The following is a 115,444-nucleotide window of genomic DNA, read 5'->3' on the forward strand; positions in this document are numbered from 1 at the left end:
TTCCTTGCAGACTCCACAGTCCTCTGCAAACCCACACCAATAGCTCAGGCGTCTGTCTTGGGGTACAAAACTGGAGGCTGCCGGCCATCCACTGAATTCTGTGGATTAGTTTGGGCTCTACCTTACAAGCACGTATTGACGTACCTTTAAAGACTGAATTATTTAGCAGTTGAGCTGTAAGTGTGGATTTTTGAATAATGCTAAGTGATTTTAAGGAGGGAGTTGCTAATGGCATGCAGATACTCAGCTAATTTACTTAAACTGTTAGCATGCAGAACACTGAACTGAGCATCTTTATAGATTCTGCACACCTGCTGCTGCTTTTAATGTTATATCACTAAAAAAAAAAAAAATGTATCAGAAAAATCTTCTTTTGCAGCTTCAGGGGGACCGTATGTGAGAAAGAGAGGTGTAACAGAAAATTGTGCCTTTCTGAAGTCCTGGAAAATGGATCAGGCTCCTTGGTTTCAAATGTTAGGTTGGCATCTGAGCCCCAGCCCTCGGTTCTGGTTACAGTGGCCTAAGCTGCAGCATCAAAAGTGCTCGCACGGCTCTGAGGTGCCCACATTCTGTGGAGATGTCTGCCTTGGGTATATCTGCTTGATCTTGGTGATCACGTTTCCCCTTCCCTCTCAGGAATACAATTAAGGAAATATTCTAGTAGCTTACTTTTAATTTCCATTTTTTTTTAGAATCTTTACAACGTAACTTCTCTGATAACTAAATTTACGCTTTTAAGACTAATTTAGATAGCAGTCCCTGGAACAGCAGTTCTTAATAATGTATGTGAAGCCCGGATCTTGAATCTCAAGCTTTTGCTCTGCTGCTCCGACGGTGCAGCTCCCCTGCTGCTACCTCCGCAGCTGCGTAGCTGGAAAATGCCCCTCACCAGCAGGAAAGCTGACATCCTTCCTCCAGAATAAGCTGCAGGTTCAAAGATGCTTGGATAGCTTCACTGCACTCCTCTTATTCGTGTATGATTCTTATCAAAGAAGCATTTTGGGGAAGAGAAAATAGAGATGAGGGTGCCACGGCCTGACCCCACGCTGGAACTGGTACGTCTGAGTCACTTTGCCACACGCACACAATTGTTTTGCTTGTTTCACCCTCTGCATTTCTTCTGGTGACAGTTTGTGTAGCAAATCTACAACAAAGCGGTACTAAACATTGTTAAAAACACTGCCAAAAACCGAGGAGAGGGCAGACGTACGCTCTGAATTCATGCAGATCTAGTGAATCAGAGCCTTTATTCTCCTCAACCCGAGCTACTTAGAGTCTGGTGGCTCCTCTGCAAACTGGAAAAACAAACACAAGGCTGGTGTCAATCCTTTGGTTGTTATGGGGATGTCGAGGGATAACGTGTGTTTATCAGGTGTTAGTTTTTAGACAGTTGACTGTGTGTTTTTAAGACATCTTTACAAGTCACTCCCTGAGAAAGGAGGCTGCGTGAAAGGCTCCTGGGACGGCTGCAGCTGCCTTTAACTGTGTCTATGGAGCAGTTTTGTGCCTCGTCCTCTGTGTTTGGGCACTGCTGCAGCTTCCAGGCCCCTTCCAGGCCACTTTTGTGCATTCCTGGCTTTTTCAGCCCGGAGGACGAAGCTCGGCTGTTGTGGCTGCCCTGGCAGCACGGAGGGAACGTGCTGGAGTCTGCAGAGCTCTGGCGCAGGCTGTTCTGTGTCCTGTACATGGGAAGCGCTTGCATCATGCGGCGTTCCTGGGAGTACCGAAGGATGAGGCTCAGTCCTTTAATACTCATTTAGCGAGGATTAAAGAGAAACAGCATCACAGCATGGCTGAGGATGGAAGGGACCTCCTGAGATCAGCTGCTCCAGCCCCCTGCTCAAGCAGGGTCACCCAGAGCACGTCACACAGGACAGCACCCAGGCGGGTTTGGAATATCTCCAGAGAAAGAGACCCCACAGCTCCTCTCAGGGCAACCTTCCCCAGCGCTGTCACCATAATTGTAACAAACTCCCTCAGATGCCGACGAAACCTCCTGAGGTTTGCTTTATGCCCGTTACCCCTTGCCCACCACTAGGAACCTCTCCAAAAACGTTAAAATTATTGGCCCCATGGTCTGTGCACGGCCCCCACAGGTACATATGAGCTGTGGGGGACCGAGGTTTGTAGGATGGGGGTTTGTAGGATGAGGGTTTGTGGGATGGAGGTTTGTAGGACCTAGGTTTGTAGGGTGGGGGCTGGTGGCACCTCCCTCCCTGTCCCCTCCATGCCCAAAGGAACCGTGGCTGCACCCCCTGAGGCACTGGAGCCCCTCGAGCGGCTGCTGGGGGGCTCGCAGGGAGCAGAAGGGACAACGAGGGGACAAACGGAGCCGCCTGAGGGGACAACGAGCGGGGCCCGATCCACCTCAGGGCCCTCTCAGGGCCCTCCCGCCGTTGCCTAGCAACCGCCCCCTCCTCCCCCACCACTTCCGCGTTCCCCCCCCCCCCTGCTCCCCGCGCCAGGAAGGAGCCGAGCGCTGGGGGCGGGACTTCCGGCGGCGGGGGCCGAGCGGAGCCGAACGGAGCCGAACGGCGGCAGCGCTAGGCGCGAGCCCGGGGGGCTGCGGGGGCGGCCACGCAACTTCCGGCGGGGCGGGGCCGGGGCCGGGCCGGGAGGGGCGGGCGGGGGGGGGGCCGGGCCGCGGCCTGCGGCCTCCGCCGAGCGGGTGGGCCTCGGCCGGGAGGGGACGGCACGGGACGGGAGGCCGGGCCTCCACCGCCGCCGCCGGGTCACCGCTGTTACCGCTGTTACCGTCACCGTCGCCGCCGCCGCCCAGCATCGCCCCGGGGCCTCCCGAGCCCGCAGCCCCCAGCGGCTGCGCCCAGCTCCATGCATGGAAATCGGCAGCGCAGGTGAGGGGCACCGGGCCCTGAGGGGGGGGTACCGGGCTCGGTGTGGGGGGAAGTAGGGACCCTCTCCGTAGCCCTCTGGTGGTTTCGGGGTAGCCGGGGGGGCCCTGAGGGGGGTACCGGGCCCCGTGGGGGGGAGCTGGGCCCGGTGGAGGGCAACTGGGCCCGGTGGGGGGGATACCGGGCCCGGTGTGGGGGGCATTGGGGACCCCCTCCCGGTGTCCCCCCGGTGTTTTTGGGGCGTTTCGTAACGGGCCGGCCCCGCGGCAGTGCGGCCGCCTTGCATAACGCCGTGCTGTGCCGGGAGCTGGGCTTCGGGTGGCACCGGGGAATGGGGGAGGATGGGGGGGTCACCGGGCACACCGAGCTGAGGCCGTTCCCGGTGGTTTTACCCCAAAATCCCGAGGGTCCCCGCACCGGGAGGCTCCCTGCACGGAGCCGTGGCGCTTTGGGACGTGAGGGTGGATCCTGGAGCTCTCCCTCAGCCACGGGGCCTTCTGCCACGGAAAGCCCCCACGGAGCATCCCCAAAATGCTTGAAGCACCCCCAAAATGCTTTAAACACACCCAAAACACCTGCTGCCAGCGCCTCAACCGGCTCCAAAACGTGCTCGGAGATCCGCCAGGAGGATTTCTGCCTCGCCTTACCGGCAGCCTCCGGCTCCCCGAGCCCGGGGCTGGGCTGGCAAAGGGCACGGCAGCAGCCGCGTGGGGCTGAAGGTGCCTGAGCAGGACCCTTGTGTTCATCCCTTCGGCGTAGGGAGCTTTGGCGTTTAGGCAGAGGTTGAGATTAAGGATGGATTTGGCCCCAAAAAAGCTTAAAATCTAAACTGCGTCCTCGCTTAACGAGCTTGCCTGAATGGATTGGAGCTGCTTGAGGAAGGAGCGGGGTGTTGGCAGGATTCAGGTGCTGTGCTGACAATCTGTGTGCGTTAAGCAAGCTTTCATGATAACCGGGTATCATTCGACTCATCTCAAGATAGGGATTTGCCAGAGGTACAGCGCAGGTGTCTCAGATTCTTATTTCCTGTGAGTTTCCCTGCTGGAAGGCTGCAACGTGCTGGCTTTTAGCACGGTGCTACAGCCGTGAGGCAGCTCTCCTGGTGAGCCTGGTCTGCTGGGCGTTGTGCTCAGCACAAGGGACGTTTCTCTCCGTGTCCTCTCCATAATGAGGGAAAGGTTTTGTGCTTCGTTAAGGTCTGAGGGGAACCTCCTGGCCGCCAGACCCCGGAGGACACAAACCGTGCGTGGCTGAGCACAGAAGGGTTAAAGTTCCCTCTCCTAGGAGAGGAGGGCACTGAGATGTTGTGTCCTTCTCCGTGTGTGGAGGGGAAATAAGACACAAAGGGGGAAAACACAGGGCTGTGAGTATTCCGGGAGTAAAGGTGGAAGCCGGTGTGGCGTAAGATAAGCGGGGCTGTGGGCAGCTTCCTGTGTGTGTGATGAGCGTAGCCTCGGAAATCTGGAAAGTGTCGCCTCTTCCAGACTAAATAATGCTTAAAAGTGGCTTACAGCAGGGGCAGGCTGCGGCTGCAGCTGCTCGGGGTGCAGTTTGTGGTGAAATCAAGTAAACGGTGGAGTAGCAGCAATAAACTTGGCTGCAGAGAGGTGAAGGGAAGTGAAAAGGGCTCTGAGAGAGCTGGATTCGGTGTCGGGCGTCGCGCTTCCAGCAGAGGAGCGTTGTGAACCTCCCCAAGGCAGCTGCGTGCATTGCACCCCTGCTGCCATGGCATCGCCAGCACCCTGTGGCATAACGAGCCCGAGGACTCGAGCCCTGCCTCCCTCCCTGCTCACACTTCGTTACTCCTTCCTCCAAAGTTCAGAGCTTTTGTGTTAAATCTGCCGTTTTTTTGACTCCGCTCCGTTTCCAGTGAAGCCCTGCGGACATCTCCCATCGCCTGGTGGCTTTCCTCTCCCAACTTTGGGCAGTCCCAGCTCTGAGAACTGGGTGTTTTCTCGCTGCGTGAAGCCTGGCGACTTGGGAGGACCGTGAAAAGCTGCATGCTTGTGGGTGGAGTAGAGGAGAGCAGGGGAATGAATCATAAGTGCCTTGCAAAGTTACTCTTCCTCGGAGCAGGAGCGCGTGCGATGGGAGTTACAGAGGAGCCTCGCCTCTGAGGAATTGCAGGGGAAGCTGTTGGAATCAGAGCATGAGCTCCACAAATCTCTTTTTCCTCGGTGGTTTAAGTGTCGGGGCACTTCTTGAGCTCATTTCCCAGATAAATTAAAAAACCAACAGGACTTTAAGGCTTGGGAGCTTCTCAACACCTCCGGCGCGCGTTGAAGCAAGGCGCTGCGAGGCAGCGGGGTGGCTTGCCAGGTGATCAGAGATCTCGATAACTTTTTCTTTCCTTTTCCTTTTACGTTAGAATGGGTTGTATAACCCAACTGTCACGGGAAGCATTCACCTCTTAATTAAAGGGTTATTCCTGGAGACAAACTGGCTCGGTTCTTAGTGTTCTTCAGGCACAGCTTCTCCTTCCTTTGTACCGTTTTTCTGCAGACGGTGAGGTTAGTCAGTCATTTATTGCTTTTCATTCTGCTCGCATGCGAAACTTCGAAGGGATGTTGAGTAATTTTAGCCTTACGTTTCAAGGAGTTTTGCTCGGGGACTGTAAAAATGTATTTTTATTTTCTGGTAGCGCGGTTCGAAATCCGGCGCTGTCCCGCGTGCCTCAGCTCTGCTGCGCTGCTCTCCGGTATTCTTCGGGCAGAAAAATGGAGAAAGGGAACTGCGGGCGGCTCAAACCTGAGCCTGAGGTGGCAGGCAGGTGGGCAGCGTGTTTCTCCCGCTCAGTAATAGCAATTTGAAGTTAGGGACTGTAATAATCAAACCAATAAATAGGAAAATGGGAAGACAAAACCCCAGCGCCTTCGGGACGCGGTGGCACCGCGCTGGTGGGGTCCTGGCGCTCTCCCTCCTCCTCCAGCCCGTGGCTGTGAACACGCAGCACAGATGAGCAGCTTCTTGGAGCTAGACGCTCTCTGCCCTTCGATTTATTTTTTTTAGCAGGAGTTTCTAAGCGTTTGTTATCTCGTAAATGCTTCCAGGACGCTTCGCTGTGCCTCCTGTACCCGTGCTGTGGTGGAACAGGTCGGCGTGCGCGGCTATCACTGCGAGTGGCATCAAAACGTTGGCTTTTGATGGGTTTTAACACGCCTCATTATCTGAGGCTGGTAAAAGGAAAAAGAGGAGCCTAAATTGCGAGCAGGAATGCTTAGAAAACGCGGATTGCATTACTCATAAATAATGGAATGCCACCCAGAGAGGTTGCTGCTGCAGAAATACGGCAATTCAGGATTTCTGGCGTAAGGAAGGAGCCCGGTTATTGCAACCAACATCTCAATGTAATCTTCCCTATCTACTTTTTTAATTTAGAATTAACTCGTTCCTCGCTGGTGCTCCATAGCTTGGGCCTCTGAGGCCATGCAGAAGCTGGGGGCCCTCCGAAAGGGAACCTTTTTTTTTTTTTTTTTTTTTTTTATTCCCCTCTCTTTAGAGAGCTTTCTGCAGGCTCCAGCCAGGGGATGAGGTCTGTGAGACAAGTCTGCCTCGTGTTCCTGAGCTGGAGTTTCAATCCTCTGCTCCCTGTTAAATCCCCTGTCGTGGTTTGTAAGACCAGGTACTCACCCATTCAATGAGAGATTTAGAACTGGCTTATACCCAAATAAACCTATTCAGTGCTCATCTGTTCATAGTTTTTAATTTCCTAATGCTGAAGCCCACAGTAGGAGAAGAGATAGTTCCTTGCTGGAAGCTTGGTGCTGATTTTTGTTCCTCACAGAGAAGATCACGTCGGGAGATCTGCATTTTCTGCTAGCATCCTGCTGGAAATCGAGGGTGCTTCCTGCCCTAACACCACCTCGCGTTCCAAAAGCTTTGGTTTTCCCCAAAACGATTTTATTGAAAGAGTTTGGAGGTTTCAGTGCCTGCGCTTTCAGTTCAGGTGTTATTGTGCCTGGGTCCCTGTCTGGTTGCCGGATTCAGACTGTGTTTTGGGTGCGAGCCAGACAGGATCTGAGCTGTGCAAGCGCCGTCGGGTTTGGGTCTTTGTAGTAAATCTGTATTTCTACAGAAGAGACTGTCGTGATTCAGATCCTGCCCGAGCCATTGGGGTACTTCCACGTTGGTCTGGCACGTGGTCTGATCTCAGAGGGAGTTTCCAAGCTCTGGATCTGAATCCCAACAGCCACAAACTTCAGAGGTTTCAGCTGGAGTCAACGCTTCCGAGGTGCCAGCACCTCCACTTGGACCCAGTTTGTGTCCAAGCCAGAAACCTTGGTCTTAATGTTACTGCAGGCTTCAGCTCTTGGAGCAATACTATTGGTGTGAGTTCTTTTCCTTGGTGTTTCATGAATAATACTTGCTCCGTTTTAGCCATTTTTTGCTTTTTGATGAATTAATATTGGTAGGGGATGGATCCCGGCAGGCTCTTCCAGTGTTGAGGATGCTCATGAATAATGCGTCCAACAAATGCCACGAGTATTTGTCTGGAGCAGCAAAACCTCTGCCCTCATCCTCTGCCGTGCCACAGCACTGTCCTAGGGGTTTCTCATCACTTCGGATGCGGGGTGTTTCTGAGGGGGTCCCAGCACATTTGGGCAGCGTTCACAGAGCAGAATTACATCTTCCTCCTGTTTCTAGCAGGCTTTCCCAAGGGAGCCCTCGCACTGCCCAGAATTGACAGCAAAATCAACCGAATGCCTCAAAACGATTCACGAATGGCACAGAGACCCACGCCATTTATTTATCACCCCCTTGATTCGATTCCTCTGGGCCACAACCATTCCTCTGGGCACCCTTTTTAACCTTATCTACATTTCAGCAGTTGTCCTCGCGTTTCCTATGGTTATAAACCATGGCGTGTGTGATCTCGTAGTAATAAAACTAGAGATGGAGACACTCAGATGTCTCGTAGTAACTCTTCACATATGCTCGTATCCCAAAAACATTCCGGGAGTAGATTGTGGTGCTGCCTCTACTCATGTCCTCGTACCAAAACGAAGGAAAAGTTTAAGAGAACAGATGCCTGGAACAAGTTTGGCATAATCATAGAGTGTGAGGGTGTTTTAAGCGATGCCTCTTGGTTTGTGTTTTTGTTTCAGCTTAGGGCTCGACGCCAACCCCCCCAGAATTTTTGGGTAGGTTTCTGGGTAGAGCCAGGCAAATGTTACGGGGGAACTCGGCTTTGATGCTCACCTCTTCTCGGTACGCAGCCTCAAGATAGCGCAGCTTTTTCCAGGAATGGGGGGAGATTAATCAAAAGACAAATAAGATGTTTTTACCAGCGCTTGACATTTCAACTCTTCTATGAAAACGAGTGGGCAGGAATTGCTGCCTGCGTCACTGAGTGGGAGTGGAGGGGAGAACTTTTGACTGATTTGGTCGAATGCTCAGTAAATCATGACATTTGTGTGATGAGTAATTTGAAAACTCGAAGCTACTTGGACTACGAAGCGTGTTGTTTTTGTTGTTTCCTGAATGGAAAGAGGTATTTTGAAGGGGCGATACCGGCAGAGATTGCTGAATGCAGACCGTGTTTACTACTGCTCTGGGTTGTGTAAGCTGTGAGTAACCGGGCTCTGGAGCTGAGGATTCCTGTCGAAATAGCACAAAATAAATGGAATGGGTAACGGGTGAGATGTAACACTTTACCAGCTAGAAGCCTTTAGATAACTCTTGAAATGCACCTCTCTTAATCCGGATTTTGATGGTTTCTCTGAGCAGCCGGGGGTGTTCGTTTCTGAAGTCTAATTGAGGAAGGCTTTTACGGTTCTAGCGTCTTAATCAGAGTCTTTCCCCTTCTGGCTGACCAAATTTATCAGTGGGGTTGTACAGGAGGTATTGGTTTTGTTTTTCGTCTGTTTTCAGCCAGCACAGTCCAAGAATAACATCTCCTCAAGCTGTGCTCACAATGAAAGTAAAAGTTTGTCACAAGCAGCACAGGTCCAGAGCTGCAGCTTTGCCATTTCTCAGGTGTTCAGAAAAGGCACCTGAAAACTGGTGGTTTAATGCCAGGCTGGCTTTCCCCAATAATAGTGTTAGGAGGAAAAGCACACGTTTTTGTCGGTTTAGGACGTTTCCTGATCTTACTCATGCTAATCACATCAGCTAAAACTGATCAGTAAGAAAGCAATCCAGTGGTGAGTGGAGGGGATGGAGGGAAACAGGGCACGCGTTAGCTTGGAACTTGGTGTTCGTGTGCTGCCTGATAAAGCTCATCTGCCCTTCTTCAAATGTGCCAGCCCTGATGCCTGCCTGGCCTTGCGTGAGTTGGTTCAGGGAATTAAAACTGAAAAAGAAAGTTTGTTAGTAAGTCTCGATGGGAGACCAGTACCTGCAAATGCAGGGAGCCTTCTGTGTCTTTAAACCACTAAAATGTGAGCAGGTGGTACCTCTGCAACACAGCTTTTTCTCGTGCCTGTCTCCTCATCTGTCGTTTTTCTCTTTTGCAGGACCCGTCGGGGCACAGCCCCTGCTCATGGTGCCCAGACGTCCTGGCTATGGCACCATGGGCAAACCCATTAAACTGCTGGCCAACTGCTTCCAAGTTGAAATCCCAAAGATTGATGTCTACCTCTATGAGGTGGACATCAAACCAGATAAGTGTCCTCGGAGGGTGAACAGGTAAGAAGGTGAAAATTGTCTGCTAAAGTATTCTTGTGCTGACGTTTTTAAGCAGAGGGACCTACTGGAGTAAATGCTTAGACTTTTTAAACGACACAGACTGCATCCATAGAGCAGCTGAGAGTTGTGTTCTGCTAGGCTACGTGCAAGTTCCCACAGCTCTCTGTGAGGTGGGTGCAGAACCCACTCCAAGTTCTTCCAGTTGGGCTGTGTGCTATAAAGTGGGCCTGCAGGTAGTGGTCATGGTACTTTGTGACTGGTTTGATGGCAACCTCTATTCCTCAGGGCATCAGAAATACGGTGTAACTATAGGCTGTGACTCTTTTTAGTAAAAATACTGGCTCCTAAATCATTTCCAGTAGCAGGTATCTGTTCCTGTGGGTGTTTTTGTCCTCAGTTGATACAGAGATGCACTGCAGCATTGGCTAATTCCCAAACGTAATTTGTATGGGATAGGAAGCCAGTGTCTGAAAGCCACCTCTGTAGGTGTGGGAGGAGGCAGGAAAGCTTCTGTTAGGAGCAGTGGTATGAAAGTGCTGCAAACAAACTAGTTTTGCCCTTGTCATAGATATTTCATGGAACCAGCATTTTGTTTTTTGAAATGATCAGGCTTGGTTTGAGCTCCATGTGTGTCCTCTCTGTTAGAGCATTTTGTCTAGGTCATTTTACCTCATCTTGTTTTCACGGCCTGCTGAGTCTTAGGTCGATTAAGTCCCTCCCTACTCTCTGTATTCCTAAATTGCTGGTTAGATGGGAGAACATTTCCATGCTCTGATCCCCACTCATTTGGTCATTTGGTGATCCAACAAATTGCCCATTTTAGATTCTTGATTCTTCAGCGTTACCAGATTGCTTGTATAGCTTTTTATATGTGGTCTTGGTATATTTTGTCCTAAACTTTATAGACTTTGATAGCCAAAGAAGCCCCTTTGGAAAGTGCTTTAAATTGAAAGTCTGATATTGTAGCTAGATTTTTTTTTTTAAAGATCACTACCCTTTGTATCTCCTGTTTTTCTCCTCTACATTGAATAACGTTTTAGGAGGAGTTACTTCTTAGTCTCTTGTGAAATCCATTTCATCAGTTAGAAAGTTTAGCACAGCTGAAAAGCAATCTTTTCCTCTTTCATCTGTGAAACCCTGGATTTTGCCTTTTAACAACAATCTGTTGCTAGTGCCTGATTCTGGCTAGTGATTTTTCCCCCTGCTAGTTGAAAACTGCAGCTATGAAGTCTATATAAATGCCTACATCAAATAAGAATTAAAAGAAAACTAATAAATTGCTAAAATTGGGGTATAATAGCCCTGTGTGAATTAATATTCAATATAATCTCACTGTTATGAAAACTTAATTTACTGTATTGTTGAATGAAGGATGCTTGTGAAACCATGGGCATAGGAATACAAAGAGAATATAAACTGCTCTAAACCGACTTACTGGTTTGCATGACTTTCAGATAAATGCCATTTCATTTAAATCTATTGACTAAAAAGTCTTTTTTTGCATGGAAATGTGGGATTAAAATAGACTAAAGGAAGCTTTAAATCAAAGCTATCGGAACTCTGATCACTCATGCAGTTGAGGTCTCTGATTCTCTGTGTAGTAAGTTTTTTTTTTTTTCATTAAAAGCGGGAAAACTAACTACTGATGTTTGAAAAGAGTGAATTTGAAAGAAGTTGTTTTAAGATAGCAACTGGGCTTGATTTTTTATTTAAAAAAAAATAAATATTTCCCTTTCATGGTCCTGCTTGGAGGGTAATTTCAAGCTTGCCTCCAGAATTAAATCTGTTTATCAAAGCTTGTTGTAGTTGGTTATGCTTTAGATAAATGCTGTGCCTTCTGAAATTTTCAGCTTTTGTGGAGAGAGGCAAAAGTATTTATTTTGTAAAGTAGTTCAGTGTGAAATTGTAGATATTTTTGCATACTAACAATGATTTCCTGAAGGCTGTTTATAGCTGATACACCTTTGCATGCACTTGGTCTCAGATTATCTGTATACATTGCTTCTGACTTTTGTAGGCTAGCGAGTGTTTGTTGTTTCTCAGAAGTGCTGTTTACAGGTTGGAAATGATTCTCAGTGCCTTTTGGATGAGGTTTCTCATTCATAAATGTAATTTGTTGAAGTATAGGTGTAGCTCAGATGCACGTGTGACTTTGTCCCATCAACTTTTTATTCTATTTCTTTCTATTTCTAATCTGCGTTGCTGTTCCTTATTCCTGTTACCAACAGGTAAAGCAGTTTTCTGGCTTTTGTCAAGGTTAGCTAAGAAGGCCAACTGAACACAGGCAACTTAAGAAACTGATTTAATAGTCACGTTTACAAATGACAGACTCAATTTGTCTTAATGTGATAGCAAACTGACTCCTAATATAATCTGCAGTTTAAAGTCTGAAAGCTGAGGGTAAGTTTTCCGTGCATATTGTTTTATTTTTTCCCCAAACTAGGGAACCATAAAATGGCTTAGTTAAAACTATTCCTACTTCACCAACTTTAATGCAAGTAACAATGTAGGAGATGTTAGTTAAGAGCTGCAAGAGCTTGGATAAATGAGCCCAGTAAAAGAACATGGTATGTGCAGAGTAAGTGCCTGTGAGAGAGCTGTGGGTTATGCAGAGAAGAATGGCTTTTGTTAGTCTAAATTGAAATCAGCGTGCTGGACTATACATCCTTTGAAGAAATTTCTTAGAAATACATTTTTCCCTTTCTCTCCATGCTGTGACAATTACTGCTGAGAAGTCAGTGGGTTTCCATAGGCTCAGCTCCTGAAATAATTTCTGACTGATGTCTTGGCTGCTTGGATTGGGAATAAATAAGGTTTTTAAGTCTAATTGTTGAAGGTTTTGCTGAACGGCTGCTGCTTTTAAAAGTCACCTGCATCTTTGCTAGCTTTAACTTGTGTGGAGGCTTTAAAAACTCGAGCTTCTCTCGTTTCCTTTTCCCTTTCCTTGGCAGTGATGTTCTTCGCCACTGTTTCCGCTGTGTCGTAAAGTGGAAAGCGGAAGGCAGCAACGCCTTGCCTTGAAGCTGTCAGTCTGTGTGAGAGGAGGAGATGGCTCTGGCATGAGTTTTGGTTCCCAGAGCCTCTTCCCTGTCCGTTCTGCTCCGTTCCTGGTCCCTAATGTGCATCCATCTGCATTTATCGTGGGTCGTGCGATGGAGCTGGTGCTTACACAGAGCTGCTGATGCACACATAGTGCTGGGCATAAGGGAGTGGGGTGCCAGAGCATTTGGGGATTTGGGGGCACAAGGACGTGTGTCAGAGCATAACCGAGTACTAAGCAGACACGTTAAAGCAGCTTTAATACGCTCTGCTTTTTGCCAGTGGAAGGATTTGGATGTTGAGACTTGAGTAAGTTTCTCTTTGCCCTCTCCAAGTCCCAGCTGAGAGGTGAAAGTGCTGCTCGCACCCTGCTCGAAGAGGAAGCTGGTGTTTGTTGTCTGAGTGCTTTAGGCTAATGTTGCCGGGTCAGGAAATTGTATGACTAAGATTCTGCATTACAAACATGCTAGTTATGTGCATGCTTAAGAAGGAAAGTGTTTAACTTCTGTGGAATAAGGGAATTATGACGCATCAAGACAGTTTGCAGTGCCACTGAAACAAAGAATCCCCAAAGAGCTCAAAACGTGAAGGCAAGGTTCAGTCAGAGGTATTGCGAAAGCCTCTTTGCACCTGATGTATCTACTGCTTGTGTGTAGGAGACTTCTTTAACATGAGATGGAGATTTGGTGTTTTTTCAAGTGTAATTTCAGTGTTTGTGTCTCTTTACAATGGGTTCCTATTTTCTTATTGCCATCAACTCACAGTAAAGTTAGGAGAATCTAACTATGCAAAGTTGATCTTTACTTGATTTTATTGTAAAATCTTAGATTGTTGATGACAAAGGTAAGACTTTCATTAGGCCACCTCATCTTTATATAAAACGTAGGCAGAATTCAAAACTTATCGGTTGAGGAGCAGATGTGTGTTACTGGGCACAGGGTGCGATGTATTTGTATGGCTTCCATGGGCTGGCATTGCTCTGCGCTGGGTTTTTATAATAGCTTGTGGGTTTCTTCCGAGGGAATTGCATCCTTGCTTTGTATATAAAGGCTATGGAAAGGCCTCAGCCATTTCTGGTACTTTCTGCAGTGATTTTAGCAAAATTACTTGCTGGTACTTGAGCATTTGCACTGATTGCGATTTTATTTTGTAGCATTTTTCTGTTACCGTAGCTGCAGCGTGCGAAGTGCTTTGGGGGAATATCGGTGGGTGTTGTATAATCGACTCGAGCGGTGTGTTTATTGAAACTGCCTCAGCAAAACACAGCGTGTGTGGGAGCCAGTTCCAGCATGAAACTTCTCTGGAAACATTTTCAATGTAAATATCAACTTTTCTAGGGAGGTGGTGGACTCAATGGTGCAGCATTTTAAAGTGACAATATTTGGGGACCGTAGACCAGTTTATGATGGGAAAAGAAGCCTTTATACAGCCAATCCGCTTCCTGTGGCCACTACTGGGGTAAGACAACTGGAAAAAAACAATGGTACTTTAACAGCTGCTTAGAAAAGCAAAAGAAACAAGCCCAGCTTCTAATATTACTGTATTCAGAAAGTATCATGAGGTATCTGTGTTGAAATAGTCCTTTTAATGTATTTTCTGTAAATCCTAATATATGTAAACGCATTACATACATATTACATAAATATATTACATATATAGCATGTTGTAGTTGCATTCAGAACCTCCCCTAGAATTTAGTCATCTCTCTCTACAGCGTAATCTATTAGAGTTTTACAGACTGTAATGAAGCTTACAATGAAGTACTATTAATAAATTAAACTGCAGTTTCTTAGGAATGAAGAGTTTTCTAATTCAAGATGACAGTTCCACGAACCACGTCTACAGTTCCCTTTATGTTGTGCATTGAATTATGTACTTCATCAAATGTGCTATGTCCTAATTATCTCAGTTTTTGAGTCTCTGGCCTATTTATGGGAAGGAGTGAGAATACCTGTCCATCAATCAAAACAAATGGAGTCTTGGTGTGTGTTGTTAAAAGCAGATCCTGAGATCTGTCCTTTTGCAGGGACAGCAAATAATGAAGTATTTAGTTTCAGTCAAGACTTCTACATCCAAAATATATTGTGTCTTAAGGATGTTTGGTGCATATGTAGTGTTAGTAACTGCATTTAAGCTGTCAGACATAACTTCTGGATAAATCTTGCAGTCCAGCTCTTATCTAGGTGTATTTTACTATAGGTATCTAACAGATTAATAGGGAGCTTTGAGGCACTGATACTTGTGAAGTAGATCCTCCTTTCCCAGCTTTCCAGTTCAATAAATACAAAGTAGATGTTCCTGTTCCAATACTGCCTCTGATTTCAGGTGTTAGAGGTGACAAACGCATCCTAGCAAACTCAAGAATTAAACTACTTTCTTTTTTCCCCTCAACCACCCAGGTGGATTTGGATGTGACATTACCGGGAGAAGGTGGAAAAGATCGTCCCTTCAAAGTGTCAATAAAGTTTGTTTCTCGGGTGAGCTGGCACTTGCTGCATGAAGTTTTGACAGGAAGAACCTTGCCTGAGCCTCTGGAACTAGACAAACCTATCAGCACTAACCCTGTTCATGCTGTCGATGTGGTGCTACGACACCTACCCTCCATGAAGTAGGTTCACTGTCTTCCTGCAGTCTGTCTTTACCTGAAGTATCCCCCTTGGGAGACCTTCATCCCTGTTTTTTCACAGGTGAAAAGAAAAAAATGATCATTCCCTCATGCAGCACACCTGATTAGTAGAAGCATGTATTTTTGTAGACGTTTAAACTCCAGAGCAGGTGATGTGTTTGTTTGGAAAGCTCAAGAAACAGGAGATGCTTATATTAGGTCTTAATTGAAAGACGGAGAGTTTGCAGTATGCTAGAGCACTGCTTTCACATTTTCTGTTCAAAATGAGCCAAATGTTTTGTACCTGGTGACTATCTAAAAGCATGAGTCTCTAGTTCACTGATATACCCATCAATGGTGCATGGTTCTCATGATTTAAGTACATCGTTGAGACTAGATCCTGGCTTAACCATGGCTGTTGTTAATATCTCAGAACCCTGAAATATTAGAGAAGGTCCTATCAATTTTTGCCTTACTTGGGCCTTGGAATTTCCTTTTTGATTGCTGGCTCTACCTTTCACTGGTGTTTTTCGTTGGGTGTCACTGACTCTTAGAAATGATCTGTGGTTTTGTGGAAGCCAGTCTGCTTCAGCTACCCAGATCCTAAGGAAATGTGAAAGACTTGTGTCTGTACTAATGCCTGTACCTTTAAAATATAAGGAAGCATGGAGGTTTGTGAACTTTTCTGGTCAAAAAGCATTAGTTTCTCTAGTTCTTTGTTACCACTGCAGTTTTAATGCAATGAACACAGAGATGTAATAAAACATTCACTAATAAAACATGCAAAATGATGTTTGAAGGTCAGTCCAGTATATACAGTGCTATTGTACAGAATCTGTGCTGTGATGGAAGTTATGCTTAATAAAGTGGAAGATCAGAAAGGAGAAATTGTTTGCAAAAACTAGTAGACATTTTGTCTAAATTTACAAACACTGCAATGGAAACACCAGCATTCAGTGTATTATTTAAACTTGACACTGATCCCAGTGCACAAAATGCCAAAAAAAAGGATAATGCCGTGTGTTACGATCTCTTAAGACAGAGCTTTTTATCTTATATTGGGAAAGTGATAGCATAAATGTGTGGTCATCTTTTTTGGCTAGGTATACCCCTGTGGGCCGCTCCTTTTTCTCAGCTCCGGAAGGCTACGATCACCCCTTGGGTGGCGGCAGGGAGGTCTGGTTTGGATTCCATCAGTCTGTTCGGCCTGCCATGTGGAAGATGATGCTCAATATTGATGGTGAGTTGGGCTTCGGAGTGGAGAATAAAGATCATAATTCTTGCCTCTAAGAACACAAATAACCTTGAAGTTCAGTCTGTCTACTGTCACGTGCTTGTGTTTATGATACCTAAAACTTAGGTAGTAGATTAACTTCTGCTGCCTTCTGTACAGAAGGATATAGTAACCGGGAGCAATCTGCACTAATTTCTTGCCTTTTTTGTAAAGAAGAGTTAAAATAGGTTGGGGTATTTTGCTAGAACTTGTACCAGAATAAGCAAACTTCCAAACTTTAATCTCTTTGTGTGCAAGGGATTTTCATCTGAAAAATACATGAGTCTTGTGGCTAGGTTTAAAGATTTAGTGTTTGTAATATCCTTATAAAATGGAACGTAAACTGGAAAGGCAATCTGTTGCAGAAGTTGTAATGACAACAGTCCAGTGAGATTGTAATAATAAAGTGTATGCATGCATACTTTGGCTTGAAAGGCCTAGCATAGCTTGTTTTCATATTCCTGTGTTGGTGCATCCACAGTTAGACAGACAAATTGCGTAAGAGTCTGTGTGGCTGTCCACAGTAGGTGGTGTTCAGTGCTTACAAGGAAACTGTAAAGTGTATCACAAATACCTATGTAAATGGGGCTAATTAAGGTAGGCTTTCTTATGCTAAATCAGGTCTGCTTTGCAACACTTTATTGAATGTACTTGAGATCGGCTGGTGCATGTGCCAGACTCCTTGTGCCTGTAGGCACTCCGAGGCTGCCTGGTAGCTAAAACCCCTATTGCAAAATGTCAGGGTTTGAGATGCAGGTGCTGCCGAAAAGTTTCAGTACAGTAATACATGTTCTGTTCTCACTGCCTGTTTGAAATGCTTCCTAAAACCAATGTAAATAGCCTGACTTCTTGAACTTTGTTAAACACTCCAAGTCAGTTTGCGTGTAGTGTCTGTCTTAAAGTGTAATGAAAATGTCACGTATTACTGAGCTTTCAGAACAAAAATGTGCATGTCCACTGCTGTGCTTTGCCTGAACTGTGGATGATACTCATTTGACTTCAGATGGGTTTGCTCTTTTTAAAATTACCATTCAAAGAGCAACTATGACTTAGTTATTCTTTGAAAAAGGAATGTAAAAATATTTCCAGTTTGAGAAATCTCCAATCCTAGCATGTGTGCTAGGTACTGAGATAACTACAGGTCAAGGAGAGCAAGAGTATTAATTTGTACCAATTTATGATGCACTGCGCCATTACCTTCTGTGAAGGGAGTTTTTCCTGTCAATGTTAAATAGCATAGTAGTTATTCCTGCAGTAAAACTTTTTCAATCCCTTCTGGGAGTGAGGCACTCAATAACTTTGTCTTTAAGCCACAGTTTATAGGCCGATCACCTTACATTGTGGTTTAGGCTGGAAGGATTACCTTCAAATCCCATTGTATGTTTTTTTTTTTCTGTTGTTTAACTTCATGCAAGGTTCGTTGCAAAATCCGTTCCTCTCTCTCTGCATCGTTTTTGCTGCTATGGGAGACGAACGGCGCGCTGCCAGCCGCTGGGGGTGTAAGCTATTTGTGTTCATTCAGTAGTCGGCATCCGGAGGTGGTGGCCGGCGTGCGTCATGCGAAGCTGGCAGCCTGCTGCAGTGACACACGTCTGGAGAATGTTTGGTTGTATCAGCACGGAGATGTGGCGGTTTGGGTACATGACATTGGGGAAACTGAAAGTGCTTGTCTACTACTTAACTTCTCTTGTTGCTATTTAAAGTTTGAAACTTATGGATTATCTTATATTAGAGCCACAGCCTGGTGCTACCTCGCGTTTCTTGCTAAAAGGTGGTGTTTCGGTTGCTTATAACTTTGCTAGGCACATTTTTTGTGGTCTTCCTTCTGTGGAATGAGTCAGCTGTCCTGCTTAAATACAGGATGTTGTCGCTTAGTGTGACTGGGGTGTTAGTATGCAGGGAGGGTGGGAGATACTGGGAGATCAAGGGTTTCACTAAGCACTACACTAACATAATTCATGTACTTAAAATCATGCTTGTGTAGCTAGCAAATACTCAAGTAATTGAGCAGATCTCATATTGACAAAATCATTTCGCATGTTGCTTGTAGCTCGATACAGAGTTGACCAAGAGTGTTTCTTTGGGACATTACAGCTCTCTAGAAATAAATGTTACCTGGGGAAGTACCCTTCCAAAACCCAGAAATGCAAAGTAGTAGTAGGATGACGATGCTGGTGACTGACGTGTCACTGTGGGTTTTGTTTGTGTGTTTAGTGCAAACCTTGCTAATCTGTTTTGAAAGTAAGTGCTGCCCAACATCTTGTTGGGGATTAGTTGGAATCTTTAAAAGCATTCATTTATCTACTGCTTGACAGCATTCTGACTTGCCTTTTTTACACGTGATATTCTGTTCCTTTTAGTTTCTGCCACTGCCTTCTACAAAGCACAACCTGTAATTCAGTTTATGTGTGAAGTTCTTGACATTCATAATATTGATGAACAACCAAGACCTCTGACTGATTCTCATCGGGTAAAATTCACCAAAGAGATAAAGGGTGAGTAGAAATGTAACTGTCCTGTCCCAGGTAACTCAAGCTAATTCCAAGAATTTGCTATAACTGGAAACCTTCTAGTTAGCATTCATCAGAAGGGCCCTGGGACTGCTAGGAGAATTGCAGTACGTGTTTGTAGTTCTAGTCCTGAATGAGACAATGTGGCTCTGCAGAAATGAAAAATGAGAGATGTTCCCAGTGGCTTAAAGAGGGAAAGGGCAAGCGTGTTGTTTATTGCCTGGTTAGAGGTAAGTGGCTGTTGCCTGCTGGCTGGCTAACCTTTTAGAGGCAGGGGTCATCGAGGCCGTAGTGGTATTGTGCTGTAGGTCTCCCGCTGTTTAAATGCTGAGGTAAAATGAACATTGATTTCAAAGCTAACATCATTGATTCTTGGAGAGTATGCCATTGCGGTGACTACTTCTTCTAATAACTGATTGCCTTATGGAAAAATAAGTACCACTTGATAACTTGCAGCTGAAGGCCAAATTCCATTCCAGAGAATTGCATAAGCCACTGGTTAGAGCAGTTGCACTCCATACATGCTACTTTGCTTTGTGTTTTCCCATATCCTTTCATTCCAGCGTAATTTGCAGAGAAGCTTTGAAAGAGTTCAGCTCTTCAAAGCTCTGCTCTGAAATGCTTGTTTTACCTGATGCAAGACTAGACTCTATTGAAATACTGGCCAGCAAATAATAAATCTGAACTACAGTCACAAACTGATGCGCTCGTGGAATAGTCATTAGCTGGGAAAAACAAAAAAGCCACCCTTAGGGAAATATTTCTAGTAGTCCTAATGTGCTTCCTTTTTACATTTGTCTGTCTTCATTCTGGAAGGCCAATAACTGGAGAATGAGAAGCTGCCTCTTCTCATGCCTCAGACACTCTGTCACCATAGTCAGAAAATATTAAAAGGTTACCTTTGCTGTCAATATTTATTTTCTTATTGCTGCAATATCAGGAAACTCTAGCCAAGATGTGATTATGTATAGTGAAACAAACCCTGCTTTAAAGAATTTGCAGTCTCTGTGAGCAGCTCTGAGGGAGGGTAGTGTCTTCTTTGGTGTCACAGCAGATTAATGACAAAGCACTGAATGGGTTCCAGATATTGGTGTATTCAAAGTGCTTCATGGCTCATCTTTTGTATATTCTTTTCATGCTATATCGGGTCAATGGTAGCTTATTTTTTTTGATGATGCCATCCTCTAAGTAATACTGATGTTAATGTTGCAATTAGTGCTGTCAGGAATCAGTGAAGCACAGTGAAAGCTTCTCTGGGATGTCTGTGTACCAAGTAAAGTGGTCGTGGTATCTCCTCTCTGGGACTAAGGGATATGATTTGATCTGGGGTATTCAGTCTGGTCCACAATCCACGTGAGCCTTAACAAGACGAATCATCCTGCTTTCTCTAAAGCTTCTGTTAGTGGATGGTAGTGGAATAATTTGGGTAGCAATGCTGTTTCCAACTGCCTTGTCTTCTGTGGGGCTAGGGAAAAGCATAACAATGTGGCCATGCTATGCAGCACCTGCGTGATAAGCTCAATACTTCAGCAGATGTTGAGTCTGCTCTGTGTATGCTACAGGCAGTCAGTGCTTGCAGTTTATAGAAATAACTGCTGAAAATCTGATGAGGCTGCTCTTGTTGCCGTCAGTATTTACTGTGGTTAGACAGTAATGTCTGGTGAGCCTGTGGCATATAGGGTGGGTGCTTCTAGACTAGATCTTCAGCTGCTCAAAAGCTAAAGAAACTTGGTGAAAAGTGAAGAAAATTATAGGCTGGCTGTGGTTGCAAGGCTAGGAAAAGTGAACATAAAAGGGCAAAGGCAGATTTCTCCCTTAATTTTATTGTAACTGCTGGTTTTAAAGGGAAATACAGCACTGAGAATGAGAACAAAAGGATACAGTAAAAACAGCACTCTCTATCTGAGGTTAGTCATATGTCTGCTAAACGAAACTGCAGTGAGAAATTCAGATGACATTAAATGTTAAATACTTTACATTGATATGTTTTTGAGGAAAATACCTGATTAGTCAGAAATCCACTTAAAATGAAAGCAAGATGTTTAGAGCATAATAATTTTTTGTACTATGCTGCTTGAGCTCTGACCATGACAGCTGCTAGATTCGAACATACTCATAAGAAAACTTGTGTCTCCTGTGAAAACTTTTGTATAGCTATGACTTTTTTTGTATTTCTGTGCAGGTCTAAAGGTAGAAGTGACTCATTGTGGAACGATGAGGCGGAAATACCGTGTTTGCAATGTAACAAGAAGGCCTGCAAGTCATCAAACGTAAGATGCTTTTTGTCAGAGCATAAAATGTGTAATAGCTTGGCACTGAATATGTAATGGGATTTAATATTCATTTGGGGAGTGTTGATACTTGCCAACTAAGCTCTTGATAAGTTTGATTAAAACATATATTTCTTCAGCTTTCCTTTACAGTTAGAAAATGGACAGACTGTGGAGAGAACAGTAGCACAGTATTTCAGAGAGAAATACAACCTTCAGCTGAAATATCCTCATCTTCCCTGCCTACAAGTGGGACAGGAACAGAAACACACCTACCTGCCTTTAGAAGTAATGAATTTATTCTGATAAATTGCTCGTTATTGGTAGGAGATATCTTTTTGCAGGATGTTAAGAAGTAGTGCACTTTGCAGTACAAGCATGTTTGCATATTTACATATTATTAATTTGTTTTTTGTTTTATTTTACCATTGACTACATTTTTAAGATGCTTTAAAGGTTAAACACCTGCACGTTTTCGCTTGGTTCTAAACTTTGGGGGTGTGTTTTATAATGGTAGTATAGTATTATACATGTATGGTGTGTTGGAATCCGTTTCTAAATGTGGATTTTTCTTCAAGGTATGTAATATCGTGGCTGGCCAGCGGTGTATCAAGAAGCTAACAGACAATCAGACATCGACTATGATAAAGGCCACAGCAAGATCTGCTCCAGATAGGCAAGAGGAAATAAGCAGATTGGTTAGTTCTTAAATTTCAGTTTGGTGTGACCCTACTCAGTAAATGACACTGGACTAAACCACACTAATGCCTTGACCACAGCCTGACAATTCTTTTACTGGATCACGGCCTACTGTTTATTTGCAAAAAATACCTTAGGTTGTGTTCTTCAAGCCACCTGTAAGTTTCCTGAGTGAGTAACTGAATGTTTGACTGCTTTCCTCAGTACAGACTAAATATTTTCATCAGAGAACTCCAACGTATATCTTTATCTTTTTATATATCTGCTGCTGAATTCAGTCACTCTAAACAGTAGTGTTTTAGCTGCCTGGGAATATAAAGCTTGAATATTTTTAGTTGAATATTCTTATAAACAGTTCTGAAATGGTCTGCTTTTGAGCTGACGTGTAATGTAAAAAAAACCTCTTCTAGGTGAGAAGTGCAAATTACGATGCAGATCCATTTGTCCAAGAGTTCCAGTTCAAAGTCCGGGATGAGATGGCCCATGTGACAGGGCGTGTGCTCCCAGCTCCAATGCTGCAGTATGGAGGACGGGTGAGGATTTTGTGGTTTTAATTTTGGGTCTGTTACGGTTTTCAAAGAGTGATTTCCCATGCACATCGATGATTTTAACCAGTTCAGTTGCCTTGTGCGGTACAGGGATCAGAGTTTAAATGGCCAGCTTTGTTTTTTCTTATCCTAAAACTGTAAATAGTATAGGTTTTCCCATTTTCATTCACTTGCATGTCAGTGTGTTTTTCCTGTTTCCACAGAATCGAACAGTGGCAACCCCAAGCCATGGAGTATGGGACATGCGAGGGAAGCAGTTCCACACTGGTGTTGAGATCAAAATGTGGGCTATAGCTTGTTTTGCAACGCAGAGACAGTGCAGAGAAGAAATACTGAAGTAAGGCATGTCATAGTTCAGGCTTTGGACAGTTCTCTTAATGAAACCATTTAGTGAAAGCAAGAACACAGTAAATCTGATAAGCATTTTACCTGGCTTTACACTTCTAAGATGTTAGGAAGAGAATTCAAGCCGCTTCTTTGCTGGAAGCTACACTGTTTCAGTCCTGTGACATTGCTGCTTTAGATTTTAGCATCTTGAATGGAACATGAGAGGCCTCTAAATGTTTTTTTCCAGTTCTGTTTTGGTATTTGAAAGCTGTATGGCCACCACATAATGTGTTTTAAAAATGCTGCTTTAAAAGTTAGGTGGAGTCCTTCTCTTCGAATACCACAGTTCTTCTGCCCCATTATGCTTTGGTTGACATGTGTTCTTGCTGGTGCAACAATCCAGTAAACTTCTCATCTTTAGGGGTTTTACAGATCAGCTGCGCAAGATCTCCAAGGATGCCGGGATGCCGATCCAAGGCCAGCCCTGTTTCTGTAAATACGCCCAGGGTGCAGACAGCGTGGAGCCCATGTTTCGACACCTCAAGAACACCTATTCAGGGCTTCAGCTCATCATTGTCATCCTACCAGGGAAAACACCAGTATATGGTAAGAGAATACTTCTGTATATACCTGTTTCGTCAAGTATCATTCTTACAGATGCCCAGCATGCATTAGAAAATTCTTCTGGCCTCTTATGTCTGAAGAATGGTCCTGTGCTTTGTCTGAAGTTAAAATATATTGGAAGCAATTCTGAGCACGCAGCTAAATTTGAAGTTATTTTGTAGATTATCTACATTGCAATTATTGTGACGTAATCTAAGATGAAAACATACCGGTAGTTTCAAATGGACTCAATTTGCATCCTAATATTTGCTTCACAGCGGAGGTGAAGCGTGTGGGAGATACACTACTGGGAATGGCCACACAGTGTGTTCAAGTCAAAAATGTGATTAAAACATCTCCGCAGACCCTTTCAAACCTGTGCCTGAAGATTAATGTTAAATTAGGAGGAATCAACAACATCCTTGTACCTCATCAACGGTAAGAATTGTTGTGAAAACTCTTCTGGGTTTTATTTTAACAAATGTGGTTAAGCTTGATATTTAGCACCCAAAATTTAGCTTGAAGTATCCTTCTGGTAGTATGTGAGAATCAGACAGAATTAAACTTTTTCTAGCATGGGCCCTGAATAGTTGTTGGCCTGTGAGCTGTTTTAAGTGTTTTTCCAAATGTTTGATCAATATCAAAACTGTGAAGAGCAGCTGCAGTTCTAGAGATGAAATATTACTGCAATTAGAAGTTTTCTGCAGGTTTAGGAGTATGCAACACATCACAGAGAAACGTACCTCTTGGTTAGTATACCAATGTGCTGCTAGTAAGGGTAGAAGTATACTGAAGGCGTCCTGCTTCTCCCACTTTATTAGGCTAAGTAATTCTTCTCACACTTGTTTTTTGCATGGGTGATCTGTGCTCTTTGTGCTTATATTCCATTTGCTTTGAAGCCTTCAGTAGGGTTGGGTAAGTCCAAGCCATGTGTCCTCCCATCCTTCTCCTATGCTTCATTCTGAAGAAGCACAGGTCTGTCAGCCTTGAAAACAAGGAATTCTGATGGTTTCTAACCTTTACTAGAGCATATCTATTCTTCAAGAGTGGAAATGTGCATAATGCAAGCCAGAAAAACTTACCGGGTGCAAGTTTTAGGAATTTTCCTGAGACTTTCTTAAACCTTGGAATCAGTCTAAACATGAAGCAATGGTGCATGGAGCATATTTTGAAGGCGCTGGGAGATGATCCTGCTGCCTTATATCCTGTAAGCCAGAATAATGTGTGTGCTGCTGCACCTGGCCATCTGTTGCATGGCTGATACAGCACAGAAGCAGTGCTTAGCTGGCCTCACAGCACTAGTGTAATCAACTGGTAGAATAATAATTTCTGTAAGATACTGTCTGTAAAGGTGTAGCTCTTTGGCTTTTCTCCACTGGAATCATGCTGCAGTTACAGGCAGTGTGACTTGGAATGACCGTTACAGCATTGTAGAAGTTTACATCTCGTGCACAAAGATTTCATTGTTAGGTCTGGACAGAGTACCTGATAAGAAAGTCTCTCTGTGCAGCTTAGCTGAAACAGAAACAAAGCCCCATATTGAGCAATAACCTTGCACCAACTGTTCATCTGCAAGTGTGACTTAGCACTTTTTTTTTTTCTTTTGAAGACCTTCTGTGTTCCAGCAGCCAGTGATCTTTCTGGGAGCCGATGTCACTCACCCTCCTGCTGGAGATGGAAAGAAGCCTTCCATAGCTGCTGTAAGTTTTATTAAATCAGCATTGTTATTTCATCTTGGGTAAATGTTAGAACAGTAAAGGCATCTATGACTGTCAAATATCTTTCAGGACTTATTCCAGTTCTTTGGTACACATTTCCAATATTATTAGAAATCATTTATTTAAAAGGAAAACACTGCTTGATACTTTTTATTAGCATTTTATTTTTAAATCAAAGTAAAATGGCAGTCATATTAAACAGAATATTCTTGCAGAAATATTGTAAAGGAAATAATGCAGCTTTGAGATGTTTGTTAATAACATCATATTTCTGAAAGAGGAAGGCTTAATTAAGGCCTCGTTTGGCATGATTATTCTTGATGTGTTTTAACTTTCGTGTTGGTATGGTCCAGGAGACCACCAGAGAGGTGGTTGGATGCTTGTTATGTGGTCAGTCCATTGCTAATTTGTCCCCTTGGTATTTTACCTGTCATTGTTTGCAGTTAGGGAATCTGCCTCTTTCCCTTCAGTAACTAAGGCAAACTGGAATGTTTCTCCATGTAAAAGGTGAGAAAACAACAAAAGAAAAAGGCAGTTTCTTGATTATAAGAATATGCATTAGTGTACTGTCAATAGAGGGGAAGACTCTAGGCAGATAACTTCTGCAGATCTGTTTCAGGGTGCCTGGAGGGCAAGTTACATACCTCTTGTCAAAAGGTATTAAACCTGTACCTACCACAAGTTCCAGTTAAAATGTTACTGTAGTTATTTTAAGCAAGCATCTTTTACTTGAAAATTGCTCTTTTTTTTTTTTGCCATTTAATTTTTTTATAGATTTGATCTTGTAGCTTTTAGTCATGTAATGTTCCCCTGAAGGTTGTAGGTAGTATGGATGCTCATCCAAGCCGGTACTGTGCCACAGTGCGTGTTCAGCGACCCCGGCAGGAAATCATCCAAGACCTGGCCTCCATGGTTAGAGAGCTTCTCATCCAGTTCTACAAGTCAACACGGTTCAAGCCCACACGTATCATCTTCTACAGAGATGGGGTCTCCGAAGGACAGTTTCGACAGGTTGGTTCATCTGTTGGGTTTTTTAAACACTTTATATAATTAATTCCTGTCCTCCTGTTTGAATGAGCTGTACTGCTTATATTTGTACTGAGATATCACAAAATAATTGAGCCTTTTTAGGAGAGATTTTCTTAAGTATGTTGGGTAAGAAAAGTTGCAACTTCTTTCCTGTCTGGGAAGACAAACTCTTGGATCTTGGGAAAAAAGATATTTCTTATTACTCCCTAAGATTAATAATTGTGTGGCAAAGTTGAACCTAGTGTTAACTACAAACTATTTATTAAGCATTTTGTGTAGAATACAATGTGACAAAAAACTAAACTGTTCTGTTCATGTGCTTGTAGGTTTTGTATTATGAACTGCTAGCCATTAGGGAAGCCTGCATCAGTTTGGAGAAGGATTACCAGCCTGGAATAACCTATATTGTGGTGCAGAAACGACATCACACACGATTGTTCTGTGCGGACAGAACAGAAAGGGTAATCATTGTCCTATCTCAGTACAAGCTTGATGTCAAGCACGTATACTGCTATAGAAAATAACGGCATGGGCTTCTCTGTCAGACTGCTCGTGTTTGCATCCAGGGAAGATGTTGAATTGATGGGTACAAAATGTGACACCAAATTGGAAAATCATTGACTTTTTTTAAAAAAAAAAAAAAAAAAAGGCTTTGTCACAGTACACATTGGTACTAATTTTTAACAGTGAATTGTAACTACCTACAGCCAAGTCTACAGCAGTCTTTAATTGAAGAAAATGCAAAATGATGGAATCCTTAACACTTCTGTTCTGAATGAGTCAATCCTAACTTAAGCTCACAATTCAAAATGTAAATGTACACACAGCTCTTTCTGGGTTTCTGGCATTGAAGGTTCTGAAGTTTTGGATGCAATAATCTGTGTTGAGATGATAAAGAGCAAATACAGTATCCATGTCACACATTCTAGGTTACTGTATTGACACATTCCAGACAGTGCTGAGGCAGTTCTTTCTCTGAAATGCTGCATGTTTTAAATGCAAACCTGTATTTTTAATTAGAGTTGAGGTGTATAAACAGTTGTTAGCTACACTGTTTTTAACAAACCTTTTATTTAGGTTGGACGAAGTGGCAATATTCCAGCTGGAACAACTGTAGATACAGACATTACACATCCATATGAGTTTGATTTTTACCTCTGCAGCCACGCTGGAATACAGGTACGATTGTCTTGTAAGGGTGAATTCAGAACGCTCTCATTTTCTCCCTTTTGTGAAAAATGTACTTACAAACAGTTCCTTAGTAGGGAAAAGCCATTTAGCACTGTTCTGAGACATTGCATTATTGTTGGACTAATAGTATTAATTATTTGTTTTAAGAGATGGTCTCTGCTACGTTCAAAACTTACACTTTGTGTAGTGTAAGGCAATGTTTGTTTGCTGACTAAATGCAGACTAGTGAGTTGCAGACTAGAAATGAAATCTACCAATGGGGTGATATCGGTTAAAAATAGAAAAAGTTCACTCTTTTTATCATTCTTCACTTTATCATGTGATTCTGTGGCCGTGTTGTTGTAAGCTCTGTTTAGGCTAAGTAGGTATGTTTTCTTTTCCTGTTTTGAATCACTGCAGTGTTTTTATTCAGAGGTCAAAACATCTACTGCTTTTCTCCTTACATACCTTTATGCTAGGTCTGGCCAAGCTAGTTTTAGTCCCCTTTGGAAGGGGAAAAAAAAACAGTATCAATATAAGTTGCAGCAGAAGTGTCAGCTGTAGGTGCAGCTCGTTGTTATAGCAAGCCACAAGTCAGTCTGTACTAAACTGAGATTTTATCTATCCTTAGGGGAAAAAAGGATTTCTAGACTGGCTAAAATACAGCTATTGACATAACCTGGTTACATTGTAAGATTTAGCTGTAGTGCATCACATCCTTTAAGGGAGAAGCAGGAGGGAAGAGGAGTGTTCATTTATTCCAGAGCAATGTCCTTTCAAAGTAATTGCATGTCAGTCATTTAATGGAGAATTTCCAAGAGCTCCTAAGAACTCTGCACAGCATTCAGTGCTTGTTATGGTCTGGAAGAAATTGTTAAGGTAGTAAAGGTGAAAGTCAGCCTGCATCTGGTTGATGTACAAGTATCTGTTTCAGCATAATGCCAAAGAGCAATTGTGACTCTTAAACCTGTAGGCACGATGACATTGTGTAAAGCAAGGAAGTGCACATTTTATACAGAACTCCCTAGGTAACTTCTGAAATACTGGAACCGTTTCTAGTCTTCGTACTAGAAGTTAGGGGTACTAAGGAACTGGAAAGAGTTAAATGCAACAGTTATTTCTGTAAAATGTCTCGGTGAAAAACAGTTTTAATTGAGGGTAGTTAAGAGGTGGTGTAATCAGTTTAGTCATGTTGGAAGCAGGCTTCAATTGTTAAGGGTTACCTAAAAGGTATGTGGGCTTTTTTTACACAGGCAATGGTAATTGAAGTAACATAATACGAACAGTAGACATTTATTAATCTCTACATACATTTAGGGCTGACATAAGCCTGAAATTTCCTTGGCTGCTGTTACCAAGGAATTCAGACCAGACAGTCTGGCCCTTTCTGAGCTTAAAAAACTGACTTGATTGCATGGAAAGAAAAACAGCTAAGTGAACTGATGTTCCCTTCTTCTTAGGGTACCAGCCGTCCCTCACACTATCATGTTTTGTGGGATGATAACTGTTTTACTGCAGATGAACTTCAGCTGCTGACTTACCAGCTCTGCCACACGTATGTGCGCTGTACACGATCAGTTTCTATACCTGCACCAGCGTATTATGCTCACCTGGTAGCATTCAGAGCACGATACCATCTTGTGGACAAAGAACATGACAGGTAAAGAAAAATACACGTGCTTTAAGATCTTGTCCGTTTTGGTCTCTGCTCCGTTGTCAGGCATAAGGCTATCTGACCGTAGGTAATTACCTCTCATTTTGCAGTTAATTTGTGTTAACTCTGTGACTAGACTTAAGTTACTCATTCCTGACAGCTAGTGCTCAGTATCAGATGAGTGGGTTGGTGGATTCTACTGAGTAACACTAAGATTAAAAGAATTAAGTATAGTGTCATAAAGCAGTTTTTACTTCGATGTGGTCTGAAGGAGTCAAGCCACACATCTAGTTTTTTTGCTTTAGAATTAGAGTATTCATGAATGAAGCAAATGTTAAGTTTCTTGCAAATAACTGTGCTTTGTATGTCACAAGTATATCGACAATATTAAGTTGATGAAATATTTTCAATGAGGTATTTTTAGATGAAGAAATTAAACAAGGTAAAAGGATTTGTCTGTTTGCTCAGCAACCTTGAGGCTTTTGACAAGTTGTTTTTTTTCTATTTGTTTCTATTAATATTGCCATGTTACCCTCCAGAATGCTGAAGAGATACAAAGGCAGCTTTTAATTGGAATTAATATGATTTATAGCCCTGCTTGTCTTCATTTGTCTCCATTCTCTTGCAGTGCTGAAGGAAGCCATGTTTCAGGACAAAGCAATGGCAGAGATCCGCAGGCCCTCGCGAAGGCTGTACAAATTCACCAAGACACCTTACGCACGATGTACTTCGCTTAAGTCAATAAAATGGGAGCATACTCACTGAGAAGGAAGAACTGAAAAATTAAGCCACATACAATGTATGTTTCCAGTGGGGTTGGTTTATGGGGTGTGCCTCCGATCATGCTGAAGTTGACACTGTGCAGGGGCGAGAGGCTAACCCTTAAATTGACATAAGGAAGATTGTTTACTTCATCGAGGAACACAGCACTATTATGCAATATGAAACCAGCCAACTGCTTTCTTGGCGCGGTCTCCTGTAGGAAGCACCGCCATCATTTTTTTTTTATTTCTCGTAGTTTAACCCTCTTATGCCTTTACCTCAAGTTGCTCGGCAGCACAACTATCTTTGCAAAAAAAAAAAAAAAAAAAAAAAGGATGGTGTAATTTAAAAAAAAAAATAGCAAACAACCTTTACAAGAACAATCACAATGATTGTTTGGGAGAGGAAAGTGTGCAAAAAAAAATTTATTTTTTTTACCCCACTGCATTGAGGAATCTTTCTCTCAATATTGCCATCAGCGTTCGAATGTGAACATATCTGAATACATTTGAATGTACAGCACTAACTAGAAAAAAATTGAAGGGAGGGAAGATGTTTTGCACACTAATCCAATAATTTGAACATAGTTTAGCCAACTGCTGCCTTTGTCTTTCTTCACAGCTTTGGAGTCCTCAGCTCCAATAGTTCCCTTCTAAAAAGCAAACAAAGCTAGTGGTATTATGTGCAGGCAGTAGTGAACCAAACTCTTCTTGCTCCCTGGTGAATTTACTAAAGCTGCTGTTTTACCTAGTCCAAAAGTTTCAATTATTTTCTATCTGGCAAGTCAAATATCTTGAAGCTTCATGTGAGATCAGATGTCCCAAGTTTTATGGGATTACATATAGTAAACACCAGAACTGAAACTTTAGAGCTAAGGTCTTTTTGGAAAAAGAAAAATGCTAGTTTACTTGCTGCCTCTCACACCTTAATGTGATTTCATATGTATGTTTTTGAAGTTTAGCTTCCTTTTGTTTCTTTTATATTTATTAGAGTAATAATAATGCTTTAATTTAATTATTACAGAACATATGGTCAACATCAACTTTTATTTTTTAGAAATGTAACCATGTTTATTTTTAAAAAAAACTGACAACTTGTTTTTGCTATCTTTTAGTGCAATAAGCGTTCTAAAGGAAATCTGTGTCCATTGAGCTGTACTAAAGCAGTGTTTGTACCACTAACTGTGGGATAATGGACACCTCCATGATTTTAAAAGGACAAAGTAAAAGCCTTAATTTTGAAAGGAAAGTTTTATAGTCAGAAGGAATCTTGCATTTTCCTTTTTTAAATCAAAAAAAAAAAAAGCAAAAATGCTTCTAGAACTCTGCAAGCTTTACTTGTCACTGCAGTATTTTGATTTAACAAAGGAATTGGCCGTATTTTTGGCTTCGAAATGTGGAGGATATTTGAAGTAAATGAAAAGGGTTTTTTATTAAGATCTAAGTTTTTACATGCTTAATTAAATCTATTTGACATCAATAAAATGTCTGGAATTATTAAAAGTTTTTAGGCTTTTTTCCTCTTTGATAATGACTTTCCTTTTAAAATTAAGTTATTGGTAACTTCATTTCACTTTGCAAATAAAGTAAGAGGGCTGGGATAGTTCTAACTTCAAATCACTGAAATGTGAAACAAACTAATGGGACTCTTTCATTCCACTTTAAAGGTAAAACAATATTTAAGATGTCAGAGATGAGCATTTATTCAGTGAGGGGACTGGGGAGTTTTGCACTTTGTAAACTCGTGAACTGCATTTTTGACTGTTTTTATTTGCACTGGTTCATAGTATATATATTCTGCAGATCGTTTATATGGGCATTGCTGTTATCCCAGCCCTTCTGAACTCCACCTGCTCTCCACATGAAAACCAGTGGGTTGGTATAAGTAGCTTATCTCCTGTCATTTATCTCCTGAAATCCGTTGTTTGCCAATATACTGTATTTTGAGCCTAAAATCTGAGCCCGTTTTGCTTCAACAGGCATGAATCTCCCCCACCTTTTCTGCCAGAAAACAAAGTACTGTATTTTGTGCATCTGTATATTGTATGGAAATGTACGTAGTGCTGTTCACAACACTGTCTCAAAGAGCTTTACTAAACAGTGTATATACGTATTTTATCTCCCAGTATCCAGGAAGATAACGTTTTCAGCCTAACTTTGCAGTTACAATTGCACTGGAAATAGTCACGCCGGTGGGCAGTTCGATGGTGGCTTTTGGAGCTCCTCAGAACAGGTTTGGGGTGAGCAGGGGAGATTTGGCAGATCCCGAGTCTCCTGGGGGGCTGCACGCCTTAGCTGGATCTGCAGGTCCAGGGTTGTCCCAGCCGTGCTCCTTGGCTTCCTAATGCACTTACTTTCAGCGCCTTCAAGTAAAACTGCTGCAGGGAGGTTGGTGTGACTGAATAATCTGAGCAAGGTGGTTCCCGAAGAGATCTCTGAAATGCTTTTCGTAGTCAGTAACCCGACGGTTTTCTCTCAGAAGCACTCTAGCTAGTAGTTCTGTTTATAAAAGGTTCAGGTTAGGGTTTTTACAGAAAATCAACGTTTTAAAAACAGGATTTTTTTAAAGAAGCTATTTTACAAAGATTTCTTGTGGATTTCTGGCGTTTAGATGAAAATTCCTTTTTAATCAGCCTTTTAATGCTCCTTTCAGAGACACTGTACACTTCTCATCCTGCCCACACTCAGTGACTATGATCTGAGAAGCTTTTTTTTTGCTTTCTACTTTCACCAAAAAGAAAATAAGTTAAAGCAACTTCATTGGGAAAGTGACTTAAACGCTAGCTCGACAAGCAATTTTACCTGGTTTTCATGTGAAGAGTATTTGGAAGTTTTAATCTCTATTCTTGGTTTTGCAAATATCTACGTAAAGTGCCGATACTTATTTGTATTATGATATCAACTTACTGGCGTTGTGAGGGCCACACATTTATGATGCTGTAGCTGCTATATTTATTTAAATGGAGATGGACAATTACTGCACTAAGGAATGAGGAGAATAAGCAAGGAATCAAGGTTAGATAGATATCTTGTTTTTGTTTTCAAAAGAGAATTAATGGTGTGAAATATCAAGTGTAACAAAGGGTGCTGTCATTTTAACTGAGATTAAATAGCCAGATATTCTTCCTTTGTTTAAAAACATATATATTTTGATGTTTGCAGTTTGGGGGTGGGGGGTTGGGATAAATGGTACCTCATCTGTGGTGGCAGTTTCCGGTATATTTTCAGAGTATATGGATTTCTTTTATTTTTGTACCTGCTCTCCTTTTAAAAAAAAAAAAGAAAAAAAAAATCTCAAATTTTATGTGCTGTTTGGGGACACCTCGAGTGGCGTACCAGATCCCCCCTCTCTCTTTCTGGGAGCTGTCCGTGTACAGCCCCAGGAGGGACGCGGGCAAAGGCTGACAGTTCTACTTTGCAGACGTGCTGGCCTCGTTCATATGCCTATCTAGAAAAAAATAAATAAAAATAAATACACAGGTTCCTATCTCCTAAGACACCGTACCAGTTTACCAGACCGAGACCTCGCTTGTACTTACAAGTGCCACTCGTTGCTTCCGTGGCTGGTAGGGCATCGGCCACGCAGAGCGGGAGCTGCAGCGCTGGTACCGTGCCAAAACGGGACCCACTCCCCCGGGACGGAGCCTTGCTGAACCCTGTGATCTCTAGAGACTAGTAGATCCAAAGTTGGAAGGGAGTAGAGCGTTGTGTAGTCGAGGCGTTAAAACTTGCAACATCTGCTAACAGAATGACTGACTCCACTGTAAGTAGCTTTTTTTTTGGTTTGTTTTTCTGTAGGGCACTTCAGCTGTGGCCATTCTACTCAGGATCGCTGTTAAATGTCTCATTGGGTTGAACGCGTTCAAAAGTTGTTTCTGCAGAGCTCATTCTGGCATCCTTTTTGGAAGTTTGGCCGTAGAAGTGTTTTTTCAGGAGTAAAGTGGGTTTCTGAAAGCTGTCAGTCAAATTAGTTCAAGATGCGATTGGTCCTAAGCTTGATTCGCTTCGTTTACAAATTTCTGTCCTATAAAGTGGTTAACACAAGATACCGGATACTCATCTTCTGTACCAATTCCAGCTCTGAATACTGGTTTTCTACTAGTCCTGAAGTTCACTCTGGTGAAATTCCAAGCTCTGACTACAGTTCAAAAAGCTTGAGGCCTTTTTTTTTTTTTTTTTTTTTTACACTTCCTTCATATCTTGTCCTCTTTTGATATTTTCTCAGTTTTGTGAACTGAGGGTTTAGAACTTTACTCAAAGCACTTTTGTAACCAAGGAATCAAAAGCTCAGATTGTGTACCTTGAAACTATCAATTTGGTTTTTGGAGATCATTATTTCTAAACGGCCGTCTTGGTCTCTGCTCGCGCCAGGCAGATCCTCTGTCCCTTCCAGTGCTCTGGAGTTCTTTGGCTGCTACTGGCAGATTGATTGGATCCAGTGAAAAAATCCGTAGGGATGTCAAAGGGAAAGACCCCCTGTCTTTCTTTTCTACCCAAAGATGGTACTTTAGGTCAGTGTTGGGTATTAGGATAACGTTTTTGTTTCGGCACACGTTGAAATAAAACTCCCCTTAGCCAATTCGCTCATTTTTTTGTAAGCCTGAAAAAAAATAGTGGTTAGAGCTTGAGCTAATTGATGCTTTCTGCTAGTAGATGATTTTGTATTTTGTTGGTAGTTGAGTTATGAGAGAGATGCGTGTAGGATCCTGAACTTTACCTCCCTAGCAGAATCTCAAGAATCCCAATCTCTTTAACACTAAAACAAAAATGTTTGTCCCTGGGTAGGCGAAGGTGCATATGGAAGGGAAGGAATTGCAGGAGGGAGGCTTGCAAGGGAGAAATGTTGAAGCATCACTTAGAGAGGAACGAGGGTGTTGGTGGAGAGACTCCATCCGCTTTGCATCCCATGTGCCCTGGCCTTTTCAAATTTTGGCTGAGGAGCCCCTCAGCTAACACGGGTAGTTAACAAAGGGTCCTTTTAAAAACAAAGTGGTTCCACTGTTTAAAACTTGGAGTGATTTTTATTTTTTTTAAGCAAGACAGTCCTCAGAAAGTGCCTTTTTAGAAGATGGTGCTGTAGATTTTTATTTTCCAGTTGTACGTGGCTGAAAATTTACGATAAATAATTGAAAATGCCAAGTGTTTGACGGTATCTTTCAGGTACTCTCAAGCATCAGTTTCTCTGAGTCAGGACCAAGAATAACCTGGAAGGTGTTTTCATGTGGAGGGAAAGGCATTGAGGAGCGATCACCAAATTCAGCTGGTAGGCTAGAATCAGTTTTGATACTTAGTCAATGCAATTTGCCCCTTCACATTGAGGGGGCACGTGGCTGGGGGGAGGCTGTAGGAGGAGCAGCAGCACGGGGACGCTCCGGGCGTGAAATAGCATCCCTAACTTGTGAAGGACGTTGTCTCCTAGATGTAGCAAGCACCCAAAGATGAAGCAGGCAAGCTGAAAGCTCTCTGAAGACTTAACGAGACGGTCAGTCCTACTGTGAGCAGACGTCACACGGCTTGTATTTTAAAGGAGTGATTTGCATATATTATTGGGATTTATTCCTAACTGTGAGTTCTGGTGTAACAGCCTGGTGGGGTGGGTGATGCTGCCCTGGTCAGACGGTTGAAGATGCTGTGGGTCCATAGTGAGTTTGGTGAGCATTCCTCCAGTCAGGAAAAGCTGTAGACTAGACTATTAAACACTGCACCTCAGTAACCTTGTAATGCTGCATAAAGTAATAATAATAGCAAAGTTCTGCTTTGATTACACTGTAATGTGCTTGCACATGCCTGCAAAAAAAATACACACAACTTTCATTTTTGTAATGGTCTTAGTAGCAGTTTTCAGACTTTTTCTTTTATGATGAACCTTGTCCTTTATTGTGGTGTTTCTGTATATTTATTGGTAATCTGTGTGCAGCTCGTAGGTCTGTATGTCTGGTCTGTATGTTGCCTTTAACACTTATTTTTAGGTGGGAGAAGTTTCTGAATGTTTTTTTTTTTTCTTCTCTGAAGTCAGCTTAACTCTTAAGTCATGTTTGAGAAGATACTGAATAAAACAACTTGATAGACAGCCTAATTTAATTGGTAACTTGTTTTTTAAGTTGAAAGCTAAAATGAGTTTGTGTTCATTTTTATTACTGTTCATACACTATTGGGCATTTAAGATGTAGAATAATTTGATGTCAGGATATTTCTGAGTATCAGGAGCTTAAGCATAAAACTTCCACTTCAATTGCAAGTGGTATCGTTGCAGGAGTATGTTTTGTGTCCAGGCTTTTCCTAGGAACAAGCAGAGCTTTTTAACACCTATTAACTAGGACACAATCAATGAAACAGTTTGGGTGTACAATTCAAGAGTGGGGACAGTGACCCTTGTCTGGGGTTGCTGACACCCCTGCGTCTGAAGGGACTCTGTCAGATTAGCTGGCAAAATAACGCTGCTGCTTGTGCTACCCACAGAGGCCACGAAACAAATACCTAACTTTTAGCTGTGTACATTTCTTCTGATTGAAGTTAAAGGAACTGATGTTTCTCGTAGCTGAACAACTTTCTTGTTTTAGTACAGTGCCCAATGCGACTTTCTTGGTATTTAAGCTTGCAATGATTTTGAATTTTATGTTCCCAATTTCTTAATGTTGTTAGGCTAGGATTTAGAAAGCTTTTTTAGTCTAAATTCTGAGCCAAAATTGTCTTCTATCCTTTTTAGTAGTAGCTGTTTTTATCTTTTAGACTAAAAAGGGCCAAAAATCTTGTACCATCAGCTTGTTTGCAGCAATACTCTCCATCTCTTCCCTTGTCTATGAACCAGTTTCTTTTCTATCTGTATTCAGATTTACTGAAGCTGTTGAGATTTGTAAATTCCTGCCTTCTCTTTCTATACATTGCAAATGTGATCAAAAGAAATGAAATGGATAGGCTTGCATCTGACGATGCTGGTTTCTGTCAGGCACGGATCTCTTCCGAGAAGTCTTGCCTTGCTGATGAACTGTAGCACATATGGGTTTAATTACAATAGAAATGGTCTGTGTATTTCTTCTGCATTCATTGGAGGGTGCATGATGCTTTAACGTATCCAATTTAAATACAAGCTAATAAATTGCTGAAGATGTAGACACGTGAGTATAATATTTCAAGTGAAGAAAGAAAAATCCTCATTTTTTCCCGGCAAAGTTTGAGATTTTCTGTAATTGATACTGCTCATAGTAAATTGTGCTGTGCTGGGATTAATCCTAAAATTGAACTGACTCAGCTGTATGTTTTATGAAAAGGAGAAGAAATGGTAGTGGTGACTATGCTATCAAACCAATAGCTGAAAGCTCTGGAAATGCAAGGAGGAAACTTGGCTTCCTCCCCCACGAGCTGAATATACTGAAAAAATCTTATGCTGCTAGAGCCTTGTGAACCTGTACCTTTGTATCCGCAGTTTACTCGAGTCCCCACAAGTGACTACTTCAAAAAAACTCATCCAAGAGGAGGGAGGGAAGCTTTTTTCCTGCATTTTTTAAGCAAGAGTGCCTGTTCACCTCCATAATAAAGGAACACGCTGAGAAGCCGGTGGCAGTGCCTGGAACAGCTGTGCAGTTAAATCAGCTTATGTGTGCTCTGGATCGAAATCTTGAAGCTACCTTACTTGGTTCGAAACATATAAAAGTCCAGTAGGTTGGTGCTATTTGAAACAACAGAGCCAAGGGGTTTTGCGAGCAATATCTAACCCCTCTGTTAAACGCAGATGCTCTGATAGATTTCTGGTTATTATCTGCTGATGTGTGCCTGGCTACCGAGAAAAGCAGCAGGCAGTCGTGGAGTGAATGTTGCTGTAGCACTGCAGTCGCTCTGCTCTTCCTCAGCTCTTAACCTACCTCCCCGCTTCCCTCGTGCAGGATCGCTGCTGTCTGTGTGGAATTAGCGATGTTGAGGACGTTGGAGCTGCGTGCGAGGCATCAGCTCTGCCTGGAGGAGAAGCGTGGTGGTGATGAAAGCAGCTGCCTGTAGGGATAAAGGCTTCGGTAGAGGTTGGCTGGGTGTTAAGTGAGCTACGGTCAGCCCGAGCCCTTCAGGGAAGCTGATGGGAGCCTGAAATGGTAAATTCAGTGTCCCGGACTGTTTGTGTCAGACTTGAACTCATTGAGAGCAAGCATGTGCCTTTTTCTGATCAAGGACAGAAGCTGGAAAAACTTGCATTCGCATTGATAATGTGGTTAATATTTTTCTTGAACCGGTCTTAAACGTGAAGTCCTTGGTCAGAATGGAGTTTGTTTTGGGTTGAATTAATCAAAATGAGCCCTGAATTTAGAACTACCCAGACAGGAGGAGCTTTTAAAAGAAGTGGTTTCTGGAGAGCAATGTCATCGAATAAACGTACTTCCTGGTAGACTTGCAATTTTTTAAATAAACTTTAACTTTGATATGTTTCTCTGTTGAGAATCATTAATTCTGCCTTTGTTTGAATGTTGCCTGTCCTGTAACGTCTTCACTCTTCGCTGTGCTCCCGCAGCTTTCTGTACACTCCTTTGCTCCTTTTCCCTGCCCCATCTGGTGACTGTAAGGACCTGAGGAATGTTGTCTGGTGAATGTAGGGGAGCAGTGCAGAAGTCTGGTGGAGTGGGAACGCGGTGGCGAGGATTAAACATCACGGATGGTAATTCTTTTAGAGCCATCTTGCCAGCAGCTGAGGGTAGTGATGTCTGTGCACAGAGCTGTGTGGTGTCGGGTACGGAAAGGTTTAGCAAAGTGGTGTGAGAGGGAGAAAAGAGCCTCTCCTGTTACATCAAGGTAGCGAAGGCAAGGCTCTTGTATGCTGGGTGCTGCACAAAAGAAGGCACCTTGTGACCTTAGGGACTGGTTCAGGCTTAAAGCTGCTGTGAAAGTGGAGTTTGAGAGAAAAATGGAGGAGCTTTTTAGATGGCTTATATTTCATGCAGCTTTAAGGTGCTGGTGGGTTATCCAGCCAGGAACTCAGCAATTGATGCTGGCTCTGAAACGGGTTCCCTCTCAGACTTCGGGTAAGTGGTTTTGTCTCTGGTTTTTGCCCTACCTAAGAAATGGATGAGCTGACTCACATCGCCTTACGAGAGCTAATATAAGTGTTCTGAGGATGAATCATGCTGTGGAAGTGCTAAATCCTTGATACACACCTGTGCACCTTCTTACAAGTTTGCTTCTTCACTTAATACAGTTCTGTTTGAAGTCTGCCCGTCTCTGACATGAGCCTGTGCTCTTTGCTTATATCTCATCGCAGCAATGCCCAAGGAAGGCATTTGGGATTGGTCTCATAATGTTTACTTGCTGCTTTCTTTTCAGATGATCTTCTGTTTCCATTTGTTGCAAAATAGATGGCAAGTTTATTTAAATGAAAGGTTTATTTTCCATTGCTGAGGATCATATAGGTCTTTCATACACATTTGGTAGTTGAAAAATAACTACTGCAATACTATCTAGCAACACAGAAAAATATGATTATGTTGAATTTAGGGCTATGCTAGCCCATAAATCATAGGTCCACAACCAATTTAAATACAGATGTGCACAAATTAGATATTAAGATACTTATTAATAATCTTTCATAATGCTTACACTTGCAAATCTCTTAAATACGTTCAGAACCAATTGCTTTGATATAAAATTGATGTTTTGCAGGTTAATGCTTGCCCAGACGTACGAGTGAAGTAATATCCACTGGGGCAGTGCTAAATTTAAACTTTTGAAGTTTTTGAACCCGATGGTGTGCAAGCAAAGTAGAAACTTGAGTAGTGCTCCTTAAGTGGAGAGGAGAATTGAGTGCTGGAAAAATCTCAGTGTGAGGAAGACTGCTAGAGATGAAGTTTGTCTTCTGGCCTCTGGCAGCTCTGCAGTCATGAATGGCTTCTGTAGGGTAATCGGTTTTGTACATCACTTTCCTCCTGTGGCTATAGTTCTCAGTTTTCTTTGGACTTGATTTCTATTCTTCAGCAAAATGTTCTCATTCTGCAGTTTTCAGTGTTGAATCTAGCCTTGAGAAAACTTAATGGTGTTTTTCTGTAGATAAACCTGCTTCTAGAAAGTTGCGTTTTCTGTCTGTTTTGCAGACAACTGTGAAAAGCCAGCCTCAGCACAGCAATAGAGTTGACAGAACAAGTTCTTAGTCTGAGATGATTTTACAGGCTTGTTGCCCAGCCTCTGCTGCCACGATCAGTGACACCAGTATACAGACCCTGTGTTCTGCAGGTCAGACAACGAACTTTGGGCTCACACAGGGTATAGATCTCCTCCTGGCGCTTGTATTCTTGTCTCTTCCCGTGGTGTAAGCAGTTAAGCTTGCCCCCAGGTAGCCTGTTGGTGGATAAATGGTATTGTTGGGGAGCGGGGGGAGCTAGGCTGTTCGAATGGCCTAAAGGCGTTTTGATCATAGATAAGAACATTGTCTATCAAGAGGTATTACTATCAAGCTTTCACTGTAATTGGTAGCATTCAGTTATGAGCCAGTATGGGTATTAAAATATCTTCAGGAGATGCTGGCTCAGGTGGCATAGTGTGTGCCATAAACATTGCTAGTGATCAATCTGTATTTGTGTAGGAGACTTCTGGAAGCAATGTTGTGCATATAAATTTTGCGTATTTAATAACATGTTTAAATGAAAAAAAATAAAATAAAATTGTGCTGTTTGGGATTCCTTTTCAGAATAAAATTCTAATAAAGCAGTCCGGTGGATTGAGATTCCCTTCTATGTGTATGTCTTGCTCTTTCTCCTATGCTGGTAACTGCTCCCCTCTCGTGACGGTGTCACATTGCTGAAGCAGGAAGCCGAATGTGTTCCCACCATGAAGGTACCGGGGCTTGTCAAAGCAAAAGGGAATCGTTTCAAGAGTAAAGTAGAGCTGTGACTTGAGACGTTGCACAAATCGATTGTAGACGGATAGCAAACAAACTGGTAAAAGCCTTTATTTTTACTTAACCATCTTGACCATGTGTGCCTATTTGTATTGCGGATGTGGGCTGCAGCCATGCGGGGTGGGAGGGAAACCATGCGTCGGTGTGTTCTGAGGTGTGCGCGCGAAGCAGAAGGGGTGTCCTCTGCCCGTTCTCCCTTTCCAGAGAAATTGTTCTTGCCAAAATTTTCTACCTGTTGCAAGAGTTGCTTTCTTTTCAGCACAGTAAAATGTCAACTTTCACTGTCCCTCCCCTCTGGTAGGCATCTGTAACCTCTGTACGACTGTGTATAGTACACACAACAGTCATCAGATCTCTGCTGGCTTTAGATACCATCAAGTTGGGTGTATTGTAAAACCAACCGTATTCATTTGAAAAAAAAAATAAATTTTTTTTGAAATGCGGATGTGATACTTTATTTTATTACGCTTGCATCGTTTGAGTTGCTTCCCGAAGCATGGATGGAGATGGAGGTGGTGGAGCGAGTTGGGTCAGAGCTGGGCGGGGGGGAGCACAGGGCATGACCCCAAACCTTTGTCAGAAAGTGACTTTACTTTCAGCCTTGGGTTTGGTTTGACTGCATGCCACTGATTTTCTTAAAAACTAAGAGAGCCTTGAAGTGCTCAGAGGGGTGGTTTAAATCTCACTGTTGCCCACAAAAGTGGGAGCGTGGGGGGATATGATGGTGGTGGGTGCCTGGTGCTGGGCACAGGCAGATAAAATCCTTTGTAAATCCAGGTTCTGAGCTTCTGTCCCTGTCCCTTGGGTTTCACTGTGAAAAAATAAGAATAAATTATTAAATTCCTGCTTTTGCTTCTCCACACTGCCACGCCTGTCCCTTGGGCTTCCCCTTTAACAAATATCAATAATAATAAATTCCTGCTTTTTGCTTTTTATCGCCTTGGAGCGTTAACTCCCGCAGTAACCAACACGAAGATGGAAGCTTCGCCCCGGTAACGGCCCCAGGGGTGGCGGCGCCTCATAGCAACGGGGCCGCACGCGGGCCAGGAACAGGAACGGGGAGCGGCGGCGGTGGCGGTGAGGGGGTGAAGGAGGGCCCTGGGCCCTGAGGGGAGCGGGGCCAGGCCCTGAGGCTGCCTTGAGGCTGGGCAGCACTGCTCTGGGTGTCCTCTGAGGGCTGTGGGGACTCTGCCCCGGTGCCTTCCCCTCAGCCACAAGGTCTCGGAGGGTCTCTGAGCCCTGTGCCCCTGGGGGTCTTGTGGGGTTGGGGAGCTTCAGTGCTGCCTCAAGGGGCTGGGGGTAGGTGTGTATTGCACTGGGGTGGTCGCGTGCCCCCAGAGATCTGGTGGATGGCGGGGTTTGAGGAGGGTTTGAGGAGCTGCGGTCTCCTCAGGAGCTGTGGTGGAGCTGCAGTCTCTCCTGGAGCTGCTCCAAGCCCCCTCAGTAATCCCCAGATCATGAAGACGGCAGCGAGCCGTACAGCTCCTGCAAAGCCTCCGAGTCCCCTGAGAGCGCTGCCAGGGCAGAGCCTAGGCAACAGCGACAGAAGCAGAGCTGCTGATGGAAGCGGCTGCGCTGTCCCAGCCCCGTAAATGAGAGGTGGTGCCGGGAGCAGCTCCTTGGCTCTGCCAGCAGCGCCGCTCCCCGGGGAGCCACAGGTTGGAGGGGCTTTCCTCCTGGCCCAGGAGGGCAGCTCCGTTTGCCCTTCCCCAGAGGCAAATTTTGCTTCCATGTGTCTCCATTTACTGTGTTTCTGTGAGTAAATGTTAATTTTCTGCTCCCTTGCAGTCGCCTGTTCCGGCGAGATGGCCACGCTGAGCGTGAAGCCGGGGCAGAGGTTCACTGTGCCGGACTGGCACACCAACGCCGAACTCATCTCAGCCGATGCCGAAAGCCAGCGTTCTGCTTCCCACCGAGTCCGGCAGGAAACCCGAGCTCTCCGCAACGAAACCAACAACCAGGTGGGCCTTCAGCAGCTCAGCCACTCCTGGGTCTGTCAGAACAGCAGGCTGAGGAGTGTAGGAGGGTGTCTAGATCCCATTGTATAAACTAGGGGAGAGTAGAGGGGTTTACCTCCTGGAAACCTCCTAAATACATTCACGGGAAGTAAATAAATGTATGTGTGCAGTGATGTGTGTGCTGTCATGAGCTCCCAGGGTGTGATTCTCACAGCCGTTGCAAGTTGTGTTGTTTGCTGTGCTCCCTACTTGTGTAGGTGGCTGTTTGACCAAATGACAATGCTACACCTCTGTGAGAGGTCTGTCAATTCTGAATCCAGGAAAAGGCTTCGGCAAGTTTCACAATTTCAGTTTAAAAAAATAAACAAAAGAAACCAACTCATGGCATTTCTACTCTAATTCCAGGCGAAATGGGATGAACATGACAACCGAACCCGCCTGACTGAACGTATCAGCAGTGTGAACAGATGGAAAGAGACCCTGGACAAATGCCTTGCAGACATAGATGAGGAAATCGATGCCTTAGCCAAAGTATGTTGGGAAGACAGATGGCTGGAAATCAACCTACGCTTTTAACATGGGATGTTAAATAATTGATTTGTGTCTTCTGCAGTGGGCAAGCCCATATGGTGTCCAAGGTGGGGGCTTATCACAGGTACACTGGGATCGATACCTGATGAAATGACTTCCTGGAAAGCGAGCCAGTGTGTTCTTGGCTGAGCTAAGCCATTTTATGGAGCTGTGCATTGCATGCACATGTGTTCTTTTTTTTTTTTTTTTTTTTTTTTTTTTTTTTTAGAGCTCTAAAGCGTAGTGAGCAGTATGTTAAGACCTTAGTTTGAAAATGTTTGATTTTAAATAGAGAGTAGCAGTGGGATGCGTCTCTGATTCTTTTAGTTCTAAACCCACGGGCTGTTCCTTTTGGAGCCCTTAGCCCCCAGCAAGGTGTGACTCCTGATGTGAAGAGCAGGCATAGAGGACTGGTGTGTTCAGCTCTCACAGTTTTCATCCCGGATTTGCTAAGAGGTTTCAGAACTGCAGATACAAGCAGTGGAAATGCCCTCCTACCAAGGGCATTGGTGGGTTTCCCTTCCTTTCTTCCTCTTCCATCCCTGAAGGGGACTCCCTCACACAGCTAGCTTCTCCCTCCAGGTGAAGGAAGCAGCAGAACGTGCCCTCCAGGCAAAGAACTTGTCTTTGGACGTTGCCATTGAGTGCCTGACGCTCCGTGAGAGCCGCCGTGCCATCGACGTGGTGAGGGACCCTGTGGAGGACGAGCTGCACAAGGAGGTGAAGGTGATAGACAAGGCCAAGAGAGAACTGCAGCAGAGGGTGAATGAAGCCTTCGAGCAGCTCTGGTGAGTCAAATAAAACATCGCTCATTTTAAAAAGATGACAGGGGTTGTGATTTTGAAGTGGGGAGCTGCCTCCCTCGTCCGCATGCTCCCCACTGACTCCAGCCTTGCTTCCTGCAGCCACCTCCAGGAAGCTCGCCAGCAGCTGAGCTTTGACCACTGGGGCAAGATGGAAGCGTTGGAAATAGATCGCGTGTGCTTATCCCTCAGCGTGAACTCTCCCAATATCTCCTTCAAGGTCAACCCAACGCGTGTCCCAAACGGGTAAGTAAAGAGCTTGCCCTTGGGGGCCAAATCCATGCTGGTGCTTGAAAGAGTCTTGAGTTACCGAGAGAGCTCAGAACAGGAGTTGGCTGCTGGGGGTTGCTGTGGCTCTTGGAATGTGAAGCCACAGCCTTTTGGGAGACGAGACCTGAATCCATGACTGTAGTGGGCTGATTGCTAGTGACATGTACTGGTGCTATCAGATTTTTCAGGATGTCAGAGCATACCTAGCCCATAACACCATCGGTGTCAAATATCTTGGTAAAGGGGAAAATGGGAGCACAGTGAACGTGTTGTCTAAATCGTCACTGCAAAACCAGGGAAGCTTGCTGCCCTGCCTCCCTGCTACTTGGCTACAGATGACAGTGAGTAGTATGGTATCAGCCTTTGGCACAGCTTATGGGGGAGCTGTTGCACATTTTTCTCTTGCTTGGCATTTCATAGCATGCTTTGGATGTGTCCCCAGTTTGAGCAGATGTTGGGCTTGGTGCAGGAGCCGTGGGGTAGCAAGCTCCAGCTGGTGCACTGAGGGGATCGGACAGGATGTGACCTCCAGAATTCCTGAATCGTTTTGCACTGCGGAAAGCCGCCTTGGCCTGCAGCAGGTGGTTCCTTTTGAACTGTCTTGCAAACACACAACTTATTTTCATAACTGATTTGTTCACAGATCAACTGCAGTTGATGAGTGGGAACAGAATAGCCAATACAACAAGGATCACGCTGAGGCAGAAATGAAAGCCTCGACTAAGCTCCGAGAAGTGATCATGCTTGCCATTGCCCAGGTAAATGAGTCCCTTGGTTGGGAATCAGTGGTGCCAAAGTTCTGTGGGATCCAGCGTGGGAGAATGGGTTTGTGTGCTGTGACCAGGGAAAGGGAGTCCTGGAAAAGAGAGCATCAGCCCACACACCCTGCTGAGAGCAGTTGCCCTCCTGCTTTAAAAGGGGGGTTTGATTGTGCTGTGGAGGTTGCAACAAACTCAGCAACCTGGAAGACTTGTACCAGTCCATCGTTCCCGTGCCTTTTGGCTACAGGGGGCTGCATGACCTGCATGTGCATGTCAGGGGACCCTTCCAGCTGCCAGAACCCCGATGGTTTTGTTTATAGGCTTGTCCCAACCTCACACGTCTCATGTGATGGCCACATTGTCAGCTGCTGGGAGGGAGAGCCATTCGGGATGTGTGTGACTGCAGACTGTTCTCTCTTCAGACCAACAACGAGCTGGAGGCTCAGCGTGTAGCTACAGAGTTTGCCTTGCGCAAGAGGATTAGAGACATGGAGAGAGCCTACGATGAGCTGAAATGGCAGGAGCGAAATGTAAATGGCACTTGTTTGGTCATCAACCACAACTTTGGGTGGGAATTGAATCCGAAGGCTGTTTGTTACCTGGAATGCTACTCGGTCTGAGCGCTTCCTTGCTGTGCTCACGTGTCCTGGTCTGACAAGCTGGGGGCAGAGATGGGTAGGGGTTTCCCTGCTACAAGAAAGGCTGTTAAACCATGGCGCACACTTCCATTCCTTGGATTTTTATCTATCCCATTAATCTGTGATGGCAAAAGTCTGCGTTTCCATACTGATCCTGCACTTGCAGGGGAACACAACTGTGAGAGAGAGGCTGCCTATAAATCTGTCTCAGTTTTGTTTTAAATATAAAGGTCGTTCCCCACAAAAGCTGTGAAGTGGCACATGTGTGATCTCTGCAACACCCAAACTTCCTCTGCGATCGCAGTTACTGCTCTGGCATTTCCCAGCAGTGCTGCCACGTTTTGGCCTTTTTATTTCACGCCTGGTCTCAACCACCATGGCCACAAAGCACCGCAGCACCATGCCTGGTCTGTGTGAGAAGCCTGGTGTATGAGCAGAGGGGTTCAACACTCAAAAGCCCTTGTTTTAAAATCCATTCCCAGCACAGTAAAAGCCCAGGTTGTGTGGGGGCTGTTTTCCAGCCTATACCCTAAGGGAAGGGAACTGTGGCTGATCATCATCACCCTCACGGTGCACATCTTTATCCTTAGACCTTGGAGGAAATCGCTGAGATGGAAGAGGACATCCGACGGCTGGAGGAAGATCTCCGAAGGAAAATGCAGGATCTGAAAGTAGCCCACACCCGCCTGGAGACCCGCACGTATCGGCCCAACGTGGAGCTCTGTCGGGATCAGGTACCAGCCTCACCTGGCACGCATCCTGCCAGTAGGGACTGGGGAGCTGAACTGGGGTGCTTGCGTGAGTCTGAGAAGCGTGGCTGTGCTTTGGAGAAAACTACAGAGGGACTGAGCAACAGTTCCTACAGGCACACAGCAAAGCGAGCAAATAAATGTCCCAGCTGGGCTAGCAGGGGAACGAGAGAACTGTGGCCTTTCTAAAACAGCACATTGGTCCCGTTAACTGCCACGACTGACTCCCTCCCCACCTTGCAGGTCCAGTATGGGCTAACAGATGAGGTCCACCAGCTGGAGGGAATCATCCGCGCGCTCAAGCTCAAGCTGGCAGAGGCACAGTAAGTCCTCTGCTCCCTGCAGCGATGGTGGCCCAGCATTGCTGATGTGAGGGACATGGCTATGTGCAGTGCTGGGCCTGGCATGCCTGCAGGAGTTGCATTTTGGAGCTTGTGTCTGTTTAGAGCAAGAGTGGAAATGGTTTTTGGGCTTGGAGGGATGCTTCACTGGGCAGCGGGGGAGCAGGCAAGGCCTGGAGGTCTGCATGGTGGGAGGCTGGATGGGGTTCCCACGGCCCTTGCCTGCACTCAGACTGCAACCAGGCTTAATCAGCAGTTCTAAAAGGGAAAAAAAAGTGGGTGAAAAGTGAAGGAGGAAATAGAAGTGCTGTTCTGGGCTGGCTCAGGGCTCCCAGGGTGCACATCTCTGTGCTGCAATCTAGGAGCAGCGTGTGGGCTTGCTATTCACAGACCCAAACAATGCTACTGCTATGCACCGAGAAGTATCTGGTGCATTAGCTCTTTATGCAAGGCAAATGCTACACAGCTATTTCTGCTGCCAGAAAGTGGGAAGTTGTGTGTTTCCTGTCCAACTTGAGATGTGAATACGGTGTCTGAACCCAAATCCTCTCACTTGTGCTTGTTCTCAGGGATGCCTTGGACGCTCTATACAGACAGCTTTACCGCATCCAGACAGATATGAGCTACAAAGCCAATTCCCTGGTGCTGGACAACAAGTGCATGGATAGCCGGCGAAAACTCGTGGTTCCTGCCGAGAAATTTGTGCCAGAGGTCGACACTTTCAACTGGACCACAAACCGTGCACCCTCCCCGCTGAAGAACGGGCAGCTGGAGTTGGCTTAGCGTGCTGGGGAGTGTTGTGCAATGAGCCACGCCGAAGAGAGAGCTACCAGTGACTCAGTTCCGTAGTAGGGAAAGCGGACATCTGTGTCATGTTAGGATAATGTAATTCTCCTCCCTCTCTCTCTCCTTAGTTTGTTATATAACTGTCTGTCCCCTTGCATGATGTTTATAGCCTCTTGCACTCCAAGGAGCATTATAAACAATAAAGAGTCTGTCCCCAAGAGCAGTTGTCATCTGACAGTGTTGGAAGCTATTTCGTGATGATTGAATCCATCTGGGCTCTTTAGTGTTTTAAGTCCTTCAAAGTGCGAGGCTGGGCTCTGAAAAGGGACTGTGTAATGGTGGCAGCGCGCCACATCTGCTCTCTGGGTGCACTGACTCGAATCTGCTCCCTTTAATGATTAAAGTTTGGCTTGGGATTTCCCCAGCAGAGTTAACACAGAGTTAGCCCTGCAGAGTTAACACAAGCTACACGAACAAGAGACAGAGTCTGTCCTGCCTTGTGTGCCAGCAGCCTTGTTTTAACCCAACACAGGGCGAGGTGCAGGTCCCGCTCCTGGTGTGCTGCGAGGCGCTGAGCACCACGCTCCCCCTGGGCACTGCTCCTAGGGGGAAGGAGCCCCGTGTCCTTCATGAGGGGATGGAGGAAAAATTAGCACAGGGAGATAAAGTGGCCATCTGGGAATAACATCCTCCAGCCTGCTGCTGCTGGTGGAGAGGAGGAACAGGGGAGAGCTCATTGCTCTCTGCACCTGCCTGGAAGGAAGGGGTGGGGAGCTGGGGTCGGCCTCTGCTCACAGGGAACTGTGCCAGGAGCAGAGGGAACGGCCTCGAGTTGTGCCAGGGGAGGTTCAGGCTGGAAATGAGGAGACATTTCTCCTCAGCAAGAGCGCTCAGGCGTTGGGACGGGTTGCCCAGGGAAGTGGTGGAGTCCCCGTCCCTGGGGGTGTTCAGGGAGAGGTTGGACGTGGTGCTGGGGGACACGGTCAGTGGGTAGTGGCTGGAACGGGTGATCTTGGAGGCTTTTTTCAACCCTAATGATTCTGTGATCCCATGGGCAGCCCCCAGGGGCCCTGTGAAGCCCCCAAGCGCAGCCCCCTGTTCTCAGCGCTCTCCCCTCCGGGCCGCCAGGGGCCGCTGGTGCCGGCGGCGGGGCGCTGCGGGACAAAATGGCGGCGGCGGCGGGCTCCGGGTCTGGCCCGGGCTCGGGCTCGGGCTCGGGTCGGTCTCCGGTGGCAGCGGCTGCGGCTCGTCCTCGGCCCGGTCCCGCCCGGTTCCGGGGCTGCTTGGCCGGGGCGCTGCTGGGCGATTGCCTCGGTGCTGTCTTCGAGGGCAGGAGCGTGGTGAAGCTGCCCGACTTGCTGCGTTTCCTCCGCGGCTTGGAACCGGCGCCCGGGCCGGCCGGTGAGGGAGAACCGCCCGGCAGCGCCCGCAGAGGTGGGCGGAACGGCGGGAGGGGGACCGGGACCGGCCCCGGGAGGGAGCCCCCCGAGATCCCCTCACACCGGGCAGACCCCAACCGTGGGGAGCTTGGGGTACCTCAGCCCTGCCTGGGTGCAGGACCCCGGTGCTGTGGGGCTGGGGTCCCTCTTTTTGGGGCTCGGGTCCTCCCTTTAGTGCTCGGGTCCCCGTTTTTGGGGCTCGGGTCCTCCCTTTTGGGGCTGGTTTTGCTGAAGCTGTGCCCAGCTCCCCGTGGCCGTGTCCTGGTCCCCGTGCACATGTTGGGCATGGAGGTGAAGCTGAGGGCCCTCAGATGTTTTTTGAGTGAAACTGGGGTGCAGGAGCATCGCTGCACCTTGGTGGCACAATTTTATTGCCGTATAACTTAAATGCAGCAGTGCTTTATCTTCTCTGCTTGTCAGTGCATGCTGTATACTCCCCAAGAAAGAGACATCTCTGACTTGTCCATCTGTGCCTATGAAACGCCAAACATTTTGTCTTGGATCTTATTTGCTTCAAAATGCTTTTTGTCTTGTTCTTGCTGTGATCGCATCCCTCATGCTCTGTGCCTTGCTGCTCTGATGGCTGTGGGCAGTGAGCTTGAGTTGCTGTCGGTCTTCTGGTAGCTTTTTAACTCCAACTATGCGGATAGGGGGTCCTTGGAGAGTAGGGAAGAGCTGGGAGCTGAGAAGGACAGGAGCTTGCCCTTGGACGCTCATGTTATGTTTTGACCTTCTATTTTAGAAACGCTTTCGTACACAGACGACACGGCCATGAGCAGGTCTGTGGTGCAGTCTCTGCTGGCCAAGAGGGAGTTTGACGAAGTTGACATGGCCAAGAGGTAAGGACTGCAGCCAGCTTCTGAGGCCAGGGTGTTGATATTCACTAGCAATGGCAAGACTTTCTTAAAGTGAAGCAATCACTGTAATTTTCTGCAAAAGGGGACGGGGGCTAAGGCAAAGTCATTGTTAATTTGTAGAGAAAATAAGAGTGATTGCTAATCCTGTAATTTATTATGTGCTTAGCGCTGTCCTGGAACATACAGCATCATTAGCTTTGAAATTAAGCAGTATGGGACGTGCTGTTTTACCATTCTGTATTGCAGCCGTGTGCATTTACCCACCTTTGTGAAAGATAACGCTCAGACATTTCAGAAGCATTTCCTTTCATGTTAATTTGTTGCTATTTATGTTTGTACTTCCCTTAATTTAGTTAGTGAATATTAGTGAGGTCAGCTTCAGCTTGTTTATGATCCATTTCCCTTTTGGATCCACAGCCCTGGCAGCATTTGGTTCCACTTAGGGGAGAGCATTTATTTGTTTAGAAAACACTTCCATTGAACTTGAACAAAAGACTTTCTTTGTGGTTGTGACCCAGGGAAATGTTTCCAGTTTGCTTCTATTTCAAAGCAAAGTTGAGAGGGAAACAAGTGGGTTGTGAAAGATGATGTTTATACACCCTTTCCTCCTTTCACACCAATTTTTGGGAGTGAGATTCTTTGCATGCAGAAGTGAATCAGTTGAACCGTGACTGTCACTGGATTGTCCATGTGCTATTAATTCACCCTATGAAGTGCCTTTTACAACCCTTTGCAACTTCAGTAACAGACCAAGTATCCCTTGTATTCTTTCTCACCTGTGTAACTGATGCTTTCTTGATTGTGGCAGGTTTGCTGAGGAATACAAGAAGGAACCCAACAGGGGCTACGGGATGGCAGTTGTCAACGTCTTCAAGAAGCTCCTGAGCCCCAAGTGCAACGATGTGTTTGAACCTGCAAGAGCCCAGTTTAATGGGAAAGGCTCCTATGGAAACGGCGGTGCCATGAGGGTGGCAGGCATTTCGCTTGCCTATTCTGATGTTCAGGATGTAAAGAAGGTATGATTCTTGGCCCTTTTGGGCACCCTGGCCCTACGACTCCCTGCTGTCAGGCGAGTCCCACTGTGGTCTCTCAGTTTTGCTAATGATGTGTTTTCTTTTGCAGTTTGCAAAGCTCAGTGCTGAATTAACCCATGCCAACTCCCTGGGTTACAACGGGGCCATCCTGCAGGCCCTGGCAGTGCATCTCGCCCTGCAGGGAGAGCTCAGCAAGGAAACCTTCCTTGAGCAGCTCATTAGCCACATGGAAGACATAGAAGCAGATGATAAATCTCTTACTGATGCCCGAGCGTAAGTAGCTGTGTACACTGCTGTGTACAGTTTGTTCTGGCTTTTCAGTCTCTCTTCCTCATTGTGCTTTTGTTTCCAGGCTGGGATTTGAGGACTTACCATTTTCAAGGCGCTTGAAGAAAATAAAAGAATTTTTGGAGCTCAGCAGTGTTCCCAAAGATGATGTATTGTTTGAATTAGGTAAATACCTTTCTTACTACTAGTGTTAGGAAAGAGCTGGAAGCAGGACCGACTCAGTAAGCCAGGGTCATTTGTCCTCCCCCAGGCTACCACTTTGGCCCCTGCTGCCTGCCAGGCACTGCGTGTGCTGGAAAGGCTGCGTGTGCTCTCCAGGCAGTAATTCTCTGAGTCCTGATCCTGTGACTCCCTCCCTGAATTGCTGGGAAAAAAAATCTGACTAAGAAAAACAATCTTGAGTAAAGTTTCTTAATATTCTAAGACCTCGTCTTAATGGCTGTAAGATCTTCGTGTTGGATGAGTACTGCCAGCCCGTGCTGGTGTGGCTGTGATTTGGTCTCCGGGGTGGCAGTGGTAGTGGTGAACACGGGGAGTGTTCTGCAAACTTAGTTTCGCTCTTTGGCGTGATAAAATCAGCAATACTAAAACAGAAAGTAACTGGCAATGGGGTGTTAGGATGTTGCAATGAAAAGGGAACAGGTACTTGTGTGGGAAAAAAGACCAGAGTGTTCTGCAGCACTAAAGGTCATTGTGCTTGTTGTTTGTTTTGTGTTTTTTTTTTTAACAGGCAATGGCATCGCAGCTTTGCGGTCTGTCCCTACTGCAATTTACTCCTTCTTGCGCTGTATGGAAGCTGACCCAGATATTCCTGAACACTACAGCAACCTGCAGAGGACCATCATCTACTGTATCTCTCTGGGTGGAGACACAGACACCATTGCCACCATGGCAGGAGCCATTGCAGGGGCTTATTATGGTGAGGAACAGATACCCCCAAGCTGGGAGCAGAGCTGTGAAGCTTTTCAAGAGACGCAGAAGCTGGCAAATAGCTTGTATGAACTGTACTGCCAGCGGCTCTGAGCCCCGAGGGGAGCTTGTGTGCAGAAGGCAAAGCAGGTGGAATCCTCTGCTGTTCTGGTCAGAAAGTTCGGGGGGGATCCCTGCCATTTGCAGACACCAGCGAGCCTCCATCGGAGAGACATCTGCTGTGAGCCGAGGGGTTTGAAGAGACGGGATGTGCCCTTCACTTCCAGTTCAGCTGGGAAATGGCTGCATGCAGCGCCTTGGACAGTGGCGTGCCTCTCCTCTGAAGTACAGGAGCGTCTAGTTTTCATAAGATTTCTGCTTCTTGCTTTGTCCCACCCTCCTGCCACTATGTCACTTTGTCACTGCTGGGTGGGTGTCTGACCCCGCTGACTCTTTTGCTGTTTTGCTCTGTACGCCGTGGCCTTCACTTCAGTTGTTAGCTCTGTCAAGCAGTGGCTCTCACAGGCTGCTCACCCCTCTTGAAACACTGATTTGTTCTCTACTGACCAGCTAAAGGCTGTGGGTGGGAGTCATCAGAGCAGCATGAGAGGGGAGAGCCTGGCAGGATGCTTCCCACCTGTACTGTGCAGTGAGGATGCAGGAGAACAGAAAGGGATGTTCGCTACAGTAAAAGCAAAATGAAAAGTGCCAGAGATTGGAGAAGGGATTTCTCTGCATAGCTCGTGGCATTTTAAGAACTGCCCCATCCCTGGAGGCATTGAAGGCCAGGCTGGATGCAGCTCTGGGCAGCGTGCTCCAGTGGTTGGCAACCCCCTGAGCAGGGAGGTTGAAACTAGATGATCTTTAAGGTCCTTTTCAACCCAGGCCATTCTGTGATTCCATGAACTGCCTTTGGTGCATGCAGACAGAATCCCAGTAGGCTCATTGTTACCGCTGGAAGAAGGCATAACTAATTATTGTCCCTTTGGTGTCCTGTGCTCTGCAATCTGCCCGATGCTGTCCTGATTTATTACATTTTGTGTTCCCTTATATCACTGACTTTCACATTTCTGCAGCCATTTCCTTAGTTCCTAATCCTTTCACCCTGCATTTTTAATCCTGTCCTACCTATGTCCAGAGCACCAAGAGATTGCTATCTAAATCTGGGGGTGGAGGTACATCATGAAACCCAGTGTCACACAAGGATTGAATTCTTGCTCCTGCTGCAGTCAGCGACAAAAAATGACTTCAGCAGGGAGCAGGAGCTAATTCTCATAGCTTTAAAACTCTACTTTGTAAGAATCATCTGAAAATAAAGGGGAAAGAAGGTTAATTGGGAGAGAACTTAGCAGAGTTTAAAAGAATTTCAGGGTTTGAGGCTGGTATTGGGGGGGGCAAGAATATTCTAGCAAAGCTGTGTTGTTCCAGGGTTTCAAGTTTAAAACCTTTGCCAAATGGAGCTGGTCAGAAAGGGAATAATAACAGCTTGTGTACGGCACGTCTGAAAAGGTTTTTCCAATAATTAAAAACAAAAGAGGCAAGCAGTCATCATATGGAAATGTTTGTAAATTTGAATGTGGCAGTGTAATTCTGTGTTCTCTCTCTAGTATTTCTTGTAACACCAGGAAGTGAATGTTGTACACGAATGGAGTTCACTCCCTTCTGATAGCAGCACATGGCTGTTGTGTGTGTCAGACCGCATGCACGTGTGGAAAATCTGCTCGTGATAGTCATTCCAGGCTTTCCTGTACTCCGCTTCCTTCAAGTGCCAGTCTTCTGTGTGATGCTTTAATGGGTTTTCCTTGTATAAATGAATATCTTGTTCTGAGAACATGTGGAATTTTGGTCTTTTGTATATTGTGCTGCAGATCTGAGGTGTAAAATGTCAGGTTTTTCACGTTTTTCTGCCAGAGATGTCGACGTATTCACAGAGTTATTTAAAACAAGGTATTTTCCCTTTAAAGGAGCTTTATAATTTTAAATGTGTGGAATTCATGAAGAACAGAAGTTTCCTGTTTAAAAAATACAGCTCATTTTAGGCCAGAATTTAAATGCATACCAAAACACTCAGCTCTGACTTTCTTGGAAAGAAATAAAATCATGCAGCTATCTTTGTTATTTAGCCACTGCTCCTGTCTTTTCGTTAAAGTCACAAAGTTGTTTCTGGGCTTCAGGCATGACATTGCCCTGGGGAACATCTGACCTCAGCCTCCTGAGCTGGAGAACAGAGCTGGTCAGGCTTCTGGGCAATTAGATGGTTTTATTTATGTTTCTGCCAGGGTTTTGTAGCTGTTTTAAAGAATCCTCATCATTTAGCTGAAGCTGGACTTGGGGAAACGTACACAGAAAGCGTGTGTGTGAAACGTGATTTGCCTGGAGGCCGTGCTGCTGCGTTCCTGTTTCCTCTGCTAGGAGAGGACATAATCCTCATCACCCCTGTGAACGGATTTTGTGGGTGTCAGGGGTGCCAGGGACAGGACCAGGTGAGGCTGTGCTCATCAGGAGTCGGTGGCAAGTGTGTGGGGAGTGTAAGGAAGCTGTCGGCTCGTGCCCTTCTAATAAGGGTCTGCCCTGTAGGTGTTTTTATATCCTGCACGTGCTGCTTTTGGGGGGCCTGTCCAAAGGAGTGAAGGGTAAGGTAAGTAGGACAAAGGCACAGCTGAGCCTACCTTTTATACAATAAGTTTTATTGATGGTTTGTCAATACAATCAAGTACTGTAGTTTTAGTTCTGAAGACAAGGCCAGTTTCTGATCACAAAAAGAGTGCATTTTAAACCAACTTTTACTATGACAGACAGTGCATGTAATAAGTATTTACAAAACTAAAAACCTCTATATACTAGGTTAGAAATGAAGATACTAGAGGCAAATTTAAAAAAAATAGTAAGAATTTGTATATAAAAATGCATGTTGTAATGCAGTTTCCATAATTAACAATAGACATACTTCATCCAACCCAACCTTTTTTTTTTTATTACTGCGATTGAAACCAAAATCCCATGCGCTCACACACACGACAGAAAATAATTCCTTCTGCTGGCGAATATCATGTACTCAGTACTCCAGAAAAAAAAATCTTCCTGACGATATCTGGTTTAGTGAACAGCCTCCCTCGTCCCGTGCATCGTTTTTTTCTAGCCTATGTGCATGTAATCTCTCTGCCTTTCAATTACTGTGTAAATGTAACAGGTTATACAGCTGCAAAAGGTTGATTATGGTTTATGCTCTGCACGTGAAGGGAAAGTGGAAATGCAAAACAATATCTACAGCACTGAACGAGTTACTGACTCGGTTTGGTTACAGCGAGTATTTTTGTCGCCGCTTTTTTTTTTTTGCCAGCTAGAACGAGAAGATCGGAATAAAACAACACAGAACAAAACGAGATCGAACGTAGGTTAGAGCACAGTATAAATAAATGGTGTTGTCGAAGAAGAGGACTACGCTTCCACCCCGGAGAGCACCTGGGAGCACGTGGAAGCTGCGGACCCTACTGCAGGTAGTGTGCATGTCGCCGCCCCGCCGCCGCAGAGCTGCCTGGCAGAGGGAGCGAGACCCCAGCGGGTGTCCCGTGCTGCCAGCTCCAGTCTGTTGCTGTTCTCCACAGGACAGAAAAGTCGATAAAGGAGACGCAGGCTTCGTCCCAGAGCCCTCCTCCCAAGGCTGGGCTCGAAGAAAGCGAGCTTCCACTTTTAATTTTAGGGTTGCTTGTCTGTATGGCTCCTGCTCCAGCTGGGATCGGGACCCAAGTGGCCGTGGCACCTCGCTGCTCTCAGGAATTAAAAACGTCCAGTGGGATCAGAAGCGCCCAGGCTGCGTTTCAACTTGAGAAAACTTCCTCACATCACAACTTGCAGCTTTCCGTGGAGTCAAATCATCCTGGCGGAGGGATGCCAGCCCCAGAAGGGCAGGAGCTCAAGTGCTGGCCTTTCAATTTTAGGCTTTTGTGTTTCTTGATTTCAGGGATAGGGGTGTTTTTAAATGGAAGCCCTGGATGGCAAGAGACAGAAAGACGGGACAGGCTTACAGAAAAACAAAACAAAAAACAACCAAAGGAAAAAAAAAATAATAGAAAAAGTTGTTTAAATATCTTGTACAGTCAATCTGGAGAACAATCCCAAGTCCCATTCTTGCTACATCTCTTCTCTTTGGCCATGGAGTAGGCTTTAGGAAAATGTGAGGGTAAGAGTTGCTCAGCTGGTGACCAAATCGTTGCCATTTTCTCAGGGATGTGCCCTGGTAGGGGGACACGCAGTATAACTTGTGGGGTAACTTCAGCAGCGTGCTACTTGCCTGGGATGAGAAGAATTGCTTCACTCTAAGTGCGGCTGGCAATCACTATTCTACCATGAGAAAATCCGCGAAGCAGCAGAGCTCAATCACTCCCTTTAGCAAAGGACAGAGCAGCCAAGTGGTCAGAATCCGCGCGTTCCTTCCCCAAATCCTTGTAGCTCATATTTAGGTCGATGATGTTTCAAGCATTGGAGAGACAAAAAGTGGTAACAACAGACAAATGTGATTTTTTTTAACCTGTCATAGATTGGCACTCGGAACGGCGCGCTTTTACAGACACATATTGCACTAGACTTGTAAATAACATCGTTAAGTAGGTAATAGCACCGTTGTAAAACGACTGAATGGGAAGTTAAAGAATTATCACTGGTTCTTAATAAAAAGGTCCTCGGAGAAGGGGGGAAAATACCAATGTGAAAGCTTACACATCCTGGAGTAGTGAGGCAGTGAAAGCAGGTTGTCCGTAAGAGGCACTTGGAAGAAAGCAGAACTAAACCTTCCGTCACACCAGGCCAGCAGCACTGTAAGCCAGGCTTTTTGTGCCATCCCCGCGTCATCAGAGAATGACACACTCGTGAGGTCAAGTCTTTGGACTGCAAAGAAATGTACGGGACAGGACGAGCCCTCGGGCTTGCCAGGAGATGAATTAACACAAGAGGGAGGATCGTTGTTCATCCATCACAGGGGTCCCAGCTTCCCTGATCAGCTCTGGACCAGGCTGGCTGTCGTCCTCCCAAAAAGCAGTGCCTGGATGGTTTTATTCCTAAAGATGATTGGGGGTGGGGTGGGGGAGAAGGCTAAAAAATAATATTTACTTACTATAAGAAGGTGCTTATGCAAAGTGTTCCACTTTCTCTGTTTATAAATCCAACCACACTGAATCTGGAGTAAGACGGGCCCCCTCAAAGCACAGTCTAAACAAATAGGCATCAGGGAGCCCGAAACGTGGGCATTTGATGGGTTGGGAAGGAAATTTCTCAATCCATCAAGGATCTCTGGTGCTGTATGCATTTGTCTTAAGTGCCTAGGACCTCTGTGTTGACTAGCAAATACACCATCCATTACAACAGCTGTATTTATTTGACTAGTGCTCTGAATGGGAAGCGAGGGCACTTGATTATAGGCCAGGAGGGTCTGGTCTTCCAGACTCCCCTCCCTGGGTCGCAGAGCGATGTTCTGCACAGCCAGATCCTTGCCATCCCAAGCGAGTTCCTGTGTTTGATGTGCAGTCACTAGGGTAAAATCTATTCCAAATACACTTTACTGAGGAAGTTGCTCCCTCCCTCCCTTCTCTATCCCCCTAAAAAAGAAAGAAAGAAAGAAAAGTCGTCTCCTTTCTGATTACCCTCTTGACTCATGGATCAAACAGCGTGAAGCAAGGTCCCGCGACAACGGCTTGCGCGTTCTTCCCAGTGATTTTTCTTTTTTGTATTAATTTTAATTCATTTTTTTATCAAAAAAAAAAAAAAAAGACAGTTTATGGCTAAAGTGGGTGAAAAGGAAACGCGCCCTACAGCCGTTATGTGGGGCAAAGCAGGAACCCGGAGAAGGAGGAGTGGATGTATTCTGTGGAGTACAACCCGTTGGCCTGGTCTGAGGGCATTTGTACCCAGACTTGGTCGTTCTCCTTGAGTTCAAGCACGGCACTGCCTGAGGCTTGGTCCAGGTAGCCTTTTTTGTACTCGTCGTAGGTGTAGGTGGCGGGCACGTTGTTCTTATAAAGCGCCACCCAAACGTTAGTCCCTTTGACATGCACGTGGTAGGCAAAGTAATAAATGCCGGATACGGGGCAGGTGAATATCCCGGTGACCGGGTTGTAGCCGTTGTGCCCGTTGTACAAAGTCCGGTCGAATTTGACCGGCATGCCGGACGCTGGGAAGGGAGAGGTGAGGATGGCGGTGAAGGCAGGCGCGATGCGGGCGGAGAGCTCTCCTCGGCCGTACTGCGGCTTCCCCGGCTTGCCGTTCCCCAGCACGGCGCCCTCCACGCCTCCGTCGGGCAGGTGCAGCCCCGCGATGCCGGTCTCGTCAAACACCCCCGGTGCTCCCGGTGGCCCGGGTGGCCCCGGTGGGCCCGGTGGCCCGTTCAGCCCCGGTGTTCCTGGCATTCCTGGAGGGCCGATGGGGCCGGCCATGCCGGGTTCGCCCGTTTTCCCCTCACCGGGAGCCCCAGGGAGCCCGGGCTCCCCTTTGAGCCCTGGCAACCCTTGTGGCCCCATGGGACCCGCAGGTCCCTGCAAGCCTGGGATGCCGGAGGGGCCCCGCAGCCCCGGCTGCCCAGGGATCCCACCATCCCCTTTTGGCCCAGGGCCGCCTGTTAATCCCGGCACCCCTGGGAGACCAATGAACCCCGGTTCCCCTTTCGGGCCCGTTGGGCCGGGGGGACCCTGTGAGCCGGGCAGACCCCTTTCTCCCGGCACTCCCGGCTTCCCTGCGAAGCCATTCGGGCCCTGGTCACCGCGCATCCCCGGCATTCCCGGGGGCCCGCTGGGCCCCACATCGCCCTTGGAGCCGGGCAGCCCGTGCTTGCCTGGCAGGCCCATGGACCCCGGTGGCCCCGGTGGCCCGATGACACCCGCAGGGCCTGGCTCGCCCGGCTCGCCATCGACACCAGGTTCCCCCTTATCACCGATGGCTCCCGGCACCCCGGGCTGGCCGCGATCTCCCTTGAGGCCGGGCAAGCCTGGCTTCCCGTAGCCCGTGGGGCCTGGCAAACCGGGGAGGCCGCGGATGCCCGGTTCTCCCTTCGGTCCCATAGGGCCCTGTATGCCGGGCACCCCTGCTGCCCCCGGGATGCCGATCCCATCGATGCCAGGAGGCCCCCGCGGCCCCACGGGGCCGGGCTCCCCGCTGACCCCCGGCCCACCCGGGGGCCCCATGTCGCCCTTCTCCCCTGGTGCACCCGGCAGGCCATCGAGGCCGGGTTTTCCAACGCCAACAGGCCCTGGGGGCCCTGCGGGGCCAGGAGGGCCCCCGTTCCCCCGTGGTCCCGGTAGCCCTGGCTTCCCCACTCCGTTTTCACCCTTCATCCCTCGCTCTCCGCGGGGACCAGGCTCCCCTTTTGGGCCAGGCTCGCCCCGAAACCCTGGCAGCCCCGGGCCGCCCTGGGGGCCTGGTTTCCCATTGACCGAGATGCCGGCTGGCCCCGGTAGCCCTGGGGGGCCGGGCAGTCCTCTGGGTCCTTGCTCTCCTCGTATGCCGGGTTCACCCTTGGCTCCAGGCATCCCCTTCATCCCTGCCTTTCCAGGCAGTCCTGGGATGCCGGGTTTCCCAATGCCTGAGAAGCCGGGGGGGCCAGCAGGTCCGGGCTGGCCATGCATGCCCGGCTTCCCCGTGCCTGGCTTTCCTGGGTAGCCAGGGGGGCCGGGGGGGCCACGGGGTCCGGGCTTCCCTGGAGGTCCTGGCTCCCCTTTGAGGTCCATCGGCAGCAGCGGCGGCATGTCTGTGGAGAGAGGAGACCGCAGAGCTTTACTGGGGGCAGCAGTGGGCTGAGGACATGTGAAGCCATGAGGTTCAGGTGCCTGCAGCCAGCAGCACCTTCATTTTGCAGTGACACCCCCACCCAAGCAGCGTGTGGTGCCAAAGGCAGCCACTGTCAGTGCTGGGGCTGGAAAAAAACTCAGCAGGTCAGCAGCTAACATTTATTTTGCAGCGAGCACATGGCTGCGCAGAGCGGGAGCCTTCCCCTCAACCGGGTCCTTGCAAGCCTGCCCTCCTCCAGAAATGGTTTTATTTAAACGTGGTCACGGTGGCTTCCTGGGCCACCACATCAGCAGACTTGAGGCCAGACCTTGGCCAGAGTCCAAGGCACTAATTGAAGCCTTGCTCCATCTGTCCCTCCGCAGAGGGTGTCAACAAGACCGGCAATTACTGTCAGCTCTGGCAGCGCTGTTTTGTGATGACCTGCTGTGGGTTTTTTTTTTAGGAGCTGGATTCAAACCTCCCGCTGCCTCACTTCCCAGCAGCCTCGAAAGCAGCGTGGGACTCGGCCGCTGCTGCCTGGGCTCAGCTGGCAACGGAGGATGCCAGGACTGGAGATAATCCCTCTACCCCATCCCGTGAGGCCAGGGCCCCGGAGACCTACGCTTGATTGTCTCCTTTGGGATTCAAAAGAAACCTCTTGCGTGTACTCGAGAGACCAGGGAGGCGATTCGTGTAGCCGTTAAGACATGCCAGCGGCGTTCTCTGGCTCAGCTCCCGTGTCCAGCGAGGTAGAGAAAAACTTACAAAGAAAAAAGCGCTGAGGAGGGAGGAAAAGCCAATAGCTGCGAGGGAAACGCAACCTCGGTTGCATCCAAGTGAGTCAGCCCAGCTGGGAACAGGCCGTAACCACTTGACATTTAAAGAATTTATAGAGGTCTTTTGCAAACGGATATAAGAAAGAAACTAATGGGCTGAGAGACTACAAAGCCGAGGCGAGCCAGATTACATGCCCACCGCAGCTCAGCGCGAAAAGCGCAGACGTGAGCATAAATCACGCTTTGAGGCTAGCCCAGGCAGGGTGTCGCTTCCCACGTGAGGCAGGGAATGGGTGAGAAACACCAAATGCCATGAGCTCTCGTTTGGGAAGCTCGAAACGAAGGAAAGGCTTGGCAGCCGTATGTACATGGGGCTACGGTGAGAAAGGTGAAGGGCACAGAAAAGGGCCTCGACGCCTCAGGCAAAATTTAACCAAACCCAAGGAAGAACAGAGCTGAACTGGTCGCTGCGTGCCCCAGCCTGGTGCTGCTGGAGGAGGCAGAGGGGCTCCCAAAGCACCCGTAGCACCATCACCTGCCCACCTTTGGTGTCTTTAATCAACAGGAGGAGGTTAGGGGAGGTTTGGGACACGTGTAAAGCACAACAGCAGCAGCAGCAGGCACGGCTCCCAGCGCGCCCGCAGCAGCTTCACCTTTCCCAGCTCAGCAATTAGCTCTGGCCATCTCCAGGCCTGGTGCTTGTTTTTCTTTCGGTAATGGAAACATTTTCACAGCTTATCTACATATCAAAGCCTGGCCCACTCCTCCTCAGCTATAACAGAGGTCACTTGGCAGCCTGGATTAAGGAAATACTTGTCTGTCATGACACTGCCACTGGATTTCTGCGAGCCTCCTGCTCCTCACCCCAGAAAACGGTGTGGGAAAGAAGGCAAGGGAGACGTGAAGCATTGCACCGAAGCAGATTTCTGGGGTTTGAATTCTGGAAAAATTTTTCTCCGGAAAATTATTTCAATGTGTTTTCTCCTCCTCCACTTCCCCCCCCCCACCTCTTTTTTTTTTTTTTTTCTTTTCTTGCAATGGTTTGAAAAGAATTAGTTTTCTAGGTCATTTTGCATGGAATCAGAACAAGGCTCCGCAGCTGAGCCCACGAAGGAAGGGAAAAGTGTGCGCACACACTCACACAAGGCAGCGCAAGAACCACGCCAGGCGCGAGCTGCCAACTTGCAGGCGGCCAAAAAAGCAGACGGGAAAACCAAACCGGGGACGTTAGCAGGGAGAAACTGGGCCACTGCAGCCCCGGCGGTATCCTATTTCAAAAGACCATGTCTTACCACAGACGCATGTCTCCGAGCTCTGCGTTTCACGGCAGCAGCATGGGGTTGTGTGTTCCCCTCGAAGCATGAACAAAGCTGCCCCGAATGCTAATGCAAAGAGCCAGCTGGGGTAGCAGGGAGGGGACAGGGCAGGCACGGCCTCCGCCAGCCCTCGCCTTGGCACCAGGGAGCTTCTTGAGGAGCGTGGGGATCGCCCGGTGGGTCCTGCATCCCCTGGTGCTGCCTTCATCCCGGGAGGAGGAACCCGGCCATCAGAGGAATAATCCAGCACCCTACCAGTGCCCCGAGCCGAGGTGCTGCAGGCCTGGTTGCCCCAGCTGCTCCTGCTGTGCCTGTCTGCTGGCAGTCCAGGCCTATTTCCCTCATAAAACCATGTTTTTCCTTTAAAACTGTGCCCCTTGCAGGGGGAGCCTCGGGCGCCTCACTGAGCACGGCCCACACGTGGCAACGAGCTGGGGGCTGCTGGGGCAGGGCCTTTGGGACAGCCATCATGCACAGAAGAGCCATGAACGTCCTTCTGAACCAAAACAAAATAAACTCAACCATGCAAATGTCTGCTTAAATGATGTTAGCATCCCTGCTCTGCGGGGATGAACGGGCAAAGAGGCCTCATGCTCTCTGTGGGGCTGGGGGCAGGAGGGTGGATGGGGCTGTCCATGGGGCTACGACTTCGCAATGGCCTTAAAACAGCTCATATCAATGTGTTTGGGAAGATGGGATGTGTTTGGGCAGGAGGGATGTGTTTGGGAAGATGGGATGTTTGGAAAGGAGAGATGAAGCCCAGGCACAGGGTGAGCACCCAGCCCTGCTGTCAGCCATCCAGAGCTGCCTCCTTGCAGCCAGGAGCCCAGTTTGGGTGCAGAAAAATCAATCCAGCACCCCAAGGAAAGCAGCTCTGTCCTCACTAGATGGCACCAGCAGGCCAGGCAGTGCCTGCAGCCCTGGGGCTGGCTCTAGCCCCCCAGGCGGGGGTCCCAGCCCCCCTGGGGCCAGCCTGGGGCAGCAGCAGGGGGCCGCAGGGGTCCCGGCAGCTCGGGGGGCAGCGGGGGCCCGGCACGGCCCTGCGCCGTCGCGGCGAGTCAGCTGAGAGCCCCGAGCAGGGCAGGGGGCCAGCAGGGATTTGCTTTGCCAAGGGGAGGTTAAGCAGAGCTGGGAGCTGCATGGGATGCGGGAGGCACCGGCATCCCCGGATGGCTTCGTGTGGCCCCCTGCCCATTTTTCCCCATGGGGTTTTTGGAGGGTGAGGGCCACTAGGGTCCCGTTCCTCCATCCTACAGCGGGGCCGCCAGCCTCAGCGGGAGCTCCCCGGGTGCTCTCTGCGCTTTTTCACCCCGTGAGGCTGCTGTGCCCTGCATCAGCCCAGCCTGCATCAGTGCTCGCTGCTCCACCACGGCCAGCAGGCTCGGAGGCAGCACGAGCCGCTCAGACGCATAGGAAGAAAGAGGAAAAAAAAAAAGGAAAAGCAGCAGGGAGAAGATATTTGAATCCCGGCCCATCAGCAGCTGAAACGCTGCTCTTTGGTGAGGCTGCGCTGGAAGGTTTTGTCTCTGGCTGGGATTCAGGGAGCAGCTTTACAACAGCTGGGAAGGGGGCAGGGAGCGGAGGGGGGGCTCCGAGCGCGCCTCGGCTCCAGGTTTTGCTGTGTGTTTTCTGACATATGTGCTGAGCTGAACTCCTGATAAGCCATTCAGCCCGGCAGTAAATCAGCCACCGGCAGCCAAACCTTCTCCGGTTTCTCCTCCCAGAGCCAAGACTTCAGCTCCCAGGAGGGTCTGGGTCTCGGAGAGCCTTTGGGGGGGGTCCCCCTGATGCTTGCACCCCCCGCAGCAGAGCCACCGGGCACCCTAGGGACCTGCCCCATCCCGTGGCGATGCCCATCCCGTGGTGCTGGCTGTAGGAGAGCAGCAGGAGCACCGTGTGGGTACCAGGGAGAGGGCTCGGTGCCCCCCATCTGCCCCCCTCTCGAAGTGCTGATATCACCCGGCGTGTGACGACAGCCACGGGCACCTCATGGAGGTGCTGGGGGCTCCCTTGGCAGACGAGCCAAGAAGTTTCGGAGATATGTGGCCACACTCAACACCTTTAATTTTACAGAGGGGGTGTGTAATTAGCACAAGCTAATAACCCCCAGCTTTGGGGATCTGATGGTGACGCTTCTGAGCTTCGGCACCAGGGCACAAAGGAAGCCCCAGGCGGGCACTGGGGCGCTGCAGGGCGGGCAGGGTGTGCAAGGAGGGCGTGCAAGGAGGGTGTGAGTGCAGGCTGGGCGTGCAAGCAGGCAAGGCGTGCAGACAGGGCACGGAGGCAGGGTGTGAAGGCAAGGCGTGCAGACAGGGCGTGCGAGCAGGGCGTGCAGGCAGGATGTTCCAGCAGGGCGTGCAGGCAGGGTGGCTCGGGGCCGGCGGTTCTGAAAGGCTGCAGCTCGGCTGGAAGCGCAGCAGAGGGGCTGGCGGCTCCGAGCAATGACCTCAGCGCCTCTGCCCCTCCGAGCGGCACATGTTGCCTGGTGGGGATTGATTTAACACGTGTGGAGGAGGAAATCACTCTCTCTCACCCTCGTCGTGCTGGGCTGGGTCTCCCAGCTTGGGCCTTGGCCCTCTTTCCTTTCCCAGCTGGTGCAAAACGCAGGCAGGGAAAACGGAATAGGTGGAGGAGTGGAAAAAAAAAAGCCTTGTGGGGATGGCTTGGGTTTAACAGCAATGAGAGGGACACAGCGAGTGTCAGGGCTCCCGTGCCTGGGCACGAGCCCCAAAGCCACTGGAAAATGTGCAGAAAAGGAGGAAAAGGAGAGCAAAGGGCTGTGGGGCTGCTTTGTGCATGAGCACCCAGACTGAGCACCCCAAGGGATGCAAGCAGGGCAAAAACTGGGAAACTCCCCCAGCCCCAGCAAGGGCTTTGCTCAGCCTCTCCATGCTGTCATCCCCTGGTCTTATTTCATTTTTGGGGGAGAAAGAGAGCAATCTGCAGGGCAGCACCCGCTGGGAGGGGGCTGCCCCTGGGGCTTGGGGTTGATGGGGAAGCGCTTGGTGGCTGCGGGATGCTGTGGGATGCTGCGGGATGCTATGGGATGCTATGGGATGCTATGGGATGCTGTGGGATGTTATGGGATGCTGTAGGATGCTGTAGGATGCTGTGGGATGCTGCAGTCCCCCAGTCTCACAGCAGCCTCATCCCCCCCATCCTCCCAACCCTGTGCCGAGCGCGTCCCTTACCGAGGTACTGCCCTTTGCCTTCCCGAAAGGGGGGTCCCAGGGGCCCCTTCACCATGGGCTGCATGTACTTCACTTGCGCGTAGCCCGCCGCTCCTCCTCCTGCCACCGAGCGAAGGCCGACCACCAGCAGCAGCAGCAGCAGCACCGCGGCGTCCGGCAGCATCCTGGCCCGCGCCGCTCCTGCGGACGAAATGGCAGTGAGGGGGGGACCCGAGCCCGATTTCCACCCCTCACCCCACAAGGATCAGCGGGGAGCGTGCGCCCAAGGCCCTAGGAAGGGTCCTGGGGGAGCGGGGACACCCGAAATTCCCTTTCTGTGCGCCCCTGGAAGCGTTCCCCTTCCCGACATGCAGCAGTTGGGGGATGCAGGATAAACGCACGGATCCTGTGCCATAAGCAGAGCCCTGCCTGCCCAGGCAGCTTCCAGCAGCCCCAAACTGCAAGGTCAGAGCCCAAACCTCACCACGCTCAGGGTTGGCTGTGGTGCTTCGTGCACAGCACCAGGAGCTCGCTCGGAGAGCAAAGGCTGGGTCCGTCCCTTGGCTGGGAAAGCCCCGGGGAGGGCTGCAGCGTTTGGGAGCAGCAGCCTCAGCCTTAAGAGCCTGTTTATTTAAAATAAACACCCTCTGTAAATACACCTTTCCTCTAGCAGCATGTTCTGTGCCAGCCCCATGTGTGGAGCTGCGAACGGATTGATCTGCGGAGAAGGTTTATTTTCAGAAGCTTAAACAACACGTGATGCCAAAGAGCTTGGCTGTTGTATTTTTTTCTTCTCCTCCTCCTCGCAATAATTGACCCGTGGTGGTAATTAATGAGAATTAAGCCCTTCGCCTCTCCCCGACGGGGAGGCAGGGACAGGGCTGCAGCGCGCCGGGATTTGGTCGGAATTTCTTGGATCGCTTTTGCTGAAACAGCAGCGAAAAAAAAAAAAAAAGCTGCAGCACGGAGGGGAAAAATAAATAAATAAGCTGAAATCTAATTAAACCAAATTAAGTAAAGGGAGCCCTGGCGTGGGATTGCTCCCCGTGCTGCAAGCGCTTGGCAGGTTGGTGGAAGCCTCGTGTGCTGCCGGGGCTGGGGGCACGAGCAGGACCCTGCTGAGCGAGCACCTTGTTGGCCTTATTGTTTGTGGGGTTTAGAAGAGGAACGCTTATTTTTATGAAGCATTATTTTACAGGGGTCTGTTTAAGGGGGGAAAAAAATCCCGTTTTTAAGGGACTGCAGCTGTAAAAATATGGTTTCTGCTAAATAAAAGAGGAGAACAAAATCCTGAATCAGCTATTTATTTGTTTTCCTTACCTGGAATGACCCCCGTGCCTCTGGCTCTGACTCCATCCCTTCCCCTCATTTCCTATCTCTCTTTTCTGCCACTTGGGCTTTGCTCAGGCTTGTTCCTCCCCTCGGTTCGGGAGCTTTCATGGGATGCTCCCTGTTGCTCTGAGCAGCCCACACCGCGGGAGCAGCGCCTCGGCACAGCTCAGCCCGAGTGCCACCAAGTGCCACCAGGGCTGTGGCAATGGGGACAATCCCCAACTGGGTGATTGGGGCAGGAGGAGCTGCGGGTGTTGGGACACCTCATAACCATCAGCAGCACCTGGAGCCAAAGAGAGAAGGGGGATGGGGATGGTGGTCACGGCGATCTGTCTGCTTGGCTCCAGCTGCGGTCTCACCGGGTACCGGGTGCTAAATCGAGGCAGCCAGCTCTGTGGCCGAGATAAGTGGCCATGAAGCACCTCCGGATGGGGTTTAGCTCGCCCATGATCTCCATTAATCCGGCCAGGTGGCTTCACCTGTCCTCCCGAGGGGGCTGCGGGGCTGCAGACCTGGCCTGGGACCCCGCAGGTGGCTTAAGGCAGGCACCGGCCGCTGGAGTCCCTGCGATAGGCGGTGCCCCCGGGCAGTGACTTAATAAACTGGCAACGTCTGGAGTTTGGTCTGATGGATCGAGTGTGCACAGCATGGCTAAGAAGAGGCTCTTTCATGCCTGAGATCTCCGGCGTTAAGTAATTAATCACTCTTAGCAGCCCTGCGATGTGTCCATCCTTGAAGGCACCGCCACGAGCTGGCTGGCTCGCCGGGGGGCCAAAAATCCCACAGGGCCAGTGGTTGGGGACCAAACCATCTGCAGCTGGCAGGGACAGCACGGGGGGCTTGTTTGTCCCACCTGGAGAAGGGGAGATGTGCTGGGGGCTCCGCGGGTCCGTGGCACAGCCCCTCCTGCCCCCAAGCACCACAGGATGGGGACAGCCCAGCAGCCACCATCCCCTGCCTGTCCCCGCGCCGTACAGTAGTTGGAGCACAACCTCCCCGGCCAGGAAAAACAAGCCCAGCAGGAGCAGATGGGGCCGGAGAGTTTATAAAGGGGGTGCGTTCAGGGGGCTCAGCCAAGCCGTGCTGTCGTCCCCCCCCCCACCAAGGGGCTGGCGGTGGGGAGCGGGCTCCGGAGCAGCGGGTGCGCGGCCAGCCCGGCGCGGAGACCCCTGGCACGGCTTCAGAGCGCGCCGCCGCCGCGCTAGCTGTGCAAGTGTCTGCTCCCCTGGCACCGTGCGAGCAGACGTGTTAAAAACCCCTGGCACGCAATGAAAGCACCGGAGGGGGAAAAAAAAAAAAATATCGAAAAAAAAAAAAAAAAAAAAGTCTCACACTTAGAGCACGAGAAACGAGACAAGAAATGTCACCTTGTTCTCACAGCAGCGCCAGGGCTGGGGGAGCGCAGCCCCCGCCGCGCCAGGAACAGGCTGAGCCTTGTGCTGGCCAAGCAGAGGGCAGGGGCGAGCGGCACGGGGGCCGGATCCGGCAGCGGCGGTGCAATCCCGGCACCTTCTCTGCTTTCATTTCCCGGCCCCGTGTCCGAGCCCCCGGCACGGCCCCGCTCGCAGAGAGCTGCAGCCGTGCGCTCCCCTGCGCGCACAGCCCCGGGCTTGTTCGCGCGGCCGCAGCTGATTTACGGCCCCTGCTCTTTCGATGTTAAGGCTGGGGCTGGCAGGCGGGCGCAGCACCCGCTCGCTTCGACACTAATTATTTTTTAAGTCAATATATGTGATCCACAGGGGATCTGTGACTGCGGTTGAAGGTCAGTAAAGCGGAGAACTTGTTTAAACCCAGCAGTAAAAACGCCATCAACGCTGTCCCCAGTCCAAACCTCTGGCCATGCCAGCCCCGGCCGCGTTCCCAAGCCCCTTGCAGCTTTGTCACCACCCTGTCCCCGTCACCATCCCCGTGCCACGCACTGGGAGCACCTGGGGCACGGCACGGGCACCCCGCTGCGAAATGCACGAAGAGAAAGCACCGAGAGAGCAGCCGGCGCGCGTGGGTGGGCTGGAGGCGGCGCGGGCTTGGACGCCGCCGTGTCCCATCGAGCCGCTCCATCCTCCGGTCATTTACAATAAAAAAGAAAGCAGGGAGGTTTTCCAAGCTCAACACGGGGCTGGACCGACTCCAGCGGGAGGTAGGTGATTTGGTTTGCGCTACACATGCTTTAAAAATAATAATAAAACGAGTCGAAAACGAAAAGTGAGCTATTGAGAGGGGGAGCGAGCACGTTATTTCCGCAGGCCGGGCTGCGAAAGCCAAAGGCATCGCACAGCGGCTCGGCCGCGCAGCGCAGGAGCGCGCGGGGAGAGTCTTGGCACGGGCGAGTCCTTAAATGCATGACACCTGATCCGATCCAAAAGCTGCTGTACGCGCCGCACGGATCCAGAGCCTCGCCCGCCCTTCATCAGAGGGAACAAGAAAACATTTTCCTTGTCGAGAAGAAAAAAAAAAAACACCCCACCCCATCTGCACGCAGCTTCCTGACACCCTGGGAGTGCTGCGCCTGGCCCCAACAGCTGGCACAGCATGGCGTGGCACGGCTTGGCACGGCACATTATGGCACGGCACGACATGGCATGGCTTGGCACAGGATGGCACAGCACGGCACGGCATGGCACGGCACGGTGCATCGCCCAGTGGGCAGCAACTATGTCCATCTGTAGCACTCAGATCCTTGCAGGAGCTGCAGCCAAATTAACCCCCGAGCTTGGGGCTCTGCGCTAATTAACCCCCGCTGTGTTAATAACAACCTCAGGGGCACTCGGGCGGCTGGCACCCGTGGAGCTCGGGACACCCGCGGCCGAGCTGGGGAGCAGGAGGGGAGCGGGGCTGGCGCTGGCACGGCTGCGACGGGAGGAGTTTGAGGGCTGTAGGAACACAACACGAGGCTGTAGGAAGCCAGACTCCGCTCGCTGCGCCGGCCATAAAACAGCTGGTTTGCACACAGCTGCTAAAAAGCTTTCTGCAAACCCCGAGCTGGGTACTTCTTGTCTTGACTCGCCTCCCGACACGCCTGAGCCATGTGCGGCGTGCGGAGAGCGCAGAGTGTGCGGGGAGCACACCCTGCCCCGGCGGCGATGTCCCGGGGGTGCCAGGCTGATTTTTGGGACACAGCGGGGATGCACGTGGTGCACGCTGCTCCAGCACACGCTGCTCGCTGCGCACGCCGCCCGGTGCCCGTGGTTCATCCTGCCTGGAGCCGGGGTGCTGCCGATGGGGTCGTTGCCGCCGCTTGATCCCGCAGCCACCGGGTCAGGGATCAGCTAAGGCGGATTAATGCCCCTCGGCGTGTGCGTGCCGCGGCACAGCGAGGCGTGAGCCCGCCGCAGGTCACAGCTCAGGGCTTAATCCCTCACCTCCAGCTGTCAAAACTCCTCTGCTGAGCGCGGCGGAGCCCCGGGCTGATCGCTGCTGACGCGCAGGACGAAGCCATCCCCGGGGAACGGCTCCTCGCACCCCCTGCCTCAGCAGCACCACAGCGCTTGGAGACCTGGGCAGAGAGCCCCGCATCTGCTCAGGCGTGGACGTGGTCAGCACGGAAAAGCAGGGCCCCAACCTGAAGAAATTTGGTGTTTCTGCTCTCACAAGGCTCTTCACAAACGGCCTTTGTGCGATCGCTGCACGCAGCGGTGGCTGATGTTTCCTGGCCAGCCCAGCCTGGAAGCAGCACCCGCAGCCCCAGGATGGATCCGGGCAGCACACTCGGGGTGTTTGTCAGTGCTGCAGCCCTTCCCCAGGTCTCACCGCACCAGGAGCCCGCTTTTGGGGGCACCAGGAGCTCGCCCAGAGGTGCTCAGCCAACCCCAGCGCCCTGACCTGCTGTAATTAAGCAGTAATTAACAGCAGCGTGCTCGGGCTGCTCTGCAGCCGGGCATGGAGCCGCACGCTCTGCTGGAGGCTCAGCCTGGCACAACGCACCCCTGGGTGCTGCAGACGGGGTCTCAGCCCTCACGGGGCTGCTCCAGCCCCTGTGGGACCCGACGGGCACGTTCCCCTGCACCCAGCCCCTCGGAGGGCTCCTGCTTCCCGAGCTTCCCGCTCCCGTCCTCCCCCTCCGAGCTGCAGCCCCACCGAAATACCAGACTGCGCAGCATTAATAGCAGGGTTGCCTGCCAGGTGCATAGTTTGACCAGTCGGATCGCACATGCCAAACCACAGGTATTTTATGAGACGTTTCCTGTTATGAAGACATTTTTGTGGGGATTCTTTTTTTTCCTTCCCCTCTTCTTCCCCTCTCCTCCTCCTCCTCCTTCTCCCGGGGGGATGGTGCCCTTCCCAAAAAAATGAAAGGACGGTGCGGGGTGAGCCAAGCACCGGGGCACGCGGTGAGGTCGGTGATGCCAGCGCATGGTGTCCCTGCCTCGTGCCATGCAGCACCTGCACGGACAGCGTGGGGTGGTGGCAGCTGCAGCACCCAGCCCTCTGCAAGGCACTGCAGGGACTGCGCAGGGTCCATGGGGACCAGCACGGCCGTGTCCTCGCGGGTCCCTCACAGAAGCAGGGTTTCAAACCTTTTGGGTTTGGGAATTGCCAAGCCCAGTGATTCCCATGGCAGGGAATTTGCAGGCAAGAGGCCACGAGCCACAGACGTTGAAAATGGCCTCGTGTTGGGGTCACCGGCTTGGTAATGAGCTGTGGACCCGACTGGAGCCTTTGGGTGCGCAGCCTGCGCTGCCCCATCCCACACGGGGACACCACAAAGGGATCTGCAAAGGCTGGGGAGCCCAGCCCCACCGAGCAGCGTGGGGTCTTCAGGGGCATTTCATTATTTCATTATTTACCCCTCGTGAGTGCGCTGAGGGAGTTAGGGCAGCACCACACCGAAGGCGCACACAGCCCCGTGCAGGATCAGCCCCGTGCCTCTCCAAATCCCCTACACCTGCTGCATCCCGCTGCACCTGCCCGCGCATCCCCGGGGGAGATTTCTGTGCTGTATCCTGATGTGCCAAGGTCTCCAACATTGCCCAGGGTGGGAACTCAAAGCTGCCGGGCTTTTTGGGGCCAGTGGCTGGTGGGAAGAGCCGCGGCCGCTCAGCCGGGCCCTGGCCAAAGCCGCAGCCCAGCCGTGGTGGCTGAGTGCTGGTTGGAGAGAGTGCACCGCGGGGCAAGGCGGCTTGGAGCTCTGCCCTCCTCCTCCAGAGGGCTTTATTCCTCTGTGTGTTTTATAAATCAAAGCAAGCACATTCAGTCTCAGCAGGATGAGCTGTGTCGGTTTCTGGAGTATCCCAGGGGTGGCACCGAGGCTGCACGTGAGGGTTTGATGCCCGGGGCACAGGAGCAGGGTGCTCAGGGCAGCCCCGCGATGGGGGATGATGGAGAATTATCAGCGTGGCCACAGCTGGGCATCTCCTCCCGTCCTTCCGAGCTGCACCCACGGCAAGCAAAGTGTTGTCCTCAGCACCCCACAACCCATCACCGGGGCGAAATTTGGGGCTGGGGGTGGAGGAGACCAGGGCTGCCCAGCTGCTGCCAAGAGCCAGGGACATCGGGGCTGCTCCAGGGACAGCGGCTGGGGGCAGAGGTGGGGGAGAAGGCGGGCAGGGCGCACAGCCCCTCGTTCCTCGCCGCGTTAGGATCTAAGCAGCAAGCGGCTGCTCCGCAGGACGATCCTTGGGAGCGAGTCTGGGAGCTTCTCCTTGTCTGGATCCAAGCACTGTTGGGACAACAACATCCCTTCATCACCCCCGAGCTCACAAAAACCTCCTTGGTGGCTCTGGTTTGTGGCACAGAGCCATCAGCCACAGCACAGGATGGATGCGCACTGCCTGTGCCATGGCAGGGATGGAGCTGGGGGCACCGAGAGCCCAGGCTGCTCCTCCTCGTGCCCCGTGGCTCTGGTGGCACTGGTGGGCTCCTCATGGTCCTGGCACGGTCCTGGCATCCCCACTTGGTTATTTTTCCAGGCTCAGCACCACCGCGCTCCTCGTCCGTGTTCTGGTGCTCTCCTGGCCGCCCAGATACGACAGCAAATTTGTGAGCTGCCGTGAAAACCGATTCTCGGGTGTGAAATGCCAAAGTACATAATCCTCCCAGCTCTCTGACAGCGAGGCTGGCTGCCTGGGATGGGAAACTGCGTTTCAGTGTTGATCCTAACAGTCCTTTTATTTTAATGTCACGGGTCTGAAATCCCGGCTCCCTGCTTTTGCTGGGCCCTTTGATCCCCGTTTCCTCTCGTGCCGTGCTGCTACAGGTGCTGGGGACCCGATGGCACCCAAAAAACCTGGGGCAGTGCCACCAGTGTCGGGGCCACCGACCCCACCTGGGGTTTGGGGGTGCAGCGGGGTCACCCCGTGCCCGGGGAGCTGCGGTGCCACCCATGGGGTGTCCCTTGGGGACTGAGTCCCCGGTGCCACTGCTGCTGTGCTGCTTCTGGGGTGAGCACGGGGAAAATCTTGTTTGTGCTCCTCTAATATCTGCCTTCTGTTTTGCATTTGCCGTTTCTTCAAAGATACGGTGCGGCCTCTGCCAAGATTCCTGAGGAGATATCCTCAGCAATGCAGACCACGCTCCCCACCAAATTCAAAGAAAACAAATGTCAGGCCAAGGATTGATATGAAATAGTTTAAAAATGAGAAAAAGCTGCCTCAGAGCTAGGTTTACATTAAAATAAATTTCAGGACTGGGAGCCTCGGCGGCGTTTGCTGCTCAGCAGCGGGGCGGAGGGCGGGGGGCGGCGGGGAGGGATTGGGTTACCTGCCAGGGAGGTGCCGCGGCCCTGCCCGGCCCCACCAGCAGCCACCGTCCCCAGGGTCCCCATCCCACAGCCCCACAGCCCCATTTCACCTCTGGGGGCACCGCACCCACCCTTTTCCCCCTGCACCCATCCTCTCCCCGCACGCAGCACCCAGCAAATCCCCCTGGTGGGGTGCTCGGGAGCCCCATTTGCCATCGCCCACCCTGTGCCCGGGGTCTCAGGTGTGGTGGCAGCGGGGTTGGGGACATGGTGTGGGCTGTGGGGATGGTGCTGGGGGGGACGGGAGGTTCTGGGGGGGGACAGGAGGTGCTGGGGGGGACGGGAGGAGCGGAGGCTGCGCCCCTCCACACCACGGGGCCCCTCGCCTGGTCCTGCCCTGGCTTTGCCCTACAAGAATGACTGACAAGCCCAGCCTTGGCTCGGGGATTTCACGGGTTTAAAGCATGTGACTTTTCCGCGTTCTGTCAATTAACTCATTAAAAATTAAAAAAAAATATCCAGCTCCCTCCGGCCGGACCCAAACACCCTCCTCTTCCCCTGCCGCCCCAGCTCGAGCCCTTGGCACCCCGCGCCCCCAGCACCCTGGGGCACCCCCTGCCCACCGTCCCCATCCCCTGCTGCACTCGGGTGCTCGAAGCCCCTCTGCTGAGCCCCGTGCCTTGCTCCGTGCCCCTACACGGGGCTCAGCACCAAAATGCCCGCCCCGGTTTCCCCTCTTGCCCCCTTCCAGTCTGCGCCGGCCGCACTTCAAACGCGCTCACGCCCCGGCGAGGGGATCGGGTGCGCGGCGCTCAGACATTAGCTTAGTTTATGTTCTTTAATTTAATTTAATTTATGTCAGCCGATGTGAGATCCCAGAAAGCCCGAGGTGTTCAGTGGAAACTCTGACAAGCCGCTACCAGAAACCACGCTCCCGCCGCCCGGCCAGCGTTGGCTGCGGCGCTCCCGGCTTGTATTTCAGATTTTCCCCGTAATGACCATTTCGGCGGGGGGTGGAGGCGATCTGGATCCTTTACCCAGCTCAGGACCTCTGAATGGAGCTGGATGCAGCACCCCACGAGCCTGCAGCACCGGAGGAAGCAGCCCCCGGGGGTCCCCAGGGGCTCAGCTCCGTGCCCGGGGGGGATGCGGCCCCGCAGCACGTGCACAGGGACGGAAGCGGGCTGTGCTAAAACCAGGCCGATCCTTCCCAGAACCCCGTTTTGGAAAAAATTCCTCCGGCTCTGTCACAAGATGTTTCAACACCACTGAATCAGCTGTTTTGATTTTTCGATTTGAAATTTTTTTTCCCTTTTTTTTTTTTTTTTTTATAAGTAGTTCCCACATTTCTTTTGTCTCCGAGCTGAAAGCCTCGCAGGGAATTCCAACCCCTCCGCTCCTCTGGAGATGGCTCCAAACCTCCCGGCCCCCCTCTGAACCCCCTGGCAGAGGCGGCCGAGCCCCGTGCCCGCTGTCCTCACCCTGCTCCCGGGGTGTGCGGAGGGGGATGAGGGACCCCAGGGGTCACCCAGGACCCCGAGGTGCAGGGGAGATCTCGACGCCCCCAGCCCCGACCCGTGGCAGCCTTGCAGCTCCACCGCTGCGACAGGGCTTGTCTGTCTGTCTGTCTGCCTGCCTGCCTGCCCCATCTCTATTTGTTATAAACAAAGAGCTTCAAACCCCGAGTAACGCTAATCTGCAGCTAGCCGAAGCCACAATCTCATTACCGGGCTCCTAATTTCCAGTGCAATCCAATATCTGGTCTAATCTGCTTTAAAGGCTTCCAGACCCCGAAGCCTCCCTCTGCCCGCGCCTGGCTGGACCGGAGGGGGGAGCAGAGCCCACCCCGGCCCTTCCCCTGGTATTTCTCCTTCTCCTAGGCTTTGCCACCAGCTGAGCTGTCCCAAATACATGGCAGGTCCCAAATACATTGGGGTGGCCGCACTGATGATGATGGGAACAACCACCCCGGGGGGGAAAAAAAACTCTTCTGGACCCCATTGGGGAAGGCGGCCCGTAGGAGCAGTGGATGCAGCATCAGAACTGCTGCAAAGCTGGAGACCTGGGTGATTTTAAAGGTTTGGTAGCATCAGAGCCAGCCCCGTGTCCCGGCAAGGTGAGGGGTTCTTGACTCGGGCAGGCTTTATTACCGCTGACCCCTTGCCAAGCCAAATGACGGACCCGGAGCTCAAGCACCAGCAGCGAAGAAGACGCTGAATGTTTGCGTGGTGGGACTTGTTTATTTCTGTAAGCGCCGCCAGCCCTCAGAGAGACAAAAAAAACAGGTCTGGCTCCGTTTCCCAGTGCCCTTTTGCTCCCCGGCTCCTCCCGACCCGCAGCGACCCCACTGCGAGCCCCCCTTGTGCCCCCAACAGGAGGAGAAGCCAAAACCCGCCGGGCATCGCGGCCCCCACAGGCACCCAAATCCTCACCTCTTTCCCACGTGTCCGCGTCCCGCTTTTGACCACAGCCAACAAAACCCCGCCGGAGCGATCTTTTTAAGGGCAGATTTTGCATGAAAAAGCAAAAAGGCTCGCGGCGGCGCTGGGCCCTGCCCCGTGGCACGAGGGCCTGGGACTGCTCTGCCCCTTGGCCCCCATCCTGGCAGCGCCACGGGGAGGAATCGGGGGGCGCCGCGGCGGGTGCGGAGCCGGGGCCGAGGGACGCGTTTATTACAAAACCTTTTGTTTGGGCTTCAAGCTGGAAAAACATTCGGCTCCTATTTTCCATGCACGGCTCCCCTCCGGGCTGCGGCATGCGGGAGCCTCCCTCTGCCCACGCTCAGCACCCGCTTCCCAAGCCCCGCGGCGGCTCCGAGCCAGCACCGGTGCCCGGGCAGCATCCAGCCTCCGCACTGGGGCGGCCGTTTGTTCCCATTACAAACCAGTTTGGCAGCAAGATGGGACCGCACTGCAGGGTTTGAGGCCGGGGGCTCCAGCCTCGCTGTCCCCACGCTCCCGCCCTGCACAAGGAGAGAGCTGAGGCCATGCGAGGATGCTCGGCGTTGGCACGGCGCACCGGGACTCTCCATTCACGCCGTCCCCACGGGTCCAGGGATGCCGAATGGGCTGCGGAGGCGGCCGGGCACCGTGCCTGCCCGGGGGCTGACCTTGGACCAGGAGCTTTGCAAGGCTCGGAAATCACACGGGAGCCCGGAGCGGGGCACAGCCGTCACCAGACGCTCTGTCCCGAGGGCGGGCAGCGCATGAATCCCAGTCTCTGTTGCTCAATTGTGCCGTGCAAAAGCCCAGGCACGCAGGGGTTCCCGCAAGCTCCCAGGAAAACCACCATGCACGGATTCCGAGCACTGCCAGGAATCCCAAAATGACCCTGAAATGCAGAAAAAATGCCCAGGTGCCGGGCAGGACCGGCATGCACATGGCTCATCCCCATGCACGGGGCGCAAATGGCAAAAAATCACCCCTCAGGAGAAGCCCCGGGCATTTTCCTCTTTCTGCCTTCGAGGAAAAGGGAAATGTTTGAGCCCCAGGCTCGAGCGTGCCGCGCTCTGGAGAGCTCCGGGTTTCTGCTGTGGCTGCTGCGCTGCTGTGCTTCGCCCAGGATTTATGGGCATGTGGCAACGAGACATGGGGAAAAAATTAAATCAACCTATTCATCCTATTTTTCTAGAGGACAATTATAAAAAAAAAAAATAAAAAGGAAGGAAAAAAAAAAAAAAAAAAGAAGAGAAACCCTTCGATTTTTAACCCAAAAGCTGTTGTGCAGGGAGCAGCACGGGGAAAGGCTCCTGCTGCACCGGGGGCTGGGTGATGCCCACAGCTTCCTGAGCTCAGCACCATCGTGCCCCAAATCTCTGCACCCAGAGGCTGGCAGGACCACAATGGGGTCGGGCAGCTCCAGCTTTGCTGCTGATAGAGAAATAACTGGAATTAGCACGGCTTGCCTGAAATGGCAGGGGAGTCTGGAGGGGGTGTGGGGCTGCCACGGTGCTGAACGGGCTCGGCTGTGCCTTGGCACCCTGCAAACCTCCTGGTTTCCCAAAGGGAGCAACCCGCAGCACAAGGCCAGCCCCCCGTGCCCTCAAATGATCCCTTCCAGGCCAGAGCTTTGGGGAAAATCCAAGGCACGGGACGTTCCTGCAGGTGGAGAGCCCCTGGGTAGCCCCCGGTGCCCGCTCCCGGAGCATCGTCCTGGCTGGGGACGGGGACAGCCAGCCCCAGAGCCAGCTGGGGACATCCCAGTGGCAGGCTGGTGATGCAGGGGATGCCTCCAAGCCGACCGAGGCAGCTTTTCCCAGTGCTTCCCAGCATCACGGAGGGAAGCACGGAGCTGGTGCGGGTGCGGGAGGGACGGAGGCAGCAGCCGGGGCCAGCCCCTGCCTCCACACCCAGACCCGGGGCTGCTGCTGCTGCGAACAGCCCGGCCACGCGAGCCTTGGCGGGGCTGCGAGGCTATTTCGGGAACTTTCAGCACCACCCAGAGAGGTGTCCGATGCTTTTATTTATAAACCCGCTGGCTCCTGCCCAGCTACAAGCAGCTCTCATGCAGGAAAAAGCCCGGCGGAGCCAAGACAAACAGAGCCAGCAGCATCCCTGCGCGGCAGGAGGCGATGCCGGCCGGGCCAAGGATGCTCCAGCCCAAACACCCGGCCCTGGGGGCCACGAGAAATCAGCTCGGAGGTGCCCGTGCCCAGCTCGGGGTGCTGCAGGACCAGTCCCCACCCACACCCCAAACAGCGGTGCCGTGGCTCCAGCGCTCCCCACGCACGTCACCGATGGAGAGGCGCGCGGTCAAGACGCAAACCCTGCGGGTCCTGCCGAGATCCCGAACTCAGGGGGGTGGAGGTGAGGGCCCAGCCTTATCCAGGAGGGGCAAAGGGGCTGCCTGGGCACCCCAGCACCAGCTCGGACCCCTGGCAGCACGGCCACAATCGGGTTATTGTCAGCGTGCCGCCCGGGACACGAGTGTGCCGGGGAATTAAGCAAACCCCGCATTTTCCGCTTGCTGCTCTGGCTTTCCCAACCCCGGCTAATCCCCCAAGCTGCCCCGTCAGCACGGCCCCGTTCGCAAGACGGGGATGCTGGCTGCTGCCTTCTCCCCCTGGTGTAGTAGCAGAGGTGCTCGGGGGCACCGGTGCCTGCGGCGGGGCCCCAGGTGGGCGCAGCGAGCGAAGGCACCGGCGGGGACTCGGCTCACCGGGTCCTTTTGCCGGGTGGTTCTTGGAATAACAAAGTGCATCATCCAAAATAGCGAAACCACAAAAGGGGATCGGCTTGCAGCCCGGCACACAAAAGCCCCTTCCTTGTCTGGAGGCCCCCCCAGTCTCCTGGAGAAAACTCGGTTTAAGCAGCAAAGCGGCACAGCCCCGTGCGCTGATGCTGACCCAGCAAAGAGGGGAGCGAGCAGGGCTCAGCACCCTCCTCGGGCTGGCAAAACCCACGGCCCACTTTGGCAAGTGCCAACGCATCCACAGGCAGCTGGGGGGGACGATGGAGTGGCTGGGGGGGACACGAGGCTGTCCTGATGTGGCCCTGCGGGAAGGGAAGGGAAGGGAAGGGAAGGGAAGGGAAGGGAAGGGAAGGGAAGGGAAGGGAAGGGAAGGGAAGGGAAGGGAAGGGAAGGGAAGGGAAGGGAAGGGAAGGGAAGGGAAGGGAAGGGAAGGGAAGGGAAGGGAAGGGAAGGGAAGGGAAGGGAAGGGAAGGGAAGGGAAGGGAAGGGAAGGGAAGGGGTGTGGATGGGATGGAGCCTGTTGGGCTCAGAGGGATGCAGCTGTCCCGGCAGCAGGATGCGGGCATGCAGCCACCCGGCTGGGCCAGCTTGCCCTGCTGTATTGCAGCCCCCCCAAATTTCAAATTTATCCCACATTAGCAGCAAATATTTAGAAGGAAAGGGCAGCCCCAGCTCCGGCAGGGCTCAGGCAGGAGCAGGGAAGAGCCAGCCGCGTACGCCCCTCCATCACGGTGAAATACGAGGCTTGACACCTGCTAAACCCTCTAATCCTCCTCTTATCCACCACAATCAGCTCTTTAAGGCAGGCCTGGCGCACGTCAGCCAGGTGAGAGGGGAAGATGTGCGAGCCAGAGCTCCCAGCGCGGCTCCGGGCTCCTGCCGGGGATGCTGGTGGAGCGGGGCAGCAGCCAGGGTAACGGGGTTTGGGGTCTGCTTCCCACCAGGATCCGACCCCAGGGAGCAAAACCCCGGCAGTGCTGAGCCCGGGGGGGGCTCACAAGATCTGAGCTGCATCCAGCGACGAGACGGGTGCGGATTTATTTCTCCCGCGGCGCTTCCCTTGCCGCTGGCTCTCCAGCGCCGAGAGCCCCTCGTTTCACTACTCCAGCCCCAAAACCCACTTGAATGCTTTACAAGCTGCCACCTGAGCAAATCCACTTCATTTTCACCCCAGGATCAGTGCCCAGCAGCCAGGGCACTCAGCGGACCGTTTACCAGGACCTTTCCCAGCCCAGCAGCAAGCCGGCAGCCGCTGCCCTCGCGCCTGGCACTCACCCATGGGGCGGCCTCGCTGGCATTTCCCTGACCTTTGGGGACAAGCAGCCCGCTCCTCCCACGGCCCTGCAAATGCCAGACAGGAGGAGACGGCCGCCAGCTTCCCCCCAGACCCCGGGAAAGGACGGTCACAGAGGGCAAAGCCGCCCCCGCCGAGGGGATGCGACCGCCGGGCAAAATGACAAAATCTGGATGTGTCAGGGGGGAAAAAATGAAAAAAATCTGTGGTTTCGAGAGCTGGCAGCTGTGCCCTTTTCCTGCTCAGCGCCACCCGCTTGCGTGGGCACGGCTGGCTGCGAGATGGTCCCAGCATCACCCCTGCTCCCCGGGGGATGCTCGGGCACGGGGGGGGCCGGGGGCTCGCACCCGGGGAAGCCCCCGCCCCGTCCGTGCACCGTGGGGAATTCGTGTCTGCCCGGCAGCACTCGGTGCATTCCTGCCGTAAGCACCGCGGATTTGCTGTGCTTTATGAAAAACGAGAAGAATGTTTCGAATGAAATTAATTCTGAGGAGCCCAACATTTCATAAAAGCGCTGCCTGGGCACGGTTTGGCACGGGCCCGCGCTTATACGCTGCACTGGCCTTCCCCCGGGGGGAGGAAAATACCCAGCTAAAATAAAATAATTACAAACCCATTGCAGAGCTCCGCTTCTAAGTGCTTGGAGGGGCTCTGGGGTCTCATCCGAGCTCATAGCTTGCATTCAGCACTAACATCACACATGGTCTTGGAGAAACAACGATGAGGAGGCTTAATGGCAACAGGCACGGGGGGATGCATTGAGCAGCGCTGAGCGCACCCGGCCAGAGCAGTGGAGCTGGCTGGCACGGCGTTTGGCACGGCCAGGGGCTTGGTTGTGGTGCAGAGGTTTCTGCGAAGGCTTCAGGAAGGAAGGAGCAGGGTGCGGGACCCCGGCGAGGTGCTCCCGGTGCTCAGCACAGCCCCGCCTTGGCGGGGGAAACGGTCATGAAAAAAGCAAAAAAGCCTCCCCCCAGCTTCCTTTGGATGCAGACAGGGGATGTGATGCAAAGACGCCTGCTTCTCCCTTTCATCTTTACTTTACCACATAAATAATCAAAACCATGAAGTCCCCAAATCACTCTGCACCACCTCTGCCAGGGGATGCTCGGCGCGGCACGGCCCCTGCACGTTGCCACCCCGACCCTGCCACTTGGGTGATGCAAAGCCCTATTCCTCTCCGTCCACAAAGCCAAAACTCCCCCAGCATGCTGCCCAGAGCTCTGTGGGCCCGGGGCCATCGTGGGGTCCCAGGACCCCGGTGCCCTCCCTGCCCCCGAGGTGCCCGTGCCCGCTCCGAGCAGCGCCGTGGTCGGCTCCTGCGCCCGGGCTGGCGCACAGGGCGGTGAGGTTTCGGGGTGAGGTTATCAGTGAGACCCCGCTGGGGCCCAAAGGGTCTGGAATTAACGGCAAAGGGAAGACAAAGCTATCGCTGCTGTAATCCTAACCCAAATCTGCGGGGATCTGACCCGTGGCTTTCGAGTGCCAGACTGGCACTATCAGGAAATACGAAGAAACAGCAATAAAAGTAGGCTTGTTTCCCTACGCCGGCTGGCTGGCTTACAGAGCACTGCAACAGCTGAATAATACCTTTCTGAAGTCATTGACAATGCATGTTTGAGGCTGAAAATATGCTTATCTGGCAAAAGCCCACATACTTAACCTCGGTGGGTACCGGCGGCTCAGCCTGTGGCTGTGGGAGCAGGGCACGGAGGAACCCAGCGGCTCTTGCACGGCACAAAAAGGGGACGGGAGAGCTCGCTGGGAGCTGCTGACACCGAGCCACTTAAACGTTAGCAGGATGCAAGGGTGATAAGTGGCCGATGTTGAAATTAAAGCTAGGAGGAATGCAGAGGAAGCCCTGCAGCTCCCCGCCGTGCCAAACCTCCCCTCGCCTTATCGGCGCTCCCCTAAAACGGTGGCTGTGTGGTCCTGACACAAAATCTGCTCCCCGTGGCGAGGTGCAGCTCCCCCACGACACCCGAATGCTCCCACCCTGGGGCTCCCCCTGCACCCGTGCTCTCACCCCGAGGAGCCGAGCCTGGAGCAGAGCCAACGTCTCGAAAGCAAAGAACAACAAAAATAAATAAATAAATAAAAAAAACGCAGCCGGGGCTTCCAAGCGCCGTGGTGAAACCACACGATTTTGATGGGAAGCCATAAATCAGTCCCAGGCTCTCTCAGCCTCCGGTAACTTCTTAAAACAAACCTGGGCTGAATTGTAGGACTTGTAAGGAAATGGGGCAGCAGGTGAAGCGGCCGCAGGCGTCAGGCACCGCAGCAAGCCTCGTGCGCAGAGCTGCCCCCGCTGCCCTTACAGACAGGGCAGCCTCCACCTCCTGCAGCTCGTGCCCCCTTGCCCAGCAGCACCCCGAGCGGCACGGAGACCCGTGGGTGCACAAAGAATGCAGGCAGAAACATCGTTTTTCCTTCCAGAAAAGAAATTCCCCCCCGCCCTAAACCCAAAGAGGCAGGCACCTGCCCTGCCCGCGGTTTGGGCACGGGGACGTGGCAGAGAAAGGGCTGAATTCCCCCACGGCTGCGGAGAGCCGGGCGCTGCGAGCACAAGGTGGTCTGGCTGCAGGGGCTTAGGTTTCAGAGCAAAACAAAGAGGAGGCTCTGATTTGGCTAATGTGCCCCAGAAGAAAGGCTGTATCCTTGTTTGCTCCCACTGCTGCATTGTCTGCGGATAAAGATGGGGACAGATCTCGTCTCGATACCAGCAGTATCATCTCATTCATCTGGACGGGGCTCTTTACAAGACCCCTTCTTTACAATTTAGATCCCTGGGAACTTGGAAGGCAGCAGTGAAACAAAACCCTCTGCAAGAACAATAACGAGGCTCTCAGCAATGGCCAGGGAGATCGGCATGGGAGGAACAGAGAGCGGCGAGATCCCAGCGACCGGGGCTTTCTGTGCTCCTCGGGCTTGGAGACGCTTTGCAGAACTCTGCCGGTTTTGGGGGGGATCCCCGGGGCCACATCCTGCCCGGGGAAGGTTTGCTGGGGGCTGAGAGTGCTGAACCTCGATGCTAAAGACTCGGGTCTTTGGTGTGAAATATCCAAGCTGGGAAAAACCCGGCCTCCGCCTCTCACTGCCCGCACAGAGCCGCAGGTGGACGTGGAGAGGATTTTCCTCCTCCCCAGTCATTTCTTGCCAAGCCCTGTCCTGGACAGAGGCGCCCCAGAGAGTCTGTAAGGACAAACATCTCCAGATGGGACAGAGGGACAGGCTCAGCCCCAGGGAAGGGAGACGAGAGCTGCTGCAGGGCAGCCGGGGATCTTAGCTGCGGCTCCTGCCTGCGATCCGCAGCTCTGCCGCCTGAACTCGGATGACACCGGGGCCACAGGAGGCCAGAGCTGCTCTGCAGATGGGTTGAGGGTACAGGAGAGAACCCCACGCAGCTGCTTTTGGGCTCCTTTTTTTCCCCTCGTCCCTCTTCTAACAACCCCCGGCTCCTGCCTGCGGCGCTCGGGAGCAGGTCCCCGGGGGGGGAGCAGGATCTGGCCATGGGGGGGTGCTGGGTGTGGGTCTGGAGGGATCGTGGAGGGTTTGGGGCAGGAGGTGGGCACGGTGAAGGGTCAGGATCCTGCAGCATCTCCTGAGGAGCCGCAGGATGCACACAGGGACTGGGGCTGTGCAGCACAGCATCCCCGTGGCCACCCGAGCTGGCCTCTGCTGCCTGCAGCGGCCCCGAGCAGGCGTTTGGGTGCTGCACTGAAACCTGGCTGGGCGAAAAGGCCCCCCCTTGGCCGTGGGGTTTCATCTCACCGCTTTGTAGGCGATGCTCGGGGTCGCACAGAGACCAGGCAGCACCGGGAAGGAGGCCAGGCACACCGGGATGGGACTCGGGAGCGACTCCGGTGACGAGGGGAAAAGGGAAAGCGGCTCCTGGTGTCCGGCAGCCCCCAAGCTGTCCCGTGGGGCCAGTGGCACTGGGCTGAGCCCAGCAGGAGGGAGGAGAGATGGAGGCATGGGGTGATGGCCCTGGCACCGCCCGCAGCCCCAGGGAGCTCCAGTCCCACAGGATTTCTGCAGGATGTGGCCAAGGGGCTGCCAGCAGCACCCAGCCCTCTCCCCAAAACACCCAGGGGAGAGAAACCACAGAATGGCAGGGAGCCCTCGGGTGCGAGTCAGTGCCCCCTGAATTAATTGGCCTCTGTAATTAGCTGGTGAGTGAGCACACAGGGCACCGGGCAGGCTGCGGGGAGCCCCAGGGTCTGCACCTCTCCAAAGGGAAGAGCTCGGGGGGAGCACCTGGGGGGAACCGAGTGAAATTTGGCGTCTCTTCGTCCCTCCCCCTGCCGAGCTCCTCGGTTTTGTTGTCACAGACGTTTTCTTTAGCGCAAGGCAATGGAAACTCTGCCGCTTCCCGAGCTGCGGACAAGTTGAAATATGAGAGAATGACAGAGGGGGTGTGTGAGAAAGGGGAAGGGAAGGGCCCTGCACGCCCCTTCCACCGGGGTTAATGCGTTTCGCAGGTGGCCTTGCCCCAACGTGCTGTCACTGCCACGCTGCCCCCCCTGCACGGCTCGCGGGGAGCCCGGCTGCAGCACGGGCACCAGGGGGGTGTGGGGACCCAGCCGAGGTGGTTTTTATCACCCCAAGATCCCACGAGGAGTCGGAGCATTAAAAGCAGGCGTCGTTATCTCACCCCTCGCAGGAATCTCTGCGCCCCCCGCGAGCAGCCGAGCGCGCGGATGCACCACGCGGCGCCCGCGTCCCGTGATGGATCAGCTCTGAAAACAACACCCTGCTAATCTTCCTCCCCGGCAGCCATAAAACTGTCTTCCCGGTTCCTTCGGGGAGGATTTACAGCAGCTTGAAGCAGCCCAGAAGCGCTGCGTGGAGCGGCTGCTGGAGGCAACAGCACCCCGCGGGCACCGGCCCCGCACCTGGGGCGCATCCTGGCAGCGGGGCCGTGCCCGAGGGGCTTTTTCCCCGATTTCCTCCCAAACCGACGCTCCCCAGCATGGACTTGGCAGCTCCTCTGGAGCATGCCAACACCCCCAGGGACACGCCTGACCCCAAGACACTTTCGCCATCGGTACCAGCCCAGCTGCACCCCCCCCAAAGGGCCCAGGAGGGGAAGGGATTTCTCAACGCCGAGCCGAGCACAGCGGGTGCGGAGCAGCCCCGGGGCGGGCAGCATGCTCACGCCAGGCTGCTGAATTGTTGCTGCGGCTCCTGCGAGGCAGGGGGGGCTCACCCTTTGCTGGCCAACGCTGGGCTCATGCCCCACAGAAGCACCCGCTGCCTTGCAGCAGCTGGACCCCCGTGGGGCTGGGGGGCTGTGTGCGCGCCCCCTGGCACAGCCCCACAGCCCCCCAGGTGTTGAGACACTTACAGCACCGGGACGTCGGGGCGAGACGGCCGCTGTAGTGCTCCCCCCACCCCGGTATCCAAATGGGAAACCAAAAACCCGACACAACGCGAGCCGTGCTGAGCCCCTGCCAAGAGCCCCGGACAGAAATATCCTTGATTTCACCAAGGTGTGAATAACTTTTGACACTTCTAGGGCTTATTGCCGTAAAAATCCCCCGGCAGTCCCCATTCACACCCCGCGCGACGGCGTTTCGTATGAATGGAACATCTGAATCAGGGCGAGGGGTTTAAACGCTTCCCCGTACAAAGCCAAGCTGCCTCCCCTGCCTCCGCCGCCGCAGCCGGGCTCTGCGCAGCCTGAAACAAAGGGCATGGCAGGAAACGAGCACAAGGCTGGGTCACCAAACTGCTGCTCGGCGGTGGCATCCCACGGGGATCCTTCCAGCAGGACAGAGCTGGGCGCCTCCGAGCACCTCTTGCACTCCTAACCCCGCGCCCTGGCTCCGGCGCCGCGCGCTTCCCAAGCTCCTGACAGCTTGGGTTCAGAGCTCGGGGTGCCCTTCAAGCCACAGCTCAGCACCCCGGCACGCAGGCTGGAACGAGCTGAGGAAGAAAACTTCTTGCTTTTCATTCCTCTGCCCCGGCGTGTTAGGAAATCCACGCCCTGCTGTGCGGCAGCCCCGCGCGGCCGAGCTCTGGTGAGGCTGCGGGGTGCGGGCAGGCGGGCAGGCTGCCCGCTGGAAACGGGGCGATCCTTCCCGTAAGGATCTCTCTCGGGTTTTTTGGAGCACTTTTGTTTTCGCTGCTTCTCTTGCCCCCAGGCGAGAGGGCGAGGAGGAAAAATGTAATTCGAAGCCCGGCCGCAGCCTGGCTGGGTTTCTAGCTGCGCGATTTCCCCTGGCATCGCCGCCTTCGCTCCGTGCGCACGTCGGCTCCCCCAGCCCCGGCGGCACACGGGAGCTGAGCGGGGGCCAGCGGGGGTCTCACGGGGGCTTGTGTCCCCCCCCAGTAATATTCAGCCCCTCCGAGGGATGGGGCAGAGGCAGAAAACCACAGGGAGCCTCAGGGGTGGGGTGCTGCCCGGCACTGGGGGGGCCCGCAGCCCCCACCCCGCTGCCAGGTCCCTGTCCTAAATTCGCAGGATCCGGCCCCCGAAAGGAGCAGCTTTGTTTCCCAGTGTCCCTCGCAGACAGATCAAAACTGCATTTTTACAGAAGCAATAAAAATCCCAGGAATTCACCGGCCTTATGATTTATTAAACATGTTCCTTATAGCAAAGCTGCCCGTAGATGAGAAAATAGCTCCAGCGGGTTATTGCCTCGCCTGGGGCTAACGCACGGGGGGGACCTGCCGTGCCTCACGGGGACTGCTCGGTAGGATCGGGAGCCAATTAACAGCAAGGCTCTTAAAAAAAGGGAAAAAAATCAAATAAAATAAGCACCTTGTGCTTGCCAAGGTGTTTGGGATCGAGCCACCGTGACCGGTGCTGCCGGGAGCCCTTGGGTGCTGGGGTCTGTAGGGGATGGGCACCCATGGGGCAAGGGCATCGCGCCACTGAGGTGCTGGTGGTGGCAACCCCAAAGGTTTCGGCACTTGCCCCCGAACACTTTTGATCCCAGCAGGGTGTTTCGCAGCAATGGGATGAGAAAGTCCGAAAGTTGGGGCCAGGTATTGGCGGGGTCCGCTTGGGTCCCCCCACAACCGATGGCACGCGGCGGGTCCTCGGGGCGCAGGAGGCAGGCGAATAAAGTGGGTCAGGGGGAAAGAAGGGATGACAAAAGGGAAAAATAAAGAACCAACAGCATGCAGGCTAGGAGAGGACCGCGAGGAAGATCCGGCCAGGGAAAAGCCGTCGCATTTATAGGGTCCGGTGACGGGGTCCCCCCCGCGCCCCCAGCCCCATTTCCCCGCAGCCAGGTGAGCGGGGCGGGCTGGGGGGGCGCAGCGCGCCCTTACCTTGGCCGGGGCGCTCCCGAGGCTCGCAGCGGGGGCTGGAGGAGCAGCCGAACCGAGCCGAGCCGAGCCGCGCTGCCTGCCCCGGGCGGGACGGGGCCGGGACGGGGCCGGGACGGGGCCGGGGCCGCTCTGGCGGCGGGCGCGGGGCGGCGCGGGGGGCGCGGAGCGGGGCGGAGCGGGGACTGCGGGACCGAGGGAGGGGGCGAGGGGGCGGCTCGCAGCCGGCTGGGCCGGGCTGGGTTGGCTGCGGAGACTTTTCCTTCCCTCTTTAAAAAAAAAAAATAATCATTTTTTTTCCTTTTTTTTCCTTTTTTTTTTTTTCTTTTTATTTTTCTTTTTTTCCTTTTTCTTTTTTTTTCTTTTTTTTTTCTTTTCTTTTCTTTTCTTTTCTTTTCTTTTCTTTTCTTTTCTTTTCTTTTCTTTTCTTTTCTTTTCTTTTCTTTTCTTTTCTTTTCTTTTCTTTTCTTTTCTTTTCTTTTCTTCCTTTTTTTTTTTCTTTTCTTTTTTTCCTTTTTCTATTTTTATTCTTAATTCCAGCCCAGGATTCTCCCTCCCTTCCCCAACCACCTACAGCGACTACGTGCAAAATAACTAAATGCAGCCCCCCCCCCCCCCCCCTCCCAGCCAGCCCCCTGCACCACTTGGCTCCCTGATGCTCCACCGGCACCACTCGCACCCCAAACCCTCTCTGGGTGCTGTGCCCTGGGGATGCTGGTGCTGGAAATACCGACCCTGGTGGTGGAAAATGAGCCCCCTCCATCCTCAGACCCCCCAGCACCAGGCTGGGTGCTGCCTGCCTCCAAGGCTGCCCGGGGATGTTGGGGCTGAATCCTTTTCCCCTCCTTGGCCCGTCTTGCAGCCAGGAACTGGAGCAGCCCCCACGTTGCCCCAGAACAACCTTTTGCAGGCACGGGGCCAGCGTGAGCTGGAAGCATTTTCCTTCCTTTACTAAGGTGCAAGGACATCAGGGACATCACCACCCCAAAAATCCTGCAACAGGCAGCTGTGCGCTGCTGCCCCTTGGCTCAGCACCTTTCTGAATCGTGTACCCATACAACGGGGAGCCCCGTTCCCACCTCCTGCCCTGCCCAGCCACCACGTGCTGCCCCTTCCCGAGCCAGCAGTGTCACAGTGTCCCTGGCACAGGCCACCACCGCAGCTGCTGGGGACCGGGAACCCTCCCGTGTCCTGCCCATGGGGTGCAGACCCCGGGGGCGCAGGCCCCCGGTGTGCCCGAGGAGGCAGATTAGGGTCGCCCAGGCAACGGGCATGGAGAAAACCCGTCTGGATCGGGGCGCACAAGGGTGTTTGTTTTCCGTATTAAGCGCCTGAGCCAGGGGGAGCATCAGACAGCTAATCCCCCCTCAATGCCTTCCCCCGGATCGCGGCCGCCGCGGGACCAGACCCTGCTCCCAGGAATGCTGATGTGCTCTGGCCTGGATGGGGCTGGGTGGGCGCAGGGGTGCTGGGCTGCCCGGGGGTGCTGGAGAGGTGCTGGGCTTTGGGTGAGACGCAGCTGGTGCCGCACAGCACGGCCCCGGTGGGGCAGAGCAGGAGGGATCGACCACAGCTGTGATTATCCCAATTTAGGGGGTTGTAGGATGAGGATGAGGATGAGGAGGGCAGAAGCTGCCCTTGCCACAGCCCCTGCTGCTGTGTTGCCTCCCTGCGAGCTGTGCCAGGCTCGGGGTGAGCTCAGGGTGATGGGAACAGAGCTGGGAACCCCTCTGTGCCCCGAGCAGGCTCTGCCCCACCTCAGGTCCCATCCCCAGGGCACAGCGAGCAGCTCGGGGGCTGCCCCTGGCCATGGCTGAGCCCTCACCTGCTGCTCGGGGCCGTGGCCCCAATGGGGTGGCTACCAGGAGCCACCCTGCTGGCCCTGGGCTGCCTCATCCCAGCACCGTGGTTCACCTCGTGCGTGTCTGCCCCTGCCCCGTGCTGCCTCCATCCCATCCCCACTGCAGACCCCGAGGAAGAGCCCGGAGAGGCCTCCACCGGCCTGGTGGCTCTCGGAGAAACGGACCGGCCTTGTTTAACCGGAGCTCTCACTGGCGAAGCATTTCCTCTCCAAACAGACTCATTAGCAGCACAGACATTCCTCTGTCCCGCAGAGCGAACCATCGGCCGCGGCCCCGCTTGGTGCCTGCCTCTCCCGCCTGTCATCGCCCCCGCGCTCGCTCCCCCTGTGCCCCCTCGTCTGCCCCTTCGCTGGGCTGCAGCCTGGTGCCGAGTGCTGTGCTGCCCTGAGCCTGCTGTCCTGTGCCATCCTGCCCTGTGCCATCCTGCCCTGTGCCATCCTGACCATACCATCCTGCCCGTGCCATCCTGTAAGTGTCACCCTGTAAGTGTCATCCTGCCCATGCCATCCTGCCCGTGCTGCCCTGCTCCATCTGGCCATGCACCACCTCCTTCCCTCTACCCATCATCACCAGAGCACCAGGGACACTCGCTCCTTGCTCAGCAGCGTCCCCAGGGTGCCATCCCCAAGGGCGCACATGGGGCACCGGGGACGAGCGTGGCCACTGCAGCCCCAGGACGTGGCCCAGCCCCAGGACGGGGCTCCCATGGGGCTCCCACGGCTCAGTCCTGGTTGCAGCAGCACGGAGCTGGGCACGGCCACGCTGAGCAGCTGCCGACAGCGCTGCTCCCCGGTGGGAGAAGGAAACCAGGCTTAGCGCGGGATTTAGCAGCTCTTCTGTCCTTGACCTTTGGCAGCTCAGCGCCCGCCAACGTGCCAGGGCTCTGCGGTGGCCCCGGCCTCCCAGGAGGGTGAAAAGCTCCGTGCTGAGGACCTGCTCCTGGCTCTCCAAGCCAGCGAGGGCTCTGGCACAGCGGCAGCACCCAGATTTGGGTGCCCGGCACCCTGCTGCACCCAGGGGATGTCTCACGGGGCACTGGGGTTTGCTGCCCCAGCACAGGCATGTCCCAGCCGTTCCTGCTGCTCCGCACAGAAAGAGCGAGAGAGCAGGGGGAGAAATAATTCAATCTAGGGCTGAAAAAAAAAAAAAAAAGCCTTAACTTAATTTCGGTGGGTCACGGGCATAACCAAATCAGCCCTGCGCGTCGGAATATCGTTTCCATGTTTCCACAAGCTGGGTAATTGTGCTCTGAAAACAAGCCCTTCGCTGCCTGACAGGAAAAGCTGCAGCGCGTGCGGGAGGGGGCCACGTGCCTTGGTGGGGCAGCAGGGGGCCAGGAGCGCTCCTGCCAGCCCCAAATCCTCGGTCATGCCGGTCACTGCTCCGAAATGTCCCCATGGCAGGTGACACCGAGCCCTGGGGGTGTCACACACTTTGGGTTGCTTGGGTTGGGCTGTGATGGGGACACGGGGACCCCGCGGCATCGTGCAGGTGATGCTGCCACAGGGGGCCACGCAGGCTGACCCCGCAGCATCGTGCCCCCCGCTGCCCCTTGCCCCCGGTGTGAGGAGCAGGGTGTGAGGTCCCGGAGGGTCCCGGAGGGTCCCGGAGGGTCCCGGAACAGGTGGGAGCAGCCCCGGGTGGGAGCAGGCGAGGGGAGCGAGCTCGGTGCCGGCCCGGCGCAGGGCGAGCCACGGCTCCGTGTGGAGCGTGGTGCCAGATCCCAGCCTTCGGGAACATTCAGTGATGGATTAAATGCAATCTGACTACCACTGTGGGAGGTTGGAGAGAATTACTTCATACAAATGCACTTCGGAAAGTATTTAGAGTCAAATTTTCAAAAGCCCCTGAACGATTTAAGAGCCAAAATCCCATTTTCCAAAGTCACTGAAACGAGCGAGGGAAGATCAGCAGAGCAAAACACGGCTGCCAGCCGGGCAGGGGCAGGCGCTCAGCACGGGCACAGCACCCGGGAGCAGAGGGGGGGCTCGGGGAAACTTCTACAAGCAGCAAACCACAGCCCCGGGAGGAGGCTGGGGCTGCGTGCCCCGGGCTGGGCACGAGGATGCTTGGGATGCTTCGTCCTCCAGGAGCATCCCCGGTGCCTCTGCCCCCGGAAGGTTCAGCCCCGGGGCTGTAAGGGGAGAAGGCAGGGAACCGCACGGCTCCTTCCCTTACCCCACAAGCTCTGCAGCTCTCCTCAAAGCATCTACAGTTCCCCGCTCAGCATCCTAATGAACCGCAAGGGCAGCTGGGACCCTCGGAGGCAGCGACCACGGAGACTCAACCCCCCCCCCCCAAAAAAAAAAAAAAAAGAGTAAATCCCAAAGCAATTAGCCTTGCAAGCTTCGGCCGGGCTGGTGGAGGTTCCACATTCCTCAGTGGCTATAAAGCTCTTTACTGGGATTGTTTTTCTGCGTAAGCCCTGCCCGGGGTACACATGGCCGTGGCTCCGGCTCCCAGCGCCTTTGGTGCATGTCATAAAAAAAACACTCTCAGCACGTTGACTTTGCTAGAGCTAAAAAGAAGCTGGTTTATATGCTTCCCCCGATAGAAAGTGTAAAGGATCTGAGACGGAATTCTTGCTCCAGGATCCTTTACAATTCCTGGAGGACATTTTTGGAAAGGGAAGGGTTGTATTTACTTTGGCAGCCGCCTCCCCTCCTATATACATATGCATGGAAAAACTGCACTCACCTAACGTTTCCAAGGCTCCCTTTTCTGCAGAGGGCCAGCCCAGGTGGGAGCTGGCGGCCCCGGGACCCCTGTTTGTAAATGGGGCTTTGGATGGAAAGCCACAGGGGAGCTAAGGTGAAAGCTCTCCCCGGAGCAGCCCCGAGGGGTGATGCTGTGGGATGTGGGACCTGCCCGGGGTGTAGGGGGCCCTGGGGGCTGCTGGTGCCCACCCGTCCTTCTGCATCCAGGGGGATGTCAGAGGAAAATCCTGCTTGATGCTGAGCATCCCTGCCTGGGCACGGAGCCCTGAGCAGAGCAGCTTTGGAAATGCAGCTGGGGTTTAGGGGGACGATGATGAAAAAGGTGGCTGGGGACTGCTCACGGTGCAGGAGCAGGAGCAAGAGGTGACTCCATCCCCAGGCTGCTGCGGGGGTCACAGGGGCAGCAGACACAACCCCAGAGCCGGCTGCGGTGTCCCCGAGGGCAGGGCTGCGTCCCCTCCTGCACAGGCATCCTGCTGCGGGATGGGAGCACGGGCTGCAGTGACCCACAGCGCTGTTAAACACAGCAAATTCAAAACAGGCACGTGCAAATCCTGCCGCAGGATATTGCTCGAAATAGCTCAGCGCGGTTCCAGGGATGAGACGCTCACGTGAGCACCGGCGGCGTCTGCTCCTGCGCTCCCAAGGGGCTGGGCTCGGGGAGCTCTCAGCCAGGGCGATGGGAGCTGCTGGTGGCAGGGATCCTGCCCGTGGTGCTGGGATGGGATCTGGGGACCAAACCCTGCAGGATGTCTTTTTCCTGAGCACTTTTTCCCAGCTCATTTTGGGGGAGGTGTTGGAGAACTCCTGGAGCACTCCCGTGGCCGCTGCACCCATGGGGCTCGGTGGGCAGGTGGGGATGAGGCGAGACCCGGCTGCCCGGGGAGAGGGAATGGGAGAATGGGAGAGCAGCTGGGAAGCACGCTCCTCTCCTGGCTTCCCGAGCTGCACCTAATTCAAACCAGCTCCTCGAGGCAGCAGCTCTGCACCCCTGCTCTGCACCACGGAGCTGGCACAGCCGGAGCCGGGCACCGTCCCTGTGCCCCCCGGTGTCCCCAGTGCCACCTCTCCCCGCCCCGTGCCTCCGAAGGTCTCCTTGGCTGCTGTGATTAATTCACTGACAGTGGGCTCGAAATAAATCCACTCGTTGGCACGTTGTAAATTCATCACGTGCTCGGAGCACACATTCCAGCCCGCCATAAACACCCCTGGCTCCTCGCTAGTAAATCTGCCGCCGGGGCCGGCCGCCGCGCTGAGACCCCGCATCCCAGGGGGGCTGCTCCTTCCCAGATGGGGGGGATCCACAGCACCCACGGTCCCCAGAGGGGGCTCTCACCCTCCCCGTGCTCATCCCTGCTCCTCGCTGCAGGCGTGGGCTGGATCCGTGCCCCCAGGTGCTGTCGCCCCCATGGGTGCTGGGGACGCGTCCCATGGGAAGAGGGCAGTGTCCCGAGACCGAGCATCAGTGCGAGAGGAGGTTTGCTGCTCCCTTTGTGCTGCTAAAACCTCTGTGCAGTAAAAGAGGGGGAGAAAAAAAAAATAATGTTTTATTATCCTCTGAGCAGCTGCTGCTTCGTTTTACGGGGGTCACGCTCCGAGGAGGTCTGGCCGGAGGAGCAGAGGCGCAAAGCACAGCACCGAGCTGCTCCGCTCCTGCTCCCCGGCCCCTTTTGCCCCACAACACCAGCACCCAAAGGTGCTTTTGGGGTGCTTTTGGGGTGCTGGTACCCGCCGAGGTCTGGCAGAGCAGAGCTGTGCTCCCGGCCCCGTTGGCTCCATCGGGTCCCACCGCACGGGAGCAGGGAGGGGGCTGCGGGGGCCGGCGCTGCCCAGGGAAGCGCACTTGTTGCTTTATGATTTTTATCCGCCACCCCATTGTTGGGGCTGTCAGCGGGTCGCCTCCGGGAGGTGGAGCAGGGCCCGTTTCAATGGGTGCCGGTGTGGGGCCGCATCCTGCGGCACCCAGCGCGCCAGCGTTGGAGCCAGACAGTGCGTGAGCAGGGCCGGGCGCTGGAGCGGGGGCCCCCAGGCTCTGTCCCATTGAATTCCCTGGGAAGGGAAGCCCGGGGCCCTACACAACCTCCCTTTCCCAGAGGAAGCCACGTGCTGGGACCAGGGCATCGCCTGTGCCCAGCTGGGGCAGGGCTGTGGGATGCAGGCACCAAGCCCAGGGGGGGCCAGGGGCTGCTGCAGCCCCCCAGCACCACGTGGAGCCTCTCCCACCTTGGAGACATGGTGCAAGGCTGGGGGGACCGGGCACCACCATGGATAGGGGGCCAAGAAAAAAGGGGACACGACGTCTCCACGATGGGGACAAGTGCTTTGGGGACACGTTGGCTCCCAGTGTTGGTGCCCCCCTCCCTGCCTCTCCATCCCCCGAGCCCCCCGTGCCGGTGGGAGCGCTGCGCGTCTCCCCGCGGCCAGCCCGGGCACGCTCTCGGCAGCTCCGTCCCGCTATGAAATAATTTGTTATTTTAGTTGTAAACCAGCCGGTGGCCCCTTTCCAGACGGCGCGAGGGAGAAGCCAAGCCAGCCCTGGTGCCGTTAATGACTGCGCCATTCAGGCGGCCCTGGCAGGGCTGGCAGCGCCTGCCCCGGCCTCCCCCCGCCGCTGCGGGGCCGACGTTTTCATAGGGACCGAGGCGATGATGAATTGCTCGGGGCCGGCACCTCTCTGAGCTCCTTTTGTGCACGCCAAGCGTGCCAGGGCCGTGCGGGCGCGTGGAGAGCAGCACCGGCGGGCCCAGGTGCATCCGCATCCCGTGCCAGGATGGGCAGGGGCCGGGCAGGGCTCCCCCCGGGTGCCCTCGTGCGCCCTGCAAAGGGGCCAAAATCCAGCCCTGGGGCCCGCTGCTGGAGCTGGGCTGTTCCCGGGCTCCTAGGTGAGAGCATCGCTGCTGGGGGCTCTTCCAAATCTGCTTTCCCAGTGGGGCTCCTTTCCCCCCAGCTGTGGGATGAGGAAGGTTTTTTCCCTATAATAACCACGCTCAGCAGCACACCGGGGGCAGCGGGGCTGCAGGATGCATGGAGCTGCTCACAGCTTCAGTAATTAGTGCAGTCTGGTAATGACTTTCTGCTGGAACAGAGGGAAAATCCCTTTGAAACCAGCACCCTGGGTGCCCGTCCCTCTCCCCATGCCCTGCAACTCCGTGGGTGCCTGCAGCCGTCCCGTGCACACCTTGGTGCCCGTGAGCACAGCGGGGAAATCAGCAGAGCCTTGCTGCTGGGCAGGGCTGCTCAGAAACCTCGTGTCCCCCAGGAGGAACAGGGCCAGATCCTGAGCGCCCAGCACAAACTGGGATCGTGCTGAGGTTTCGCTGGGGCAGCCCCGAGCCCGGAGCAGCCCAGCCCGGGGCAGCGCGGGCAGTGCCCTCTCCCCAGCAGCAGGTTTTAGCCGCGAGTCCTCAAAAATGCCAAAAATGCAACGGGAATCAAGGTTGGCCTGCTGATTTTTGATCTTTTCGCAATTGCTGCAGCGCTGCTGTAAGTACATCCAGATGGCTGCAGACCACACAGAGGCAGCCTGCGCCCCTCTGCCGCCGCTCGGGCCACCCCATCCCACCCTGTGTGACATTTGGGGACATCGGGGGCTTTGGGGCACGGTGAGGGGCCACATGGAGCTGTCGGTGGCTCTCCTGGCTGTGGTGCTGGAGGCCGTGAGGATGCAGCAGGTTGAGCCACGTGCCACGGGTGGTGACCCTAATGGGTGGCATAGGGTGACCCGTCCCCAGCGCCATGTCCTCCCTGTCCCCTGCAGCTCCTGGTTTGTCGCACGGTGCCAGGGGGAGGCTGCAGAACCACCACCTGTGGCAAGGATGCGGTCACCTGTAAACCCTGCTAAGCATATAACTCATAAATTAAATCGTTGACAGAGGTGATGCTGCACACCGGGTCCCCAAAGTGCTCGCTCCGGCCCCTCGGCCCCCAGCACGATGCCAGCACCTCCCCTGCCGCAGCGTGTCCCAGCTGTGAGTGCTGCTGTTTGGCTTTGTGTGCCGGGCTTTTTCCCTGAGCTTTGTTATCCCAGAAGCATCAAACAGGAGGGAAAATGCTCGTTTGGATCTGTGGCAGGTCAGCTGCTGGGGCTGAGGACAGACCTGGGCTTGTTTTGGTGCCTTGAGCAGCCCGAAACGTCTCCGATCACTGGTGGATAAATGCTGCTGGAGCAGCTGGGAGCTCGTTTAAACCCCTACGACCATTGTACCTCCTAGGAAGCAGGATGGGCAGGGATGGGGCAGGTGCCTGGATCCATTTGGGGCTGGGCTCGGGGTCTTCCCACCTGTGGGCTCCCCCGACCCAACACCAGGCTCTCCGGCTGCTTGGGTTCCTTGCAGGAGCAGGAGCATGTACCGAAAGCTCACTCACCAGGCACCGAACCCAAAAAGCAAGAGCATTTCGAGGGCGATCAGAATTTCCCTTTCCCCCAGCCAGTTCCCATTAATAAAACCCGCTCTGACCAAGAACTGACGCCTGCTTCTCCTCTCCATGACCAAGATAAAATACCGGGGGCCGTGGTGGGTGCCGTGCCCGGCTCCATCCATCCCCATCCCCTTCCAGCAGCCGGCATCACCCCACAGCCACCTCCCCGCGTGGCACCTGGTGGGGACGACCCCAACCCCTGGAGCTCCTCGGAGGGGTCCCGGCCCCGGTCCTGCTCCCCTTTGGGCCCCGTTTTCGGCCGGGCTCCCCGGAGTGGTGGCCGGCGCTCTCCCCTCCCCTCGCTGCCCACCACACGGAGGAAGTCGCAACCGCAGAGTTCTTGAAAGCATTTTTTTGGTGGAGACCACCGGTACTGAGAGATTAAAATTGCTGTTGTTTCTTCCATTACTCAGCTTTCCTGAATTATGGGGTGTAATACTCAGGGAGTGGGAATAATTAGGGGAGAACAATGGCAGGCTTGAAGGCTTAAATACGCTTGTGTGGTACTCCGAGCGAGTCCAGCCTGCTGTCACATTTCTCTAGGCCTCCATTTTCCACAGCCCGTGCCAAGCCATTTCCACTCCGGGTACCCGGTCCTCGGCTTCCTCATTCCATGGGTTGCTCTCCCCGGCCCCGCCGCCCCGTTAACGCTGTGCTCCCCGGCCCCGGGCACCGCAGCACCGGGGGGAGACAGGGGGCAAGGGGGTGCTGGAGGCTGGGGATGGAGAAATGAAGGGTGAGGGGTGCTGGAGCCTGGGGTCAGGGGATGCTGGAGCCCAGGGTATAGGGGTGCTGGAGCTCAGGGGGTGCTGGAGCCCAGGGCAGCCCCCATTGCCTAATTTTGGTCCTTTCGGGTCCCATGCACTGGGCAGGGCCATTTCAGTGCTCTGCACTCAAGGAAAGCTTTGGGTTTCTCCCCTCATGGCACTGTGCAGCCAGGGGCCGGGGCCAGCCCCGCTCCGTGGGGTGTCTGTGGGGTGTCCGTGGGGTGTCTGTGGGGTGCTCGGATCCAGACACGGATCCAGAGCTCAGGGCACAGCCGGCCCCATGCCCAGCACCTTGTCTCCGAGCCCTCGGATGTCAGTGCTGGTGCAAATGAAAAGAAAATTGATATTATTTTTTTTTTTTTTTTGCTGGGGAAAAATTAAAAAAAAAAAAAAAAAGGGACATTGTTCTGGTGAGCACTTTCCCTGAGTGAGTTCCCACGTTTCGGCTGGCCGGGCATGGCACGCAGGGGAAGCCAGCGGGCTCCCGGGGCTGAGATGCAATGTCTGGGGCTGTGCTCCGCTCGGGGAGGGGATTGTTTTTAACGCTTCAAACCCTTATTCTCCTCTCCCTATGAATTTAACCGCTGGGAAGCCTCCGCCGCAGCCTGCTCGAGGCAGCCAGCTCGGTCCTGCCTGCGGCCAAACACTTGCCACGGTGGGGGTGGGATGGGGACGGGGTCGGGGTCGGGGTCGGGACACATCCTGGTGTGGCACCGCACCGTGCTGGGGGTGACGGGGCTGGTCTGGGGATGGCACCGAGTGGTTTGCTGCAAGATATGGTTTAAAAATACCCCCTCCAGACCCCAGGGAGGAGCTGATCCCATGGCAGCCGGGGGACAGAGCCCACAGCCACCTGCCAGCACCAATGTCCCGTTGTGTCCCCCATGGGGACAGGAACAGCTCTGCAAAGAGGACAGGGATGATCCCTCTCCGTGGGTGCTTGCTGGGACAAGAAAAAAAAAAAAGGGCTGCTGGGGGATGGATTTAACCTGGGTCAGCCCTGCTGGGGTCAAGCAGTGCCCCCAGCCCGGGTGCTGGGCTCGGGCAGCTCCTGCCCTGGCGATGGCCGCGACGCCCCGCGAAGCCCCGGCTGGCTGCGGCTCGAGGAAACGCGGCGCGCTTCAGAGTTTCCCCTCCTTGGAAGCCACAATTAAAACTATTTTAAAAGAAAACAAACATTTCTCATCAAAATGTCTGTCTTTTCTTTTCCTGGCCTGCAGCCTGCAGCCAAAGATCTCGTCGCCGGCCAAGTCTGCTCCGCAGCAGCGCTTCCCCAAAGCCTCCCCCGGACACCGAGGATCCACCCAGGTGGGACCTGGAGCTTCAGTCACGCTTGGTGATCAGCCCCTGGCAGCTTTGCACCTTGTGCATCAGGTAGGAAAGGTGTTTTTTGGTTTTTTTTTGGGAGGAGGGGATGCTCCTGGATCGCCGCAGGTTCTGTGTTTCAGGATGGGAGCAAGCTCCTGGCTTTTTGCAGAAGTGGTGCCGGGGCTGTGCCCCCCTGCTGGCACTCACGCACCTTTTTTCGGAGGCAGCACACATCCTGCACCGCTGGGCAGCAGCTGAGAGCCTCCAGGAGGGCAGCGCTGCTGCCACCATCAGAGCAGAGGCTGTGGTTTTAATTACTGAGCTGCGCGGAGCAGAACGGGCAAACGAGACCACAGGGAGAAAGGCAGCGGGCACTTTCCTTGCCCAACTGCCCCCAGGTGGTGCCAGGGGGACAGCCCACGTCCTGGTTGTCCCTTGTCCTGGAGCATCCAGGGGATGCACTGCTGCCAGGGCGTCCCCTGGTCCTCAGCCACCCGTGAGGATGCTCCTCGTTCCTTTTCCATTTGCCCAGCGTTTTACCAAAGACTCCTTGGCTAAAATCTTGAATTTCAGCGAGCAGGGTGCCAGGGGGGCACCCATGGGTGCTGCATCCCGCAGGGCACGCACCCACACCGCTCCTGGCACCGGGACCATCAGCCCTCACCCGCACTCGCAGAGGCAGATCCTGAACAGTAATTACAGCGTTAATTACAGCTGCAATAACACCTCTCCTCGGGCTGGGAGCTGCCTGCAGAGGCTCTCCAAAAGCCATAAAAACCTGATGCAATCGCCCGGCTTCGGTTTGGGTGCTCTTCGGGGATTTTTCCACTGCCAGTGCTGAGCTGCAAACCCTGCCGGGGCTCTGCCCGCCCCATCCCCTGCCGGATTCACAGCCAGCACGGGGTGGGTTGTAAAAACACCCGAGCCTGACAGATAGTTATCAGCCAGGAAGCACATCTGGTGCCCAAATTTGATGTACGAAGTGCTGGGAGATGCTCTGGTGGCTTGGCCAGAGCCAGGAGCCCCGGGGAGGGGACGGATCCATCCAGGTCCTGTGCCCCGAGCACCCTCAGCGCTGCCCCCACCACGCACGGGGTCATCGCATCCTCTCCATCCCTCCAGTCCTGGCACTTCTTTGAGCTGCAATCCCACAAGATATTGTTCCAAAAGCTGAATTTGTGTTGATTCCCCGTGGCAGGGCCATGGATGAGGTCCCTGGCATTGGCCGTCGTGGGGTGAGGACACAGCCGGGGGCAGCGGCAGCTCCTGCTGCTCCCGTTTCAGCACTTTGTGCCCACAGCCCGGAGCTGGAGGCTGGCAGCTTTACCAGAAGCAGCCTCAACTCAGCATTTTATCACAGATGAGCAGCCAGGGGAACTCAGCCCAGCACGGGCAGGATCAGGGCTCCCCAGGAGGCAGCACCACGGCCCCAAAATCAGGGCAGAGGGACGGGACTGAGCCCAGGTGTCCCAGGACAGGGATGGGGGATGATGCCCGGAGAGGACACCCTGCTCCATCCCACAGGGACAGCAGAGCTGTGCCCCAGCAAACCTCCAGCTGAGCCTCTCCTCTGCCTGCTGAGGTCAAGCTGTTTATAACAAGGGCTGTTTCCCCTGCTTTAAGCTTTTTCTCATTGAAATAAAGGAGGAGCAAAGGTTTGTGCTAAACAGAGGAGGGAGAGGAGTGGAGGACGAAACCCACCTGAGCACAGCGAGTTCCCACCCGGATGAGGTCAGAGCTTTTGGAGAAGCCATACGGCCCCTTCCTATTTTGACCTACATCCACGTATCTTGGGGAAAAAAAAAATAATAATAATAATAATTAAAAAAAAAAGCGTTTTTCTACCCCCAAAAAATCAAATAAGCATGAAGTGCTTGCCTGGAAAAATGTCCCCTTGGTCACCTGTGCCAGTGGCCCATGTGTGAACAGGGGGAGACGGAGAGGGGGCACGGCCACGCGCTGGGACCTCGATTTTCTGCCCGTCCAAACGTGCTTTGTTTATGGTGCCAGGGAAAGGAGCAGAAACGTGCCTGTGACACCGCCATCCCCCCGGGGAGCCGCGCTGCCCACCCCTCGGCTGCTCGGTGCCAGCCCCGTTGAGGCGCTGCCATCCCCGGCGAAGCGTCCCGGCAGCGCCGCCTCCGCGCGGCCCCATCCAACGCCCGGCTCGCGGCCCCACACATCTGGCTGAAAGCTGTGCAGGCTGCCCTCGCTGTGAGGACACCGGCCCGGATGCGCATCCCTCCCGGGGAGATTCCCCGTCCCCAGCCAGGCTCCTCTCCTCCTGGCATCGTCCCCGCGCCAGCAGCGGGACGCACGTGGGCACTGCCGGGGATGGGGGGCAAGGGGATGGGGTGTAAAGGGATGGGATGTAAAGGGATGGATTGTAAAGGGATGGATGCAAGGGGCTGGGATGTTAGGGGATGGTAGGTAAAGGGATGGATGTAAAGGGCTGGGGTGTAAAAGGATGGAGGTAAGGGGCTGGGATGGGAGGTAAAGGGCTGGGTTGTAAAGGGATTGATCTAAGGGGATGGCATGTAAGAGGATGGGATGTAAAGGGTTGGGGTGTAAGGGGCTGGGATATAAAGGGCTGGGACACAAAGGGCTGGAAAAGCTCCTCCTGCCCTCTCTGGGCACTGCCACAGCCGCTGGAGCTCTGCAAATTCCAATTCTGACACCCCGAGCACACGGAGCCCCAGCCCAGCACGGGGTCAGGACGCGGCGCCGGGAAGGGACCAGGCTGGGCGATGCAGGATCCGTCCCCTCCCGTCACTGGCATGGGGTCCTCGGGGTGCTCCCCGTGTCCCTCCTCACCTCTTGTCTCCCCTGCTCACTTCCCATCGTCACCCCAAACACCGCGTGGAAATAAAAAGGGGGCTGCAAGCTGCCTCTCCTCCTGCCAGGTTACATCTCTGGGCAGGAACCTCCGCGCTTCCCACAACGGCAACTTTCCCCTCCGCGCTCTGTGTCCAGGGGTCAGGGCTGGCACCACATCAAAGCGGAGGGGATTCAATAACCTAGAGCCGTGGAGAGGCTCCGGTCCAACCCCAGCCATGTTCGGGCTTTTATTGATGCAGCATGCCTTTCCCCATTTGTTTCCCATAAACAGCACATGGGAATATTTAGGAGCTCTCGGGCCCAGCTTTTTGCATACTCTCCCCCGTCTACAATGAGCCGCTCGGTAGTAGACACTTTTAATTTACTTAATGCAATTTTTGCTTTTTGCTCTTCCGGAGGCTCTGGGCTGCTTTTGACCCAGCCGCCCCAGCAAATTACTGCACGGCTTTAGAAATTTTTTTTGGGGGGGGCCAAGCGTGGGTGCTGAGGGAGGAAAGATGACCTGGAGTGAGCCCTGGGGCACAAAATAGCCCCTTTTGGGTGCAAAATATCCCCCTTTGGGTATACAATACCCCCTTTTGGGTGCAAAATATCCCTTTATAGGCTCAAGGAGTCAGGGGAGCCGTGGCTGAGGGGTCCCCCCCAGCCCCAGAGCAGCCCAGGGGACTTGGTCCCAGTGACAGCCCCCAGCCAGAGGTTGTTTTGGGAGACTTGGGTGCTTTTTGGGGCTGTTTGGGACTGTGCTTCTGGCAAGGCTCAGTGGTTGTATGGTGCCTGGGTGCTCCTCTTGCCCGGTGCCTGGCACTAAGGATTTGCTGCCCCTCGGTGCCAAGCTCTGGCCACCTTCATCTCTCCCCATCCATGGTGGGGTTGGGGGCAGCACAGGCGACCCCAAACGCCATCCCTAAACCCAGGGGGGCTCAGGGCTGACCCCCGGCATGGTTAAACCCATGCTTAAACGCAGCACGGAGGGCCCCAGGGCTGCTGCTGCACAGCTGCCTCTGCCACGAGCCAGGCAGGAGCCGGAGCTGGCGAGCTCTCAGCACCCTCTGCCGGCTCCACCGCCCGGCCCTGGCCTCTCCTGCTCGGGAAGGAGCAGGGCTCAGACCACCAGCACCACGCTGCTCTGCTCTGACCCCAAGTTCAGCACCCGCTGCCACGGCACTGACAAGGAGAAGAGCCCTAAACCCCAACCTGCTGGGTGCTAACGCAGAGCAGCACCCAAAGCCGGCAGTGATTTTGCTGCTCGCCCCACCGAGCCGCTCTCTGCCGTTGTATTATTCCCCAAAAATCCACGCTGAAGCCCTCCAGCTGCTGGCAGGAGCCCCAGGGGTGCCCAGTGCCTGGGGCTGAGCTGAGCACAGCGAATGCTGCCGGGCTGCCCTGTCCCCTGCAGGCTCCTCAGCAGCGTTTGTACGGCTGAGATGACCAAGGAGGGCTCAGACCCTGCTCCTGGAGAGCCAGCAGCTCCCACTCAGCACCCCAAGGCTGGCCACAAGGCTGGAGCAGCACCCACACCCAGCTAGCACAGGAGCAGGGCACAGCCACCTCCTCCTGAGATGTTTTTTTCCCCACCGTGCATGACCACAAAGAGCATTTCTGAGCTGCAGAAGCCGCCCGCGGGCTGACAGCAGAGGCTCTGCTAACGTGAGCGCCCGGCTATTCAGCGGGCAAAAAAAGGCCGCTGCTCAAACAAGCAAACATTGACTGTCTGGTTTCCCAGCGCTGCCCCCGAGCACCAGCCCCAATCCCAGCCCCTCCGTGCGCTGAATATCGCCGAATATCAGGCAGGTTCCCTTCGGGCAGCAGCTTGCACACGGGCCAGCAGCCAGACATTCTTCGGGCCGTGCTCCCGTCGCCCTGCCAGCCCCAGCGCTGCCCGCAGCCCCCAGCCTCACCAAAAAGCAGCAGGGAGAAAGCAGAGCTGACACCGGGCTTCTTTTAATGCAGTCGCTTTTAAAATGCAGCCTTAAAATGACTTGTAACGGCCAACAATGGGAACAACTGATGGTTTGCGCCTCTGTGACCACGTGGCGCCTCCAAAACCCGTTAGCCACAGCCACTCGTCGATGAAACTCCTCTGGGCAAATCCACACGGTTTGGGGAGTGATCAATCCACACAACTCAGCGCTCACCTGGAGAACCTCAGCTCCCAGCAGCACAAATCTCACCCTTCTCTCACACCTTACACTCGGGCACAAACCTGCACAGAGGTGCCTGGCCTGTCAGCTAGCTCCCGTGGAAGGCAGAGCTTCAGCTTCAGGCCGCCAGTTGTGTGATTTGTGCCTTCATGCTATGTAAAGTGGCTCAAGAATTGAAGGTCTGACTCGAATAGGATGGCAGAGGAAGATTGGTTTTCCAGTATCTCATTTTTTGCAGGGTAACCCCACTTTGTGTGTTTATTGTACAGAGCAGGTGTCACTGACTGCCGCAGTTTGCCAACTCACTCCCCACGGGGAATTCTGTTTTAGCCTAAACGTCTGGGTAAGAATACACCCCAGCAGCTCCTCCACACCGTGCGGTGTTTATACATCACACAGGAGAGGAAGCTCGCTTGCTGAAACGCATTTAATACCTTCCAGTTGTTAGCCTGGGTGTCTGGTTCTGCACGCTCAGCACACAGCCCCAGGCTGTAGGGCACCAGGGGCATTACAGCTGCTCCTTCTTTCCCTATTTAAAATATTCAGTGGTTTCCCCCAACAATTTACTGGTCCTGCCCTTCCACGAAGGGAGCTGTGGGACTACAAAGTCCCATCAGGGAATGGCATTGCTGAGGCTGCTTCCACAAGTGCTGCTGGGGGGAGGGAACGAGGCCACGTGGACCCCCTGAAGCTGTGGGTGCTGCGTGATGCCACTGCTCTCAGGGAAAAGGAGCTTCCCGAGAGGGTGCTGTGCACGCAAACAGCTCTCCCACAGCACCCCTTGTATCAAGCTTGCATTTTACTCCTAACTTCAGAATCAAGAAGCCAGTTTGCTCTACAGAAATGCTATGCACTTGTCTCCAGGTGAATTTTAAACACCTCTTTTTAAGGACAGCGTTAACAGTAAATCAGGAGGCTCTTACAACTCGGTCTCCAATTCCCGTTGTAAAACTTGGGCTCAAATTTGGACAGCCTGGAGCTCTTTTAGGGTTGGAGCAGTAGTTCTTGCACAACCAAACGTGACAAATTAGAAACTGAGCGTAGAAAGATTTCCCAGGGGAATATGAAAATGACATCACCTTATGAAAAAGCTTCAGAATGAACCTGTGAAACAAACAGCAACCAGACAACTGTCTTCTACAGGAGATGGAAGTAACAGTAGAAGAATATAACAACATCTTAAACAGTCAGTGAGTCAGTCTGAGTGTACAGGGGCACTAGATCCCTACAGATCTGTGGTGAAAGCTAACGGCCAAAACCAGCTGGTTCCCCCCCCAGTCCCCAAGGGAGACTGGGCGGCGTCTCACTCCTCGCCAGCTGGCAGATTGTCTTCAATCCTCCTGATGAACTTCATTCGGATTTCTGTGACGCTGTCCCCTTTCAGCGTGTCCTGGACAAACTTCACATCCACGGCCATCTGAACCTAGGAGATGCGAGAGAGAAGAGCTGTTATCTCCCTTCCACCAGCAGCTTCCCAGCTGACCCTGAAGCCTCTGAGGAGGCGACGTGCACTGCAGAGCTCCAGGGAAGCACTCATTAGTTTGAGGATCACATCCTCCACGCACATCGCAGCCTTTGGTGGGCAGCAGGCACCTTGCCTAGACAAACAAACGTCCCACAGAGCAACCAGGACTCCCTTCAGAGATCAGAGGCCAATTAACACCATCACTCGGGGCTACACGCCCTGCCGCTCCGTGCATGTTCCTCAAAACTCACAGCTAAGCAGGATAATCAAGCCTGCACAGACTCCTACATTGGAGAAACAGCTGTTGTCTTGCTCCAGCGACTTCCCACAGCAGCTACAAAAAGAGGATTTTGAAGTTTCTTAAAAATTCAAAGAGCTATTAGGGTGTGTACGTAAGACGAAGGGGCTTGCTGAGAACTTCTGGGGCTCTAAGCTGCCACATGCAACAGCAACCAAGCACTCCTGTAGCTTTGCTCTTCTCCTTAGAATTGATTTCAGGTCCAAACCAAACACAGAAGTCACAAGCACAGACTAGACGTTAAAGCATCTGCTGACACCTCGATTGTTTGTGTTTACATCTCACTGGAACAGAGACGTTGGCTCACCATTTCCAGGGCACCCCGCAGCACTCCACAGAGAAGGTTGGAATAGATGAGAGTCGAGTGGTTGTCAGGGAGCTCCACGAAGTCCACCAAGGGGTTGTTTTCCAAGATCAGGGAGAACTCATCACCACCAGGACTCCAGTTGGTGATGCTGGGAGTGATGCCCAGGTACATTTTGAATGCTATCTGTTACGGCAAACAGAACACAAACAAGAACGTGAGCCACGAAGTAACGGCACCGCTTTGATCTCTGTCAGACACTGAAGGGTTCTGAGAACACCATTCCTTTCTCCCAGTTACCACAGGTCAGCAGAATTTAGGGATTTAACTCTGTCTTTTTCCTCCCCAAAATCTCAAACTCTCAGCACAGTCCTGTGAGTAGCAAACTCCATCCTCACATGCAAAACCAAGGGATATGAGGGCCTCCTCATGGAAAGATGTCCACGGGCAGCCCCTGAATTAGATTTCTTTGGGTTCTGGACGTGCTCTGCTTTGTTTTCAAGGGACAACAGATGAGGTACAAACTGGCATCAAGGTGGCTATTTAAATTCAGCTATTGGGTAGCTACCAAACACATTTTGGAATGTATTTCTCACCATCCACCTTCTGGCTCTGTACCAGAATCCCACATGAACCCTTATATGGGAACACACAACAGCCCCCTGTGCACACAGACCAGCCACGCCACTCAAACAAATGCAAGAGGCAGCAACAACCCAACAAAGCTGTGCTTTCCGTTACCTTTGCAATAACATCTGCAGTTTCACGGAAATCATGGCATCTTCCCACGTTGGACCGGGCCAGAAAGTCTTCTATCAGCCGAACACCTATGTTGTAACCCCTGTGAGCACACAGAAAAGCAACAAGCTGCAGATTAAAGATTACATCTTTAAAAAAGCAACTCATATTTATAGGAATATTTATAAAAGACAGGACTGGAGGGAAGAAACTTCAATCTGGGAGGTACCAGTATTAAATACAAATCGGTCTGCCACATTTTTACTCTCAGAGCAGCACACAGAGGTGTGCCCACTTCGATCTGGAGCTCCTTGCTGCAGCAGATCCACTCACATTTTGTCGAGCTGCTTGTTGACGTCCTCATCATTCTCGTAGTCCTTGCACAGCTGGGTGACCAGAGCGCCGTACGTCAGCGTGAAGAGCTCCGAGTTCTAGGCAGAGGTAAAAGGGGTTTAGCACGAGCTGAAAAGAAAACCGACAGCACTGCTGCCTCTGCGTCCAGCGCTGCTTCGGGTGGCCTGGAGAGGGGGAACAGAAACCTGCTGCCTCAGAGGTATTTGCTGCTAATAGGAGAGGTCTCAGTTCGTGTTTTGGCAAGGCAACTTTGGCCTCTTTGGGAAGAGAAATGCTCGTTCGCCTTGGGACAACCCAGCACTTTTGTTCTCTCCCTCTCTCCACACCCAGCACTCCCATCAACACGGCCCAGACCTGGCCTGAAGAGGCAAACCAAGCGGCTCTTTGCACTCCAGCCATTCCTGGCAAGTCCTGTGAGCTGCATCTCCCTGCCTCAGCCAGCACACCCCAGGGAATTGGAACGACACCCCCTGGTCACATCACATCCCTTGCCAAGGACCTGAAGTTGTTTCAGGCAGTGACCTCCAGGTGAAGGGGGCTGTGGCTCAAACCGTGCCTCTTATCTGCGTTTAGAAATGAACTGCAAATGGCCAGCACTGCTGAGGCTCAGCTTTTTGTCCTTTCAGTGGGACAAAACACGCTCATCCACCTGCAGATAGGATTACACTCTGCTGCCAGGAGGAGGTGATGCACATCTGACCCCCAGTCAGATCATTCAGTTATCTAGGCACCTCATTTAGATTCAAATCAGCTCCTCTGAGCCAAAACAGGAACAGCACGGGGTGTTTCAGGGCAGGTCAGCAGATGTGCTGCACACATCCACTTTCTGTGCCTGGCTAGGATCTGAATTACTTGCGCCTGCTTTGCACAGACTTGCAGAAAACACAATGGGAGTGTGTCTCCTCTCGCAGCTGCCACCACCACAGCTCCTGCGTGTCACCGCACATTCTCTCACTTTCTCGGGAGCCAGTAAGCCACACCAGTGGTTACACGGCTGCAAAACAAAGGCTACAGCAGGCTTTAGCTTTTCACAGAGCCCAAAAGGAGCATTCAGGGGCAAACAAGCCATCGTCTTTCAGCTGTTAGCTCTGCTTTGGGTTTTAGCAATCAGAAACAGTACAGAAAGTCTAAGCTCAGAGTAAAAGCCTCTCACCTACCATGAGATGCATAGATGCAGAAGGTGAAATGAATGGCAAATACCAATACTACAGAATGAAAGCAGCGGGCAGGCAGAAAGGAAGGGAAAAGAGACAACATCAGAGTTAAGTGACAACACTGATCCCACTTCATTCCGAACAAGTTCACACAGAGACAAACAGGAGGGGGAATCGCTCGCTCCCAAACTGCAACAGTCAACAAAGAGAAACTGGGTTTGTTAGGAGGGACAGGGAATTCCATCTTGTCACTGTGACTCATGAGGTCAGCAGCAATCAGCTACCAGAAGACTTTAAGCACCCGAAAAGAACCTGTCAGGTTCTGGCTATTTGTGCTTAACTTTGGATCTAGAAGAACTGAAAACTTATTTTTGTTATTTGTTTGGTTTTTTACTTACAATTCGGCCTTCGTCTTGAAAAGATTGCTTAAGTTCATGTTACTCAGGAATGACAAGGTGGAAGTCTCCTTGAACTCAGCTGGAAGAGTCAGACATTTGGCAGAGAAATTTAACAAGCATGCAAAGAAGGGCACATTATTTGGGGATATGAGTAATTTTAGTAAGGACGGGGCTTGGCAGCTGGAGAGAGTAGGAGTGAGTGGATGGAGAAGTGCAGTGTTACCAGCCCCAGCTGTTACCAGTTACTGCACAAAGCCACGAAGCCATTGCTGTCAGTGCCCCCGTGTTAGTGCTGCAATTTAGGAAACTTTCAAGTGTTGTAACATGGAAAACTTCTAAATTCATATTTCTAACTAACTCTCCATTTCCAGTCAATCTGGAGGAATTCAGGTGCCTGAAACCTTTCCCTCATTTATATTTTTCACGCTGCAGTTCAGTGAATAGTCTGAGGGGTTTATAAAGGTTCTGTGGTCACAGAACTGCCAGAATCCTAATGAAAGAGCAGAGCTCCTTAAATACAAATGGCTGCCCCCCAGAGAGTGCTGTCAGGGTGGGGATGGGCAGGAGCTGGGCCAGGCCCTGCTGCTCAGCACCCACCTGGGGGCTGCCACTGACACCCCTGAGGTGGAACATGCAAAGAGTAGGGAAAAAATAGGTTCAATGCTTGCAGTTGAATGTAGAAATCTAGGATCGTGAGGGTTGGAAAAGACTTTCAGGGTCATCTGCTCCAACCCCCACCACCACCCCCTGCCCCTGTCCCCCAGCACCACGTCCAACCTCTCCCTGAACACCCCCAGGGACGGGGACTCCCCCACCTCCCTGGGCAACCCGTCCCAACGCCTGAGCGCTCTTGCTGAGGAGAAATGTCTCCTCATTTCCAGCCTGAACCTCCCCTGGCACAACTCGAGGCCGTTCCCTCTGCTCCTGGCACAGTTCCCTGTGAGCAGAGGCCGCCCCCAGCCCCCACCCCTCACCCTCACCAGGCCTCAGCCAGCCCAATTACCCCACCTGCTCCATCCCCGAGCTAATTACCGCCCCCACACTAATCACTACCCCAGCCCCAACCCCTGCCCGTGCCCTTCTTGCCCCGCCGTTACCATTTTCTTGCTCTCGGTGCCGCGGCCGGCCTGGCGCGACATCCTGCCCGGCTCGGCCCTGCCCGGCCCTGCCCGCTGCCTCACCCGGCCTCCCGCGCAAAGCACCACGGGACTCGTAGTCCGCGCCGCGCCTCCCCTCCGCGCCCAGCGCCGCGCGGCGAACTACGAGCCCCAGAATGCAACGCGGCAGCGCCGCGCGCGCATGGAGGTGAGGGGTGTGGAAGGGAGGGGAGGGGGCGCTTCCCGGTATTCTCGACGCGTCACGTGACGGTGAGGAGACTACAAATCCCGGCGTGCAGCACGCGGCAGCTGACTCCGCTCCCGGCAGGCGCCGGGGGCGGATGGGAGGGGAGGGTGCTGCGCGCCGCTGGGGGGCGCCCACGCGGGGCTTAATTACATTAATTACATTAATTAAGCGCAGAGAACGCCCCGTGCGCGGGCGGTGGGGACGCGGCGGGGTGGGGGTGCTGCTCCTGCACCGGGAGGCCCCTGCAGTGCGCTGTGTGCCTCCCCCAGGAGGGAATTCAGTGTTTTTGGTGGGGTATCAGCCACGGTGCACTCAGCTTTTGGGGCTTCCCTGGCCCAAAGTGAGCTAAAATTGGTGAAATATTCATTGCACGTGATCAGATTCTCTATTTACACGTTCCCTAGTTTGTCTGGTTTTCCCCATATACACATTCCCTGCTCTTTATGGGAACCAGGAGCTGCCACCCTATTTCCTTGGCTGAGGGGAACCCAGCAGCAGCAGCGATGTCGTTCGGGGGCTTCCCAATATTTCTGCCCCCCAGAGCACGGCTGCTTCCCTCGGTGGCCCTACTGGGAGCACCTGGGCCCAGCAGCTGGGGACAGGAGCAGAACTGGGGCGAGCGGTGCCCCCGAGCATGGGGCCGTGCCCGCAGCCCTGGGCTGCAGCGGGGCTGAGCGCCTGCACCCAGCGCCCCTCGTGCTCCTCGGGTGCCCCCTGAGACACAGCCCCTAAATTGCACCCCCCGTGGCTCTCCCCGTTCCCTTCCCAACCTCTCCCAGAGCCCCAGACCCTGCTCTGCTCCTGCTGCAGGGCCGCCAGCCTCTCGCTCCGCCCTGCCAGGGGCCGTGAGCACCGGAACGGGGCTGAACCCCTGCGCCCGCAGCGAGCCCAGAGCCATGGCGCAGCGAGCCGCAGCCCCCCGCACCTCATCCCGGGGGGCTCCCTCCCTGCTCCGTCCCATCCCGGCACGTCCCAGGGCGGCGTTAGCAGGGCTCGGAGCCGCCGCGGTGCTGCTGTGCGTGGTGCTGGGCCCCGAGCCGAGCGAGGCTGAGCCCTTCCCTTTCCGAGACCCAACGCTGCCCTGGCACCGCCGCCTCGAGGATCTGCTGGGCCGGCTGAGCCCTGCTGAGATGGTGCTGCAGGTGAGGGCACGGCGGGGGGCGGTGGGCACGGCCCCCAGCCCTCGCTCAGCCCCTCTGGCCCGCAGGTAGCCAGGGGGGGAGCTTTGGGGAACGGCCCCGCGCCCCCCATCCCACGCCTGGGCATCGCGCCCTACAACTGGAACACCGAGTGCCTGCGGGGCGACGCGGAGGCACCCGGGTGGGCCACGGCTTTCCCCCAAGCCCTGGGGCTGGCCGCTGCTTTCAGGTACCGGGGGGGTGCTGGAACCTAATAGGGGATGGGGACACAGCTTGCTGATGTGTCCTGACCCCCCCCTTGTGCTCTGCCCGCAGCCCCGAGCTCGTGTACCGGGTGGCCAACGCCACCGCCACCGAGGTGCGCGCCAAGCACAACCACTTCGCTGCCACCGGCCGCTACGACGACCACACGGGGCTCAGCTGCTTCAGCCCCGTGCTCAACATCATGAGGCACCCGCTGTGGGGCAGGAACCAGGTGCCGGGGTGGGCAGAGGGGGTGATGAGCTCCGGGGGAGGTGGGGGGGCAGGATTTGGGCACCCAGAGCCGTGCCGCAGCAGCTCCACGGGCACTGATGTGAGGGTGGGGAGGATGGGGAAGGGTCCCCAGGGGGAAGCATGGAGGGGACAGAGGTGACCGGGGCCTCGTTTCGCCCCTCGGCCAGGAAACCTACGGGGAGGACCCGTTCCTGAGCGGGGAGCTGGCGGTGAGCTTCGTGCAGGGGCTGCAGGGCCGGCACCCGCGCTACATCAAGGCCAGCGCCGGCTGCAAGCACTTCAGCGTGCACGGGGGCCCCGAGAACATCCCCGTCTCCAGGCTCAGCTTCGATGCCAAGGTGAGGGCGGCGGGGGGCACGGGATGGACGGCGGGCGGCCCCCCACCCGTGGGTGCTGAGCCCGTCTGCGCCGCAGGTGCTGGAGCGGGACTGGCGCACCACCTTCCTGCCCCAGTTCCAGGCGTGCGTGCGCGCCGGGTCCTACAGCTTCATGTGCAGCTATAACAGGTACGGAGCGTGTTGTGGGGCTCGGGGGGGGGGCTGCACGGGGAGGTGTGTGCCCCCCCCCCCGTTGGTGTTGTCCCCATCAGGATCAACGGCGTTCCCGCCTGCGCCAACAAGAAGCTGCTGACGGACATCCTGCGGGGCGAGTGGGGCTTCGAGGGCTACGTGGTGAGCGACGAGGGGGCCGTGGAGCTCATCATGCTGGGGCACCACTACACCCGCAGCTTCCTGGAGACGGCCGTCGGTGAGCAAATTGGGGACGGGTAGAGGGACCCCGGGCTCCTCGCAGCCCTGACCGTTGATCTCCCTTCCCTGCGGCGCGGCAGCGTCGGTGAACGCCGGCTGCAACCTGGAGCTGTCCTACGGGATGAGGAACAACGTCTTCATGCACATCCCCCAGGCCCTGGCCGCGGGCAACATCACGCTGGAGGTCAGCGGGAGGGAGCCGGGGGCTGCTGCGGGCTCCGGCTGCCCCGTGCCGAGAGCGGGGCTGAGGTTTTGGCACCTTGCAGACGCTGCGCGCCAGGGTGCGGCCCCTCTTCTACACGCGGCTGCGGCTGGGGGAGTTCGACCCCCCGGCCATGAACCCTTACAGCTCCCTGGACCTCAGCGTGGTGCAGAGCCCGGAGCACCGCAACCTTTCTCTGGAAGCTGCCCTCAAGAGCTTTGTGCTGCTGAAGAACCAGCGGGGCACCCTGCCCCTGCGCGCCCGCGACCTCCCCGGCAAGCGCCTGGCGGTGAGATCCGGGGCTGCCAGTTCCGTTTCCCCCCCACGCTGTCCCCGTTTTTGGGGAGCCTCGGGCTGCGTGGCAGGGGGCTGCGGGTGCCCGTCCTCACCCCCTGTGCCCCCCGCAGGTGGTGGGCCCCTTCGCCGATAATCCCCGGGTGCTTTTTGGGGACTACGCGCCGGTGCCGGAGCCGCGGCACATCTACACGCCCCGGTGAGCCCGCGCTGCTGGACACCCCCTGGGATGGCTCTGCCCTTCCCTGGGGTCATGGGGGGGACCGTCCCTGCTGTCCCCTGACCCCGCTGTCCCCTGGAGCAGGAGGGGGCTGCAGATGCTGCCGGCCAACGTTAGCTTTGCAGCGGGGTGCCAGCAGCCGCGGTGCCAGCGGTACTCGCGGGCAGAGGTGGAGGAGGCGGTGCGGGGAGCCGACGTGGTGCTGGTGTGCCTGGGGACAGGTAAAGGGGGGAGCAGAAGGCACGGGCGCAGCCCCTGGGGGGGCCACACGGGGTGTAAGGGGCTCGTCCCTTGGCTCCCGGCGCAGGGATAGATGTGGAGACGGAGGCGAAGGACCGGAGGGATTTGGAGCTGCCAGGCCACCAGCTGGAGCTGCTGCAGGACGCCGTGCGGGCAGGTGGGGCTCTGTGGGGGCTGGGGGCTGTCCCAGAGGCAGGGGCAGCAGGGTGAGGACAAGGAAAAAGGGACCCAGCACCGTGCTAGCCGGGTCCTACGTGTGCTCCATCCCGTGGAGCTGACGTGGCACGGGGCTGGTGGTGACACCCCGCGTCCCCGCAGCCGCCAGGCGCCCCCTCATCCTGCTGCTCTTCAACGCGGGGCCCCTGAACGTGAGCTGGGCGCAGGGACACGACGGAGTGGGGGCCATCCTGGCCTGCTTCTTCCCCGCCCAGGCCACCGGGCTGGCCATCGCCAAGGTCCTGCTGGGCGAGCAGGGGGCCAACCCCGCCGGCAGGCTGCCGGCCACGTGGCCAGCGGGCATGCACCAGGTAAGGGCAGGGCGAGCGGCGCCCCGCACCCCTCGGTGGTCCCGGGGCGAGGGGAGGGCTGTGGGGTGCCCCCTGCAGCCTTCACCCGATGCCCCCCGCTTCCCGCAGGTGCCCCCCATGGAGAACTACACCATGGAGGGGCGGACGTACCGCTACTATGGGCGGGAGGCCCCGCTCTACCCCTTTGGGTACGGGCTGTCCTACACCACCTTCCAGTACCGGGACCTGGTGCTGAGCCCCCCGGTGCTGCCCATCTGCGCCAACCTCTCCGTGTCCGTGGTGCTGGAGAACACGGGGCAGCGGGACGGCGAGGAGGTGAGCGTGGCGGCCCTAAAGGGCACATATAGGGTTGGGGTCCCCTCTCCTGACCCTCTCCATGTCCCTACAGGTGGTGCAGCTCTACCTGCGGTGGGAGCAGCCCTCGGTGCCGGTGCCCCGCTGGCAGCTGGTGGCTTTCCGCCGCGTGGCCGTGCCGGCCGGCCGGGCGACCAAGCTGTCCTTCGAGGTGCTGGCTGCCCAGCGTGCTGTATGGACGCGGCACTGGCAGCTGGAGCCCGGCACCTTCACCCTTTTTGCCGGTGGGCAGCAGCCGGGCCAGCGGACGCGGGCGCCCTCGGAGGTGCTGAGCGCGCGGTTCAGCGCCAGCGGGGCCGCGCGGCCGCTGAGCGAGTGCTAGGGGTGGGAAGGGGCAACGGGGATGGGGTCTGGGCACGGAGAGGGATGGGTTCTGGGCATTGGGATGGGTTCTGGGTATTGGGATGGGGTCTGGGTATTGGGATGGGGTCTGGGCACGGGGAGCAGGGGGAAGGAGGAGGCTGCTTGGACACGGGGAGCGCAGCGCGCTTATAATAAAGTGCCCAGCACCACTCCGGGAGGCTGTGTCGGGTCAGGATGGCTCGCTGCCCGGTGCTGCGTGGTGCTGCCACCCCCAGATCACCCTCCCCACGGTTCAGAGCCCCCCCCCCCGATTGCCCCGAGCTGCTGTGGGGTCAGAGCCACCACGGGGCTTGGCCGTTCCCACCGCTGCCTCTCCGTCCCCGCCGTGCTGCCCGCGTCCTGCTGAGTGCTCCTGGGGACGGATCCAGCCCTGCCCCCCCGAGTTGGGGGGACAAATTCCCCTCCTGTTCCCCCCCCCCCCGGGCGCAGGGAATGTGCTGGAGCTCACCCAGGCGGCTCCGGGCAGCTATAAATAAATAGGGCCGGGGCGCACGTGGGGCCGGGCAGCCACAGGGCACGGGCAGGGTGCGGGGCTGCAGCCGTGCCCCCCCTCCCCAAAAACAGGGACCAGGGGGGGGATTTGGGCTCTCGTAGGGGTGGTGTTGTAGGATGGGGGCCCCTCGGCCCTGGAGCTGTGAGGCAGGAGGATGAGGTGGGGCTGGCGGGGAGCGCGTGAGGCTGCCCGGCACCGGCACCATTACATCAGGGCACTAATTACAGATGCTGCCCGGGATAATTACAGAGCTGGGGTTAGGGCAGGGCAGGGCTCAGCCCGGCGCTGGCCCATTTATCACCTGCCCCCACGGGGCACCGGCTTTAGGGCTGGCTGCAGCGCCGACCCCATAGCGAGCAGCTCAAGGGGCCAGACCCTCGCCCTGGGGTTCCAGCCCTATAACTGGAGGGGGGGGCAGCAGGGAGGTTTTTTGGGGCCGGGGGCTCAGATCAGCCCTCGTGGCCACGGCACGGGGTGGGAGCAGCCTGGGGAGGGGGCAAAGTCCTGGGGTGTGGGGCAGAGGGGGCAGGAGGGTTGGGATGGGGCATCCGTGCAGCCTGGTGATGTCCCCCCCCTCAGCAGGGATTTTTTTGCCCCCCTCCCCTCCCCGCTTGCCCCCAGCCTCCCCCAGCGCCGACGCACGCGCTGGCAGGGCAGCGGCCACGCAGCAGCTCTAATTACCTTAATTAATAACCCTTCGATCTGAGGGGAGCTCAGTGCCCCGCCGGCTTCCCCGCAGGCTGAGCCGCTCGGGATCGGGGCGTGGGGGGGGAGCTGGGGCTGAGAGGGGACAAACTGGGGGGGGCAGCCCCCTCCCCAAACCAGCCCTGGGGAGCGGGCGGGGGGCATTGCACCCCCTGCCAAGCACCTGGGGTGCACGGTTGGCTTTGGGGTTGGCTTTGGGGTTGGATTTGGGATTTGGGGTTGGATTTGGGGCTGTGCAGCGTGCTCGTGATGAGCTCATTGATTTTTCCATCAGCTCGGGCAGGGCGGCTGCTGCCAGCACCCATGGGAGCAGGGGGGGAGGGCACAAACCCAGCACCACACCAGGGCCTGAACCTCTGTGGTGGCTCCTTCCTCGCTGTGCCCCCGCTCCAGGCTGGTTTTGGGGTGCTGGGCACGGAGCACCGTCCCTGCCTGTTCCCCCCTGGGACGTGCAGGGCTGTGGCTCCACCAGGAAAAGGGTTTAGGGGCTGTCGGTGTAGGATGTGGGGTGGCCCTGGCCCCGCTCCCTGGGTCCCTCGTGCACCGTGCTGGGGGGCTCGGCTGTGCTCGGAGTGGGGCCGTTCCCCGTCCCCGTCCTGGTTTCACCTCTGGTTGTGGGTTCACCTGGATGTGCTCCTGGGCTGCGTGCTCCCATCCCATCCCATCCCATCCCATCCCATCCCATCCCATCCCATCCCATCCCATCCCATCCCATCCCATCCCATCCCATCCCATCCCATCCCATCCCATCCCATCCCGTCCCCAGAGGGCCCTGTGGCTCCCGGAGCCAGGCTTGGCCACGCAGCATTCCCCCGGCGGG

At 53.1% G+C, this 115,444-nt stretch overlaps 6 protein-coding genes across 10 annotated transcripts; 4 read left to right on the forward strand and 2 right to left on the reverse strand.

Annotated features, from left to right (window-relative positions):
- Positions 1-2,638: 2,638 nt before the first annotated feature.
- LOC309886482 (protein argonaute-3) lies at positions 2,639-32,808 on the forward strand. Of its 2 annotated transcripts, XM_082777398.1 has the most exons (19): positions 2,639-2,855; positions 9,308-9,479; positions 13,856-13,976; positions 14,918-15,126; positions 16,227-16,363; positions 18,757-18,891; positions 21,089-21,176; positions 21,317-21,464; positions 21,755-21,874; positions 22,286-22,408; positions 22,627-22,760; positions 23,172-23,356; positions 23,632-23,791; positions 24,963-25,053; positions 25,888-26,082; positions 26,427-26,561; positions 27,178-27,279; positions 28,731-28,930; positions 29,553-32,808. In XM_082777398.1, the coding sequence occupies exons 1-19, from the start codon at positions 2,837-2,839 to the stop codon at positions 29,659-29,661; spliced, it is 2,583 nt and encodes an 860-aa protein (XP_082633524.1). In that variant the 5' UTR covers positions 2,639-2,836; the 3' UTR covers positions 29,662-32,808. The 2 variants fall into 2 exon arrangements, with proteins under 2 accessions (XP_082633524.1, XP_082633525.1); XM_082777399.1 differs by lacking the exons at positions 2,639-2,855; positions 9,308-9,479; positions 13,856-13,976 and having other exon boundaries at positions 15,075-15,205.
- On the forward strand, positions 29,589-47,638 carry TEKT2 (tektin 2). 3 transcript variants are annotated; one of them, XM_082777402.1, is made up of 10 exons: positions 29,589-29,723; positions 42,341-42,513; positions 42,916-43,041; positions 43,663-43,868; positions 43,986-44,129; positions 44,797-44,911; positions 45,337-45,444; positions 46,143-46,286; positions 46,545-46,624; positions 47,212-47,638. In XM_082777402.1, exons 2-10 carry the CDS (start codon positions 42,358-42,360, stop codon positions 47,423-47,425), a joined length of 1,293 nt encoding a protein of 430 aa, XP_082633528.1. In that variant the 5' UTR covers positions 29,589-29,723; positions 42,341-42,357; the 3' UTR covers positions 47,426-47,638. The 3 variants fall into 3 exon arrangements, with proteins under 3 accessions (XP_082633528.1, XP_082633527.1, XP_082633529.1); XM_082777401.1 differs by lacking the exon at positions 29,589-29,723 and adding an exon at positions 32,933-34,948; XM_082777403.1 differs by lacking the exons at positions 29,589-29,723; positions 45,337-45,444 and adding an exon at positions 32,933-34,948.
- A 956-nt stretch (positions 47,639-48,594) lies between these two features.
- Positions 48,595-53,786, forward strand: ADPRS (ADP-ribosylserine hydrolase; the record flags this gene model as incomplete). Its single annotated transcript, XM_082777546.1, has 6 exons — positions 48,595-48,862; positions 49,610-49,706; positions 50,533-50,740; positions 50,847-51,031; positions 51,111-51,211; positions 51,777-53,786. The coding sequence occupies 6 exons, from the start codon at positions 48,595-48,597 to the stop codon at positions 52,067-52,069; spliced, it is 1,152 nt and encodes a 383-aa protein (XP_082633672.1). The 3' UTR covers positions 52,070-53,786.
- An 858-nt stretch (positions 53,787-54,644) lies between these two features.
- COL8A2 (collagen type VIII alpha 2 chain) lies at positions 54,645-87,038 on the reverse strand. The gene is made up of 3 exons (XM_082777266.1): positions 86,740-87,038; positions 64,991-65,170; positions 54,645-59,687 (listed from the first exon to the last, which is right to left on the reverse strand). Exons 2-3 carry the CDS (start codon positions 65,151-65,153, stop codon positions 57,766-57,768), a joined length of 2,085 nt encoding a protein of 694 aa, XP_082633392.1. The 5' UTR covers positions 65,154-65,170; positions 86,740-87,038; the 3' UTR covers positions 54,645-57,765.
- A 15,978-nt stretch (positions 87,039-103,016) lies between these two features.
- Positions 103,017-108,678, reverse strand: TRAPPC3 (trafficking protein particle complex subunit 3). 2 transcript variants are annotated; one of them, XM_082777393.1, is made up of 6 exons: positions 108,597-108,639; positions 107,500-107,578; positions 105,927-106,024; positions 105,597-105,696; positions 104,859-105,041; positions 103,017-104,211 (listed from the first exon to the last, which is right to left on the reverse strand). In XM_082777393.1, coding segments are annotated over exons 3-6 (405 nt in total). In that variant the 5' UTR covers positions 105,929-106,024; positions 107,500-107,578; positions 108,597-108,639; the 3' UTR covers positions 103,017-104,091. The 2 variants fall into 2 exon arrangements, with proteins under 2 accessions (XP_082633519.1, XP_082633518.1); XM_082777392.1 differs by lacking the exon at positions 107,500-107,578 and having other exon boundaries at positions 108,597-108,678.
- A 948-nt stretch (positions 108,679-109,626) lies between these two features.
- Positions 109,627-113,410, forward strand: LOC309886588 (uncharacterized protein). Its single transcript, XM_082777594.1, has 14 exons — positions 109,627-109,985; positions 110,051-110,211; positions 110,298-110,457; positions 110,645-110,815; positions 110,892-110,983; positions 111,067-111,224; positions 111,307-111,410; positions 111,493-111,717; positions 111,836-111,921; positions 112,027-112,163; positions 112,250-112,339; positions 112,501-112,709; positions 112,818-113,024; positions 113,098-113,410. Exons 1-14 carry the CDS (start codon positions 109,740-109,742, stop codon positions 113,383-113,385), a joined length of 2,334 nt encoding a protein of 777 aa, XP_082633720.1. The 5' UTR covers positions 109,627-109,739; the 3' UTR covers positions 113,386-113,410.
- The last annotated feature ends 2,034 nt before the right edge of the window (positions 113,411-115,444 follow it).

The sequence above is a fragment of the Aythya marila genome, assembly GCF_965140915.1.
Source record: "Aythya marila genome assembly, chromosome: 22".
In the NCBI taxonomy this organism is placed as follows: domain Eukaryota; kingdom Metazoa; phylum Chordata; class Aves; order Anseriformes; family Anatidae; genus Aythya; species Aythya marila.

Excerpts from the sequence above, each read along its gene's own strand:
- LOC309886588 (XM_082777594.1), top strand. The coding sequence starts at position 109,740 with ATGGCGCAGCGAGCCGCAGCCCCCCGCACCTCATCCCGGGGGGCTCCC. Across the intron at positions 109,986-110,050 it reads CTGCTGAGATGGTGCTGCAG|GTAGCCAGGGGGGGAGCTTT; the intron begins GTGAGGGCACGG and ends TCTGGCCCGCAG. Across the intron at positions 112,164-112,249 it reads GCTGGTGTGCCTGGGGACAG|GGATAGATGTGGAGACGGAG; the intron begins GTAAAGGGGGGA and ends CTCCCGGCGCAG.
- LOC309886482 (XM_082777398.1), top strand. Across the intron at positions 21,465-21,754 it reads ACACCTACCTGCCTTTAGAA|GTATGTAATATCGTGGCTGG; the intron begins GTAATGAATTTA and ends TTTTTCTTCAAG. Across the intron at positions 22,409-22,626 it reads TGCTGCAGTATGGAGGACGG|AATCGAACAGTGGCAACCCC; the intron begins GTGAGGATTTTG and ends CTGTTTCCACAG.
- TEKT2 (XM_082777402.1), top strand. The coding sequence starts at position 42,358 with ATGGCCACGCTGAGCGTGAAGCCGGGGCAGAGGTTCACTGTGCCGGAC. Across the intron at positions 43,869-43,985 it reads GAAGCCTTCGAGCAGCTCTG|CCACCTCCAGGAAGCTCGCC; the intron begins GTGAGTCAAATA and ends TGCTTCCTGCAG. Across the intron at positions 44,912-45,336 it reads TCATGCTTGCCATTGCCCAG|ACCAACAACGAGCTGGAGGC; the intron begins GTAAATGAGTCC and ends TTCTCTCTTCAG.
- COL8A2 (XM_082777266.1), bottom strand. The coding sequence starts at position 65,153 with ATGCTGCCGGACGCCGCGGTGCTGCTGCTGCTGCTGCTGGTGGTCGGC. Across the intron at positions 59,688-64,990 it reads AGGCAAAGGGCAGTACCTCG|ACATGCCGCCGCTGCTGCCG; the intron begins GTAAGGGACGCG and ends CTCTCTCCACAG.
- TRAPPC3 (XM_082777392.1), bottom strand. The coding sequence starts at position 108,638 with ATGTCGCGCCAGGCCGGCCGCGGCACCGAGAGCAAGAAAATG. Across the intron at positions 105,697-105,926 it reads AACAAGCAGCTCGACAAAAT|GGGTTACAACATAGGTGTTC; the intron begins GTGAGTGGATCT and ends GTGTGCTCACAG. Across the intron at positions 104,212-104,858 it reads TGCGGGGTGCCCTGGAAATG|GTTCAGATGGCCGTGGATGT; the intron begins GTGAGCCAACGT and ends CGCATCTCCTAG.